This window comes from Drosophila willistoni, unplaced genomic scaffold (genome assembly GCF_018902025.1).
Source record: "Drosophila willistoni isolate 14030-0811.24 unplaced genomic scaffold, UCI_dwil_1.1 Seg485, whole genome shotgun sequence".
Classification (NCBI taxonomy): domain Eukaryota; kingdom Metazoa; phylum Arthropoda; class Insecta; order Diptera; family Drosophilidae; genus Drosophila; species Drosophila willistoni.
The window spans coordinates 1,254,863-1,399,041 of record NW_025814416.1 but is presented as its reverse complement, the minus strand read 5'-3'; the positions used below and the strand labels follow the sequence as shown (position 1 = coordinate 1,399,041).

Here is a 144,179-nt window from a genome sequence, read left to right as displayed (position 1 = left end):
TTGTTTCCTCTGTAACTATTGTTTCCGTTTTGTTGGAAATTTTGGACGTTATTGTTTTTGTTATAGTTGTTGTAATAACCACGACCATTGCCTCTACCACGATAATTATATTTGTTATTGTAATTACCACGGTTTCTTTGAGCAAATAGAACCGTATTTGGATTACATGATATCTCAGTACTTTTTTGTAGGTACTTTGCTATAGCTTCGTCCATGGTTTTGAAGTTACCAGAGTCAAGTATATTTTTAATTCTGTTGTGTTCGCAATTTCCAATCATTGCTTCTATAGCATCGTCTGTGCTATTCTTAAGAGCAAGTGCTGCAGGCATACCTTCTTCGATATATGCAGATTGAAGTGTTTTGCGTAAGTTATCTATCTGCGAAGTAAATTTGTCAGCGGTTTTACCTTTCTGAGTTGTATTATTCAATCTGGCTTTTATAACTTTAGATGTTTCACCAATTACAAAGCCTTGCAATTTTTGTATTGTTGCTTCTATTGAAGTTTCTTCTTCGACTTCATATAGTGTTGGGCCAATAATTTTTGATTTTATTACCTCAACTGCTATACTTTCCTAGTCGCCTTTCATCATATCTACCAACCTCAGAGCTGTTACGAATCTTTTGAGTTGCATTTTCGTGCCATTAAATTCAGGTATGGCTATGTTTATATCTTTCATATATGCCCTTCGGGCATTTAATTCTGCCATCCTGTCAGTTGTGTTTATTACACTTGTATTGATGTCCAAATCTGATTCGTTGCCTTGTTCAGACAACGCTTCTATATCAGGTAATGTTAATAGCGCAGGAATTGTTAGATCGTTTAGATCTTTCTCTTCTATTTCTTCCTCGCTTGTTTCAGATTCTTCACCTTCTTGCTCTGTTTCCTTTTTACAGGTGTCTATGCTCAGGGGTGAATTAAGGACGGTAGGTACAAATATATCAAGATTGTATTTTGTCTTTATAGAGATTAGGTTTGTACGTAACTTGATCAGAAGATTGGAAATCTTTGACCAATTTGCTTTACCTATGCTCTCTCTATTAACATGCACTAAATTTCTTGCTTCGTTGAATGAATCAACTAGAATTTTTGCGTGCTTGTTTATTGTTTCCTTTTGGATGTTTCTATTTTGTGTAACGCATTTATATGATTTTTTGAAATTTTCTTTAATATTTTGGATATGGAGAAGTAATTCTTCCCATTCCATGCTTCAAAGTTTATTTTTGTGTTCTTTTTTTTTTTTATTCCGTGAGAGATCGATTATCTCTATGGGTTCTTCAAACAGTTTATGTACCCAGGTGGGTAGAATTCTATTTTTTTGCTTTAGGCGATTATATGCTTCTACTATGGATCTTTCTATCAAGTGGGCTATCCTTGATTTGAATTTTTTGTTATTCACAATCCAGTATTTAATTTCTTTATATTTTGGATTGGTTTCACCTCTGTTGAAGAGGAAATCTAAGAATCCTTTAACTGGAAATTCTTCTCCCGTTAAATCGAAGTATGCTAATCTTATCTGTACTAGATTTATCGAACTTTGTGCCGATTTAATATTATCCCTATTAAAAACCTCAACTAAATCCGCTGCAATGTTTGGATTCCTATTCACTATCTTCCTAAAATAATTGTCTAACGTACTCATTTTAATCAACCAATATATATTTTATTCAGCTTAAAAATTTGTTTTTTTTTTTTTTTTTTTTTTGGAAGTTGATGTATATATTTTTTTCTTTTGATAATAATTTTTTGTGAAATGCATTTTTATTACAATTGTTGCATATGTTATTTAGATCTTATCAAGATCATTAGCATGGCTTAAGGCTCTTTTTGTTACACATTTATTGTGTAGTTTGTATGCTTTATATAACACATATGCGCTCATTATTATTACAATTACTAATAAAAGTGCATTTGTTGGTTTTAAGTCTACATTCGATGACTCTATTTTATTAATTACATTTGCAGTGGAGTCCACTGTTTTAGTATCTATTAACCCCATATTGGGTGTATCAAATGTATCATCAAACTTGCTTATTTTGTTATCAAACATTCCATCATTTAAAGAAAAGGTTTGAAATTTGGCTTTTAATTTTTTTTTTAATGTAGTTTAGTTGAGTAGTAATTTAATAAAATTTCTTTTTTTTTTTTTTTAGCTGAAGGCTCTTCTTTTTTTTTTTTTTACATGCATCCCTGCCTATTTTTTCGTATGGTTTTCAGGCCACACTCTAATTGGACAGCTTTAATGCCGCACAATTGTACATAGTTTGTTTTACAATTTATAAAAAAAAATATGCATCGCAGTGCATTAAAAAAAATTGTGCGACGCAGCGCATAGTTTTATTAATTTTTGCTGGGCGCTCTTTGTAGCGCTATCGGTTCACTTTTAGGGCGCGTTCAATCTCAGCTGCTGATGTCCGGGGCCTATGGGCTCAGGCGGTACCGGTGCCGGTCTTCGCACCAGATTTTGGGGTCGCGTAGCAGTGGCTACAGGTATATTCGCAATACGGCGAATATAGTGGTCCCTCGCAGTCGTTTGGGCAGACTATCTTCACTTTTGGTAATTCTTTCTCCGGTTGTGGCGTTATCTTTGATTTTGTCTTTGCCACGTTGTGTATCGTAGAGTATGGGATTTCGGTTGTGGTTGTACTTTTCTTTCCGCCCAATTGGCTTTTTATGAATTCTACCTCGGCGTGTAGTCTCACCGAGGTATTCCAGCTTATTATATTTTGGCTGTTTAATATCCTCAAAATTTCAGCCTTTCTGGCGTTTAACTTCTTTACCACACCGGATTTTTTTCCCATAACTCTACTTACTTTTGTTTATATGTATTTTGTTTTTCTTCATTCATCCTCATGATGCTGCCCAACGTTGGTGTAGTGGGCGGATTGCCTACCACACGTAAATGATATTCTGCTCAGCACCTCCACACGTTGTTGCCTTTTATGTTCTAGATCCGCTTTGCCTTCCGGTCACTTTTTATAAGTTAGTCACCACTGTCACGGTCGCCATGTAGTATGTTCCGAAGATGTATTGAGAGACACCAATTGTACTTTCTAGTTTGAGCTCAGTTTATTGAATAATTCTTAATTCTATAACAATTGTCGACTATAGCTAAGACCGCGTAGCTGCGCTGTTAGTCATGCAGGCAGAGGAGCGGTATGCTTATGTATAAACATACTTATGTATAAATATATAAGTGTTTACATAAAAGTATGTATGTTTATATACCGTCGCAGCGGTAGAGTGAGGATGTATCATATTGCATATTGGGCCAACGCGGCCGCGCGTGTTATATTTGCCGACACAGCAATTGTCCAGCACCATGCACTCATGGGTGGTCATGTTACTTAAGAGGCAAATGCACTTGAATGTTGCGCACATAAATATTGTAACTAATTGCTACAATATGTTTGTATTGTTGTTAATATGTTATTCCAAAACATGCTACAATAGTTTTAAAACTAAAACGTTATAAATAATCACCTTTGACTGTGTGAGCGAGCCTACATTTAATTATAATTAATTTCGTAATTTAAGTTATAAACTTCCAAACTCCATTTGACCTTTTTATTTGGAATCCCTATAAGTTTATATATATCCGCCTTACAATTAAGATTCACCAATACAAAATAATATTATCACCGATTTGGCTCTTGAATGCTGAAATGATCCAATTATTTTATTTGATTACCGTTTATTATAAAAATCATCATTCTAGTTTAGTCAAATCGGATTATATTTCCGACTTATTGAAGTATTTTGGTATTCCATAACCCTCGTGAATAAATATCATTTGTGGTGTTTGAGTAAAAGTTGTGTGATCTTCCAGAATCTTGCGGCAGGAAAATCCTTTGTTGGGAGGGTTTAGACGCGAAGCTATAATAACATCGTCATAGCTTCACTGTTCGGTTGATACTAATATACCTTTTTCGCTATCCTTCTAGTTCTTTCAGTTAAGTATTTGTGCTAAGTTTGTGCTCTAGGGACTTTGTTTTATTTTATGTACTATGGGTGTATTGAGTAATGCTGGTCCAAAGAACCCCGACAGCCTAGCCGTCAGCCAAAAGTCGCAGCCGGACCAAACTTCTTGATACATTAAGCCCGTTTGTGTTGGCTTCGTCCTGATTTGTGGTGCTCTTGCCCATCATAACATCTGATGATTAGGGACTGCGAGCGAGACTTCCTATATAGGCCGAACCTGACCTCTTCTTAGATCAAAGAAGATTCTTTGACTAAGAGAGGATGTACATGATCTGGATTCATTCCGGATTCTGGATTCATTTGGCGCCTAACTAGGTGGCTTGTTAGACTTGTATTCAGTTTTTCGGTTAACCGTATTTTTTTATAGGATTCAGGCTGAACTGAGGTGTTCAAGAATTCCAAGTTCCTTTTTTCTTTTCCTACTTTTTCTTCTATCTCTTAATAAAATACCCAGTCTTATCATCTATCATTTGCTATCAAATATTTTTATTTTCTTTTCATTTCTTTTTGTATTCACGGATAGTTGTTTGAGTGACTTATTCATTAGGAATGCAAATATTTGAAGAATCCGAGTTTTGACCAGTTATGAGGTACTTAGACATGAATCGGTGAATATACTTAGAAACATATACAAACTCTACAATATAGTAACAGACGTATATTATAAGCTGTGTTTTTCTTGGAACAGAAACCATAATAGGCTTGTGATGTCGGCGTTAGCATTGTAGTTTATTGATTTCGTTAATTGTAATACAATAGAACAAATATTTCAGCGGATATCAATGGATTGACTGCTTAATTATCTGGAACTGCAGATATTTGGCTGGGCCGAACTCTGACCGATGATACAAAGTTAGTTCAGTTTATGATATTGGTTGAAATTAGTCATTTCGTTTTGGATTTGATATAGATGATTAGGACGACAAGATTTCTCTATCCCTTTGTATATAAATTTCTGAGATTGAACTATAGAATAGTCAAATATATTATAATAAATTAAATAAAGTACTTATAGTAATTTTTTTTTGGAAAAAACAAAATGCAAGTAATTCGAAGAAATGAAGAATTGAGTGTGCTACCAGAAACAGAATATACAATTTGCTTGAAAGTATTAGAGTACAGATGAGCTTAGGATTACTAAATGTAATCACGTTTATCAGAAAATTATAAACAAGAACATCAGGAATGTCAGTTCTGTAAGAAATTATGTCACCAAAAAGACTTAGTTCAATTTATAATGTCAGATCAAGCCGAGGGTCAAGTGACTTAGCATCTCCGGCCTGTCAGTCAAAATCAGTAGGTAGAGGTACAAAACCCAAATCTTCAACATCACGTAAACCGGAGAACTCGAATCAACACAGCCACCGTTCAGCTAGTTTACAGCAACAATCAATTTCAAATCGAGCAGCTGAGATAAATGTTGATGCAATTTTTGAGAGAATGGAATATTAATTGATCAGAGATTGGAAAATTTGAATTTAAATAATTCAGTTGGAAGATCTAGCAACCACGATCAGCATCACGCTCCAACCCCAAGATCAAATTCAATATCACATAATTACATTAATCCTGGAAAAGCCGCCCAATTAGTACAAAGTTTGGGGGATTAAATTTGATGCGTCTCCTAAAGGTGCTACAGTAGCAGAGTTTCTATACAGAATAATGGCATTAACTGTAGACAATTTTGAGAGTGATTTTAAATCGGTATACAGAAATTCACACCTACTGTTAATCGGAAGAGCCAAGGAATGGTATTGGCGCGTTCCAATAGAATCCGTACTTAAAAAGATTTGATAGATAATGCCGGTACGAATCGGCAAGAAAATAAAATTCAGCCATATTACCATACCATCAACGACTGCAAAACTATCTAGCGACTCGAGATAAAATCTTTGCACAGGAGGTTGCAACTTACCACATCATTAGAATTCGCTCGAGTGAACGTCTGCGGCGCTTTTGGAAAAATTTCAAAGATGCTCAAAAACTAATAAAAGCGTCTATGATTAACGGATCCGCAGATGGCCGTTTTTACGCTCCAGTAAAGTTTAACAAATTTTCTGAGCTATTGGATACTGCAGCCAATATCGGTTGTATTGGATCAGATTTAGCAGCACAAGACTGGACAAAATATCCAAGATTCTTAACTATTATTTCAGTTATGGCAACAGCAGATGGGAAAAGACATGCAATTACTGGAATAATAGGAACAGAGGTGCAATACGAAAGCGAGTGAAAACTACTTTCTCTTTTTATTATCCCGTCAATAACGAGATGAGTTATTTAAGTTATCGATTTCTGGAAATCTTTTTAGTTATGTCCAGAATTTTCATTTCGTTGTAAGACCCCCACATTAGGTAAAAATATTCACTCGATTGATGACGAAAAGAAATGTTTATTAACCCTAGACCAGGAAACAAAATTAAATAATGTTATTCAATTGTTTCTGGATTTTAAACAACAGGGATTAAGCCGAACTCCACTTATTGTTCATGACATAGAAATCAAAGAAGCAACTCCAATCAAACAACGCATCTAATAAAATCAACCGAATGTTGGAAATGGATTTCTCCTATGCGTCTAGTTGTAAGACCCGGAAAAGTGCGATTATGTTTTGATGTAAGAAAAATAAAAAAAGTCACCAAAAAGGATGCATATCCGCTGCAAATCATAGATGAAATTTTCGCGCGACTGCCCAAGGCAAATTTTATAAGAAAAATCGATTTAAAAGATGCCTATTGGCAAATTGCCCTTTCAGAAAAATTCAAACCCATCACAGGTTTCACGATACCCGGACGCGCTTTGTACCAATTTACTGTATTGCCATTCGGATTATGCAATGCGTTTGATAGACGATCTAATTCCAGCAGATCTGAAATATTGTGTGTTCGGATACTTAGACGATCTCTGCGTGGTGTCAGAAGATTTCGATACTCGTTTGGAAATTCTAATAAGTATGTCTTAGCAATTTGAAAAGGCAAATCTAACTTTAAATATAAAAAAAAAACAAGTTTTGTGTTACAGAAGTGCCATATCTGGGCTATGTTATTGAAAGAGGAGGAATATCAACAGAACCTGTCAAAACAGAAGCAATAAAAAATTCGCCAATTCCGAAACCTTAAAACATACCAGATGTTTCTTGGGTATTGTTGGTTGGTAGCGTAGATTCATTGATAATTTTTCTGATATTACATTTCCGCTAAACCAATTCTTATCTAGGAAAAATAAATTTTTATGGACACAGATCTTGATCAATCCAGACTTTAACAAGAAATTCTTCGTGCATTGTGATGCAAGCAACTACGGCATCGGCGCAATGTTGGTACAAGAAGTTAACAACTGCTCAACGAAATTATAGCGTAACAGAATGCGAGTGCTTGGAAGCAAATGAAAAATTCCGCTGCTATCTGGAACTACAGGAATTCGAAGTCATAATTGACAACGCCAGTTTAGTTTGGTTGATGCAACAATACGATCTGAAAGGAAGAATCGCGAGATGGGCCATGAAGCTGCAAGGTTATAAGTTTGAAGTAAGTCACCGACGAGGTCAAGATAATGTAGTACCCGACGCATTGTCCAGAATGTTTTCAGATCATTTGTGTGCCTTGGAGGAACTATGTCCCTTCGATCGACGAAAAGTAACAACAACTAAGAGAGAATATTAAAAAAGAACAGGAAAGATACCCGGATTTGAAAATAATAAATCAATTTGTATACGCACGGAGCATGACGATGGAACAGAGTCCAGTCTAGTCAATATTTGGATTTTATGGATCCCACAAAGTTTGACAAAAGAAGTTATCAAACCTCATGACGATAAGATATCTGCACATGGCGGAATAGCAAAAACTTTGGAGCTCATACGTCGGACATTCTTTTGGCCAGGCATGGTGATACAGGTGCGTGATTATATACGGAATTGTGAGACGTGCAAGTCAACGAAAGCACCCAACCAAATTTTAAAGCCACCAATAGGTAAGCCCGCAGTATCAGAGAGACCTTTTCAGCGACTATATGTTTATCTTTTGGGGTCATATCCAAGAAGCAAACTTGATCATATCGGACTCCTAAAAATGGTTGATCATTTATCTAAGTATCATTGGCTTTAACCGCTTAAAGTATTTAAGATCAATATGATTCAAGAGTATCTGCAGAATAATATATTCCTTCGATACGGAGTTCCGGAGATATTGGTTAGAAAGATCGGATTACAATTCAAGGCAAGCGAGTTTAATGCATGGTTAACGACATTGGGTATAAAACATGTATATACAGCAATTTATTCCCCACAGTCGAATGCTTCTGAGAGGGTAAACAGATCTATCATTGCAGCATCTACATATACCTGCTATAAGCTGCGGACTAAGAAATTCGTATAATCAGAGTATATGAGTTTCTACTTTCTATGCTTTGTTTGGCTTTGACATGGCTATACATGATTTCCAACAGGCTAAATGAACCGAATAACGTGTTGCGAAAGGACGATCAGTTAGCATCACGTCGTAGTTCACTCAAGAAGAATATAGCACAGGCAGCGGAGCAGAATGCAAAGGTATATAATCTGAGAACCAAGAATTATATTATATAAATTTAAGTCCGAATTTTTCTCGGCCATCAAGCCGATTTGGAGCATATAGGAAATAATTAGTGTGGAGTTTTGTGAATTTTATTGTCTTAAGTTATTTTTTTTTGTGGTAAAACAGGCGAAGGCAGGGTTTGACTTGAAGTGATTTATTGGGGCCGCAAGCCCGGTATTCATTGGGGAATATTTACATTGGTCTTATGGCTAGTGTTCTTAATGGTAGTTAAAGCTAAACATTATGCTTAAGTTCTAATTACTTATAATATATCCCTAAAAGTATGTGGTCTTTTTTTTTTGCTCTTTTTTGTGCTATTTGTAGTTTAAATTTTATTTCTTTATTGAAGTCATCAATGTTGTCAATGGGATCTACAATCTAAGATGAGAAAGGGATGAATGTTTCGCAAAGACTTGTTCAAAAGGTGAATAACCATGTACGGTGGATGGAGTGGTGTTAAAGCAATATGTGAAGTATGCTAGATATTCGTCCCAATCGTCCTTTTTAATGGATACATATGACCTGATGTACTCATTGAAAGTTCTATGGCTTCTTTCTACTGTTCCAAGAGTTTGATGATGGTGCGCCGTGGAGTTAATTTTAGTTATGTTAAAATTTTTGCAAAGTTCTATTAGTATTGAATTCATATATTCTGTTCCCATGTCTGTTTGAATTGTTTTCACTGAGCCGTAAATTAAGATGAATTTTTTAAATATTGCCTTTGCAACCGCTTTTGCACTTTTGTTTGGTATTGGTATTGATATGAGATATTTGGACAGATCGCAGATAAAGTTAACTGCGTATTCATTACCATTCATTGTTTTTGGTAATGGTCCAATTGTATCTATTATTATTGTGTCAAAAGTGGTTGCAGGGGTTGGTGTTATGATCAATGGGGAGTGGTTGTGTCAGGTTACTTTGGTTAGTTTGCACTTTTCGCAATTTTTTATGTATGTTGCAACATCCCGAGACATATTTTTCCAAAAGAAGCTCTTTTTATTTTTCCTAGTGTGCTGTTTACCCCGCAGTGACCTCCCTCTAGTGGGTCATTATAATTGTTCACGCCACCGGGTGAACAGCAGAGAGTGAGGGGTAGGGTTTTTTCCAAAACCGAATTCGGTCACACTGAGGAGGGTGACGAAGGGTTCTCCAGAAAAATCGCCATATTCAATCCAGTACGAACATCTAACCCGAACACCCGTTCTTTCATTGCTTTCGATAATATACCGGTTTTCAACCCGAAACATTCTCGTGTGTGTCGGGACACCTAACATGTAACATAAATAGAAATAAACCAGAATTAATCTTAAACGAAGTTCTCGCGCGTTTTAATTGCATTACTCACTCACCAGACCCCTGCAGAAATTGGCACCCGCCAATCACTTCAGGCTTAGTCGGGTCCTTCCGCCCCTCCACAAACATTGGTCCTTCGAGCCGGATATCCTTCCGCTATTCCAGCTTGCATCGGCGGAATTCCTGATAAGTACAACATTTCTTATTATATCCCATTACAAACTTACAAAAGTGTGAGGTTTCCCGCTCTTCCATAGCGACCTACACACTTCTGTATACTTGTATGTACATACCTGACCAGTTCCAAGGGTTACATGGTATTTCCCGATCATTTTTGTGTTTAGGAAGTGCATTTTTTTTTCATTCTTCGAAATTCTGATTGTCCAAAAGTCCAATTGCATAGCAATACATATGTATGTATATACACGCATATACATACATACATACATACATGTAAAAACAGCTGTTTTCTAACCTGCAAGTAAAGGTGTTTAATAATCGAGAATGAATTTATAAAGTACCACTTACCTTTACTTAAAGTGTAAAGTACACTTCACGGGCTGATCATTAGTCCATCGGCATAAATTATTTATGTCAAATAATTTTTACATCCATACATACATATGTACATACAATTTAATTTTTGCCGCGGTAACCACTCTCATATGTACATACATACATACATATGTCCACATACAATTTGAATTCACCCACACAAAATTAATTGCAGCCACTCCGATTGGCTTTCCGCAATTTAATAATTCGAAACCTACATAATTAAAGCAGGAAATCGTGATTTTACAATTTACAATTAATTAAATTCACAAAACATAAAACACGGCAGAACAGCTGACTCCCGATCAGTGCTGACACCCAAGTCTCATCAGTGCTGACACTTGAGCCAAGCCGTGACTCGGTCACGACATCCATATTTTCCTTCGTGATTTTCGTATTGTGCAAAAATATTTCAATCGACTGATTGAATTTAATTCGCAAACTATTTTCTAAAGAAAAATAAAAACCTTTTATTTATATGGAATTAATATTTTTGCTTGTCTTGGTGCATTTTGAACTTTTCCTCACAGATCCATGAAATTGATCTTGTCCGTTTAATGAATTAATTCCAAGTTTTTTTTCCTTCGTTGAAAAGTTATCGGCACTCCCAATCCTACTGATCTCAATTTTTCCATATTTTTAAATACTCTTATAAATTTTAACATTTTTCCACATTGTATAAATTTTAATATCCAAGTGATTATATATCCTTATAATTATTCCAACAACTGCGAGGAAAATTATAAATCCTTCTAATTTCATTTATGCGATCTTTGCTTATTCATTGTGGTCATTAAAAAGAGGAGACATTTCTCCTTCTCACTCCTCCTCTATCCTTAAATTATACAGTCCACTTACAGCTTCGTTTCGATCTCCTCGCTTGAGAGCTCTAAGTCCACGTTTGTTGCCATTCGATTCGTAATAGCCCAGAGGACACTCTACGATGTCTCTTTCCGACTTTGTTGCCGTGTGCGAGGCATTAACGGCGTTCGAGGCTCGCGAGGCCCAGGCTTTAGCTGACGATGTGCCACTCGTCTCTATTAAAATACACTTAGACCAGCTTAAGTCACTTTGGGCAAAAGTCGAGGCAGAGTTTTCACGATGCTATAAAGAATTGACGGCTCAAAAGAACGACGATAGTCCGAAGCACATAGCTACAATTAAAGCTAAACATGATTATTGTTATATGGTATATGTGCGAGGCGGGACTTTGTTTGGAGAGCGAATCGAGCAGTTGTCCACAAAAGTGGCTCCCCCACCAGTCAGGCTCTCCGTCGATTCCACCCATCAAAGCCACACAGTTCCCCCGTGCGAAGTCGAAATCTTTAACGGAGACAGCCTGGCTTGGCCTACATTCCGTGATTTGTTTACCGCGATTTTTATCCATAATCCAAGCCTAACACAAGTGGAGAAACTTTACCACTTAAGTTGCAAAACTCGCGGTGAAGCCAGAGCCATTGTTTCTAGGTCACCCTTGACCAATGAAGGGTTCCAGTCCGCGTGGGATAACCTCACTGCGCGATACGAAAATAATCGATTATTGATTATGAGCCAAGCCAAGCAGCTTCTACAGATCCCAGCTGTAACACAAGAGTCTGGCAAAGCGTTGAGAGAATTGCAGACCTCAATTCAAGGTTGCTTAACCGGTCTTGAGCTTTCCGGAGCTCGTACAGACAATTGGGATATCCTTCTTATAGCAATCTGTACGAGCAAAATGCCCAAATCCACCCTTCTGTTGTGGGAACAGTCCGTTCCAAATAAGACCGCCGTCTCATCCTGGGACGACCTTAATCGATTCCTAACTGAACGCCACCGTGTACTAGAGGCCACAGATGTCCTTCAACCAAGCTCTAGCGGTCAGACCTTTCCATCCGTAAGCCGAAAACCTACGGCACGAGCTCAGGCCTTTTCCGCTCAAGTACAAGAGAGCTCAGCACCTGATGCTTGTATAATTTCGAATCCTGCGTCCTCCGATTCTTCCAGCAGCCCTCATGTAAATGTGGGAAGTTACTTCGCCTCCACTCGCAACACTGGCCTCCTGGGTACTGCAAGGGTAACTATTCATCATCGTGGCCAGCAGTTTCCAATCCGCGCTTTGATTGATATGGGATCCGAAGCGTCCTTTATTTCCCAAAGAATGTTTGAATTGATTAATCCTCCAAGCTGCAAAGTATCAACTAGCATTCGCGGCATTGGGCAATGCGATGCTGGTAGCGGCGACAAAGTGTGCCGCTTACAGATTTCTCCTCCTGACGAACCGCTGCGACGGTTCCAAGCAGTCGCCGTGGTGCTGCCTAGTGTAGCTGAAGCACTTCCGTCCCGCGCCGTCCCGAATAAGGTGAAGCAGGATTCGCTTGACCTTCCGCTCGCTGATCCGCAATTTCACCAAAGAGCTCCTGTGGATTTGGTGCTTGGAGCCGAGCTCCTTCCCACTATCCTTGGGGAACGAATCATCAAGAATGTTGGTGATTCCTTCGTGGGGATCGAGACGATGTTCGGATGGGTTCTCTGTGGATCCGTTACTGGAAAATCCAGAAGGTCTCGGTCCACCTCCTCCAGCAGGCCGAAGATGTCTCTAAGGACAGCAGCACCATCCGATTTAGAACGCAGTTCTAATTGCTTCAGGTGCCGCGTTTGTTAAGGGGCACACGCGCTCCGTCAGTGCCGACAGTTTCGAGGACTACGAGCTGACGACAGGCTACGGGTAGTCTTGAGCAACGGATACTGCCCGAACTGTTTGGCTCATGAGCATTCCAATGGTTCCTGCAGGAGCACAGCAGGATGCCATCGATGTGGCAAGCAACACCACACGCTCTTGCACATCGACAGCTCTGTCGCCTACATCCAACCCAAAGAGCAAAGACCCGAAAGGCACCCGCCTTTCATTCGGACTTCTATCCAGAGGTCATCAGCCATCGTGCCGCCTACTCCATCTGCATCCAAAGTTCCCCCTCCATCTCCACCCGTGTCTTGGCGATCCAGAACGCTGCCATCCCCCATCCTTAGACATGTCCAGCGAGGCAATTGCAATTTGTTGCAAGGGGGGCGGTATGTTCACGCCACCGGGTGAACAGCAGAGAGTGAGGGGTAGGGTTTTTTCCAAAACCGAATTCGGTCACACTGAGGAGGGTGACGAAGGGTTCTCCAGAAAAATCGCCATATTCAATCCAGTACGAACATCTAACCCGAACACCCGTTCTTTCATTGCTTTCGATAATATACCGGTTTTCAACCCGAAACATTCTCGTGTGTGTCGGGACACCTAACATGTAACATAAATAGAAATAAACCAGAATTAATCTTAAACGAAGTTCTCGCGCGTTTTAATTGCATTACTCACTCACCAGACCCCTGCAGAAATTGGCACCCGCCAATCACTTCAGGCTTAGTCGGGTCCTTCCGCCCCTCCACAAACAATAATATTTATTTAATGTATTTCTTATTTCTTCCTCATTTGTTATTACTTTTACTTGAGGTAGAACTGCTATTTATAAATGTTTTAATGTGTCTTTTCCTTTTTGTTTTAGTTCATTAAGTGTAAGTGACCTAAGTTTTTCTGACATGTCTATCTTCAGTTCATAGATTCTTTGAGCACCGGCTTCTTTTTCAAGCCTTGGAAGGAATCGATCTAGATCTATTCTTCCACTAATGATCAAATCGCCTATGTTGAAGGAGAGTAACTTTTCTTTATTTTTGGTAATAAAACATTTTCATTTTTTTAATTTAATTTGCGCGTATTTTTTGGCTTCGTTAGGATTTATTATTTCATATATTCTTGGTGTTTCTATTCTGTTATTGTTAATTTTGTTTTCCTTATGTGTTAATTTTTTTGTTTCTGATCTTGTTGCTACTTTAAGTATTTTATTAGTTTCTATGTTTTTTATATTTTCAAATTCAATTCTGGGTAGAGCATCCGCTGCGAAATTTTCTTGTCCCCTGATGTATTCTATAGTGAAATCGAACTCTTCTAAATCTAACCTTATTGTAGTAAGCTTTGACGATGGGTTTTTTAGAGAAAATAGGTATGTTAATGGCTGATGGTTAGTTCTAATTAGGAATTTTTTCGACAGGTTTCAAAAACATTTCTTAAGTTTCTAATCATGTGACTTTCAGAGCACCCAATTACAATTAGATCATCCATATAAAGGAATGATTGGGATGGTGATAGACCCGTGAATGCAAGGGACATCATCCTTTGAAACGAGTTTGGTGCAATTTTTAATCCATATGGTAATCGCTTGAATCTGAATGAGCGCTTATCTGTGGAAAATGATGTTATGTCCCGAGAATTTTCTTCTAATTCTACTTGATGAAATCCTGACACTAAGTCTAAACAAGAGAAGTATTTAGCGCGTTCTAGTTGGTCGAGGATATCGTCCATTCTGGGTAGTGGGAATGTATCCGCTACTAGTTGTTTGTTAATTTTTCTATAATCAACTACCAATCTCCACCGTTTTTCATTGCTGCCAGGTAGCGACTTTTTAGGAACCAATAAGATTGGACTATTGAACTCAGATAGTAATGGTTCAATAATATCATCATTGATCAATTTGTCTACTTGCTTATTGATTTCGGTTTTTTGACTGTGTGCTATCCTGTAGTTTTTGGTGTAGACTGGTGTTGTGTCTTTGAGTCTTAATTTTTGTTTATAGAAATTGTTGGAGGATATTGGTTCAGATTCTATTGCGAATACATCATCAAATTCTGAGCATAATTTATGTAGGGGTTCTTTCACGAAGTCGGGAAAATGGGGTGCTAGTTTGTTCATTAGTGTGGTTTTATGTTTTGAATCATGTTGTTTGTCTATTTTTAAGATTTCATAATCGGACAGGTTTTCATTTAATAGGTTTATATTTGTAATTTGCACGTCTGTGTTGTTAGTATTTAATATGCGGACATATGGGCTAGTCTTTGAAACAATTGTGTTTGCGACGAATACCCCCGGATGTAATTCTTGATTAGGGATAAAGATGTTATTATTATTTGAGGATATTGCAATGCGTACAATTTTTTCTGTTCTAGGTGAGATATGGAATACATGTGTGTTTTGAGTGATCCCTATATTAATTATAATTTTATGTCTTGATTTATATTTATGAATTTTTTTATAAAGTCAAGCCCCAGGATTCCGTCACATGGGATGAGAAAATCATTTTCTATTACTTGGAAAATGTGTACCGTTGAGAGGTTGCTGATCCTTAGTTTGGTTTCACCTATTGTAAATAGGACGTCTTTGCTTATTCCACTAAGTTTTGTCCGTCTTTGTATGGCAACTGTATTGTCTTTTCTTATAATTTTTTGTTTTATTAGTGATACATCAGCTCCTGTGTCTAATAGTAATTTTATTGTCCCTACATCGTCAAAGTTTAAAGTTATGTAGATATTAAGGTTGCAATTTAAACTATATAGTTTATTTGTTCGATTTTTTACATCAGAGGACTTTCGGAGTTTTCCGAATTTTCTTCTACGTTTGAAAGTCTAACATTATTTTGTTGTGTTTAAGGAGGATAATTAGTTTTTGTATTTCTATTGTTATAATTTCTTCGGTTATAATTATTACTATAGTTATTGTAATTCCTAGTATTGTTATAGTTAGTATTATCATTTGGGTTTCTATTTTGGTAATTATTATTATAATTTCAATTATTATTGTACGAGTTCCTATTTGTGTAATTGTTTCTTTTAGTATAAAACACGCTGTGATCCTGTTCCATATTTGTAGATGTATTTACAAATTTAGCTACAACATCATTCATTTTAGTAAAATTGCCTGCTTCTATTATTGTTCTGACCTTTTCGTTTTCGCAGTTCTTTATGATTGATTTCACTGCTGTTTGAGTTGCATATTTCTTAGCTGATTCAGGGTTTACGTTGTCTGTTATGAATGCGCATTTTAATGATTTAGTGAGATTTTCTATTTCTGACATAAATAACTTGCGTTCTTGCCATTTTGTTTTAAATTCATTAATCTTGCGTCTGCTACCTGAACTGTTTCATCCTTAATTTCCTTTTTTAATGTTTGAATTATACCTTTTAAGTGTTTTCATTTGTTACTAGAAGTCTAACGTCCCCTTTTAGTTTTGTTTTTATGACTTTTATAGCTGTTTCTTCGTGTTCTGCTTTTATTTCATTAATTAATTCCAATGAATCTATGACACTTTGAAGTGTTTCTACTCCACCATCATACTCTTAAATCAGCTAAAGAAATTCAATCTTTGTTTGGACCATCTTTGGTTTTTTATTAATATCTTGAATGTCTTTTGGGTTATCTTCTACACCTGGCTCTTCGGTGCCTTTTACTACTAGAGGTTCAAAAGTTGCTTCTAGATTCGAATCTACTGGTATTGTGAATTTTATATTATGTTTTGTTGCTATACTTATTAGTTGTTTATTTAAACTGTATATTAGCTCAGTGAAGATTTTACTACTTGATGCATTGCATATGTCTGTACTGCTACTCTTTATTATATTGTAACTCTCAAATATAGTTTCAAGGTGCTTATTAATGGTTTGAGGGTGTATATAAATTGTCTTATTTAGGCACTTGTACGCTTTCTGAAACTTTTCTTTTAATATTTCTATGGTCTGGTCCATTGAAATTTTGTTACTTTTGGTTTTATCTTTATGGCATATTTAATTCCCATAAATTAATTTTGTTCTCTTAGTATTTCATTTTTTTTTTCTTATATTATAATGGAGGAAAAAAAAATTTGTTTCTCTTTTTTTTTCAATTTGTTTAAGATTCTATTTTCCAATATTGTTTGTGCACGTTTGAGTGCACATGTTGGACATGTGCTCTTCTTTAGGGTATGTTGGGGTATATTAGGCTGATTGGAATTTATTATTGAATTATATACAGTGAAACCTCGATATAACGAATCTGAGGGGGATCGCAAAATTATTCGTTATATCTATTGATTCGCTATAGGTACTGAAATGTAAAACCTTAGTCCTTTCAAGGGACTTAACAAAAAATTCGTTATATTGGGTTTTTCGTTATAACGAAGTTCGTTATATCGAGGTTTCACTGTATATTCATATGAATTTTTTGTTGTGTGTATTGTATATTTCAAAGATATGAATTTTTTTTTGGTATCTCTTTTCTTTTTGATTCGAGGGTATTTTGGCAGTGATAGACTTATTCAAAAAAAAAGGAATTTGTAAGCAATATATGTATACTAATTTATTTTTTTTTTTTGTGTATTAAAATTGGTTTATTGTGGCAGCGCAAAAATTGCCTCTTACCACAAAGGTGCTTATATGAGCACTCTTGTTTATTAAAATTAAAAATTTTTTTTTTGTTTAATATTTTAACACTGCATCTGCTGTTGTTGCCGCCTTGCCTGCTGATTTCTTTGGTGCATTTTCTACAATTCGTCTATCTTGCTCCAAAGTTTGCACGCTTCTGCCCACGAGGGTGGTGGGTCGCTATTAATTTGCGCCAGTAGAGCCGCACGCTGCTTCCTAAAGCGGACCAGGTGGCCGCCTCGGCGCTTTGGCCTTAGGACAAGGGGCATTGCTGTCAGAGCGTCCTCCTTTCGCCTCCTTCTTGCCAGCTCCGCTCGTGCCGCAGGTTGCCTGGCCCGGTATTCCTCGATGGTCAGCGGCCGTGGTGCGTCCAGCGGGCAGTCCTCCAATGCCTTCTGTAGCGTTTCTTTGTCCTTTGGCATTGGTTGTTGTTTCTTCTTATTTGCCTTTTTATTTTATGGCAATGCTTTGTCAATTTGTTTTGCCTATTTTAATTTTTGCCGATATAAGGCAGGATAGCCATGAAACAGGCAAAGGCAAGGTTTGACTTGAAGTGATTTAAGGGCCGCCAGCCCGGTATTTATAGGGGAACATTTACATTGGTCTTATGGCTAGTGTCCTTAACGGTACTTAAAGCTAAACATTATGCTTAAGTTCTAATTACTTATAATCTATCCCTAAAAGTATGTGGCATAATCCTATCCCTAAAAGTATACTACAGTGGTTATTTAAGTCTTAGGAAGTGTCTAATAAGTTCTTTTGGAAATTCAGCCATATTGAAATTATCTGTTGGAAACCTGTGCAAGGAATTTCATATTTGAATTCCGAAAATTTGCAATGGATATTTTTGAGACACCTACACATAGAGAAATTTCGACAAAGTCAAGTAGCTTGGAATAGCCGCCTGAATCGGATACGAGCAAAAAAAATTTCTTCATTGCGAATGCCAGTCCCGAACGATTTAACCTAACTTTTTATCAGTAAGCATCATCCATCGGACGACGAAGACCTTTGACGGACCTGAATAATGGATAAGTCCTAAGTTCGTGACAAAAAATGATGTACGTTCTGCTATGTCCCTGATTCATTTGCAAAAACGATGCGGGTTCTGTGTCAAATAATCTGCAAATGAAAAGAACCTCTCTCAACTAAAGTACAACAAAAACAAAGTTATCAAAGAAAAAGAAAATTGCCAATCATAGTTTTAAAACTAAAACATTATAAATAATCACCTTTGACTGTGTGAGCGAGCCTACATTTAATTATAATTAATATCGTAATTTAAGTTAAAAACGTCCAAACTCCATTTGACCATTTTATTTTGAATCCCTATAAGTTTATATACATGTACATGATCTGGATTCATTACGGGTTGTGTACATCGTCACAACAACAGTCCTGCACCGTTAGCAACAACAGAAATGGACAAAATAATTAATTACCGCGTTAGAGGTAATTGCGAAAATAACGGTTTTAGCAATAATATCAATAAAGGTCAATATCGTGGAAACTCACAAGGCAGTAACCGAGGAATGTATGACTTCAACCGAGGTAATGGAAGAACAAATTTCAATAATTGAAATGGTAATGTATGGATTACCCAAATAAATCCGAAAAACTGTGACTGTATACACATTCAATCATAGTCTTATTATTTTCATAAATATTGTTGAGGAACCAATTGTCATTTAACTTACATTGCTATACGCAGCAAAGCAAAAAATCATGAATGATCTTGCCCATCTCACCATGCTTTTGTTTTTGTATTTTTTCTTAAGTTTTCTAGAATACACTGGCGCCAGTCTGGTATGCTCTGTCTCCGTCACTCTTTATAAGTCTATATGACCTACGTAAGAACTGAAAATTCAGTAATAAGCAAGCAAACGAACGATCAAGACATGTTCTAGCAGTGGCAGACACAGTTCAGTAACATTGAAGTAAAAAGAAAGTTAAGTTCTTATGAGATATTAAACACAGTGGTTTATTGTTCATCATAATTTAATCCTTCGAGCCGGATCGTTGGGCATTGTTTGTTTGTTACTCATTGCTTAATAATTTCTTGCAATTTGGTTGCAATTAATTGTTAACCTCAAATTTAGTAGTCGATAGTTCTGGCCTACTATCGAATAGGCAATCGCGTGCTTATTGGAAAAAGCGCGGACAAACGGTGGCGCCACTCGCCTATCGGTATCTGTTATCGATATAATCGACGAGATCGTAAGGGGACACATCTCTAGGAGAAACACGCGTCTTGAAATTTTTGGTCCACACAAGCAGTGGAAATTTCTTGGCATTTCATCATGGAGGAAATGAAAACATTCATAAAGGCCAGAGGAAGATTAAAGACAACCATTACCCGCATATATGGATATGCAGAGAATCCTGCACAGGATGCCGACGTCTTCACAATTGACACCAAATTGAAAACTTTGTCCAATGCGTGGAACGAGTTCACGAAGTCGTGCGAATTGGCCAAATACGACAAACTAGAGGGTTATGTGGACCCTACCGAAGACTACGAGATATACGAGGAGAAATATGAAAGAGCAAATGCCCGCCTTAATGCTTTACGAGCTGCCTTGGCTACGTCTGGCAAGGTGGCAGAAATCGGCGCGGCTGGCAACGATGGTTCGCTCTTCCAAGGAATTCTGCAACAAATGCAAAATCAACAGCAACAACTACAACTTCAGATGCAGCGTCAAATGGAACTCCAGATGCAGCGTCAAATGGAGCACCAGCAACTATTGGTTGAGAGATTGCTCTCGCCACAGCAATCTTCGTCTTCGTCAGGCTCACAGTCAGTTGCAACACCGGCAACAAGAGATTGTGAGTTACCGAAAATCAACATCAAGCCCTTCGGTGGAGATTACAAGGAATGGCATGCCTTTAAAGACCTGTTTGAGAGTACCATACACGGAAAGACAACCTTGACGAATATCCAAAAGTTTCATCACCTGAAGTCATGCGTCATAGGAGAAGCAGCGATACTCATCCAGCATTTGCCCGTAGTGGATGCAAATTACGACGCTGCATGGCAATCATTGAGTGATCGATATGAAAAGCCCCGTTACTTGGTGAATTTACTGATGGACACATTCACCGCCTTGCCAAAAGCTGTTGGGCAAAACTCATCATCGCTACGCGCTCTGACTTGTGGATCGACAAACTCTTCCTACCATTGAAGAGTTGCTCATGTTTTTGGACTCACGATGCGATCGCCTTGAGCTCAGTCAAGGTGTCGATCATGTAGCGAGCAAACCGAGGGATGAAAAAGGAAAAAGTCAAGCACGCACCATGCTTGCCATTACAGGTAATTGTATGATATGTCATAGTACTGAGCACATACTGTCGGCTTGTCCTCAATTCCAAAGCTTGACTGTCAAGCAACGTTACATCTTTGCGAAGGAGAAACATATGTGTTTTAATTGTTTGAGAACTGGACATGGAGTAAGCGCTTGTGGCTCGAAGTCTTCTTGCAAGTATTGCAAGCGCCGCCATCATTCTATGCTGCATTCTGAAGGCCATTCTACACAGCATAATAGCGCAGAGCAGCACCAAGGCAACTCAGGCCAGGTTTCTGAGGAGTCCAGCGGCATCAACGATAGCAATGATGAATGTTACCAGACCCAGTAAGCCAAATGGCCAACGAAGAAACACTCTACCTACTGCATTGGTACACGTCCGAAATTCTTAAGGAGCCTTGCTGACGTGCCGTATTTTATTGGATAGCGCCTCAGACTTCATTCATTTCGGAACGGTGCGTACAGACGTTGGGGCTTGCATGTTCGCCATTTCGAGTTGCCACATCGGGCATCTCAGACGTCAAGGCGGGAATAACCAGAGGTTTCTGCTCTCTCCAGATAATGTCTCGTGTGTCGAGTCATTTCATCGATATTAAAGCTCACATTTTAGGAAAGATCACGTCACCATTGGCACGTGAAAATATTGATGCTTCATCACTGTCGGTATTTAATGGATACCAAATGGCTGACCCTGACTTCAGAGCTAACGCTTCAATCGACATTTTGCTGGGCAATGATTGCATTTGGTTAGTTCTCACCGGTGAGAAGTTATGCGATGGTCAAGGGCACCCTATTGCAGTTAAGACCATATTTGGATAGGTAATCACATCGGTGTACACTTCAAGATTGCAAACATCATCTACGTCATTGCTGACTACGGTTAATATAGATGGATAGATGGTAGGAACAAAACCCAAAATTTGCGGATACATTTCAAGGAGCGAGATCGCGCTTTCTCGCAGTCGAGCGTCGTCTAATGAAGGATTCCAGCTTGAAGTTAAAATATACTCAGTTTATGAGAGAGTATATGCAGCTGGGTCACATTAAGGAAGTAGGTGCAGACAAAGCCATAAACGTATGTAAGAAGCCACTCTATTTGCCACACCATCCAGTCATAGGTGCCAAGCTGCGGGTAGTGTTCGATGGATCATTTCAAGATCGGGATGGACGATCTCTTAACGACGCACTTCACATTTGCCCATGTATACAATGCAACCTCTTCAACGTTTGTCTGCGTTTTCGAATGCACAAATTCGTATTTTCTGCGGACATCGTCAAAATGTTCAGACAGATTTTAGTGGCCCCTGAACATCAGAATTTTCAACGAATCCTTTGGAGAGAAGACCCTGAGGAACCATTAAAGCATTACAAGTTGACCACAGTCACCTATGGCACGGCATGTACACCGTTTCTGGCAGTTAGAGTGCTGGTACAACTGGCAACTGATCACGAATACGAGTTTCCAAGGGCGGCTAGGATACTTTTGGATGATTTCTACGTCGATGACGTTCTGACAGGAGCCATCGACATTAAGGAAGAGCTGATACTCCTTATGTCACGGGCACAATTGGAACTAAGCAAATGGGTCTCGAATAGTAAACGAATTGCCAGCAACGAGGGAAATGAGATCGATTTCTCAAAGATGGCAGCAAAGGTGCTTGGGCTGCATTGGCGTCCTGGAGAAGACGTCCTAACATATAAGGTTTCATTATCGGAACATATGTCTTGTACGAAGCGACAAGTGCTGTCTGACACGGCACGCATCTTTGACCCACTCGGCATTTTGGCGCCAGTGGTGATCAAGTTTAAAATTCTGCTCCAAGAATTATGGCTGCTTAATCTGGATTGGGTCTCGGAACTGCCAACGAAGCAAGCGCACTTATGGCAAACATTCAGAAAGGACATTCTCACGTTAAGGAACCTGAAGATACCACGATTTGTAGACAATCAACCCAATGACATCGAGCTGCATGGATTTTCAGATGCTTCGTTAAAGGCTTACTCTGCTGACAATTACAACCGTGTGACACACCTAGATGGAAACATCGGCCTTTCGCATCGACCCTGTAAACTTAAAACATTTGATGCCAACCGAACGGCAGAAATACTAGAGACCATACCACGTAGCGCTTGGAGACATGTCAGCACTAAGGAGAATCCTGCGGATTGTGCAGCAGCAAGCAGCAGAATTTGAGTTCAAAACCAAAATCTTGACAACCATTTTCAAGGCTATTGAGGATTCCCCATTGGAGGTACTACTCGGAAGGACATCATCTTTGATCAGACTTGTTTGAGTGGTCGCATATGTATTCCGCTTCGTTCATCGAATCAAATCAAGCAAGTCTAAATGTTCAGGACCTCTAAAGTTCGATGAAGTTACCAGAGCAAGGAAGTTTTGCCTACGACAGGCACAAAATCAATTCAATGACGATAGACAGCTGCTTTTGAGAAAGCAATCTTTGGAGCGACGATCAATTTTAAGCAAACTATCTCCCTTCGTTGACGAAGATGGAATTATACGTGTGGGTGGACGTTTGGAAAGGTCGCAATTGCCTGCAGATGCCAAGCATCCAGTGGTTTTGCCGAAACAACATCGCCTTGTGGAATTGCTGCTGAAACATGAGCATGAAGTCAATCTACATCCAGGAGTTGCAGCAATGTTTGTAATAATTCGCCAGAAATATTGGATCATTGGCGCACGAAATCTTATTCGACGTATCACACATGAGTGTTTAAACTGTTTTAGACAGCGCCATCACACAGCACATCAGTTTATGGCCAATTTACCGGCTGTTCGAGTGCGACAAGCCTTTCCATTTAAGCATACTGGATGCGATTGTGCTGGACCTATCTTGTTGAAGGTTCACAAGGGACGAAACCCCAGGAAGGAAAAGGGCTACATTTGCCTGTTTGTATGTATGGTTACTTCAGCTCTTCATCTGGAGCTGGCCACTGATCTCAGCACCGACACATTCTTGGCGGCATTAAAACGTTTTATGGCTCGTCGTGGGAAATGCTCCCAAATGTATAGCGATAACGGGCGTAACTTTGTTGGCGCAAAACGTGCACTAGACGAAATGGTACAGCTTCTTGCTTCACGCGAGCACAATGACGTCGTTTCGAAAGCGCTTGCGGATCAAGGTATCAAATGGAATTTTATTCCTCCATATTCACCACACTGGGGTGGTAAGTGGGAGTCGGCAGTACGCTCGGTTAAGCTGCATTTCCGACGTGTAATAGGAACCAACGTCCTCACCTTTGAGCAGATGCACACACTGCTTTCGCAAATAGAATCTGTCGTTAATTCGCGACCATTGTGGACAGCATCGGATACTGAAATTGCTTACCTGTCATCGGCACATTTCTTAATTGGCAGAACATACACAGCAGTTCCTGAAGACAGCTATTTGCAGATTCCGACCAATCGATTGAACTACTGGCAGCATGTTCAAGCCATGCTTCAAGGATTTTGGAAACGTTGGCATCAAGAATACTTGACATCGCAACAACAGCGCCCGAAATGGACCACCAAGTTACCAAACATTGCGATCGGTAATCTAATTAAGGACTCTAACGCGCCTCCATCGGCATGGCTCTTAGGACGGGTAACTAAGGTGTTCGCAGGAGATGATGGCCTCGTCAGGGCGGTTCAGGTTCTCACCAAATCAGGAGAAGTCACTCGCCCTATCACAAAGATTGCAGCCCTACCGGGTTCAGAAACGGAGTTTCAGGGGGGGGCGGGATGTTGAGGAACCAATTGTCATTTAACTTACATTGCTATACACAGCAAAGCAAACACTCATGAATGATCTTGCCCATCTCACCATGCTTTTGTTTTTGTATTTTTTCTTAAGTTTTCTAGAATATACTGGCGCCAGTCTGGTATGCTCTGTCCCTGTCACTCTTTATAAATCTATATGACCTACGTAGTTACGTAAAAATTGAAAATTCAGTAATAAGCAAGCAAACGAACGATCAAGACATGTTCTAGCAGTGGCAGACACAGTTCAGTAACATTGAAGTAAAAATAAAGTTAAGTTCTTATGAGATATTAAACACAGTCGGGATGTTTTTAATCTTCTATTATTTATTTATTTACGTCAACTAACGCAGCAGTCGAGGAAAAATTTTAAACTAAAGACAGATAGTAATTAATTGAAGAAGGTAGCTTAGCTTTATAGACAACTAAACATCCCCGACCCGGTGGAGGTGTTTTATTTGCACAAGGTGCCAGCTATGCCCCGATTCGCAGCCAATGTGGTCAGGGATGAGTTGCAGCCAATCGTAGTCTAGAATATTTTTTAATTGGTTTCGCTGCAGATGATTAAAAAGTATAGCGCGAAGAGAAGAACAGAAGATGAGGAGAATTTAGGTGAGGAGAAATTAGCTGAGAGAGGTTGTTAGTTAGTCAGATATCTACTAAGGTGAATAGGAAAAAAGTTTCTGGTCCGACGTGAGGGAACACAAAAATATTGCGTATCTAGTAAGTTAGTAGAAATGACTTCGCCGTTGACAAGTTTATGGAGAAAGAGAATACCATAAAAGAGCCTACGGTTGTAAAGTGAAGGAAGATTAATAAGAACAAGTCTGTAAGAATAGGAAGGAAGGCGAAGACTTGGGTTCCCATTAAGACCGCGCAACACAAACTTAAAGAATTGCTTCTGGACCGATTCAATACTGCGCTGGTGAACATCATATTGCGGGTTCCACACTGGCGAGCAATATTCTAGAGTAGGGCAAACACGAAGTGTATAAAACCTTTGTTACATAGGGATCATCAAATTCTTTAGCCCAACGTTTAATGAAGCCAAGAAGGCTGCATGCTCTATTGACAATTGAAGAAATATGAACATTAAATGAAAGTTTTGGGTCAAACATAACGCCTAAGTCTTTGAATGTTGGTACACAATGTAACAGAACAGACTTAATAGAGTAATGAGCGAACGACTGAAAGTCATAAAAGAACACTTAGAGGCATTAAGGTGTAATTTATTAACGTGGCACCAATCACAGAACGCATCGAGATCTGATTGCAAGTACTGTTGGAAAGAAGGATCATTATAGGAATAACAAATCTTGACATCATCCGCAAACATGAGCACATGTGAATGAGCCAAGGCCAAGGCAAATCATTTATAAACAATGTAAATAACAGTGGGACCAGATGACTGCCTTGGGGTTGACCTGACGTAACTCGAACAGTTTTAGATATCGAGGAGCGAAAAGTAACCTTTTGGGTTCTGCCAATAAGATACGACTTTAACCAAGACAATAGTTTCGGGGAAAAACCCATGATGTTAAGTTTCGCGAGAAGCATAGGATGATCAACCGTATCGAAAGCCTTACTAAAGTCAGTATAAATAACATCAGTCTGACACTTTTTACGGAAGCCATGGTGTACAAGGGTAGTCAATTCTAAAAGGTTGGTAAGCGACGAACGACCTTTCATGAAGCCATGCTGACAAGGAGAAATAGTTGATCTGGATAGGTGTTGAAGGGAAGACGTAATAATTTTCTCAAACAGCTTAGGTATTGGCGGGAATTTTGTCAATGCCCTGTAGTTAGAAACATCCGATTTTCTACCCTTTTTAAAACGTGGAATAATAAAAGACTCCTTCCAAATATCAGCAAAGCTACAAGTCTCACTCGATATAAAGAATAACCGAGATAAAAGCTTAGATAGGGAAATCGAACACATTTTAAGGATGCAACTAGGTATATTATCAGGCCCGGAAACAGTCTTCAGTAATACTAGGAAAAAACATACAATTTATATGTGGGGTTGAAAAAGGAATAGGGTGTGGGATCCGAAACAGTAGTCGAATAAGTCGACTGAAAGAATTTAGCAAACAGATCTGCAATATCTTAATTATTATTACCAGTCTGGTCATTAAGTCTGAAGGTGGAAGGTAGTACATTAGAGCGTCTTTTGGAATTAACAAAGTTGTAAAATCTGTTGGGATTCTTATAAAATTCAACCTTACAGCGAACGATATAATTATTGTATTGTGTATTTAAAAAAAAAAAGTTAAGGAAAGAATTCAACTGATATAGCGGACATTCAAGTAGGCTATCAAGAAAAACATGTTGAGATGAAGGAATTAAAAAAGATATAAGAAAATCACGATCGTTAAGACGACTAAAATTAGTTCGTAATGCATCAGCATGGTGCATGTAGATCATGATATCAGAAGCTGGAGGAATATATGAACAAGAGATAGATAGGCTAACGTTAGAACATGTAACTTCGGCGCAAATAAACTCAACACCTAAGAGCAGATCAATCGGCACAACACTTGAACACAGATTCGAGTTGACAGCAATAAGAAAGCTAATATGTCAGCCGAAAAGGTTTGGCTATCACAGATCAGGTTCGAGAGCTTGGTAAGAAGTCCTCTTACATTTTGATAATGAATACAAAGACTAGACGTTATTAGTTTTTTTGAAGCATAAGATAAATTAGGAAGGTGGACAGGCAACGGACGGGAGCGCTTATTGGGCGCAAACTCGTGTACAACTAGGCCCTCTTGCCAAAAATTAAGGTCTACCATAGCTGAGAAATACTCATTTGGTACTATAATTTTAAAAGAGGAGATTTCGCGAGGAATAGAAAACTTAAACTTTTGAATTAAAACCTTAGCAGGGCATATATTACCAATGTAAGCTGCCACAGACGACTCAGAACTATCAGGAGCAAGTCTAGAGATAAATAATTGTTTGCGATGAGGCACTACAGTTAGTGGAGGCGGAGGAGCATTGGGATCCGCAAATGATTGAGAGCCAGCATGATCCTGTGATTGATCAGAATTCCCGTGAGGGATAGATTGAGGTACACCAGGGCTTGTAATGGGTACTTCAATCTGAAAAGAAGAGCATAAAGAGGGACACGAGGCAACTCAAGGGTACATTTCTTGGGCAACTTCTCAGAAGGTGGAACAAACTTAAATTGCGACAATAAATGTACGCTAGAGTCACACTTAGACACAGACAAACCAGAAAATTTGTCGTAGTCGCGGCCATTAAGGCCAGCACATTTTAAGTGAATAAGATTATCGCAAAGCCAACAAGATATTGCTCTATACTGATCATCAAAACGATCAGAATGCTTGCAAGTAGGTAGACAACGAGCCATTGAAAAGCCAAAAGAAACACAAGGCAAAACAAAAAAGAAAACTATATGTATAAGAATATATAGAAAATTTTAAATACACAGCGCAAAGATAATTATCGATAAAAAATCAATAATTACAAATAAAACAAAGAGACAGCAAGAGTGCGCAGCACAACAGAGAGTGGAAGAACAGTTATAAGCCGAGCCGGCGAATTATGGAAATAAAACACAAGGGTGTCAAGCAAACTACACCAGCGAAAGCGTAAGCCCAATTAAAAATTGAGAGAAAACAATAAATATTGATAAAAACTCAGGAGCTATGCAAAAACACGACCGTCAAGTCAGAGAGCAGAAGTTAAAAACGAGGTTCGGCACAACAAAATTCATTTTGTGCCCCAGTGAAATTAGAACTCAACGATTTATAAGTTTAAACGTGTGTTGGTATTTATTTTGTATACTTTTGGGTTATATATAAGTACAGTGGCGGTCACGTATTTAAGACGTTTTTTTTTTTTTTTTTTAGTTCTAATTTTCTCGGCTCCTAAATAACTTAATCGAATAATTTTTTCTGTAATTTGTTGGTTATTGTGTTCAGATTATGAACCGTAAAAATGGTCTTCATAGTTTAATCCGTTTTTTTCACAGGTGCATTTGAACAAAGATAAGTCCTTTTTTTGGGGGGCATTTATTTAAGACGTTTTTTCCAAAATCTTAAATATTGAAGATAGACGTTTGAAATCTTCGAAGAAGTTGAAGATCTAGCAAAACTAAGGTAAACTGCATAACACTATTTTTGGATTTACCCCCACCTTTCAATTTGGGGCCAATTGAAAATCTGAATTTTGTATGAAAATTTTTGGTCCTTTGGGCGAGTCCATTTTACGACACTAATTCATACTAAAGTACTTTTTTTCTTGAACTATGAAAGAAAGTAAATTGAATTTCCCGTCGAATGACATATTTTTCATTAAAATCGAATAAAAATTAGATAGTTTTTTTTGCCTATCAATATGAGACATTTTATGCAAAACTGCCCTTCTATTCCCACCCTTCTATACACATAAAAAGAAAGAGAAATTATTCGATTAAGTTATTTAGAAGAAGAGAAAATTGGAACTAAACAAAAAAAAAAAAACGTTTTAAATACGTGACCGCCACTGTATACACCCCGCTTTGCGTCGTTTCGTTTTGCGTTTTTTCGAAGTTGCGTCGCTGCTTTATTAGTACTAATTTTTACTGTGCGTCGTTTTATTCTCGTTGTTGCGTTGTTGTAAGTTCGAGTGTTTAACGTTTTTTTTCCAAATCAGCCATTGTGGCAAGGCCAATATCAACTTTTACCAACATTGCCTTTGAATTTTTGGCAGTTTTACGTTTTTCAACATTGACATCTAGCTTACCCACTTCTGTTTATAATTGCTTCTTGCTATCAAAACTCGGGGACGGTTTAGTAGAAATGTTCGTAGAACAGTGTTTAACCTCCAAACAAATTTCAAAAGCGATGGGCTTGATTTACGAAGCAATGGAGAATTTTGATAAAAAACGATCCTGACAATGACAGAAGTTTTAAGGTATCCCAGGCGGTAGCTGCAAACATCAACTGCTACCAAGAAATTTATTTAAATTTACAAAAAAAAACTATTCACCAAACTCTGGACAAATTTTTGGTGAACGAAGCCACTAAAAACTCATAAAGATAAAATATTTGAATTGGTTATTTTGATTTAATGGAAGCAGTTTTTTTTTTTAATGAATGAATGGAATAACAGTTTTGTTTTTAAATGTTTACTTTGTTCAATTTTTCTTTCTAGAAATTAGTATTTTCATAGCCCGGGAACCTATCTTTGATCTTTCCATGGTTGCCTATAAAAAATCTTAATTCACTTTGCGTCGTTTCAGTTTGCGTCGTGTTTTTTTGGAACGTATCCCCAACGCAAAGCGAGGTCTAGGTGTATGTGTGTGTATTTTCTTTACTGGTTTGGTTGTTGATTACACTGGATACGTTTTACTTGTTTTATGTTTCAAATTTCTTCATGCTCGTGGAGTTCATAAGGTTACTCGTTAGGCCTTATAAACTCGATTATTTGCTTGTAATGGTAATTTGGCAAATGTTACTCGTAAGGCCAAAAGATATTTGTTGCTTCGCTTCTTGTTGATCAGGACTCGATGACTTGATATCTTGATCTTGACTCGTCGACTTGATCATTTCATAATTTGCTGCTGGCCTTAGGCATCGTGGGGCCTCTACCGCTTTACAGCCGGTAACTTTCCATCGGCCCATCGCTTTCATCCGCGCTGTTGCCATGCGTGGTGAAAGTCCCGTTAAAGTCCTTGGCGCAGCCGCATCCACTTTCTCGACTGCTGTGCGCCCACTGACCCTTGTCCGTGTTGCTCTGCTTTGCTCACATACCGTCTCTGTTGCTATGCGGGCTACCATCCTTTTCTCTCCAGTCCTCGCTTTTTCTTATTGTTCGCATATCCTCTCTGGTTGCTAGACGACGCTGCTTTTCCCATGTCCTTTGCTCCGCTCGTTTCATTAATTCTGGACAATTGTTGCTCTTTTCCCTTCATACATATTTTTTCCCCGTTCAACTAATTCAAGGGATAAATTAGTTGATTTCATTCTTCTACGTCATCAATATATTCGCCTCATATTTAGGGCTTCCCCAAGACTTAATTCCCCTCTTCTTCGGCTTCTGCATACCCCTCTTTGCCTATCGCCCCCAGCCCCCACTACCCCCTGTTCGGCATGCATAGCCCTCACTCTGGCTCTCCACTTCATTGCTTGCTTTCGGCCTCTCGCGAGACCCGCTCAGCCGTCCAGCATTATAGAGCGCGTTCACATCATCCATCGGTATCCGCGCTCACTTATGCACACGTATAGCGTACGTGTGATATGCTTGTATTGCTTGGTCATCGGTCTATTTCACCGGCTTACGCATAATTCGCTCTTAGTTCCTTCACATCTCTCTCTTATGTTACATGTATGGGCCCATGCTCACTTCTGATTGGAGCATACCAGCCCTCTCCCTCTCTCCGTATACTCTCTCTAGTCGTTCACTTTTTCGCTCTCCGCTTCCCACGCATTTTCCCGTTGTGACGAAATTCGCTGATGGTTAAAAGCGGTTCGATCGAACTTGTTGTGTCGTATCGTAATGTTGCGAGTTTTAATTGCAGCAACATGTTGCTAACGATCACTTTTCGCAGCATGTTGCCAGGCATCATGAATCCGTGTCTTTGTGTATGTTTCCTGTGCGTGGTTCCTTGTTTATTACTTGTTTGTTGTGTGGGACATCATTGTCAAAATTATGTTCCTCAAAAGGTGTTCGAAAACCAACTGCCTAGTTAAACTGTTTAAGGCGATACAGCCTATATGATTTATTGTTCAATATATTTGCAATTTGTATAATTATTACAACCGATCAATTCAATTTTTTTTTAGGCTTAAGCTTTTACCCAATTCGATAATAATCCTACTGCACTAACAATATGGACTATAATTAAAATTACTTATATGCTAACAATAATAATGCATTTCATTCAGAAACAACAGGTTACATGTTTACCTTGTGGTTAGATGCTGGTGCAGACATATCAACAATGAAAGAAACCGCAGATAAATTTGAACATATAAATACTTCAAACCCAATTGAAATATTCGAAATGGGTGAAAGTTCAGTCTAACCCTTTTAGAGCTCCTGCACAATAAATTCATAGTTCCCCACAACTTTCATATATTAAATGAAATTTTTCCCATACCATTCGTTGGAATTTTGGGACTAGATTTTTTCAAAGCGTTTAATTGTCAACTAGATTTTAGTGAACCAAATGATTCGCTAATATTACGACCAAATAATTTAACTGCAATAAACATTTCAATATTACACAACTGTAACAAAATGACCAACGAAGTCAATTGGTAATACAACAATTTTTTTTTTTTGTTGTACCGTTTAATATATTTGTTGAATATACTCTTAGCTTAGAACCTAACTACAAATTTGAGATATTGTTCTTAGTACTTAAGCTAAATCCTGAAGATATTGCGGGCGACCCTCATCACTTATTATTTGGTTGGTCTGTCATTTGTTTTAAGAGGAGTTTTATTATCAGTTCGCGGAATTGGAAAGAGCATTTGTGGATGCATCCATCTGTAGATGTATTCCTCGCAGTTTTTGCACTGAGGTGATTGATATCTCCTATGGGGTTCATCTACGGTGATTCTTCTGTGCAATAGGAGCTGAAGGTTGTAGATAGGGTGCACTGCATTTGGATTTGACCGCTTTGCATCTGGTTGGAGCTCGATTTTAAAAAGCGGCTGTGCGACTTTGTTTCTATTGATGATTTTGAGAACGCACTTAACCGCAAACCCTTTCTCAGCCCATGCGTCTGATATTTCTTGTGTTGGAACCGATGACTCAATCCCCTTTAGCACAATCTGAAGCCCTTTACTGTTTTTTAGTTGGTAAGTATAAATGTTAATATTAGCATAAAGGAGGTAGGATGATACGGAAATGGTCTTCTGATTGGATTTGACATTTAATTTCTTTTACGTTTCCCCTATTGATATTATCATAACGGAGGTACTTTTCGATGATGCGGAAATGGTCCTCTGATTGGATTTTTAAACTTTTTCTACAGCGCTATCTTGGACGTCTTACTGATTGGCAAGAATTTTAAGCCGATGCCCGCTAAGGGGTGCTACGTGTTCATTTGGTTTTGTTATTTTCGGAGTATTGCCATTTCTTTTTTTTTTCGGTCTTAGCTTCCGCTTAGTTATTTTAATACATCTACCGATTCCAGTTGGGACAGGAGACGTTGAATTTATTGTTGTGGTTGGCTCTGTGTCACTTAGCGTTGTCGGCTTGAGACAGGTCAGTTGTTCTGTAGACGTTGCAGTAAATGCTGTCAACATAGTAGTTTTTGCTGTGGTTGTGTTGGTTGCTGTGGTTGTCAAAGAACTGACAGTGCTGCTCGGTGCAATAGGTGACCCATTTATAAATATTGATGGAGACGCACATTGCTCTCTCCACGCGTCAAATTCTTTCCAAAGACTGATGACAAAAGCTTTCTTGGGATTAAACCCGTCACAAGCATTCCTTTACATGGATGACCTAATAGTTATCGGTTGTGCGAAAAAACACATGTTTAAAAACCTGAAGGGTATTCTTAACATATGCAGGAAGCACAACCTCAAACAACATCCATAAAAATGCTCTTTCTTTATCCTATGATCTATGCACTAACTGTAGTGCCTCATCGCAAACAATTATTTATCTCTAGGCTTGCTCCAGATACTTCTGAGTCGTCTGTGGCAGCTTACATTAGTAATATATGCCCTGCTAAGGTTTTAATTCAAAAGTTTAAGTTTTCTATTCCTCGAGAAATCTCTTTTAAAATTACAGTACCAAATGAGTATTTCTTAGCTATAGTTGACGCTAATTTTTAGCCAGAGGGCCTAGTTTTACACGAGTTTGCGACCAATAAGCGCTCCCGTCCGTTGCCTGTCCACCTTCCTAATTTATCTTCTGCTTCAAAAAACTAATAACGTCTAGTCTTTGTATTCATTATAAAAATGTAAGAGGACTTCTTACCAAGCTCTCGAACCTGTTCTGTGATAGCCAAACCTTTTCGGCTGACATATTAGCTTTCCTATTGCTGTCAACTCGAATCTGTGTTCAAGTGTTGTGCCGATTGATCTGCTCTTAGGTGTTGAGTTTATTAAATTGCCTAATATTTCTTGGCTTGTTGATGATAATCTATCATTTTTAATTCCTTCATCTCAACATGTTTTTCTTGATAGCCTACTTGAATGTCCGCTATATCAGTTGAATTTTTTCCTTAACTCTTCTAAAGGAATCCTGGATTTTGTTTTTGTCTCTGATCCCACTGTTTGTGCTGTATCACAAACACAGCCCCGAGTGAAACCTGAAAATCCTTATCACCCTACCATTGAAGTTACTATTTCTTACAATTCCGTTACTAATTCATTTAATAACATCTCAAAGTCTCGTCGTAGATATTTTCGTAAAACAAATTTCAATCTCCTTATCATCCTTATTTTCTCTTTTGATTTGAACCAAATCTCAATTTTGTCCTTTAAATACTCAATGCTACAATAATTATATCGTTCGCTGTAAGGTTGAATTTTATATGAACCCCAAAAGATTTTACAACTTCGTTAATTACAAAAGACGCTCTAATGTACTACCTTCCACCTTCAGACTTAATGACCAGACTGGTAATAATGATTCAGATATTGAAGATCTGTTTGCTAAATTCTTTCAGTCGACTTATTCGACTACTGTTTCGGATCCCACACCCTATCCCTTTTCAATCCCACATTTAAATTGTATGTTTTTTCCTAGTATTACTGAAGACTGTTTCCGGGCCTGATAATATACCTAGTTGCATCCTTAAAATGTGTTCGATTTCCCTATCTAAGCTTTTATCTCGGTTATTCTTTATATCGAGTGAGACTTATAGCTTTCCTGATATTTGGAAGGAGTCTTTTATTATTCCGCGTTTTAAAAAGGGTAGCAAATCGGATGTTTCTAACTACAGGGCATTGACAAAATTCCCGCCAATACCTAAGCTGTTTGAGAAAATTATTACGTCTTCCCTTCAACACCTATCCAGATCAACTATTTCTCCTTGTCAGCATGGCTTCATGAAAGGTCGTTCGTCGCTTACCAACCTTTTAGAATTGACTACCCTTGTACACCATGGCTTCCGTAAAAAGTGTCAGACTGATGTTATTTATACTGACTTTAGTAAGGCTTTCGATACGGTTGATCATTCTATGCTTCTCGCGAAACTTAACATTATGGGTTTTTTCCCCGAAACTATTGTCTTGGTTAAAGTCGTATCTTATTGGCAGAACCCAAAAGATTACTTTTCGCTCCTCGATAACTAAAACTGTTCGAGTTACGTCAGGTCAACCCCAAGGCAGTCATCTGGGCCCACTGTTATTTACATTGTTTATAAATGATTTGCCTTGGCCTTGGCTCATTCACACGTGCTCATGTTTGCGGATGATGTCAAGATTTGTTATTCCTATAATGATCCTTCTTTCCAACAGTACTTGCAATCAGATCTCGATGCGTTCTGTGATTGGTGCCACGTTAATAAATTACACCTTAATGCCTCTAAGTGTTCTTTTATGACTTTCAGTCGTTCGCTCATTACTCTATTAAGTCTGTTCTGTTACATTGTGTACCAACATTCAAAGACTTAGGCGTTATGTTTGACCCAAAACTTTCATTTAATGTTCATATTTCTTCAATTGTCAATAGAGCATGCAGCCTTCTTGGCTTCATTAAACGTTGGGCTAAAGAATTTGATGATCCCTATGTAACAAAGGTTTTATACACTTCGTGTTTGCCCTACTCTAGAATATTGCTCGCCAGTGTGGAACCCGCAATATGATGTTCACCAGCGCAGTATTGAATCGGTCCAGAAGCAATTCCTTAGGTTTGTGTTGCGCGGTCTTAATTGGAACCCAAGTCTTCGCCTTCCTTCCTATTCTTACAGAATTGTTCTTATTAATCTTCCTTCACTTTACAACCGTAGGCTCTTTTATGGTATTCTCTTTCTCCATAAACTTGTCAACGGCGAAGTCATTTCTACTAACTTACTAGATACGCTATATTTTTGTGTTCCCTCACGTCGGACCAGAAACTTTTTTCCTATTCACCTTAGTAGATGTCTGACTAACTACTCTCTTCACGAATCCAATCTTTTAACAACCTTTGTTACCTAATTTCTCCTCATCTTTCTGTCACTTCACTTCGCTCTATACTTTTTAATCATCTACAGCGAAATCAATGAAAATATTCTGGACTTGGATTGGCTCCAACTCATCCCTGACCACATTGGCTGTGAATCGGGGCATAGCTGGTACCTTGTGCAAATAAAACACCTCCACCGGGTCGGGGATGTATAGTTGTGTATAAAGCTAAGCTACCTTCTTCAAATAATTACTATCTGTCTTTAGCTCAAGCTTAGGTTACAAATACAATTCATTGAACAATAACCAGTATCGAAAGATGCTAATAGAGTTAAAAAATCGGGTGTTGGCTACAATTGTGTACTTACTTTTTTATTTTAGTTTTGATTATTTACAAATTTAAAACTTTTTCTTTTGTACTTCATAATTAATAGATTTGCTCTCCTCGCCCCCACTGATGACATTCAGCAAAACGTCGCACAGTGGGGCCTTTTGGCATTTTACATGGCAAAAATCATAGCTTCTAAACCAATGAAGGGATTTTAAAAATGAATGAACACATGATAAAAAATACCTTAAGCTTCAAAAGAAATGTTTATCAAAAGTGCTGGGTGTTCCTGGTGTTGTAATATTCAAGGTCAAAGTCAGAAAATATTTCCAAGCATGTTTTTTCTTTAAAAATTGAGCGAAACCAGTTTTTTTTCAATCACAAATGGAATTTTTCATTGTTTTGAACGACTATGCAACATTTTTTGATATTTTAATTTGATTTTTTAACATAATTACAAAAAGAAAAAAAGAAAATTTGTTATAATTTTTTTTAGGGTTATTTGGAAAATTTGCTATAGATGGCTGATTTTCTTTAAAATAATTTTCAATATTTATATCAATATCGAATATTCAAAATTCTTCTGTGATCACACGTGTCTCAGTGATGCAATAACTGGGTCCAAAGAGTCTGCCAGCATATTAAAAAGGTTACATTTTGTCTTGTTTTTACATTCCTGTGCTTCTTCGAATAGCTCTTCAATTCCTATATACCGCATATATCTCCTTCCTACTCTGTATATCCGCACGGGGTGCATTGTCCGTTTTTGTTGCTACTCGCCGAGGAAGTGGGAGAGCTAGCTTCAGAATAAGGTCCATACACTTTATTCTGCAATGCAACGGAGAAATTTCATATTCAAAGCAGTTCTCCTGACCCGTTGAATCGAGTTATTTGAGAACACCTCAACCTTGAGGAAGTGTTTATAATTTCGTTTTTGACTTTTCCATCAATCAACGTCAGGAAAAAATCAAACTTAACCGTAAATGTTCGGAGACATGGAAAATTACAAAAATATTTTCATTTTTTACACACAATTTTGCACTAATAAATAAAACAGTCTTGAATTATATTGAGAAATACTATACAATCCGGATTTAAGGTGCTATTATTCTATGAAGCTAAGAATAACCTGTCGCAAACAAGAGGAATAATTGACACTTAATATAATATTTTTTAATTAACTAGGTAGAAGGCAAAATCGGTACATCCCTTTTTGTATTAATTAGGTAAAGAACTAAATATTTACATCCAGTTTGGTAAAAGGCAAAATCGGTACATCCCTTTTTGTAATAATTATGTAAAGAACTAAAATATTTACATCCACTTAGGTAAACGAAAATAAATAAGACCAACCTGCAACTAGGATTAATTTTTCACCAACTTAAATATAATTTACCTTGTCATTTTCCCCAAGCAGGTAATTAGCAATCTAACATTCTAACATAGTGTTTAAGCCTAACGGGCAACACAAGGGTTAAGTGCTGAGGGAGGCGAGCTCGACACAAAAAGAACTCCCCACACTTCTATTCGAGCCGGGCCTAGTCTTCGCTCTTAGCTAAGCAAGTTTTTAGTTCCACTATTTAATTCGTTATTTTCTTCTTCAAAGGACAGAAAATTTTGTCCCAAATTTGTATAGTTTATAAGACGCCATATTTGTTCGGGGTAACGACATATCTCCGCCGACATATCTCCGCCGTTAGAAAAGCGACATATCTCCGCGCGGAGATATGTCGTTCCGCAGATCACTGGCGATGATATAATAATAAGCCGCAATAATAATTTCGCGCGGAGATATGTCGTTTTTCTAACGGCGGAGATATGACGTTTTGAAACGTTTTGAAACGACATATCTCCGCGCAGATCACCGGCGATGATATGTCGTTTTACAACGACATATCTTTTTTTACAACGACATATCTCCGCCGTTAAAAATGCGACATATCTCCGCCAGAAAAATGTACTGGGCGGAGATATGTCGTCGGAGATATGTCGCTATGCCATTTGTTCGCCTTCTTCAAGATTTTTTTCTCGCAAATTCCAAAACTGTATACATATGTATGTATTTTAAATAAAAACATATATATACGGCCAGTATATAAGGCACCATATTTGTGAGTCTAACCTTAAGATTTTTTTCCGATTGTTCCTACGGGAGCTATATGATACAGTCTCCCGATCTTAATCATTAATTGGCACTGTCATTAATAGTTATGCTAAACTGAGAAATATAAATTTTTATGACAATTGCTTCAAAATTAATGAAGTTATTGACCAAAATACTTAGCAAGAAACGCAAACTCCTCCCAGACCGTAAGATGTACAGAGTTGAAATTTTGCATGTAGGCTTGTATATACTGCACAGTTTTTAGGTGCCATAGGAACGATTGGTCGAAACAGTGACTTTTATCAATAACTTCGTTACTTTTGTGGCAATTTTCATAAAATTTAGCTGTTGTCAGTTTTATACACCTATTAATGACTCTGCTTAATTTGATCAAAATCAGAAAACTAAATTTTATAGCTGGCATACAAAGAAAATAAAGGTAAAATAGCTTCCTACATGCGCCGCATTGCTACAGCCTAAGCTTGAAGGCTGTTCTTTGCCAAACATTAGACTTTTTAAGAAAGCGACCGGTTTTTTTTTGGTTTTTTTTTTATTTTAGGATATATGTGTTTATACATTTTTAAAAGATACAGATTTCAAACAGTAACTGTAGCAAAATTAACGGCTTTTCTTAATTTTAATGCTGTTTTAATTATTTTATTGTCAAAAACTAATTATTTTAGTTTTACGGACAGGAAATAAAAAATGGAATACATGTTTAGTAAGGGAAAACAAGAATTGTGATTATTAATAGACAGTGGGAATATAATATTTAAGACGATGACCAATACTGTTCAATGGGCGCAAGTAAGACTAGAAGAATCAGCACAACAACAAAAAATGACACAACTATCCCATAGACACCCAAAAGACCCTTGATGATGAGACATTTCACCCATTTGAAATGCATTTATTCGTTGATTTAGTTGTCTGTCCGAAGCGGCTCCAGCGATCTGTCAATAACAAAATTCTAAGTAAAGTTACATACGTCATGATATTTAAGAAATAATAAACCAATCTAAAGATTAAGAGACTGTAAAAAACATAGTAGCTCTATAAACTAAATTATGGGCGATTTCAATGTATATCGATGCTTAATGCTCAAATGTCAAAAACCATTCAAATAAAAAGGTGGTAAACCATTTCTAGGTCTAATATACAATACATTTATTTTACTACATTAATTTTGTTACTTACAGAAAATATTAGATGGGCCAAACAATGTAATACTATAAAAGTAACCAAAATCCAATCCGTCCATTCGGGCAGCTCAGACGTTGAAAGATTTACTGAGAAGAAAATGGCCACAACTGTAAAGCAAATAAAAAAGTTATAGGATACTGCTCTAAAAAAAAAAAAAGAGATAAAGCCAGTAACTTTGGCTTTTCAGAAGCCGGTGCACCAGCAGAGCTGCAGCAGAGTCAAGTCAAGTAGTCTAGTATAACAGCGAATTCGCATTGACGACTTCAATTGCTTTATTATTGTGATATTATTCAACTGAGATCAGGGAAAAAATAAGATGGGTAAGTTTGTTCAGATACAGTCGGACAAGACCTAAAATATGTGATATATTGTCACAACATATTTTTTACTTAACAAAAATATAACTTATATTTTAATATCCTTAGGGGTGTTATTATGTGAAATGTATGAAGAAACTTACTTGCCAAGGTGTGACACACATTTCCAACTAACCAATGAAACCAATTAAAGCATGGTCGGCTTTTATCATTCGGTCCTGGACGAAAAAAAGGTCCAATTGGTTGTATAAAGCATAAAATAATCGTCATCAGTTCCAATATTGAGTGAGCATGCCAGACAGCTTGCTTTAATTCCACCCAAATAGAAACCAAGCCGAATACAGTTAATAGACATGTGGTTACCATTAATGACCAAGTAGACCATTGTAAGTAAACCATTGATCTTTTCCACAGCTCTGATGGCCCACCCATGTGTGCTTAAAGTATCGAGCGAATTTTACACCCAGCGACGTAGTGCCTATCCAGGCAGTAATCATAAATGCTCCATGAAGGCGGACCAAGACCATTTTGCTACCACCTAAATCCTGGACTACAGCCAAATTGATGCGATTACCAGATGGAGAGCATCCTATATCATGAAAGCCTATACCAGTATCCTTTAAGGTAGTTCCTGAAGCTAAAAGTAAGTGATACTTGTCATTCCTTAAGTCAAAAGTGCGACCTTGAACGGTTATTAAAGGGTCGCGTTGTACTTTACAATAGATAACACCATCCACAAACGAAGCATTTATAAGATGAGCAGAATTTTGGAACTGAAAAAAAACAAAGTCTTTTATAAATATTAACACTTTGTGCTTATGGGGAATGTCCTTTAATCAATCTTTTATTTTTTAGGGTAAGCATTATTGCTAAGGTAGATGTGCAACTATTTTTAATAAGTCTTTGCCACATACTTAATTGGTCAGATGTTTGTAACGCACAGAAGGAGACGTTTCCGACCCCATAAAGTATATATATTCTTGATCAGCATGAGAAGCTGAGTCGATATAGCCATGTCCGTCTCTACGTCCGTGCGTATGCGTTTTCATCCGTTTTCATTCCATCTTAAGAGCTATCGGGCTGATATTTTTTCTGTGCTTTTTATACCATACACCCATAGGGTGAAATGGTATATTAAAGTCGCCAAAATGTATGTAACAGGCAGAATGAAGCATCTCCGACCACAAAGAATATATATTCTTGATCAGGACCAACAACCGAGTCGATCTAACCATGTCCGTCTGTCCGTCCGTCTGTATGAACACGCAGATCTCGGAGACTATAAAAGCTGGAGCCACCAAATTTGGTATGTAGACTCGTGTGGTATCTAAATATATAGAGTTAATTGGAATTTCGGCCACTCCCCCTTACGACCCCAGGATTTACATAAAACTGTTTTTCTTAAAAAGTATAGCAGATAGACCAATCAAATTTGGTTTATATACTCGTTTAGTTAACACGCAGAAAATAATTGTTCCAACTTTTTGCCACGCCCCCTTCCGCCCCCGAAATTTACAAAAAACAGTTTTTTTTCAAAACTATGACACCTACCGACATTAAATTTGGTATGTATGTAAGTTAACAATTAACACTTAATATAGGATATTTTATAAGTTTATAATCTACCCTCGCTATCGCGTGGTCTATAAGTTAAGTAGCAGCCCTCGCAATTGCGACATTGCATAAATTGTATCAGCACGCTATAGCTGCAATGGTCAGCGACGGTAACCGGACACTTTTGTTTTGCTGCAAGAGTTTCCGTTATCGCCGAAGATTTGCTGAGTCGGCTTGCCGACCATGACATTGTGGCGTGATGCGAATTTTGGCTTAGCTTAAGTGGAATATTCTATGTTTTAAGAAATCAGTTTGAATACAGCGCTCTTCCAGTAAGTCGCTTAAATAAATATTCACTCCGGCACTTAGCCGTAAAATAATTTGTTTTATTGTCTGAGCCCAAGGCCAGCAATAAGAGGCTCAGTTTGCCTCTCAACCTAATCTTCACCCTTAACAGGACTGGAGTATTGTAATTGGCGCCCAACTAGTGGTCGGACTCCACATCCACTAATAACCAAACAGCAGCACAGGAGCTGCAACAAGCAACAACAAATAAGACAGCAGCGAGGGAGCTGCGAGTGACCAACAACAATTAAGACAGCAGCGAGGGAGCTGCGAGTGACCAACCTCATAAAGAAATTTTTTTTTTGTGTTAGTTGAATCATGTAAGTGGATACTCTAGCTAAAATTTTTTCTTATACAAAAGTCTTAATTTTTTGTAAAAACTAGTTTAGTACTTGTGAGTGTTTAATATTGCAACAGATCATAATTAATAACAATAATCTGAACCAGGTTTCTGAAACTCGTGAGAGTGACTGCCTTGAGAATTCCAGTTAAAACAATTTATCATCCAGATCGTTAATAAAATTACTTTGTGTTACTTTCTATGTGTCTAAAATTGTGCTATATCAATACATACAGTTCTCGTGGTTCAGAACTACGACGTAATTCGACCCGTTTTGCTTTTCGCGGCCACTGGCCTGCGCATGTTCAGCCAAGACCTCTCCCTGCAGTTTCCCCCCCATTAGGTAAAATGGATCCAGATCAGCTTAGGAAAATAATAAGGTCGGCTGTCAGCGATGCTTTAGCTGAACAGGCCGCTGCAAACGAGCAGAGGGAGCGAGCATTGACTCAAAGAATTAATGAGTTGGCTTAACAAATAGCAGCAGCAAACGCTGCCGCCCCACAAATAGCAGCAGCTAACGTTGCCGCCCCACAAGTAGTAGCATATGCTACTATAGGAATTAGAAACGACATTCGCTGTGACGAGCCACTAGATGCCGTCAAATGTTTACCTGAGTTTCCACAGGAAAATATTAAGCAGGTACTCTCGGAGTACTACTTTCCAAAGATGGCAAGAATGGCCAATGAAATAGTACAAAATTGCAAAACATGTGCTAGGGCTAAATATGATAGACACCCCAAAAACAAGAGCTTGGAGAGACACCGATCCCCTCACATGTAGGAGAGATGTTACACATAGACATTTTCTCCACTGACATAAAATACTTTCTAACTTGCATCGACAAGTTCTCTAAGTTTGCTATTGTCCAACCGATCCCCTTAAGAACCATTGTGGATCTGAAGCCAGCACTAATGCAAATCATGAATTTTTTTCCTAAAGCCAGATCCATTTACTGTGACAATGAACCGTCATTGAATTCAGAGACCATAGTAACTATGCTCGCAAACAACTATGGGGTCAGCATTTCAAATGCACCACCATTGCATAGCATCTCGAATGGACAGGTTGAGCGCTTTCACAGCACCCTGTTAGAGCTAGCCAGATGCCTAAAGATCGATAGAGGCATAAATGACACTGTAGTAGTCATTTTACTGGCTACAACTGAGTACAATAAGTCGATCCATTCGGTCACCGACCAGAGACCAGTTGATGTGGTTCAGGCGCACCCAGATGACCCACAAGAAAAAATACAAGAAAAGATCAGAAACGCTCAGACGATGCTCAGAGCTAGGGAGAACGCAAATCGGCAGAATAGGGTCTTCGACGTTGGTGACAGAGTTTTGGTCACGTCCAACCGACGGCTCGGAAACAAACTCACATCTTTATGTGATGAGAAGGCAGTGGACGCAGACCTGGGGACCGAGGTCCTCATTAGAGGGAGGGTGGTCCACAAGGACAACCTAAGGTGACTCCCTTGTCTTTTTTGTACACCTTCTTTAAGCCACTAGGCAAACTCGTATAAGTTAGATATAGTTGTTCAACTTACTTTTAGCCGTTTGGCATAATTTTTACAAACTTTCTTGGTGGTGGGCCGTAAAAAGAAAAACAGAAAAATTGCGAAAAAATAAGAAAACAACCTTATTTCACAGGTTTGGATCCATACTATTCCTCTCCTTATCCCTGGCTTCGGCACATGTCATCGACTACTCGCGTGCCAAGTACATTCCCATCGTCGACGGCGAAATCTTGGTATGGGAGAAATACGCCTATGCTTGGTACTCGGCAAACCTCTCCGAGTACGCGCGAATGGTGGAAGAAACAGTCAAATTAATTCCTGTAAACAATGTAATACTATAAAAGTAACCAAAACCCAATCCGTCCATTCGGGCAGCTCAGACGTTGAAAGATTTACTGAGAAGAAAAGGGCCACAACTGAAAAAAAAAAAAGAGATAAAGCCAGTAACTTTGGCTTTTCAGAAGCCGGTGCACCAGCAGAGCTGCAGCAGAGTCAAGTCAAGTAGTCTAGTATAACAGCGAATTCGCATTGACGACTTCAATTGCTTTATTATTGTGATATTATTCAACTGAGATCAGGGAAAAAATAAGATGGGTAAGTTTGTTCAGATACAGTCGGACAAGACCTAAAATATGTGATATATTGTCGCAACATATTTTTTACTTAACAAAAATATAACTTATATTTTAATATCCTTAGGGGTGTTATTATGTGAAATGTATGAAGAAACTTACTTGCCAAGGTGTGACACACATTTCCAACTAACCAATGAAACCAATTAAAGCATGGTCGGCTTTTATCATTCGGTCCTGGACGAAAAAAAGGTCCAATTGGTTGTATAAAGCATAAAATAATCGTCATCAGTCCCAATATTGAGTGAGCATGCCAGACAGCTTGCTTTAATTCCACCCAAATAGAAACCAAGCCGAATACAGTTAATAGACATGTGGTTACCATTAATGACCAAGTAGACCATTGTAAGTAAACCATTGATCTTTTCCACAGCTCTGATGGCCCACCCATGTGTGCTTAAAGTATCGAGCGAATTTTACACCCAGCGACGTAGTGCCTATCCAGGCAGTAATCATAAATGCTCCATGAAGGCGGACCAAGACCATTTTGCTACCACCTAAATCCTGGACTACAGCCAAATTGATGCGATTACCAGATGGAGAGCATCCTATATCATGAAAGCCTATACCAGTATCCTTTAAGGTAGTTCCTGAAGCTAAAAGTAAGTGATACTTGTCATTCCTTAAGTCAAAAGTGCGACCTTGAACGGTTATTAAAGGGTCGCGTTGTACTTTACAATAGATAACACCATCCACAAACGAAGCATTTATAAGATGAGCAGAATTTTGGAACTGAAAAAAAACAAAGTCTTTTATAAATATTAACACTTTGTGCTTATGGGGAATGTCCTTTAATCAATCTTTTATTTTTTAGGGTAAGCATTATTGCTAAGGTAGATGTGCAACTATTTTTAATAAGTCTTTGCCACATACTTAATTGGTCAGATGTTTGTAACGCACAGAAGGAGACGTTTCCGACCCCATAAAGTATATATATTCTTGATCAGCATGAGAAGCTGAGTCGATATAGCCATGTCCGTCTCTACGTCCGTGCGTATGCGTTTTCATCCGTTTTCATTCCATCTTAAGAGCTATCGGGCTGATATTTTTTCTGTGCTTTTTATACCATACACCCATAGGGTGAAATGGTATATTAAAGTCGCCAAAATGTATGTAACAGGCAGAATGAAGCATCTCCGACCACAAAGAATATATATTCTTGATCAGGACCAACAACCGAGTCGATCTAACCATGTCCGTCTGTCCGTCCGTCTGTATGAACACGCAGATCTCGGAGACTATAAAAGCTGGAGCCACCAAATTTGGTATGTAGACTCGTGTGGTATCTAAATATATAGAGTTAATTGGAATTTCGGCCACTCCCCCTTACGACCCCAGGATTTACATAAAACTGTTTTTCTTAAAAAGTATAGCAGATAGACCAATCAAATTTGGTTTATATACTCGTTTAGTTAACACGCAGAAAATAATTGTTCCAACTTTTTGCCACGCCCCCTTCCGCCCCCGAAATTTACAAAAAACAGTTTTTTTTCAAAACTATGACACCTACCGACATTAAATTTGGTATGTATGTAAGTTAACAATTAACACTTAATATAGGATATTTTATAAGTTTATAATCTACCCTCGCTATCGCGTGGTCTATAAGTTAAGTAGCAGCCCTCGCAATTGCGACATTGCATAAATTGTATCAGCACGCTATAGCTGCAATGGTCAGCGACGGTAACCGGACACTTTTGTTTTGCTGCAAGAGTTTCCGTTATCGCCGAAGATTTGCTGAGTCGGCTTGCCGACCATGACATTGTGGCGTGATGCGAATTTTGGCTTAGCTTAAGTGGAATATTCTATGTTTTAAGAAATCAGTTTGAATACAGCGCTCTTCCAGTAAGTCGCTTAAATAAATATTCACTCCGGCACTTAGCCGTAAAATAATTTGTTTTATTGTCTGAGCCCAAGGCCAGCAATAAGAGGCTCAGTTTGCCTCTCAACCTAATCTTCACCCTTAACAGGACTGGAGTATTGTAATTGGCGCCCAACTAGTGGTCGGACTCCACATCCACTAATAACCAAACAGCAGCACAGGAGCTGCAACAAGCAACAACAAATAAGACAGCAGCGAGGGAGCTTCGAGTGACCAACAACAATTAAGACAGCAGCGAGGGAGCTGCGAGTGACCAACCTCATAAAGAAATTTTTTTTTTGTGTTAGTTGAATCATGTAAGTGGATACTCTAGCTAAAATTTTTTCTTATACAAAAGTCTTAATTTTTTGTAAAAACTAGTTTGGTACTTGTGAGTGTTTAATATTGCAACAGATCATAATTAATAACAATAATCTGAACCAGGTTTCTGAAACTCGTGAGAGTGACTGCCTTGAGAATTCCAGTTAAAACAATTTATCATCCAGATCGTTAATAAAATTACTTTGTGTTACTTTCTATGTGTCTAAAATTGTGCTATATCAATACATACAGTTCTCGTGGTTCAGAGCTACGACGTAATTCGACCCGTTTTGCTTTTCGCGGCCACTGGCCTGCGCATGTTCAGCCAAGACCTCTCCCTGCAGTTTCCCCCCCATTAGGTAAAATGGATCCAGATCAGCTTAGGGAAATAATAAGGTCGGCTGTCAGCGATGCTTTAGCTGAACAGGCCGCTGCAAACGAGCAGAGGGAGCGAGCATTGACTCAAAGAATTAATGAGTTGGCTCAACAAATAGCAGCAGCAAACGCTGCCGCCCCACAAATAGCAGCAGCTAACGTTGCCGCCCCACAAGTAGTAGCATATGCTACTATAGGAATTAGAAACGACATTCGCTGTGACGAGCCACTAGATGCCGTCAAATGTTTACCTGAGTTTCCACAGGAAAATATTAAGCAGGTACTCTCGGAGTACTACTTTCCAAAGATGGCAAGAATGGCCAATGAAATAGTACAAAATTGCAAAACATGTGCTAGGGCTAAATATGATAGACACCCCAAAAAACAAGAGCTTGGAGAGACACCGATCCCCTCACATGTAGGAGAGATGTTACACATAGACATTTTCTCCACTGACATAAAATACTTTCTAACTTGCATCGACAAGTTCTCTAAGTTTGCTATTGTCCAACCGATCCCCTTAAGAACCATTGTGGATCTGAAGCCAGCTCTAATGCAAATCATGAATTTTTTTCCTAAAGCCAGATCCATTTACTGTGACAATGAACCGTCATTGAATTCAGAGACCATAGTTACTATGCTCGCAAACAACTATGGGGTCAGCATTTCAAATGCACCACCATTGCATAGCATCTCGAATGGACAGGTTGAGCGCTTTCACAGCACCCTGTTAGAGCTAGCCAGATGCCTAAAGATCGATAGAGGCATAAATGACACTGTAGTAGTCATTTTACTGGCTACAACTGAGTACAATAAGTTGATCCATTCGGTCACCGACCAGAGACCAGTTGATGTGGTTCAGGCGCACCCAGATGACCCACAAGAAAAAATACAAGAAAAGATCAGAAACGCTCAGACGATGCTCAGAGCTAGGGAGAACGCAAATCGGCAGAATAGGGTCTTCGACGTTGGTGACAGAGTTTTGGTCACGTCCAACCGACGGCTCGGAAACAAACTCACATCTTTATGTGATGAGAAGGCAGTGGACGCAGACCTGGGGACCGAGGTCCTCATTAGAGGGAGGGTGGTCCACAAGGACAACCTAAGGTGACTCCCTTGTCTTTTTTGTACACCTTCTTTAAGCCACTAGGCAAACTCGTATAAGTTAGATATAGTTGTTCAACTTACTTTTAGCCGTTTGGCATAATTTTTACAAACTTTCTTGGTGGTGGGCCGTAAAAAGAAAAACAGAAAAATTGCGAAAAAATAAGAAAACAACCTTATTTCACAGGTTTGGATCCATACTATTCCTCTCCTTATCCCTGGCTTCGGCACATGTCATCGACTACTCGCGTGCCAAGTACATTCCCATCGTCGACGGCGAAATCTTGGTATGGGAGGAATACGCCTATGCTTGGTACTCGGCAAACCTCTCCGAGTACGCGCGAATGGTGGAAGAAACAGTCAAATTAATTGACATGTTCCCGCAATCCCACATGAAAAAACTTTTAATTGTGGACACGGCACATCTACAGGACCTATTGGAGGCGTTAGGCACGCACCATAGAGTCGCCAGGAGCTTAGAGTTCCTAGGATCCATACTAAAGGTTGTGGCGGGTACACCCGATGCCGAGGATTTAGAGCAGACTACGTTTACTGAAATGCAATTAATAAACGCCAATAATAGACAAATAGAAATAAACACTAGAGTTCAGGACCAGCTTAATCAGTTAACAATTACTGTCAACAAAATTCTCAAGATAGCCAAAGACTCACAAGTTGACACTGGCCATTTATATGAAACACTACTGTCTAGAAACAGAATGCTAATGATGGAGTTGCAAAATTTAATGCTTGCTATTACTCTGGCAAAGGCCAACATTGTTAGCCCAAACATTTTGGACCACACAGATTTGAAATCAATTTGGCTAGAGGAACCCACCAACACTCCCATAGGAGATCTTATGTCCGTTGCGTCCGTAAAAGTTCTTCAATCCATTAACACCATACACTTTATAATTAAATTCCCCAAGATTAAAAGAGCTTGCAGAAAGATCACGATTTATCCTGTTATCCACAAGAACTTCATAGTGCGATTGTTTGACAACGTCATAGCCAAATGCGATGGAGAAACCCACACACTGCAGAGTTGCGCCGCTTTACCTGGAGCCACATTTTGTCGTCTGGCTTTGGAAAGTTCATATGCCAAAGAGCTCCATGCAGGTGTCACGGCACACTGCGAGATCCAGCCGAGCAACCTGGAAATAATCACCCATGTAGATGACGGAATCATAATCCTCAACGACGGGTCCGCAAGGATTCAGGTGGACAACGGCACTGAGATCCAGGTACAAGGCACGCATCTCATCACGTTCGGAGACCGAGTCGCAATTAACGGGACTCTGTTTTACAATCACAACAACGTGCGCAATAGAGTCCCGGGTATTGCCAATTCTCCCTTGCTGAACATCACTGCCACCCAAGATGTCCTCAGCCTCCCTTACCTTCATCGCTTGAATGAACGTAATCTGGAGGTGATACAGCAATTCCAAAAAAACGCCGGAACTGATTAGGCCTATCGTGTGGCATTCATCATCGGAGCCATATGCTGTGCTTTGATCTGCATTGGCCTCACTCTTTGTCGACTCATCGGTGCAAAGAAGTCTGCAATGCAGTTACGAGAAGTCGTCGCCGGGATTGGGTCGGCCGAGGACGGCCTTACACTTGAAGGGGGAGTAGTTAACAAGTAACACTTAACATAGGATATTTTATAAGTTCATAATCTACCCTCGCTATCGCGTGCTCCATAAGTTAAGTAGCAGCCCTCGCAATTGCGACATTGCATAAATTGTATCAGCGCGCTATAGCTGCAATGGTCAGCGACGGTAACCGGACACTTTTGTTTTGCTGCAAGAGTTTCCGTTATCGCCGAAGATTTGCTGAGTCGGCTTGCCGACCATGACATTGTGGCGTGATGCGAATTTTGGCTTAGCTTAAGTGAAATATTCTATGTATTAAAAAATCAGTTTGAATACAGCGCTCTTCCAGTAAGTCGCTTAAATAAATATTCACTCCGGCACTTAGCCGTAAAATAATTTGTTTTATTGTCTGAGCCCAAGGCCAGCAATAAGAGGCTCAGTTTGCCTCTCAACCTAATCTTCACCCTTAACAGGACTGGAGTATTGTAATTTGTATGCTTAATAGACGCGTATATTGACTATTTAAACATTTTGCCACGCCCATTTTCGGCCCCGCAAATTAAACAAAACTGATTTTCTCGAAAACTAACAAAGCTAAAGTCACCAAATTTAGTATGTATACTGGCTTAGTATGCGCGCAGAATATATATATTTTAATATGTTGCCACGCCCACTTTCGCCTCCATAATTTAGAAAATACCGATTGGCTCTTGCAATTTTTTGAACATCGCGATCAAATTTGGGGGACTAATAAATCTATTTCTATCAAACTACCAAATTTGATTGAAATCGGACTAGAAACATGCAAAATATACGTATAAACGTATTTTGTTACGCCATCCATAAGTGCAGAATTGGCCGTTCGCTAGTGGCGGCGCAAGAGTGCTCGTGTGTTTGTAGAGTGTGCGAGATAACATATGCCAGATAGGTATGGCCGCTGCGTGTCGTTCTGTCTCGCTCACTAGCTACTGCCCGATTGCCATGATTATGCCCCCCTGACACTTCATTTCCTACAATCGGCTGTCCTGACAAGTCATTCGACCCGAATGATCCTAGCCAAGGCTTCATGAACTCAGCCACTGTTGAGATCTTACAAGGTCCTTCACCATCGCCAACTTTCTCAACGTCGTATCGACCGTGCCTATTCACCTTCGTGACTTTATATGGTCCTAAGTATTTACCTCTCAACTTTAGACCTGTCCCATACTGCGTACGTTTAATCGCCACTAACTCGTTTAAGTTGTATTTTCTTTCCCATTTCCTGTTTTTGTCAAACGTCCTTTTCATTTCCTGCTGTATTTCATTAATATTCTTTCGAGCCTCCGCTCTAATCTCATCACGACCACAGTCTAATTCTTCTATTAACGAATCGGTTATAAGCTTTCTTATTTCGGGATCATCAGGACTACGCATCTCTATTCCTGTCAAAATCTTAAAAGGTGTAACTCTTGTACTTCTTGGAGCAGTATTATTAACAAGTTGTTGCACACGACCTACATACTTGTACCAGTTTCCCTCATTCTCTTGGCTTAACTTTGAAATCATTGGAACTATTATATTATGCATCCATTCTACTTGCCGCGGGGTTCACCTGTTGCTATCAGTAAATGCTGTATATCCTGTCTGTTACAATATTCTTTAAACGCATTGGATGTGAATGCTGCTCCCCTGTCAGAAATTATTCTCACCGGGTTACCAAAAATTATCGCCTGCTTTTCAAAACAACTAAGTACTTCATCGACTCCTGTACTAAGTACTACAAGCTCCAAAATGTCCTTGTTTGTGTGCAATCTGTATTATTTCTTTTTCCATCTACGAGGGAACGACAATAAGTTCTTGATTGGGGTCCGCTACACGTAACGGAACCTTTTTATTTTTCATTGTCATCGTGAACGCATTACAATCTGTTATTAATGCTCCAATAACTGCTAAAACCTCAAGTTCATATGAATCATACTTCTCTTCGCAAGGTTTAGTTTTCCGACTCATATATTGTACCGGATAAAAAAAACCATCTTCTGAAGCTTTCTGTAAAAGCGCAGGTCCGAAACCGTGTTTCGAGGCATCAGTGTGAATCTCAGTCTCTAGCTTAGCATTGTATAACTTTAAAACGGGACCTTTGATCAATGCTAACTTCAATTGCTCAAACGCTACCATTTGCAATTCTTTAAACTCAAACTTGTTGTCTTTTCGCAAAATGTCAGTCAAGGGCTTAGCTGTTACTGCGTACCCTTCGATAAATCTACGGAAATACGATGTTAATTTCAAAAATCGTTGAACTGACTTCTTGTCATGTGGGATCGGGAATCTTGAAACAGCATCAGTCTTCTCCTTACTTGGCTTAATACTTCCATTTTCAACTATATAGCCCAAAAAATTTACTTTACTCTGCAGTATCTGACATTTCTCCCAGTTTATTCTCAACCCATTTAACTCAGCTATCTTCAACACCCTTTTAAGTTTAATTAGACCATCATTCGCGCTAACACTTGGTATAATTATATCGTCCATATACACCACTGCATCTCCATTCTTCACTGCTCTGCTCACTTCTTTCATTACTGCCATTATAAATCTTGTAAAAACTGCTGGAGAGTTGGAAATTCCGAATGGTACATATAGGAATTCATACTAACCATTCTGAGTTACGAATGCTGTGTACTTCTGATATTTTTCCTCAACGGAAACATGGAAAAATCCGTTTGTTAGATCTAGAGTAGTATAAACTAAAGCACTTTGAGTTTTTTCTAATACGGTATCCATCTGTGGCATAGGAAAATTATCTCGGACCACTTTCTCATTTAGCTTTCTGTAATCGCCGCACAGACGCTTTTTCCCATTCTTCTTTGTTACAAGTACAACAGGCGAAGCATATTCGGAAAAACTTGGCCTTATTACCTTCTCCTTCAACCATTCTTGTATTGTACTATCTACAATTTTCTGATCAGACTCTGCTAGACGCCTTGGATGCTGATAAACTGGCAACTCATCTGTTAGTACAATCTTCGTTTCAATAGGAGTGTTTGTATTTCTAATAGGTTTGTAACTTTTAATCAACTTCTTGACTTCACTAGCGATTTCTGCTCTGATATGTGATAAGTCACTCTTGATTTCCATTTTATACTTACATACTTTCAAATTCCTTAAACAACTCAGCACATGATTTATTCGCGTTACACAGTAATTCTTTTCTCTTGATGCTCACAAACTTTGTACCGTTCTTTGTAACAAACAAGTCGATATGATCTAATATGGTTCTACCCAAAATTGCCTCATATGCCATGTCTTCATCAGGAACAATATGAAACTCGACTTCCATCTCAATGCCATCTATCTTGACACTTATGCTAAAACTACCAAAGTTCATCACATGACTTCCACCAATACCTGTAAGGCTCTTCGAATATCCTGTTAATGACTTAATTCCAAGTTCGACAAACACGCTTTTACGTATGAGACTCAAATTTGCTCCTGTATCAATTAGACCGTTGAACTTGATTGATTTATAAGTTACTTCTTTTAACTCCAAACCCGAATCAGTAAATTTACCTGATGCTTTTACTAATTTATCATCTACAACATTGGTACTTTCAACTTTGGTGGTATCTTTTCCCTTACATTCAAATGAGCGATGGCCTGTTTTGCCACATTTAAAACAAGTAAACGTTTTCTTGTTACAGTCTCTCATCATGTGTGAAGGATCACCATCTATTATCTATTATCTCTACCTTGCTTGTAGAGATATGAGTCCAATGTTGTTTTCTTTGACGACTTCCTAGAATCATAGGATTTTAAGTAGGTCTCTATTTGAACTTTCAACGCATCCACTGTTCTTGCTTGATATAATAATGCCTTATTTGCTCTCATGTCTGGTATACCTTCTACGAAATATTCGATTAAACTTTCGTCATCCAAATCGATCGGCTTTGCGATTTCCATTAACGAATACAAAAATTCATACAAATTCTCACTTCTCTTCAACTGTCGATTACTTAGCCTTCTATGAACTTCGGCTGATGCAACCTTTACTCTGAATTCGTTTTTCAAAGCTACTTTCAGGAACTCCCAACTACAAATATCTCTCTTACTACGTATAAACGACAATGCAGCTCCCTTTAACAATTGTTAATAATAAACCGCAATAATAATTTCGCGCGGAGATATGTCGTTTTTCTAACGGCGGAGATATGACGTTTTGAAACGTTTTGAAACGACATATCTTTTTTTACAACGACATATCTCCGCCGTTAAAAATGCGACATATCTCCGCCAGAAAAATGTACTGGGCGGAGATATGTCGTCGGAGATATGTCGCTATGCCATTTGTTCGCCTTCTTCAAGATTTTTTTCTCGCAAATTCCAAAACTGTATACATATGTATGTATTTTAAATAAAAGCATATATATACGGCCAGTATATAAGGCACCATATTTGTGAGTCTAACCTTAAGATTTTTTTCCGATTGTTCCTACGGGAGCTATATGATACAGTCTCCCGATCTTAATCATTAATTGGCACTGTCATTAATAGTTATGCTAAACTGAGAAATATAAATTTTTATGACAATTGCTTTAAAATTAATGAAGTTATTGACCAAAATACTTTGCAAGAAACGCAAACTCCTCCCAGACCGTAAGATGTACAGAGTTGAAATTTTGCATGTAGGCTTGTATATACTGCACAGTTTTTAGGTGCCATAGGAACGATTGGTCGAAACAGTGACTTTTATCAATAACTTCGTTACTTTTGTGGCAATTTTCATAAAATTTAGCTGTTGTCAGTTTTATACACCTATTAATGACTCTGCTTAATTTGATCAAAATCAGAAAACTAAATTTTATAGCTGGCATACAAAGAAAATAAAGGTAAAATAGCTTCCTACATGCGCCGCATTGCTACAGCCTAAGCTTGAAGGCTGTTCTTTGCCGAACATTAGACTTTTTAAGAAAGCGACCTGTTTTTCCTCATTCTCTTGGCTTAACTTTGAAATCATTGGAACTATTATATTATGCATCCATTCTACTTGCCGCGGGGTTCACCTGTTGCTATCAGTAAATGCTGTATATCCTGCTGTTACAATATTCTTTAAACGCATTGGATGTGAATGCTGCTCCCCTGTCAGAAATTATTCTCACCGGGTTACCAAAAATTATCGCCTGCTTTTCAAAACAACTAAGTACTTCATCGACTCCTGTACTAAGTACTACAAGCTCCAAAATGTCCTTGTTTGTGTGCAATCTGTATTATTTCTTTTTCCATCTGCGAGGGAACGACAATAAGTTCTTGATTGGGGTCCGCTACACGTAACGGAACCTTTTTATTTTTCATTGTCATCGTGAACGCATTACAATCTGTTATTAATGCTCCAATAACTGCTAAAACCTCAAGTTCATATGAATCATACTTCTCTTCGCAAGGTTTAGTTTTCCGACTCATATATTGTACCGGATAAAAAAAACCATCTTCTGAAGCTTTCTGTAAAAGCGCAGGTCCGAAACCGTGTTTCGAGGCATCAGTGTGAATCTCAGTCTCTAGCTTAGCATTGTATAACTTTAAAACGGGACCTTTGATCAATGCTAACTTCAATTGCTCAAACGCTACCATTTGCAATTCTTTAAACTCAAACTTGTTGTCTTTTCGCAAAATGTCAGTCAAGGGCTTAGCTGTTACTGCGTACCCTTCGATAAATCTACGGAAATACGATGTTAATTTCAAAAATCGTTGAACTGACTTCTTGTCATGTGGGATCGGGAATCTTGAAACAGCATCAGTCTTCTCCTTACTTGGCTTAATACTTCCATTTTCAACTATATAGCCTAAAAAATTTACTTTACTCTGCAGTATCTGACATTTCTCCCAGTTTATTCTCAACCCATTTAACTCAGCTATCTTCAACACCCTTTTAAGTTTAATTAGACCATCATTCGCGCTAACACTTGGTATAATTATATCGTCCATATACACCACTGCATCTCCATTCTTCACTGCTCTGCTCACTTCTTTCATTACTGCCATTATAAATCTTGTAAAAACTGCTGGAGAGTTGGAAATTCCGAATGGTACATATAGGAATTCATACTAACCATTCTGAGTTACGAATGCTGTGTACTTCTGAGATTTTTCCTCAACGGAAACATGGAAAAATCCGTTTGTTAGATCTAGAGTAGTATAAACTAACGCACTTTGAGTTTTTTCTAATACGGTATCCATCTGTGGCATAGGAAAATTATCTCGGACCACTTTCTCATTTAGCTTTCTGTAATCGCCGCACAGACGCTTTTTCCCATTCTTCTTTGTTACAAGTACAACAGGCGAAGCATATTCGGAAAAACTTGGCCTTATTACCTTCTCCTTCAACCATTCTTGTATTGTACTATCTACAATTTTCTGATCAGACTCTGCTAGACGCCTTGGATGCTGATAAACTGGCAACTCATCTGTTAGTACAATCTTCGTTTCAATAGGAGTGTTTGTATTTCTAATAGGTTTGTAACTTTTAATCAACTTCTTGACTTCACTAGCGATTTCTGCTCTGATATGTGATAAGTCACTCTTGATTTCCATTTTATACTTACATACTTTCAAATTCCTTAAACAACTCAGCACAAGATTTATTCGCGTTACACAGTAATTCTTTTCTCTTGATGCTCACAAACTTTGTACCTTTCTTTGTAACAAACAAGTCGATATGATCTAATATGGTTCTACCCAAAATTGCCTCATATGCCATGTCTTCATCAGGAACAATATGAAACTCGACTTCCATCTCAATGCCATCCATCTTGACACTTATGCTAAAACTACCAAAGTTCATCACATGACTTCCACCAATACCTGTAAGGCTCTTCGAATATCCTGTTAATGACTTAATTCCAAGTTCGACAAACACGCTTTTACGTATGAGACTCAAATTTGCTCCTGTATCAATTAGACCGTTGAACTTGATTGATTTATAAGTTACTTCTTTTAACTCCAAACCCGAATCAGTAAATTTACCTGATGCTTTTACTAATTTATCATCTACAACATTGGTACTTTCAACTTTGGTGGTATCTTTTCCCTTACATTCAAATGAGCGATGGCCTGTTTTGCCACATTTAAAACAAGTAAACGTTTTCTTGTTACAGTCTCTCATCATGTGTGAAGGATCACCATCTATTATCTATTATCTCTACCTTGCTTGTAGAGATATGAGTCCAATGTTGTTTTCTTTGACGACTTCCTAGAATCATAGGATTTTAAGTAGGTCTCTATTTGAACTTTCAACGCATCCACTGTTCTTGCTTGATATAATAATGCCTTATTTGCTCTCATGTCTGGTATACCTTCTACGAAATATTCGATTAAACTTTCGTCATCCAAATCGATCGGCTTTGCGATTTCCATTAACGAATACAAAAATTCATACAAATTCTCACTTCTCTTCAACTGTCGATTACTTAGCCTTCTATGAACTTCGGCTGATGCAACCTTTACTCTGAATTCGTTTTTCAAAGCTACTTTCAGGAACTCCCAACTACAAATATCTCTCTTACTACGTATAAACGACAATGCAGCTCCCTTTAACAATTGTTAATAATAAACCGCAATAATAATTTCGCGCGGAGATATGTCGTTTTTCTAACGGCGGAGATATGACGTTTTGAAACGTTTTGAAACGACATATCTTTTTTTACAACGACATATCTCCGCCGTTAAAAATGCGACATATCTCTGCCAAAAAAATGTACTGGGCGGAGATATGTCGTCGGAGATATGTCGCTATGCCATTTGTTCGCCTTCTTCAAGATTTTTTTCTCGCAAATTCCAAAACTGTATACATATGTATGTATTTTAAATAAAAACATATATATACGGCCAGTATATAAGGCACCATATTTGTGAGTCTAACCTTAAGATTTTTTTCCGATTGTTCCTACGGGAGCTATATGATACAGTCTCCCGATCTTAATCATTAATTGGCACTGTCATTAATAGTTATGCTAAACTGAGAAATATAAATTTTTATGACAATTGCTTCAAAATTAATGAAGTTATTGACCAAAATACTTAGCAAGAAACGCAAACTCCTCCCAGACCGTAAGATGTACAGAGTTGAAATTTTGCATGTAGGCTTGTATATACTGCACAGTTTTTAGGTGCCATAGGAACGATTGGTCGAAACAGTGACTTTTATCAATAACTTCGTTACTTTTGTGGCAATTTTCATAAAATTTAGCTGTTGTCAGTTTTATACACCTATTAATGACTCTGCTTAATTTGATCAAAATCAGAAAACTAAATTTTATAGCTGGCATACAAAGAAAATAAAGGTAAAATAGCTTCCTACATGCGCCGCATTGCTACAGCCTAAGCTTGAAGGCTGTTCTTTGCCGAACATTAGACTTTTTAAGAAAGCGACCGGTTTTTTTTTTGGTTTTTTTTTTATTTTAGGATATATGTATGTGTTTATACATTTTTAAAAGATACAGATTTCAAACAGCAACTGTAGCAAAATTAACGGCTTGTCTTAATTTTAATGCTGTTTTAATTATTTTATTGTCAAAAACTAATTATTTTAGCTTTACGGACAGGAAATAAAAAATGGAATACATGTTTAGTAGGGGAAAAAAAGAATTGTGATTATTAATAGACAGTGGGAATATAATATTTAAGACGATGACCAATACTGTTCAATGGGCGCAAGTAAGACTAGAAGAATCAGCACAACAACAAAAAATGACACAACTATCCCATAGACACCCAAAAGACCCTTGCGGAGACCAGCATGCTAAAATGGAAAATAAAAATTATAAATAAATTTGAACCAGTTTGAAAGTTTACTTAATTTGTCTATTTACCGGTGCATCCAATTCTGTTGCAACGATTATACCGTTGCGCATAGCATCTTGATGATGAGACATTTCACCCATTTGAAATGCATTTATTCGTTGATTTAGTTGTCTGTCCGAAGCGGCTCCAGCGATCTGTCAATAACAAAATTCTAAGTAAAGTTACATACGTCATGATATTTAAGAAATAATAAACCAATCTAAAGATTAAGAGTCAGTAAAAAACATAGTAGCTCTATAAACTAAATTATGGGCGATTTCAATGTATATCGATGCTTAATGCTCAAATGTCAAAAACCATTCAAATAAAAAGGTGGCAAACCATTTCTAGGTCTAATATACAATACATTTATTTTACTACATTAATTTTGTTACTTACAGAAAATATTAGATGGGCCAAACAATGTAATACTATAAAAGTAACCAAAATCCAATCCGTCCATTCGGGCAGCTCAGACTTTGAAAGATTTACTGAGAAGAAAATGGCCACAACTGTAAAGCAAATAAAAAAGTTATAGGATACTGCTCTAAAAAAAAAAAGAGATAAAGCCAGTAACTTTGGCTTTTCAGAAGTCGGTGCACCAGCAGAGCTGCAGCAGAGTCAAGTCAAGTAGTCTAGTATAACAGCGAATTCGCATTGACGACTTCAATTGCTTTATTATTGTGATATTATTCAACTGAGATCAGGGAAAAATAAGATGGGTAAGTTTGTTCAGATACAGTCGGACAAGACCTAAAATATGTGATATATTGTCGCAACATATTTTTTACTTAACAAAAATATAACTTATATTTTAATATTCTTAGGGGTGTTATTATGTTAAATGTATGAAGAAACTTACTTGCCAAGGTGTGACACACATTTCCAACCAACCAATGAAACCAATTAAAGCATGGTCGGCTTTCATCATTCGGTCCTGGACGAAAAAAAGCTCCAATTGGTTGTATAAAGCATAAAATAATCGTCATCAGTCCCAATATTGAGTGAGCATGCCAGACAGCTTGCTTTAATTCCACCCAAATAGAAACCAAGCCGAATACAGTTAATAGACATGTGGTTACCATTAATGACCGATGCCAAGTAAACCATTGATCTTTTCCACAGCTCTGATGGCCCACCCATGTGTGCTTAAAGTATCGAGCGAATATTACACCCAGCGATGCAGTGCCTATCCAGGCAGTAATCATAAATGCTCCATGAAGGTGGACCAAGACCATTTTGCTACCACCTAAATCCTGGACTACAGCCAAATTGATGCGATTACCAGATGGAGAGCGTCCTATATCATGAAAGCCTATACCAGTATCCTTTAAGGTAGTTCCTGAAGCTAAAAGTAAGTGATACTTGTCATTCCTTAAGTCAAAAGTGCGACCTTGAACGGTTATTAAAGGGTCGCGTTGTACTTTACAATAGATAACACCATCCACAAACGAAGCATTTATAAGATGAGCAGAATTTTGGAACTGAAAAAAAAACAAAGTCTTTTATAAATATTAACACTTTGTGCTTATGGGGAATGTCCTTTAATCAATCTTTTATTTTTTAGGGTAAGCATTATTGCTAAGGTATATGTGCAACTATTTTAAATAATTTTTATTTTTTCTGTGCTTTTTATACCATACACCCATAGGGTGAAATGGTATATTAAAGTCGCCAAAATGTATGTAACAGGCAGAATGAAGCATCTCCGACCACAAAGAATATATATTCTTGATCAGGACCAACAACCGAGTCGATCTAGCCATGTCCGTCTGTCCGTCCGTCTGTATGAACACGCAGATCTCGGAGACTATAAAAGCTGGAGCCACCAAATTTGGTATGTAGACTCGTGTGGTATCTAAATATATAGAGTTAATTGGAATTTCGGCCACTCCCCCTTACGACCCCAGAATGTACATAAAACTGTTTTTCTTAAAAAGTATAGCAGATAGACCAATCAAATTTGGTTTATATACTCATTTAGTTAACACGCAGAAAATAATTGTTCCAACTTTTTGCCACGCCCCCTTCCGCCCCCGAAATTTACAAAAAACAGATTTTCTTCAAAACTATGACAGCTACCGACATTAAATTTGGTATGTATGTATGCTTAATAGACGCGTATATTGACTATTTAAACATTTTGCCACGCCCATTTTCGGCCCCGCAAATTAAACAAAACTGATTTTCTCGAAAACTAACAAAGCTAAAGTCACCAAATTTAGTATGTATACTGGCTTAGTATGCGCGCAGAATATATATATTTTAATATGTTGCCACGCCCACTTTCGCCTCCATAATTTAGAAAATACCGATTGGCTTTTGCATTTTTTTACCATCGCGATCAAATTTGGGAGACTAATAAATCTATTTCTATCAAACTACCAAATTTGATTGAAATCGGACTAGAAACATGCAAAATATACGTATGAACGTATTTTGTTACGCCATCCATAAGTGCAGAATTGGCCGTTCGCTAGTGGCGGCGCAAGAGTGCTCGTGTGTTTGTAGAGTGTGCGAGATAACATATGCCAGATAGGTATGGCCGCTGCGTGTCGTTCTGTCTCGCTCACTAGCTACTGCCCGATTGCCATGATTATGCCCCCCTGACACTTCATTTCCTACAATCGGCTGTCCTGACAAGTCATTCGACCCGAATGATCCTAGCCAAGTCTTCATGAACTCAGCCACTGTTGAGATCTTACAAGGTCCTTCACCATCGCCAACTTTCTCAACATCGTATCGACCGTGCCATTTCACCTTCGTGACTTTATATGGTCCTAAGTATTTACCTCTCAACTTTAAACCTGTCCCATACTGCGTACGTTTAATCGCCACTAACTCGTTTAAGTTGTATTTTCTTTCCCATTTCCTGTTTTTGTCAAACGTCCTTTTCATTTCCTGCTGTATTTCATTAATATTCTTTCGAGCCTCCGCTCTAATCTCATCACGACCACAGTCTAATTCTTCTATTAACGAATCGGTTATCAGCTTTCTTATTTCGGGATTATCAGGACTACGCATCTCTATTCCTGTCAAAATATTAAAAGGTGTAACTCTTGTACTTCTTGGAGCAGTATTATTAACAAGTTGTTGCACACGACCTACATACTTGTACCAGTTTACCTCATTCTCTTGGCTTAACTTTGAAATCATTGGAACTATTATAATATGCATCCTTTCTACTTGCCGCGGGGTTCACCTGTTGCTATCAGTAAATGCTGTATATCCTGTCTGTTACAATATTCTTTAAACGCATTGGATGTGAATGCTGCTCCCCTGTCAGAAATTATTCTCACCGGGTTACCAAAAATTATCGCCTGCTTTTCAAAACAACTAAGTACTTCATCGACTCCTGTTCCACGAGTCGGAACCCATCAACAATAAGAAATATATGATTGTAACGCTTTGTTGTGACCTCCATCGGGCCAACGTGATCAATGTGATACGTCATCAATGGCTGATCTCCTTTGCTTATTGGCATCAAATATCCTTCCTTTTTACCGGTTTTGGCATTAACAATAAAACATTCTACGCAACACTCAACAACACGGGCTACCTTTTCTTTTAATTTTGGAATATAATACGATTTTTCAACGATATCCTGAGTCTTTCTAGCTCCAAAATGTCCTTGTTTGTGTGCAATCTGTATTATTTCTTTTTCCATCTGCGAGGGAACGACAATAAGTTCTTGATTGGGGTCCGCTACACGTAACGGAACCTTTTTATTTTTCATTGTCATCGTGAACGCATTACAATCTGTTATTAATGCTCCAATAACTGCTAAAACCTCAAGTTCATATGAATCATACTTCTCTTCGCAAGGTTTAGTTTTCCGACTCATGTATTGTACCGGATGAAAAAAACCATCTTCTGAATCTTTCTGTAAAAGCGCAGGTCCGAAACCGTGTTTCGAGGCATCAGTGTGAATCTCAGTCTCTAGCTTAGCATTGTATAACTTTAAAACGGGACCTTTGATCAATGCTAACTTCAATTGCTCAAACGCTACCATTTGCAATTCTTTAAACTCAAACTTGTTGTCTTTTCGCAAAATGTCAGTCAAGGGCTTAGCTGTTACTGCGTACCCTTCGATAAATCTACGGAAATACGATGTTAATTTCAAAAATCGTTGGACTGACTTCTTGTCATGTGGGATCGGGAATCTTGAAACAGCATCAGTCTTCTCCTTACCTGGCTTAATACTTCCATTTTCAACTATATAGCCCAAAAAATTTACTTTACTCTGCAGTATCTGACATTTCTCCCAGTTTATTCTCAACCCATTTAACTCAGCTATCTTCAACACCCTTTTAAGTTTAATTAGACCATCATTCGCGCTAACACTTGGTATAATTATATCGTCCATATACACCACTGCATCTCCATTCTTCACTGCTCTGCTCACTTCTTTCATTACTGCCATTATAAATCTTGTAAAAACTGCTGGAGAGTTGGAAATTCCGAATGGTACATATAGGAATTCATACTAACCATTCTGAGTTACGAATGCTGTGTACTTCTGAGATTTTTCCTCAACGGAAACATGGAAAAATCCGTTTGTTAGATCTAGAGTAGTATAAACTAACGCACTTTGAGTTTTTTCTAATACGGTATCCATCTGTGGCATAGGAAAATTATCTCGGACCACTTTCTCATTTAGCTTTCTGTAATCGCCGCACAGACGCTTTTTCCCATTCTTCTTTGTTACAAGTACAACAGGCGAAGCATATTCGGAAAAACTTGGCCTTATTACCTTCTCATTCAACCATTCTTGTATTGTACTATCTACAATTTTCTGATCAGACTCTGCTAGACGCCTTGGATGCTGATAAACTGGCAACTCATCTGTTAGTACAATCTTCGTTTCAATAGGAGTGTTTGTATTTCTAATAGGTTTGTAACTTTTAATCAACTTCTTGACTTCACTAGCGATTTCTGCACTGATATGTGATAAGTCACTCTTGATTTCCATTTTATACTTACATACTTTCAAATTCCTTAAACAACTCAGCACAAGATTTATTCGCGTTACACAGTAATTCTTTTCTCTTGATGCTCACAAACTTTGTACCTTTCTTTGTAACAAACAAGTCGATATGATCTAATATGGTTCTACCCAAAATTGCCTCATATGCCATGTCTTCATCAGGAACAATATGAAACTCGACTTCCATCTCAATGCCATCTATCTTGACACTTATGCTAAAACTACCAAAGTTCATCACATGACTTCCACCAATACCTGTAAGGCTCTTCGAATATCCTGTTAATGACTTAATTCCAAGTTCGACAAACACGCTTTTACGTATGAGACTCAAATTTGCTCCTGTATCAATTAGACCGTTGAACTTGATTGATTTATAAGTTACTTCTTTTAACTCCAAACCCGAATCAGTAAATTTACCTGATGCTTTTACTAATTTATCATCTACAACATTGGTACATTCAACTTTGGTGGTATCTTTTCCCTTACATTCAAATGAGCGATGGCCTGTTTTGCCACATTTAAAACAAGTAAACGTTTTCTTGTTACAGTCTCTCATCATGTGTGAAGGATCACCATCTATTATCTATTATCTCTACCTTGCTTGTAGAGATATGAGTCCAATGTTGTTTTCTTTGACGACTTCCTAGGATCATAGGATTTTAAGTAGGTCTCTATTTGAACTTTCAACGCATCCACTGTTCTGGCTTGATATAATAATGCCTTATTTGCTCTCATGTCTGGTATACCTTCTACGAAATATTCGATTAAACTTTCGTCATCCAAATCGATCGGCTTTGCGATTTCCATTAACGAATACAAAAATTCATACAAATTCTCACCTCTCTTCAACTGTCGATTACTTAGCCTTCTATGAACTTCGGCTGATGAAACCTTTACTCTGAATTCGTTTTTCAAAGCTACTTTCAGGGACTCCCAACTACAAATATCTCTCTTACTACGTATAAACGACAATGCAGCTCCCTTTAACAATTGTTTTGCATACACAAGAAGCTGTAACTGACTCCACTGTACGGTTAAAGCGCATTCTTCTAGCTCCCTAGTCCATTGTACAACATCAATCGAGCCTAAACTGCAAAACTCGGAAACGCCTCCACATCTTTTAGTGTGAACCATGACCTTTGCCCATCTGTGTTCGGTACTTCTCGAATTGTTCTCAGCTTCTATTAGATCGTAATGAGCGAGTAGACGCGATTGCAGCTTTGCTTTAAGGCCTGTAGTCTCTAGCCCTAACTCTCTCAATTTAATGCGCAACTCTTCAATACGCAAAGTTAGAATCTCACCTCGATCCATTTCACACAATTACAGATATAATGCTTAACAAGTTTGATTTTAAAGTATAGTTAGTATCAATCAATCAAATTTGTTACGACTTAGCAAGATTTACACACTATGTTAATGTAGGTCAAATTGTGCTAGGTTATGGTTAAACTCAGACGATTCTTAGAAATGTGCTCTCTGCAGTTCGCATCAATTTCATCAATATTTCTGCCACCGGTCTGGTTTCGTCGTGCAAGCATAGTAACTCACACTCAAGACAATAATTAAACAGCTCACCCAACTATAGTCGTCCTGTTCTATGGACCCACTCAATATCGCTGTAGCAACTCACTCAGATGTTCGGTTCGCTCTCTGTTGCCACTCACTCTGCTGTCGCTACTCACTCGGCTGTTTTCCACTCGTTCTCTTGGTCTCTCTTTGTCTGCTCCACACCAATTATTTCAACTTCGTGTCTGCTGCCTTCTCGTTTGGACTTGTCGTCGTCGTCTGCTTCTTGTAACGGTTTGTGTTGTCCGCTCTCTTTGTCTGCTTCCACACCAATTATCTCAACTTCGTGTCTGCTGCCTTCTCGTTTGGACTTGTCGTCGTCGTCTGCTTCTTGTAACGGTTTGTGTTGTCCGCTCTCTTTTGGTTTCCCGCTTCCACAGTGAACTCTAGTTATCATCAACTTCGTGCTCTCTGTCTGCTCCCTCCATCTGTCTGCTTCCACAGTGAACACTAATTATCATCAACTTCGTGTCCGCTGTCTGCTTCCACAGTAAACACTGGTTATCATTAACTTCGTGTCTGCTGTCTGCTCTCTCCGTCTGTCTGCTTCCACAGTGAACACTAATTATATCAACTTCGTGTCCGCTGTCTGCTTCCACAGAAAACACTGGTTATCATCAACTTCGTGTCTGCTGTCTGCTCTCTCTTTTCCTCTCGAGTCACCACCGTTCTCGTGCCGCTCTCAACTTCAGTCGCCGACTTTTTGCCTAAACGGCGCCAAAATTCTTAGTGACGCTCTACTTGCGTCGTCCGACCGCTCACCGTCTCACCTTCCACTCGCCGCCTCTCGTACAGTTACACCAACTTCCACTAATTTTTGAACTTGTAGTGGTTGCTTCTTGTGAAATTCGTTCGCCAACAACCTTGCTTTTGTATATATATTACACGTTAATGCATGCAATTTTAATAATTTTCTGTTCACTTGCGAACTTCACACACACACACAAATTTCACTAATTGGACCAGAAATCTCGGTTGAGCCCCCAGTTTGTGGGATTTTACTTTATCCCGGTTTATTTATTTCAATATTATTAAAGGATGTGATTTCCTTGTTAAGTCTTATATTATTAACAATGTTTCTTTGTGTTAAGAATACATATATTTTATATTATTTAAATGGCCTTAGTGATAATTTGGGTGCGCGATGTGATCGAGGCGGAGGTACGATTGCGAGTGCTTTTTGAATCAACGCTTCTCTTTATTTGCCAATGAGTGAGTCAATCAGATAGGTATGGCCGCTGCGTGTCGTTCTGTCTCGCTCACTAGCTACTGCCCGATTGCCATGATTATGCCCGCCTGACACTTCATTTCCTACATATAGTATGAGGCATGTTAAAACAATTTAGTAGACATACATTTGGTTTTCGAAATTTTCAATATTTGTTTCACCTGGTGTATGGTATACCCAAGTCGGCGAGACGACTTACTTACTTCATTATTATCTGGAGCTGATCAAGTATGAAAATTATCAGGATCGGACCACTATATCATATAGCTCTAGAAGAAACATTGTCATGAAAATTGGAGATCCCCATGGAATTTACTAATGTGATAGTATTGGATATAAAACATCAGATCCCATTTGAATCTGATCGGATAAATAGAACACAAGTTACAGTCAATGTAAATCGGTTCAAGCGCTCCCGGCAGCGCTGCTTGCTGCCTACTACGTCATCATCAAATCAACAGAGCACATGCATACACACACAGACGCATGCTTGACATGCTTTGCTTAGGGAATGATGAAAGAAGAAGAAACAATTTTAGTAAAAAGAGTAATAATGTTTTGTTTTTGTATTGATGAATTAAGTTGCAGGGAAAGAAATTATAAAATGTAAAATACTATAAGGACTGCAAGGATATATAAACTTCGGCATAGCCGAAGTTATCTTCTTTGATATTATTTTTTAATAATCAAAACTGGGTTTTAGCCGGGCTTCAGGTCAATAAATCTTAATAATTTATAAGATTTAAAATCATAGGCAGCACAAAAGGTGAGCAGGTTGCCTGTATAGCTATTTCAAGAATCACCAAGTGCTATCATCAGCAGACTTCGCTAAAGAACCCACAGTTGAAATGGCCATACCACATCTTCAACGCTAAAAGTAGTTGGGAACTCAAACTGCATGAAGCGAGAAAAGAACGGCAAAGCTTGCAACTGCGGATTTCACCTTTTTTGTGTGCATACCCTTGGGCGCCAACAGAATTAATGTAAAGGGCTTCGCCTTAACCAACTAAACGTCGCGCCCGAATATTTTTGTTATAGTATATTGTACTATTTATATGCAAAAATGAGGGTTTACAGCAAGTGTAAAAACAACAAGTGTAATACGGCGGGCCTTCCGTTTTTGGTATTTGTCTAGATTTCGACCTCATTGAAGTTAATCAAAACTGGGTTTTAGCCGAAATTTACCTTTGAAAGCGAGCGCATTTTTTGTCTTTATTTCGAGAATCACGTCAATTAACGGTCCAGTTATATACTTACATTAAATAATATATATATTAATATTAATATATTAATTTTGTTTAAATGTGTGCAACACATAGATCGGGTGAATATATTAATATAAAATAGTGACTTTAATCCATAACTTATTTGTTATGCTAAGATTGTGGGCCGTTCTTTTGATAAAAAGTAAAAGAATTAAATTTCAGAAAACTCCCTAAAATAGAAATCACTAGTCGAAAAAAGTCTGGGAAGCCTGACCTTGATTTCAATGGATCGAAAATTTAGGGAGAGTGGGCAGTAAATTGTTAAAAAAATTGCCCAATCGTATTCAAGCTCCTTTGTAGCCCCAACTAATTGATCACATGCGACTTCCCTTAATATTTGGATATCATAACAGTACATCTTTAATTTTATCTCCTTTGCATCAACTGAATCAAAAATTGAGTGAATGTTTTTTTATAATATAGTTAGTTAGTTAGTCATAACTGTATATTTGAATTAATCTTAGTTTTGTATTTCTAATAGGTTTGTAACTTTTAATCAACTTCTTGACTTCACTAGCGATTTCTGCACTGATATGTGATAAGTCACTCTTGATTTCCATTTTATACTTACATACTTTCAAATTCCTTAAACAACTCAGCACAAGATTTATTCGCGTTACACAGTAATTCTTTTCTCTTGATGCTCACAAACTTTGTACCTTTCTTTGTAACAAACAAGTCGATATGATCTAATATGGTTCTACCCAAAATTGCCTCATATGCCATGTCTTCATCAGGAACAATATGAAACTCGACTTCCATCTCAATGCCATCTATCTTGACACTTATGCTAAAACTACCAAAGTTCATCACATGACTTCCACCAATACCTGTAAGGCTCTTCGAATATCCTGTTAATGACTTAATTCCAAGTTCGACAAACACGCTTTTACGTATGAGACTCAAATTTGCTCCTGTATCAATTAGACCGTTGAACTTGATTGATTTATAAGTTACTTCTTTTAACTCCAAACCCGAATCAGTAAATTTACCTGATGCTTTTACTAATTTATCATCTACAACATTGGTACTTTCAACTTTGGTGGTATCTTTTCCCTTACATTCAAATGAGCGATGGCCTGTTTTGCCACATTTAAAACAAGTAAACGTTTTCTTGTTACAGTCTCTCATCATGTGTGAAGGATCACCATCTATTATCTATTATCTCTACCTTGCTTGTAGAGATATGAGTCCAATGTTGTTTTCTTTGACGACTTCCTAGGATCATAGGATTTTAAGTAGGTCTCTATTTGAACTTTCAACGCATCCACTGTTCTGGCTTGATATAATAATGCCTTATTTGCTCTCATGTCTGGTATACCTTCTACGAAATATTCGATTAAACTTTCGTCATCCAAATCGATCGGCTTTGCGATTTCCATTAACGAATACAAAAATTCATACAAATTCTCACCTCTCTTCAACTGTCGATTACTTAGCCTTCTATGAACTTCGGCTGATGAAACCTTTACTCTGAATTCGTTTTTCAAAGCTACTTTCAGGGACTCCCAACTACAAATATCTCTCTTACTACGTATAAACGACAATGCAGCTCCCTTTAACAATTGTTTTGCATACACAAGAAGCTGTAACTGACTCCACTGTACGGTTAAAGCGCATTCTTCTAGCTCCCTAGTCCATTGTACAACATCAATCGAGCCTAAACCGCAAAACTCGGAAACGCCTCCACATCTTTTAGTGTGAACCATGACCTTTGCCCATCTGTGTTCGGTACTTCTCGAATTGTTCTCAGCTTCTATTAGATCGTAATGAGCGAGTAGACGCGATTGCAGCTTTGCTTTAAGGCCTGTAGTCTCTAGCCCTAACTCTCTCAATTTAATGCGCAACTCTTCAATACGCAAAGTTAGAATCTCACCTCGATCCATTTCACACAATTACAGATATAATGCTTAACAAGTTTGATTTTAAAGTATAGTTAGTATCAATCAATCAAATTTGTTACGACTTAGCAAGATTTACACACTATGTTAATGTAGGTCAAATTGTGCTAGGTTATGGTTAAACTCAGACGATTCTTAGAAATGTGCTCTCTGCAGTTCGCATCAATTTCATCAATATTTCTGCCACCGGTCTGGTTTCGTCGTGCAAGCATAGTAACTCACACTCAAGACAATAATTAAACAGCTCACCCAACTATAGTCGTCCTGTTCTATGGACCCACTCAATATCGCTGTAGCAACTCACTCAGATGTTCGGTTCGCTCTCTGTTGCCACTCACTCTGCTGTCGCTACTCACTCGGCTGTTTTCCACTCGTTCTCTTGGTCTCTCTTTGTCTGCTCCACACCAATTATTTCAACTTCGTGTCTGCTGCCTTCTCGTTTGGACTTGTCGTCGTCGTCTGCTTCTTGTAACGGTTTGTGTTGTCCGCTCTCTTTGTCTGCTTCCACACCAATTATCTCAACTTCGTGTCTGCTGCCTTCTCGTTTGGACTTGTCGTCGTCGTCTGCTTCTTGTAACGGTTTGTGTTGTCCGCTCTCTTTTGGTTTCCCGCTTCCACAGTGAACTCTAGTTATCATCAACTTCGTGCTCTCTGTCTGCTCCCTCCATCTGTCTGCTTCCACAGTGAACACTAATTATCATCAACTTCGTGTCCGCTGTCTGCTTCCACAGTAAACACTGGTTATCATCAACTTCGTGTCTGCTGTCTGCTCTCTCCGTCTGTCTGCTTCCACAGTGAACACTAATTATATCAACTTCGTGTCCGCTGTCTGCTTCCACAGTAAACACTGGTTATCATCAACTTCGTGTCTGCTGTCTGCTCTCTCTTTTCCTCTCGAGTCACCACCGTTCTCGTGCCGCTCTCAACTTCAGTCGCCGACTTTTTGCCTAAACGGCGCCAAAATTCTTAGTGACGCTCTACTTGCGTCGTCCGACCGCTCACCGTCTCACCTTCCACTCGCCGCCTCTCGTACAGTTACACCAACTTCCACTAATTTTTGAACTTGTAGTGGTTGCTTCTTGTGAAATTCGTTCGCCAACAACCTTGCTTTTGTATATATATTACACGTTAATGCATGCAATTTTAATAATTTTCTGTTCACTTGCGAACTTCACACACACACACAAATTTCACTAATTGGACCAGAAATCTCGGTTGAGCCCCCAGTTTGTGGGATTTTACTTTATCCCGGTTTATTTATTTCAATATTATTAAAGGATGTGATTTCCTTGTTAAGTCTTATATTATTAACAATGTTTCTTTGTGTTAAGAATACATATATTTTATATTATTTAAATGGCCTTAGTGATAATTTGGGTGCGCGATGTGATCGAGGCGGAGGTACGATTGCGAGTGCTTTTTGAATCAACGCTTCTCTTTATTTGCCAATGAGTGAGTCAATCAGATAGGTATGGCCGCTGCGTGTCGTTCTGTCTCGCTCACTAGCTACTGCCCGATTGCCATGATTATGCCCGCCTGACACTTCATTTCCTACATATAGTATGAGGCATGTTAAAACAATTTAGTAGACATACATTTGGTTTTCGAAATTTTCAATATTTGTTTCACCTGGTGTATGGTATACCCAAGTCGGCGAGACGACTTACTTACTTCATTATTATCTGGAGCTGATCAAGTATGAAAATTATCAGGATCGGACCACTATATCATATAGCTCTAGAAGAAACATTGTCATGAAAATTGGAGATCCCCATGGAATTTACTAATGTGATAGTATTGGATATAAAACATCAGATCCCATTTGAATCTGATCGGATAAATAGAACACAAGTTACAGTCAATGTAAATCGGTTCAAGCGCTCCCGGCAGCGCTGCTTGCTGCCTACTACGTCATCATCAAATCAACAGAGCACATGCATACACACACAGACGCAACGCTACATAAGCTATATGTGTATGCTTGACATGCTTTGCTTAGGGAATGATGAAAGAAGAAGAAACAATTTTAGTAAAAAGAGTAATAATGTTTTGTTTTTGTATTGATGAATTTAGTTGCAGGGAAAGAAATTATAAAATGTAAAGTACTATAAGGACTGCAAGGATATATAAACTTCGGCATAGCCGAAGTTATCTTCTTTGATATTATTTTTTAATAATCAAAACTGGGTTTTAGCCGGGCTTCAGGTCAATAAATCTTAATAATTTATAAGATTTAAAATCATAGGCAGCACAAAAGGTGAGCAGGTTGCCTGTATAGCTATTTCAAGAATCACCAAGTGCTATCATCAGCAGACTTCGCTAAAGAACCCACAGTTGAAATGGCCATACCACATCTTCAACGCTAAAAGTAGTTGGGAACTCAAACTGCATGAAGCGAGAAAAGAACGGCAAAGCTTGCAACTGCGGATTTCACCTTTTTTGTGTGCATACCCTTGGGCGCCAACAGAATTAATGTAAAGGGCTTCGCCTTAACCAACTAAACGTCGCGCCCGAATATTTTTGTTATAGTATATTGTACTATTTATATGCAAAAATGAGGGTTTACAGCAAGTGTAAAAACAACAAGTGTAATACGGCGGGCCTTCCGTTTTTGGTATTTGTCTAGATTTCGACCTTATTGAAGTTAATCAAAACTGGGTTTTAGCCGAAATTTACCTTTGAAAGCGAGCGCATTTTTTGTCTTTATTTCGAGAATCACGTCAATTAACGGTCCAGTTATATACTTACATTAAATAATATATATATTAATATTAATATATTAATTTTGTTTAAATGTGTGCAACACATAGATCGGGTGAATATATTAATATAAAATAGTGACTTTAATCCATAACTTATTTGTTATGCTAAGATTGTGGGCCGTTCTTTTGCAAGCATTTTAATTTTCATATAAAAAGTAAAAGAATTAAATTTCAGAAAACTCCCTAAAATAGAAATCACTAGTCGAAAAAAGTCTGGGAAGCCTGACCTTGATTTCAATGGATCGAAAATTTAGGGAGAGTGGGCAGTAAATTGTTAAAAAAATTGCCCAATCGTATTCAAGCTCCTTTGTAGCCCCAACTAATTGATCACATGCGACTTCCCTTAATATTTGGATATCATAACAGTACATCTTTAATTTTATCTCCTTTGCATCAACTGAATCAAAAATTGAGTGAATGTTTTTTTATAATATAGTTAGTTAGTTAGTCATAACTGTATATTTGAATTAATCTTACCACATTAGATCTAATCGCTGCATAGGGAGAGCTGGATGTATAGGATGAATATAAGCTCACACGACCGTTCTCCGGAACGCATTCAATTACCAAATCTCCGCCCATCTTAGCATCATCTGACAAACCCATGGCCACATATACAGCCTTGCTGTCTGCAATAATATTATATATATATATATATAAAGAAGAAATTTTATCATATAGTGTCCTTTAATTACCTTTTCCAGATTGAAGTTCGAACTCAAATATGTTGCCCCGTACAGTCACTGCTGTAATGGAAATGCAGGATTTGCTGATGATACAGCCATCGGGTGAACCAAAACAAGTCTTCCTCGCCCCACAATCATTATAAATCACATCCATACGGGAACTGATGACTACATTGGAAGATATAAATTCCGAAGGCGTGTAAGGAGCTTGAGTAGTGAAGTATTTCATAGTAGAACTGGGTAATCGTGTGGTGGGTAGTTGAGCAGTCTCTACAAACAGATCCCGTTTGACTACATGGATTGGATTGGAAACCACGCCAGTCCAAAATTTATTATATGCTTCAGCCACAGTGGCGCTTTAAGAAAATAAAGATTAAAAACTACGCACTTAATTATTCTAAACGGTAATTAACTTACTTAAACACCACTTGGCCCAAGAAGTCCAAAGGAGCTCTCCACTCTATGATCACTTGAGGCTTTGCACCAGCATTATTATGCGTTGCTGAGTTATTTACCGAATCATCGCAATTCAGTAACTTCACAGGGCCATCCTTAATCGAACTGAATTGGCCAACAATTCCAAATGGTGGATTCCAATTTCGTGCCTGAACCATAAAACCCCCAAGATTTAATCCAGCTGGCACCCCACTAATTTCAACTTTGAGAGTCTCTCCCTGAGCAATCACAGAATCTGCAGTTTCCACAATAAATGGGGACACATTTTTTTCAGGAAGTATACTACCGCCGGCATGGAATGGCAACATAGTTTCACAAACACTTTCCGGTGCACCTTGTGGTAAGCCCGTTCCAAGAGCAAGTAAGGTGATGAAAAAGAAAATCTCTTTCTCAAGAAGCTGACATCCATTTAATACCATCCTACGAAATAAAAACTATTAGTAATGTTGATAGAGAGGGAGATTAATTTATAAATTTAATGTAGAATAAAATTTTATGTCAGGAAGAACAAATGGTTCGATCTTAGAAACATCGGAATTGGATGAATTCAATCAAAACATAAGATATAAAGAATTCTATTAGAATTTAAGGAAGAATTGACTTAAGATAAAGATAAGCCTAGACGGCCATCAATAGAGTCATGTGAGAAAGAGGGCAGCAACATGGTAGATTCATCAATTAGTAAATTAAAACCACGAAAACTAGAAGCATGTCTTGACTGTAAACAAAGGAGAAGACAATCAGAACTGTCTCTAACTGATTTAAATATACGACAATGGTCAGACAGATGGTGGAATATAGGAACAAATAATAAAAGCATTGTTTTTTATTATTATAATTTACTTTAACACCGACAAGCTCAATCTATTAAAGTTGTTAAAGTCGTAAAGTTACTAAAAGCTTTCACATAACGTTGTTGTGTCAGAGTTATTTTTATTCTAATCTGTTCTATTGACTATTTTGCAAACTACTTTTAAATTTAATAAACAACAATTACTGTATACGCACAATAATTCTTAGTTATATGGGTCGTCAAAGTCTTTTGACCATCTTTTTATAAAAACCGAGAACACCCATTGGCCTTTGCGACCTTTGTATGTTAACAGTTAATTTATGGTCCATGAAAGTGAAGCTTACAACGCTGAAGATAATTCTTATAGGATTAAACGCTATGAATTTTGAACGAGTTTTTAAAACATCTTATAATATCGAGTCTTCAGATTTCTCTCGAGAGAACCAGAACCAGTTTGTTAAACCACACCTGTCTAACAATTGGCTCACAAATGTGAAAAAAACTTAAGAGTATCATAAAAGAAGTGAACGGTCGAGGCCTTATCTCTACTGTTGTACAGATAAGACCAGTCGTTGTCAACTGTACCTTATCAGAACCAAGTAATTTATTTACTTATTTATTTATTTACGTCAATTAACACAGCAGACAACGAAGAAGCTTGACCCAAACAGATAAGTATTTATTGAAAAGAAGTAAGTAAGTCGTCTCGCCGACTTAGGTATACCGTACACCAGTAAAACAAATATTTCATATTTATAATAACAAATGCATTTACGTATTTTTAAAAATTTTGTTCACATGCTTTTTACAAGCATATCTTAGTATCTCGCTCACTCAAGCATACGAGCACCCTAGCGCCCCCACCAGCCAACGGCCAACTCCGGCCTTATGGAAAAACGTTTATTCTGCTGGATATAAGTATCAAATTTAGGTGGTTGCAAGGTAGAAAATAACGGGAGATAATCGAATTTTTTCAAATTACAGTTGGCGAAAAGTGGCATGGAAAAATCTTAAAACCACGGTAGTTAGAAATATCAGATTTGTTGCCTTTTTTATGAAGCGGAATAATAAATAACTTATTTCAAAACATCAAAAATACTACAAGTATTACTCGCATCATAGATGATAAGCTAGAGATAATACAGTCTTTAGTAACATACAATTTTAATGTGGGATTCAGAAGGCATGGGTGAAGCAGAAGTAAAATAAGTCGACTGAAAGAATTCAGTAAACACATCTGCAATTTCTGTCATTAAGTCTGAAAGTGGAAGGCAAAAGGATAGAGCGTCGTTTAGAATTAACAAAGTTGCAAAATCTTTTTGGGTTTTGACAGAATTCGACTCTAAAGCGCACGATTTAAATTTTAAAACATTGATTTTTTACGAGACAAAATTTTAGATTTAGCATACTGGAGACGGTAGAGACATTCACGTAAGGAACGCATTCGTCAATTAGAGATTTGAGAGCAGAGTAGAAAAAATTAACTGCGCAATCAATATCACAGCACTTAAATAGAAATGACCAATGACCAGAGGAAATAAGGTTGTTAAGAAGATTGTATTTGCTGTACGAAAACATCTACGACGAGAAACTGATAAAATCACCAGTAAGTAATCTTACGAATGAGTTATTTTAAAATTTTAATTATGTGCTTCTCTCAGTATACTAAAAAATTTATTAAAAATATCAAAGAAGCTAACATCGGCTATGCCGAAGTTTATATACCCTTGCAGTCCTTGGTAATAATAATTTTACATGTTCAAAATTTGTTTTCTGCAACTCAATTCATCAATATACATACAAACAAAACAATTTTAGTCTCTATTTTACAATTATTTTACAATCACATATGTAAATTTCATAGCATACTCCGATTTTTATGAAAATGTTTCTTCTAGTTCTTCGTGAGCTATATGATATAGTGGTCCGATCCTGATTGTTTTCATACTTTTTTTTCCCAGGTAATAAAAAACCCCGAAAAAAAATTTCAGCCCGATAGCTCTTAAGACGGCTGAGTAAAACGCATTCGCACAGACGGACGGACGGACGGACATACGGACATGGCTATATCAAATCAGCTTCTCATGCTGATCAAGAATATATATACTTTATGCGGTCGGAAACGTCTCCTTCTGTGCGTTACAAACATCTGATCAATTTTATAATACCCTCTACAAGGGTTTTTTTTTTAATTCGTTTATTTGGTAAAAAAGGAATTACAAATAGGTTAACAAAAAAGAAAACAGTGGGCAACCAAGAAAGATAGGTTTAATCGAAAGAAGGAGAAGAAAGTGGGAGATTGAAGATATGGGGACTGCGGGACCGCCTGGGGGTATTGCATCGCAGGGTGTGTGGGGGAGGGGGGATGTGGGCTTCTCAGACCCCGCCTGTATTGCGCTGCCTTTCGCGCGCGCGTAGCTTGCTGATCACCTGTTTCGCAAAGGTGCAAATAGCTGTCCAATTTCGTTGGTTTAGCGTCATCAGTGGAACCAGATTCTGTGAAGATAATGGCTCGCCACAGAGCAGTTCGGCCGCCTGCCTTTCTGTCGCAAACATAGTGCATGCGAAGAGAGCATGATCAGGACTCTCCGACTCACCGTTCCTGCACCAAGAGCATTCCGCACTCGCCTGGTGACCAAATCTGTAGAGATATTCCCCAAAGCATCCATGACCGCTGAGTATCTGTGTCAGCTCGAAAGTTACCTCGCCATGCTTCCGTTGCAGCCACATTTTCAGATCGGGAATAAGCCTGAATGTCCACCTGCCAAATTGCATAGGAGAGAGGTCGCCTGCCCCCTTGATTGCTGCCTCAATTCTGGTGCTGAGTAGCCTCTCAAAAATTTTGCATGCCGCATCCAGAAGACAAATTAGCCTATATCCAGAGGGGTCTTCTACAGGTTTATTTGGCTTTGGAATCAGTACCAGATTCTGTCTTTTCCATCTGTCCGGAAATGTACCTTCACCCATGCAAGCGTTAAAAACATCCGCGAATCTCTCAGATTGTAGGCCAATAGCTAGTTTTAGGGCCTTGTTTGGGATGGTATCCGGGCCAGGAGCCTTGTCATTTTGCAATCTCGCTGCCGCCACTAACACCTCTTCTCCAGTGATGGGCCAATCTACTGGCAAAGCAGCATGCTGCATCTGTTTCGGGCCTATTGACGAGGTGGCCGGAAAAAAAGTTTCCACAATCATAGCCATGCGCCCTTCGTCAGGAGCCGCCGGCTTAACAGCCCTAAACTTTTTCATGGCTACTTTATAGGCCAAGCCCCAGGGGTAATTTTCTATCGAGTCACAAAGTTCGAGAAAACAGGTTTCTTTTCGTGTCTTAATAAGCTCGTTAAGGTCCCTTCTTCTGGCTGCAAATTCTGCTTGCAGCAGCAAGAACTCTGATCTGCCACGCGATCTTTGGTAGAGCCTTCTAGCACGAAGACACTTTTTTCTTGCCTCCGCAACGTTCTCATCCCACCAGTAGACAGGGGCTCTATGTCGGCTATGCCCTCTTCGGGCCTTCATGCTAGCGTTGCATGCCGCCCTCACTGCGTCCATAATGGCGTCCGCCTGACTTGAAGCATCTCCGTCTAGTCGGGGAATGTTGAGTGCCGACGCAAAAATAAATGGATTAAGAGTATCCACGCGGAATGCTTGGCCTCCTTGATCTGTTCGCGGTTGGTTGTGCGTTTGGTGTGCGCTTCTGCTGATGGAGCATATAATGGCGAGGTGATCGCTACCAGTGTAAAAATCGCAAAGTTTCCAGATTGAGTGAGGGAAAAGACAGGCACTTGTGAATGTAACGTCGATTACAGATCCGCATCCTGCCCTACTAAACGTATGCTTGGATCCAGTGTTTAGCACAGCAATATCGAGGATCGCCCAGGATTCGAGAAGCGTTCTACCCCTAGCATTAGATGAACTGCTGCCCCATTCTTCGGACCAAGCGTTAAAATCACCTGCGACTATAACATTTTGCTTTGAACTTGCATCAGCGGCGATGGAGTCAATTATTCTCTCGAATTCCGTAAGTCTCAGGCTGGGGGCTAGGTAGCAACTTAGTACCACATATCCCCGATTTTCGCGCGAACGTAGCCAAGGGACGAATAAATCGACTCCATAGCCGGTACGTTTTGTCCGCATAACCAAATGGCAGCTTTTTTAGACGAGTCCACTACCCACAGTGGGCCATCGCCTGTTTTATACGGCTCGCTCAAAATCGCTATATCGGCGTCTACGCGCTGTTTGCGCCAACAGATCCTGTGCCACTGCACAGTGGTTGAGGTTTAGTTGAATAAACTTCATCCCGGTTTGTTTGTTAGTTGGGCGCCAGATCTTGTCAACGGGCAGTCTTTACTGCCGGCAAAATGTTTCCTGTCGGTGCGGTTTGCTTCGACGCAGTTGTAACAATTTGGATCGTTTTCACAAGCCGCAGCTTTATGTCCAGGCTGCCCACATCTGAAGCACCAGCTGGTTCGGTCAACTGTGCTCTTGCAGTTGAAAGCCACATGTCCAAAATTGAGACATTTGTAGCATCTCCGCTGAGCCACTCTTTCCCTGATGTGGCAGCTGAACCAGCCCACTACCAGTGTTCTCTTCTTTACAAGAAAGGCCGCCGCTGTCTGTGGCAGACATACAACTGCCATTTGGGTCTCGTTGAAGGTTGGTCGCAGCGTCTTTACTGTGATGGCGCTTCCCAATATACCCGTTGCCTTTGTAATGGCCGTACTGATGTCGGTTGCCGTTACCAGGCAATCTAGCTTCCGCAGTTCGATGTATGACAAGTCAGTGACAGTTCGAACTTTGGCGTTCATGCCCAATACGTTGCAAAGCTCCTCTTGTATTTTCCGGTCTCCATCTTTGCTTTTAAGCTCCAGGAGCAGATCGCCATTTTGTGTCTTCCTGGCCCTTACCACATCGTCTTTAATGCAATTTAGCCGCCCGTCGTCTCGTCGGGTTACCATTTCCAACATTTGCGCATACGAAATGCCCTCTTCCGCGGCTTGCGCCTCGCTGAGACCACTTTCCAATCTGAGGATGGCCCATGAGTACCTACAGTATCGCCCTCAATAGCATTAGCGCTTGTGGGTGCACTACCGCCTAACATGGCCGCATACGTGGGCCTAGACTGCCCGCTGCCTCGCTTTCTTTTGGGCGAAGTATTTCTCTGTCCGGGTGGCTCCTCTCTCGGGCGCCTCTACAAGGGTATGGGTGTGTGTATGCGTTTTACTCAGCCGTCTTAAGAGCTATCGGGCTGAAATTTTTTGTCGGGGTTTTTTATTACCCGGGAAAAATAAAGTATGAAAACCATCAGGATCGGACCACTATATCATATAGCTCTAGAAGAACTAAAAGAAACATTTTCATAAAAATTAGAGTATGCTATGAAATTTACATATGTGATAATATTGGATATAAAACCACTATATCACATAGCTCTAGAAGAACTAAAAGAAACATTTTCATAAAAATTAGAGTATGCTATGAAATTTACATATGTGATAATATTGGATATAAAACCACTATATCATATAGCTCTAGAAGAACTAAAAGAAACATTTTTATAAAAATTAGAGTATGCTATGAAATTTACATATGTGATAATATTGGATATAAAACCCCAGATCCCAAAATTTGAATGTGATCGGATTCTACTCTGCTCCCAACTCTGCCGGCAGCGCTGCTTGCTGTCTACATCTTTCGTCATCAACAGAGTACATGCATACACACACAGACGCAACGCTACATGAACTGTATGTGTATGCGTGCGTTGCTTTGCTTTGGGAATGCGGGAAGAAGAAGAACAAATTGTAAAATAGAGAGTAAAATTGTTTTGTTTGTATATTGATGAATTGAGTTGCAGAAAACAAATTTTGAACATGTAAAATTATTATTACCAAGGACAGCAAGGGTATATAAACTTCGGCATAGCCGATGTTAGCTTCTTTGATATTTTGTTTATGTTGTTGCATATCTCAATCTTGTTGTTAGTCTGTAAGTTAGGAGAAGATTCAACAAATACAGAGTGTGTCTATGGACACGCTTAAGGAACGAAGTTTCTTACGCCCTACTGCTCTATTTTTAAGTCACACCAATATGGCCGTAAATTAAGTAGAAGTACAAAAGTTCTTTCTGTCCGCCTCTCGCAGTTTATATACCATTTACCCTTAGGGTGAAATGGTACAATCTCCATTCCCGCTAAATAACTTTCAGTCTCAGACTTTCTTCTGGCTGGCAGTTTTCATGATACGCCCTGCCGACTAGTTATATTGGAAATATATTTGCAATTACGAAATTAGCATAATGCGAAATTGTGCGAAAGTGCAACCAAGATATGTTGCATCCATCCCTTACGTATGGGCCTCCGCTCATACTGGTGCACATTAGATTAATCGGATAAAGTATCTTGGCACGTATCCAGGAGATTTGCAGAATTTTAGCCTGTTCAACAATCTTTTCGTTACTGGTCTGCAAATTGTAAAATTTTTCTTTGCTCCTGCTAGCTGCTTTGACACCACTACTAGTGTCACGGCATATGCAAAGACGATTATATGGCATGACGATTACGGGGTACAGATAGGTTTAACTGGTTCAGTATCTTAGGAGAGTCTATTCCACCTATTAAAAGTTTGTGAATAAAGATATCACCAAGCATTACTCTACGATTAATTAAAGAAGGAAGATTGATTAAAAGAATCTAACCGCTCTAAGGCAGTGTCGTTAAGATAATAAGTTGCTACCAATGGAAAATCATTTATAAAAAGAGTGAATAGCAATGGACCCAAATGACTACCCTGAGGTACTCCAGAGGTCACTTGGATGGTCTTAGAAAATGAAGACTTAAAGAGGACCTTTGGGGACGCTTTGAAAGATATTGAAGAATCCAATCAAGCAAAAGGTTGGGGATGCCAAGTGCGTTCAACTTGTATAAAAGAAGAGTATGATTAACAGAGTCAAAGGCCTTGCTGAAGTCAGTATAATTGACGTCAGTTTGCACTGCAGTCTTGAATCCTTTGATCGAGTGAGATGTAAATTCTAATAGGTTAGTAGTTGTCGATCTAGGTTTTTTAAACCCAGGTTGGGATAACGGAAGGAAATAATTGAGCTACAAAAATGCTGCAATTGAGATGTTATTATTTTCTCAAATGCTTTGGGTATGGCAGACAATTTAGAAACGGACAGTGTAAACAACTTAGGTATGAACTTACATAGGGCCTCTGCACAAAACCTTAATACGCAGCCTGGTATTCAGTTAGGGCCAGGTGCATATACTGGTTGAACGAAACTGAGCATGCTAAGAACCGAACTTTCATCAAACACAGGGTCTAAAATCCAGGTAGACGAGTGCAAGTGTTGGGGATAAGGAGGATTTGCTTGATAAATCGAAGACATATCGGCAATTGCCTGATCAGTTTCAGCTTTATTGTTTTCACTAATGTCTTACGTATGAGGAGGAATAATATATGATTTATGAGGAGGAATAATATATGATTCCTTCCAGATAGACAGGAAAGCGGAAGATGTGACGGACAGCGTAAACAACTTAAGTATTAGATGCTTTACCGGATTTTTAAAATCTTTTATAGCATGTTTTTTTTACGTTCGTACAAGTAACATAACGAACGTGAGAGCCAAGGAGGTCTATCAAACTATCCTTGGGACACACGGAGGACACAAACATCGAAAAACGACTCAAGAGTTTTATAAAAGACAGAAAAGGCAGAGTCCATATCCGTGCAACTATACAGTTGTGACCAATCATTAGTTTATAAAAGTTTTTTATGTTTAGTAAAATTTGTTTTGCGAAAACATCGGGTTGGAGCCATCGAGTTATTATATCGAGATATAACCCCAAAAGGAAGGTCAATGGTTACATACAGAGTTGGATGAAAGTTGTCTTCAGGGATAACTAAGGGATCAGTCGTGGAAACATCGCAGTTGGAAGAATCCAGCACAAATACAAGATCTAGTTATCTGTCACGACTATTCTGGACAATTTAATTGAGTTGGGGACAACTTAAGCAGACCATCTATGAAACAATGTGACGAGGACGGCAACAGTAATAAAGTATCATATGAAAGGGTCCACGCAATCTCAGGTAAATTAAAATATCCCAGAACAAAGAGCAAGTCTTTGTCAGAGAGATATGACAAAACGAGTGAAATGGCTTCCAAATGGTGAATGTATACTGCCAAGTCGGACTGTGGTGGGATATAGGAACAAATCCTATAGACAGAAAAAGAATTTTAGCTAGAATTTAAGCTTCGAAGCTAGTCGAACTAGTAGTAGCAAATCTCTTTGTTGTAACCCCTCTCAACAAAAGAAACATAAAAAAAATTCAAACCGAGTCGAACTAGTGGTAGCAAATCGCTTTTTTGTAACCCCTCAACAATAAAAACAAACAAAAAATGGCATTTGCACCAAGGACAGAAATAACGTCGCCATACGGCCAACTACACAGAATGTCCTGTCTTTAAGCACCTTAAATCACTCCTATACAGGCGCAAACCCCCAGCTCGACCAACTGTTACCTACAACGCATCCCAAACTGTTAGATCATCTACCATACCTTCTAGAACTAGCTCTAGAGTGTCTTTTGCTAGCGTCCTTCGAACTGGATAGACGGATACCGCCAAGAAGTCTGTCCCTTCCCGAACTTGACCAGCAGTACTTTAGAGGCACTATTGGCCTCACTTAACCAAATCATAAACATCTTTATGACGTTCATGCAAAACTAAATATTCGCATTTCTACGTCTATGTATTAGGAATGCTAACGGCATCTCCATGCACAAAAACTAACTGTCACTATTCAAGTGAAATTGACGTCTTGCTGATATCAAAAACACATTTAACAACAAAAAGTCATTTTTAAATTCCAAAATATACCTTCTACGCAAATATCATCTAGACGGCGGGAATGATATCCTAATCAAGAACCGTATATAACATTGGTTTATCAACAGATTGGAAACACATTACCTATCAAGCAACTGCTTTTCTCAAGCTCTGAAAAGGAATTTACCTATTTCGAAAGCGCACTCGAGTGTTAGTTAATTAAGCAGGTGGCTATAACACTGTGGATCTCGCCTGCTAAATGACAAAGGGAAATAGTTGTACAACCCCATAATCAAACCACTCAATCAAATGGATGAAACGGACAAACGTGAAGTGCCTGTCTTAAGTGATTTTGCAGTAACCAAGAGGATTCAGCGTTATCGGATCACTGCGGAGACACTACTAGATTCAAATTCCGATCACTGGATGCTTTTCTTTTAACAAGACATCAACACTCGATCGCCTATATATGCTTACAAACAACAAAATAAATTGGATTAAGTACAAAATGCACAAATGTAAAAAATGTACGTCCCCCCATTGATGATGGATGATGCAGAGGACATTGACATATGTGTCTCTGCACTTAAGCCGCAACCTCTCCAAGGCGTTAAGACAAAAATAAAGCAGTGTCAAAGGAAATACATAGAAAAGCTAAGACCGCATTGACGACGTGAGGGCATCCGTCTTCGCCACCGATCTTCATTCGTTGAATTCAAAATATGAAATAAACTCTTAAACTCTAGGAGCGACAATTGTTCTTTAAAATACTTATTCTAATGACACACGTTTTCGGGGGTTGAAAATATTTTTGTATATTCCTTTGGTGCATCTGATTTGATGAAGCTATTTCAGATTATGTCATAATTACACCGAATATGATCCTAGAACTAACTATCATCGCCGTACAATACATCTACAATCTGTTCAACGCTATAATAAGAATTGGCTACTTCCCCAAAGCTTGGAAATGGTCCACTATCATCATGATGGCTGAAGTGGATGAGGACAAAACCCAGCCATCATACTACAGGACAATTAATTTCCTGCCATGTCTTCCGAATCTACTTGAAAAGCTACTGCAGGTCCAACTAAACTCATTTCTGTCATCCCAAACACAATCTCTTCACACCAGTTCGGCTTCCTTTGTTAGATATAACACCGTCGTAGCTGACATCGGTATTAAAGTTGGTATACAGCAAGGCAGCGTACTCGGCTCTACTTGCTGTACACTGCAGACTTACAAATGAGTTTAGGGCTTACAACGCCCTTTTTACCGATGACACGGCAGTCCTCAGCAGATCCAAATGCCCAATACAAGCCTCTGCATGACTAGCAAGCTGGCGTATCGGCGTCAACGAGCCAAAATGCAAATATGTTACATTTACGCTCAACAAAAGAAGCTGCCCAGCTCTATTGCTGCTCTACGTACCAGTTCTTCAAGTCGACGCCGACATTTTTGTTGGCATCCACCTAGACAGAAAGCTAACTTGGCGTAAGCAGATCGAATCAAAGAAATTACAGCTAAAACTGAAAGCGATTAGCTTTAAGGAATGGAGTAATACAAGTACCAGCAATATCGAAGTCATACAAAGGGCGAAGATTCGAAGAGAACAATCACTGGGCCGACTCTTCTTATTATGTCTTTTTTTTCACCAAAATGTTAACTTAATATATGACAGAACCTGGGAGGCGACAATTATTCTTAAAAAGTACTTATTCTAATGACCCACGTTTTTGGGGGTTGTTTATACTTTATGCTTGGCGTTGGCCACTTAACATCGTGAAATTTTTATATTCTAAAATGTTTACTACAGCTTTTTTTAATATTAAGCAAACTTGACATATTTTCTTTTATTACTCAATATTATTTTGTGTTTTTGTTTTGTATTTTTCTTTAGTGCATCTGATTTGATGAAACCACTTCAGAAGAACACGATGTGTTCTGCAATGGGTCGCCAAATGCGACGTTTTGTATTCTCCGTGTTATATTGAGTTGTTCCAACAAATTTTTTTTATTTTTATTTTTATTTTATTTTTGGCATATTACTAATATATTTATTTAAAACATTGTGACATTTTGTCATAATAAATAAAAATATATAAATACCCAAAGTATGGTAAATGACCACATTCTTTCTATACGCATATGTATTACAATATATATACATATGTATATATAAGAAAACCATGTATGTATTTAGGCTAAGTTGCTTCTACAATAAAACGATGGATTCATTCCGAATTATGATTGCAACAAAGCAAAACAAAATCTTAACATATGTTGCCCGTGACACGGTCCTAAAGGACCTGAAAGAAAAAAATATCAAAGAAGCTTTTTATACCCTTGCAATCCTTGAAAATAATATTTTCACATTTTGAAATTTCGTTCCCTGCAACTCAATTCATTAATACACAAACAAAACATTATTATTTTTTTTACTACAAGTTTTTCTTCTTCTTTCCTAAGCAAAGCAATGCACGCATACACATTCAATTCATGTAGCGTTGTCTCTGTGTATGTATCATGTGGTCTGTTGATTTGATGATGACGTTGTAGGCGGCAGGCAGCAGGCAGCGCTTGAGCCGATCTATATTAACTGTAACTTACGTTCTATTTATCCGATCAGCTTCAAATTTTGGGATCTGCAATTTTATATCCAATACTATCATAAATTTCACGGGGATACTCCAATTTTAATGAAAATGTTTCTTCTAGAGCTATATTATATAGTGGTCCGTTCCTAATGATTTTCTTTCTTTATCTTACCCGGGTTATAAGTAGCTCAAATACCAAGTTTCATCCCAATAGCTCTTAAGATGGCTGACGGACGGACGGACGGACAGACGGACAGACGGACATGGCTATGTCGACTCAACTTCTCATTCTGATCAAGAATATATATACTTTGTGGGGTCGGAAACGTCTGCTTCTGTGCGTTACAAGCATCTAACCAATTTTATAATACCCTCTTCAAGAGTATAAAAAGGACATACATACCAAACATTAAGAAAAACTGAAGTAAGTAGGTCGTCTCGCTGACTTCGGTATACTAGCACTAGATGAAGAAGTATTTTAAATTTCGAAAATGTCTATTAAATTCGTTTTAAAGCAAATGCTTAATCGCTCACCTTCACAAAATACACAAGCACTCTAGTGTCGCCATTACTCTACGGCCAACCACGCCCTTTTGAACCGCCTAATAAAACTCGTTTATACGTATATTTTCCATGCTTATAGTCCGATTTTAATAAAATCTACATACCAAATTTGGTGGTTCTAGCCTTGATAGTTTTCAAGAAAATCAGTTTCATTTAATTCGGGCTAGTCTGGAAAGGAATCGATAACGTACTGAGTGAGTAGAGGTTACGAGCAATGCCTTAAAGAAAACGTAATGCAGTCTACCTTTAACGGAGGCTAAAAGGTAGAAAAATCGAACTCCGAAAGCTACTATTTTCCTCCAACGCAAAAATTAGTTGGAAAAAATGTCAAAGAAGCTAGATTCAAACTTTTTTTCAGACAAATCCTTCCAAATATCATTTCCATTTCTTGTTCTTTTTCTTCTCCATCCCCCTTTGGTAAGCATACACATATGTAGCGTTGCGTTTGTTTATGTATGCGTGTGGTTTGCTGATTCAAGCACCAAACGAAATATAATTAGAAACAAAGCAAATTAGAAATGATTTTTTTTTTTTGGTTGGGGTTCACTTCTTTCATCAAAATCCAAGTAGTCCGGTGAGTCCGTGGAGAACTCCATTCCGTGGCGTTCATCTTTGTGCACTTGTACACTTTGATTTTTTATCTTCTTCGAATTGCAATATTTGTTTAGCCCACCAACATATTTCGACTAGTATAGTATCTGGAGCTTGTTTTCTTTGATACCAAGGTAAAATAGTTCTAAATTAAAAATATTTCCAAAGCTACTCTAAAAAAACCTAGTTGTAAATTTTTTTCGAAAAGTGCAGCTAAAAATGGCATCAACAAATGAGAATGATTTATGTCGTATGCATGAAACTGGAATCGATATCTAAGATATATTTAGCTCATAAAACAAACTAACAGTTATCCCTCAAAATGAAAAATTTCAACTCGCTAAAAAAAATTAAACGAGTAGCACCCCTAAGCGGGAATCGTTTCAAAATTCTTGACGATCAGTTAAAAGTTAAAGCGGCTAGACCACCCCCTTTACACATCCGTGGAGCCAACTGCAGCGCCCTGATTTCGAAGCTAGTAGAAACAGTAGGGGCAAATAACTTTGTTTTAACCCCTCTCAATAGGGGTAACATTAAAGAAATAAAAAGTCACACCCAAACTGAGGACCATTTCCGCATCATCGAAAAGTAACTCCGTAATGCTAATATCAACTTCTATACCTACAAACTAAAAAGCAGTAAAGGACTTCAGATTGTGCTAAAGGGGATGGAGCCATCGGTTCCAACACAAGAAATAGCAGACGCGTTGGCTGAAAAAGGGTTTGCGTTTAAGTCCGTTGTCAATATCATCAACAGAAATGAAGTTCCACAGCCGCTCTTTAAATTTGAGATCCAACCAGGTGCAAAGCGGTCATAGCCAAATGCAGTGCACCCAATCTACAACCTCTAACAATTGCAATCTTAGCTCAGAGTGTGTTGGCTGTGGCGAACATCATAAAGATGGCATTTCCACCAAGGACAGAAATAACGTCGCATTAGGACTATGCAGTAACTGTGGAGGGAATCACATGGCACACTACACAGGATGTCCTGTCTTTAAAAATCTTAAATCACTCCTAAGCAGGTGCAAACCCCCAGCTGGACCAAAGATCACCTACAACGCCTCCAAAACTACAACGGGGGTATTCTTCGCCAGGGCTATTAGATCAACTAACACGCCTGGTACAACCAGCCCTAGTGTATCCTTCGCTACACGTTCATGCAAAACTGCATGAAGGGCTTCACATCTTCAAATGGGTTTTCAGCCAAATCCAACATCAAACTCGTTTGTACTTCCCCCTTCGAGCACATTAACGGATAGTGAGTACTCGGAATTCCAATCGGATGATATCTCTGCAGTTATTAAAAACCATTTAATGCCGAAAAAAGCTCTTGACCATGACCTAATTACACCAAAAATGATCCTCGCAATAAAATACATCCGCAAGCAGTTCAACGTTATAATAAGAATTGGCTACTTCCCAAGAGCGTGGAAAAGATCTATCTAAATAGGTCTACCTATCATCATGATTCCTAAAGTGGAAGAAGACAAAACCCAGCCATCATCTATTAGTTTGCTGCCATTTCTTTCGCAGCTTTTTGAAAAGGTCCTGCAGATATGACTAAACTCATTTCTGGCATCGGAGAACACAATCACTTTACACCAGTTCGGCTTCCGCGAAAAACATGGACAATTAAACCAATCAATCGCATAACATCCAAAATACGAACAGCATTCAAACTAAAAGAATACTGTGCGGCTGTCTTTCTTGATGTTGCCCAGGCTTTCAATAGAGTTTGGCTGGAGGGTCTGATTTTAATAATCCGGCAAAAACTCCCACAGTACACCCACAAACTCATGGAATCTTAACTTTACAATAAGAAATTCACCGTTAGTTGTAATGGCTCCGTCTCGGCTGACTTTGAAATCAAAGCAGATGTACCGCAAGGCAGTGTACTCGGCCCATCGCTCTACCTGCTGTACACTGCAAACTTACCAACGAGTTTAGGACTAACAACGTTCACTTTTACCGATGACACGCAACCTTTAGCAGATCCAAATGCCCAATACAAGCCTTTGCAAAGTTAGAGGAACACCTCAAGGTAGTAGAGGAATGGCTAGTACAGAAGAACAGAAGAAACTGTCCAGCTCTAATGCAACGTACCAGTTCCTCAAGCGTCACTTACCTTGGCATCCACCTAGACAGAAGGCTAACTTGGCGCAAGCACAACGAAGCAAAAAAGTCACAGGTTAAACTGAAAGCAAGTAGCTTACATTGGATAATCAATGCTCGCTCCCCGCTAAAGTTCTCCTATACAACTCTGTACTGAAGCCCATCTGGACTTACAGTACCGTACTATGGGGTATTGCAAGTACCAGCAATGTCGACGACTTACAAAGATACAGTGGAAGATTTTAAGAACAATCACGAGGGATCCGTGGTACATACTGTCCAATCCTCCTAGACTGTTTAAGCTACATAGTTGAAATTTTGCATGTAGGCTTGTATATATACTGCACAGTTTGTATATCTTTGATACATATAGAGCTCCCTTACAAACGGCAAAGTCCCGAACAGTGATTTTTATACCCTTGCAAAAAGGGTATATTAATTTTGGTCAGAAGTGTTCAACGCATAGAAGGAAGCATCTCCGACCATATAAAGTACATATATTCTTGATCAGCACGACGAGACGTGTTCATATAGCCATGTCCGTCCGTCCGTCTGTCCGCCCGTCTGGATCAACGCAAACTCCTCCTAGACCGCTAGAGCTACAGAGTTATAGCGGACGTTGACGATACTATGCGCAGTACGTTCAAGTGGCCCCTACGACACAAGGACAAAGCCTGTTACGCGCGAGCCCAAGCCCATAACTACCCACCTCCCACCCGACCGACCGAGGGGTGCAGCTGTATAACGCACGGCACGAATCGCGTGGACAAAATACATAATAGAAAAAACAGACAAACACATAATACTATAGCTATCTATTAGCTAAATGGGATAGGATAGATGTTTTAAGCATATTAATAGAAAACTCTGAGCCGATTACAGGGAATAGAAGGTTGTAATTAGAGCAGAGGACCCTAAAAAGTTCATGCAGAGCATAGTTAGAAGAACAACGACTAAGGGATAAAGGTATCAGAGGATGTTTACTCCGTCTACATGGTACCGACAGATTTACCTGAGCTAATAACTCAGGCGAGTCGATATCACCAATTAGGAGCTTGTGCATAAAAATAACACCAAGCATAATTCTACGGTTAGTTAGGGAAGGAAGGTTAATCAACAGAAGTCCACTAGAATACGAAGGCACATTGACATTGCGATCCCAGCTTAAGCCACGAAGAGCTAATAGCAAGAACTGCTTTTGAACGAATTCTAGTCTAATCTGGTGCGACTCATATTGAGGTAACCAAATGCAAGATCCATACTCTAAAATAGGACGGACAAGCGAAGTAAAAAGAACTTTAGTTGTATAGGAGTCATCAAATATGGAATATGGAAATATGGGTGTTAAAATTTAACTTATTATTTACGCCCAAATCATTCATATTATTTAGACGTTCTAAAGGACTATTGTTTAGAAAATAAGTGTTAAGATTTAGGATTGAAAGTTTTTAAGATCAGCTTGTAGCCGACTAAATGAATCTGTATCTTTATAAGTAAGACAAAGCTTGACATCGTCAGCGGTCATAAGCACACGTGAATAAACAATGACTGATGGAAGATCGTTAATGAATAGTGTGAAAAGCAGAGGGCCAAGATGACTACCTTGAGGTACACCAGAAGTCACAGGAATGGAGTCGGAAAAAGAAGACTTAAAAAGTACCTTCTGTTTTCTATTTGTTAAATATTCTCGAACCCAAGAAAGGAAAAGGGGTGGAAACCCAATGTCGCTCAGCATAGAAAGTAATAGGGTATGATTAACGGAATCAACGGCTTTGCTGAAGTCAGTGTATATGATATCAGTTTGTTTACCATTTTTGAACCCCTTGATAATTATTGATGTAAATTCTAAAAGGTTAGTGGTTGTAGCTCTACGTTTCACAAACCCATGTTGGGATGGCGAAATAATAGATCTTCAAAAAATTTGCAATTGAGAAGTTATAATTTTCTCAAAAACTTTCGGAATAGCGGACAATTTTGAGATACCCCTATAGTTAGAGGCTTCGGACTTTTTGCCATTTTTATGCAGAGGAATGATATACGACTCCTTCCAAATAGATGGAAAAGAGGAAGATTCGACAGACAATAGAAACAATTTTAAAATGGGTTTACATAATGCGTTTGCACAGAACCTGAGTACACATCCAGGAAGACGATCTGGCCCTCCGGGTCCAGAATAAACAGGTTTAACTAATTTAAGTTCGCTAAGAATAGAACTTTTATCAATCACTGGATTGAAAATGCAATTAGCCTTTTTTAGATGATAAGGATACGGACTTGCTCGATATTCCGTTGAGGAATAAGTTGTTTTGAAAAAACTCGCAAACATATCGGCAGTTGCCTGAACAGTTTGATCGCTTTTATATTTTGAAAAGACAAAAAAGATGGGTTCAGAGAGGTCTTACGTTTAGAATTAACAAAATTATAAAATTGTTTAGGGTCAGAAGAAAACTGAAGCTTACACCGCTGAAGATAATTCTTATAGCATTGTGTATTAAGCATCATGAATTTTGAACGAGCGACTGTATACAGAGCATAATCTGATGAACGACGTGTTTTTTGAAACTTCTTATAATACGTGTCTTCACATTTTTCAAATTCGATAACTCATGAGAGAACCAGGGAGGTTTGTTAAGCCGCTCCAGCCTACCAAGAGGCACACAATTATCAAGGAGTGAATTCATAGTATCATGGAAAAAACGAACAGCTGAGTTCATATCTCTACAATTGTACAGATAAGACCGATTGGTCACCACTACCGATTGGTAGTAGCAATGTTTTCATTAAGGCTGGCAAAGTCAGTCTTACGAAAGCACCTAGTTAGAGGTAACCCATTTGAACCAAGTAATGGTGAAAGCAAGGGCAAATCAATTTTTAAATTTAATGTAGGATGAAATTTGTCTTCGGGAAGAACAAATGGTTCGATCCTAGAAACATCACAATAAGAAGAATCCAATACAAAAATAAGATCTAACTATTTTCTATTAGAATCTAAGACAGGATTGACTTGAGATCAATAAAGTCATGTGACATAGAGGGCAGCAGCATGGTACATTCATCTGTTGGTGACCATGCTAAAGCGGGTAAATTTTAAATTAAAACGTATGAAACTAAATTAAAAAAGTACACCCTATAAATTTGGGAAAAGACACATTTGGTGTATTTCATCAATTTGTGGAATATATCATAAAGACAATTATAATCAAATATATTCTAATTAAAATTGAGCCACTTATTTTTAAAAATTGGACTACTTTTAATAAAACGCCAATTATATGTGCTAGAAGGCTAATTGTGACGTAAAGGAAAAAAAAATTGTAAAAAACAAACAAAAACAATGGTAACTAGCAAGCGTTTCGTCTTCATCTTCGTCTTCGTCACAGCGCGCACTATGCGTACGAGCGAGCGAACTAGTACGATTTGTTCTGCACTGTTTTTCATCTTCAGCTTCGTCTTCATCTTCGTCTTCGTCTCAGCGTGCACTGTGTCTGCAGCCTTAGTTAAAAACGGTAAAGACACAAAAGCAAAAGAGATAAGCAAAACAACAACACCGCTAATGCAAGTACTGTTGTAAGTTTTCATTTTATTTAAATTTAAACAAATGCGACAGCAAGTACTCGCGAAATGAAAATAAAATTCGGATGCTGAAATTATTATTAATTAAACCGATAATGAATTTAAGAGTTATGGAAAAGTATTTAATCGCGAGAAAAAAATTCGGATGCTGAAATTATTATTAATTAAACCGATAATGAATTTAAGAGTTATGGAAAAGTATTTAATCGCGAGAAAAAAATAAAAGTTGATAAGCGCAAAAAATAAACACGTCCGTCCTCTGCAACGAGTGAAAGAAAATTTTCTGAAATTTTGCATGTAGGCTTGTATATACTGCAGGGGTTGTATATCTCAGATTCAGCCGGATCGGACCATTATATCATATAGCTCCCATACAAATGGCAAAGTCACGAACAGTGACTTTTCTCAATATCTTCGTTGTTTTCTGAGCTATTGTCGTGAAATTTAATATTGGTAAGTTTATTATCAGCTATATCATATAGCTCCCATAGGAACGATCGGAGGAAAACAGCGACTTTGATCAATAACTTCGTTTTTTCCTATGCTAAGATTGAAGGCCGTTCTTTCTCAAACATTAGCCTTTTTAGCTAAAAGGTTTTTCCACTTTAATGGCTATAGGTGAGGAAATAGTTACCAAAAAAGTTGCAGGGGTATACAAACATTGACGCTGTCGAAGTTAGCCCTGTTACACTGAGCGATAATTGCATTGTCCTGTATAGAGTATGCCCCGTGAAGCCATACGCCCAATAGATAGATCAAAAAAAAATCTTTTGTTAATAAAAACTTAAACGAAAATTTTTCTAATTAAAAACAAAAAACGTTTATTGAGTACATGTATTTTCTTTTACCAAAAGGTAATACTAAAATACGAATAAATCCCTCCAAAATAAAGAATAACACAGCCAAGGTGCTGAATGTTGTCAAGGTAACGAGATAATTAAAATAAGAAAAAAATTTCAAATAAAATACACTAGATTGTTTGACACACATGTATATATGTATGTAGGAATGCAGTATAGATAGTAGTAGAATTGACTTAAAGTAATCAGTATCGATAGAATATCGATATGAAACGATATACGATGTATGAGTAATAAAGAGTCTATCAGTCAGTCTGCGAAGTCGAGTCTAGAGAGTGAGTCTGTGAAGTTGCGTCTTGAGAGAAGTGTGTTTGCCGTATGTCGAAAAAAAAGCACACCAAGCATCACAAGGTCACAAGGAGAACCGATGGCAAACTCGACGGAGTTAAAAACAACCTAAAGCGCACAATAAAGACCGCCAAGGGCGAGCTGACAGCCAAAAACTGAGAGACGATCTTAGTCAAGTTCTAGGCCAATAGGAGTGGGTAAGGGCAGTAGGAACCGAAGCATGGATCGAGTTACCCAAACTCGAAACCTGTGCGACAGCAGACCACATTATGGAATTATTAAGGAAAAGATTTGGCGATGCCACAGCAAGCCTGCGAGTCAGAAGTTTACGCCATACTTTTGATGACAGGCAATTCGCCGTCTTATCAAAGCCTCGCTCGACTACCGACTCCTTGCTCAAGATGGTTCGATTGAAATAGGATGGACGATTCGGAAAGGACAATCAAAACAGAGATGCTACAAATGCTTAAACTACGGCCACACGGCAGCAAAGTGCAATAGCTCCATCGACCAATTGGTGCCCCAAATGTGGGGCGACAGACACTGAGGCAGCCTTATGCAGCCACTTTCCTTTGTGCTTTAGTTGCGTAGATGACAACAGGTGTGGCATTGCACTGGCAGCGGATGTTGTCCAATGGCGAGTGCAGGAGGAAGCCAGCAGCAACAACTGTGAAGATTTTACAATTAAATCTGAATCACTGTGCGGCGGCGCACGATTTACTAGCGCAATAAGTAAGGGAACTGAGTATAGATGAGGTGAGAACACAGAGGATTTGTCACAGCTTTCATAGGCGACATATGCGTGTACAGCTGCTACTTGGCACCAAGCCTCACTCTCCAAGAATTCAAGTAGGCACTGGACTAACTTGCTTTAGATTTTAGAGAATAGGGCAAAACAAGCGTCGCAGGCGACTTTAACTCATGCTCCACGAAATGGGGTAGTGGCCGAACAAACTTAAAGGGCCGCAGAACACTTGAGTGCCTCACCTCACTCGACCTTGCTGTGCTAAACACGAGAAACAAGCACACATTCTGCAGAACTGGCTACGGATCGGTGATCGACGTCACATTTGCAATCAGGCAATTGGCAGCACAGACAACACGGCTAGCGACCATTTAGCCATTTTGTGCACCATCGGCAGCCGTCCAGCTGGAAACTGGCAAAACACAAAAATGTTTAGAGTGGATACTTTAAACAAAATAGCTTTCGAGGAATCCTTCAACATCCCACATCTCACTGGCGACGCAAACAATTTTGCCAAAACGCTTGTAGATGCCATACTAGCAGCCTGTGATGCCAGCATGGTAGCCCGTAGATGCCACAGCAAACAAAAGGCCCCTGTCTATCTGTGGAATGCATCTATAGACGAGGCGAAGAAGAAGTGCCTCCAATGCCGACGGCAATATCAGAAACTTGTTATTAAGGAGAGAAAACGTAAATGCTTTTGAGAACTGTGCAATGCCGCCGAGAACGATATATGGGGTACTGCTTACAAAGTGGCCATGAAGAAGCTCAACGCAAATAAGCCCTCGATCCCTAATAAATCCCAAATGAAACACATTGTGGAGACTCTGTTTTCCAATACCTTATCAATATCGCCAAGACCCACTCGAATAGTTGCCACTCTGAGATGTCTGCGATATAAGCCCCGATGTAATTTTGACATTTGCCGCAAGCTTGCAAGATTAAAAGGCTTTGGAAACTGAAAACCTGGTGCTTCTACCCAAGCCGAACAAGCTAGCCGAGGACCCATCAGCCTACAGGCCGATCTGCCTTCTACACTCGGCCTCAAAACTTTTTGAAAAACTGCTGATGCAGAGAGTTGAGTCCGCCATCAAGCACTCTGGCGACCTCTCACCGATTCAGTCCGGGTTTAGATGCGCAAAGTCTACAATCGACGCACTACAAACGGTAGTTGACATAGCCAGTAATGCCATCGAGGTCCAGCGATGGAAGGGTGGACAGAAGTTATACTGCTTGGTCACCACTTTAGATGTGAGAAACGCCTTCAACTGGAGCCGGATCCTAAGCTGTCCTCGGATGTTTCGGGTACCAGAATACCTAGTCCTAATGGTGAGACAATTTCTGAAATCGGATCCTGAGCTACAACACCCAAAGTGGCTGGCACATACATTTCGTCAAAGGAGGCTCGTCCCGCAAGGCTCTGTCCTGGGCCCAATTCTATGGAACGTGATGTATTATGGCGTGCTGAGGCTTTCTCCCCCACCTGAAACCTAGATTGTGGGCTTTGCAGACGACGTGGTGATAGTGGTGGTAGCGAAGCACCTACATGAGACGGACAACAAAACGGCCGTAGCAGTCGACTTAGTCAAAGAATGGCTTAGTCAAAGAACGGCTTGCAGCTTGTAGCTTGCAGAGCGAAAAACCGTAGCTGTCTTGATCAGCAGTCGCAAAGTGGTGGAGGTAGCTGAAATTTCTCTGGATACGTTCTCAATAAGGTCATCTAGGGCAATACGCCGTTTGGACGTCTTGTTGGACACCCGTCGTAGTTTCAAAGAACACCAGGAGCATGCAAATGCCAAAGCTGCAAAAATAGGCCGCTGCATTACGCGCTTTTGGCTCAACTCTAGAGGCCCAAGCCAAGGGCAACGGGTACTACTGGTAAATATGGTGAGATCTATAATGCTCTACGGAGCTCCTATTTGGGCAACGGCTATGCGGCAGAAATCATATCGTCAAGGGCTCGAATCTACATACAGACTGAGAGTCATATAAGTGTCGAGGCTTTCGAACAATTTCCGACGAGGCTGGGTTGGTCATAGCTGGGCTGACACCCACCGATCCTCAAGCGAAGCAGACCCAGTTCATCTACAACAGAAGACAAACCAGCGAATGTACGCCACTGGCAGAACACGAGCTTGGAAGACTGGCAATCAAGACGGACATCCTCAACCAAAGTCAGATGGGCGTTTAGGCTAATCCCAATCCTGGCTCTCGAGAAGTCACGGCGAAGTTACGTTCGAGTTAACCCAACTGCTAAGTGGCCATGAGTGTTTCAACTCATACCTGCACCGATTTGGGCTCGAAAGCAGTCCAGAATGTATTCTGTGCCGAAACGACGTAGTAGAGGATGCCGAACACGTGTTTTCTGCTGCCCGAGATTCCAGAGTAAGCGCCAGGAGCTTGAGGCAACCTTTGGCGAGCTACCTACGGTCGAAAACACCGTCAATATAATGTATGTTTGCCAAGAAAAATGGTCCGCGGCCTGCACATTTGCAAAGAAAGTTATGGGCATTCTTCGCCGCCTGGAGAGGCAACGAAACGCTTGAGGGGCATGAGGGCCGCACCCCTAGCCTGCGAAGCAATACTCTCCGGCAGTCCCGCAGGTTAATTGGCACCCACAATTTCTACCTCTACACTGTTCCTTATCATCACTTCTACCTATTCTCTTCCATATTTTTTTTAACATTGTTACACTCTTTTTTGTTAAATAAATGAATAAAAGAAAAACACGAAGCATCAACTGAAAATTTTTGAACAAAAAAGCGAAATGCACAAGAGCGACAGTGACGGCAACACGGCAACGAACCAGAGAGACAACGACATATTCGTGCGAAGCCGAACGAGGCAGCAATAAGACGAAGACCTAAAAGAATAGGCAACGAGGCACAAAGAGTGTGCAATAAAAGTCGAGAAGCATTCACGACGACGACGGCATTAACTATTACAAGTGCGAGTAGTAAAACGTAGAAAGTATCCAGAGACCGGTATTGAAGCCGAGAAGACACAAATTGTATCCAGAGAGCAGCATACACACAAACGACCACAAAGAGTTTTCAGAGAGCACCACACACACCGACGGCGGCAACAACCCAAAAGTGTGTGTGACGCGACAATCGAGAGCAGAGGTGTATGGAACGATTTTGTCTTACAGAGGGGTGGTGACTTTTACATAAGAGCAAGTATTTGATGAGACAAAAGGCCATAACCGCGGAATACGCATTTGCCTAACAATATAGTATTGATAAAAATAAAATTAACACACTTACGTTAGCTTAATATACATATTCAAAATTTGTTATATAATTTGTTTAAATCTAAATTATGCCACACGACGAAATCTTGCAACTCACGGTAATAGCGCTCAAAAAAATGTTGAAAGATAATAATTTGAGTGTTAAGGGAAACAAAGCAGAGTTACAGAGAAGGCTAATATCTTTTTTCGAGTCAGGAGTTAAAAAAGAATCCTTCTACGAGGACTCACTAGAACGTAGTTTATCAACAAGAGGTACAAAAGTAAATTGGCGTTCACACTAACAATAAGAGATATCCAAGATTCGTTAACTGTATTCCATGGCAGCCAGCAGCAAGATGACAACGATTGGGTTGCAGATTTTGAGAACTGTGTCAAATAGAACGATTTACAGAAATTCATTTACAGTAGATAATTGTTAAAAGCTACAAAATTGTTTGTCAGTAGCAAAGACGGTCTTACAGTTTGGGTTAGCTTAAAGTCATCTTTATAGCGAGAATTTTCAGAGAAGTTGTCCGCAAACCAAGTACATAAGCTACTCGAAAATAGAAAGAAACAACAAAGTGAGAGCTTGATCGAATATTTTTATTAAATGAAGAGTTTGTCGAAAAAGAGCATATTAGATGAAGAAAGTGTTATGGAGTATATAATAGAGGGTATAGCAGATTCGAAGACGAACAAGAATGTATTGTATCAAGCCAAGGATTTTAGAAAATTACGAGAAAACATTAAAATGTACGAGAAAATTACGGAGGAAGAAATCATATTGCGAAGAATTGTGAGTAGAGCGATATTAAGTGTTTTAAATGTAATCAGCTTGGTCATACGGCGAATCAGTGTTTTGAAAAATATTCAAGTTAGTGATGAGGTTTTCAGGCTCGATTCAATACGGGTCGTCGATATCGAGTATAAGTGAAAGTGCATACAAAGGAGTTTATCCAGCTCCCTTGAGTTCAGATGTCAAAGAGTTATTCGGAATAGGAAGTAAGAAAATTAACAACAAAGGATCTTTTGAGTTAGATACTGCTTTAGATGAAGTTCCTATTAATTGTAAGATGTGTTTCCATGTAGTGAGAGATAGAGATATATTGTATGATGGTGTAATCGGGAAAGACGTATTTGACGTTGTAAATGCTACTATGGGAAAAAAGAGAGTTCAGATGTCAAAGACTTATTCGGAATAGGAAGTAAGAAAATTAACAACAAAGGATTTTTTGAGTTAGATACGGCTTTAGATGGAGTTTTTATTATATGTGTTTCCATGTAATGAGAGATAGAGATATATTGTAAGATGGTGCATTCAGGAAAGACGTATTTGACGTTGTAAATACTTTAGGAAAAAGAGATTAGTGTTTCACAGGAATAATTCTGCAGGAAAATCAAGTTATTGCTCGTTATAGTAATTCATAAAATTTACCCTTAGCACGCAAGAAAAAGTACAATAGATGAAAAGATGAAACAAGTCGACGCATTAAGTAGAGTATGTTGTTTACTATCAGGAGATTCATTGAAGAGTAAGATACAATTTCCGCAGATTAAAGATGAACGTATAAGTACTATTTTAAAAGTGTTAGAGAAACGAACTCTTGCGCTTAAAGATCCCGTTAAGGAACTTATTGTAATACCTGCTAGCCTAGAACGAGAGATAATATTCGACAAGGGCACCGTGTCCATCCTTTGGGGCGAATGTGGAGGTTAGATGGCCGAATGAAGGAATGCAGTATAAGCGTCGGTATCGCTAGAATATCGATAAGAAAAAATATACGATGCATGAGGCCGGGGCTAACTTCGACCACGTCAAAGTTTTTATACCCTTGCAAGTTTATTGTGTTAATCATTCCTTACCTAAAGCCATCAAAGTGGAAAACGTTTTATTTAAAAAGTCTTATCAAAACCGGGCTTAAGCCGGCTTGAGATCAATAAATCTTAATAATTTATAAGATTTTAAACCATAGGCAGCACAAAAGGTGAGCAGATTGTCTGTATAGCGATTTCAAGAACCACAAAGTTCTATCATACCATATGGCCATACCATATCTTCGAAGAGGAAGTTGGGAATTTAAACTACATGAAGCGAAAAAAGAACGGCAAAGCTTGCAGATTCCATTTTTTTTATGTGCATACCCTTGGCCGCCATCAGAATTGGTGTAAAGGGCTTCGCCTTAACCAATTAACCGTCGCGCCCAAATATTTTTGTTATAGTACACATATTGTACTATATTCAAAAAAGAGTTTACAGCATGTTTAAAAACAACACGTATAATACAGCGTGCCCTCCGGTTTTGGTGTTTGTCTAGATTGCGACCTTTTTTGAAGTTAATCAAAACTGGGCTTAAGCCGGCATGATGTTTGCGAAGGAACGTCCTACAATCTTAACATAGAAAATATGAAATTATTCATCAAAGTCACTATTTACCAACGATTGTACCTATGGGAGCTATATGATATAGTCACCCGATCTTGATCAAATTTGGCAGTCATTAACAAATGTATAAAACTCGCAAATGCTTAATTTTAAATCAGTCTCGTCAAAAGTAATTAAGTTATTCATAAAGGTTACTGTTTTCGCCAGATCGTTCCTATGGAAGCTACATTATATAACCTTAATTAACTTTAGCAGAGTCATTAATAGGTTTGTTCAACTGAGAAATGTAATTTTTTATGACGATTACGTAGCTATTGACAAAGTCACTGTTTTCGAATTTTCGTTCCTATGGAACTATATGATATACTTAGTTGAGAGATCTTGAACAAATTTGCCGTTAATAGATGCCGTTTGTATGGGAGCTATATGATATAGAGGTCCGATCCGTCTGAATCTAAGCTATACAACCTGTGCAGTATATACCATCTACATGCAAAATTTCAACTCTGTAGCTCTAACGTTTTAGAAGGACTTCACGTTGATCCAGACAGACTGACGGACAGACGGACATGGCTATTTGAACTCGTCTCGTTGTGCTGATCAAGAATATATATTACTTTATATGGTCGGAGATGCTTGCTTCTATGCATTGCACACTTCTCACCCAAAATAAATATACGCCTTTTGCAAGGGTATACAAAATAAATAGTAATTCAAAAACCATTTTAAATGTCTCTACAAACACCCTCAAAAGCAGCGGGCCTAATGTCTTGAGACAATTTGTCCAATTAGCTTGTATTCTTTACAAGTTTGAAGCCAATATATCGACTTCATTTCCATTCATGATGTCGAACATAGTTATATTGAGACATACAATACAGACATCAACCCCCTTGCAGATTCCACCACACAAGAGGATAAAGCAGCGATCCTCAGTGTCTTACCCCATGTTTAGGTGAAAACAGTCACCGAAAAACATGAGATACTTGGCGAAACAACGATAGTTATGATGCGACTTCATATTTAACATTGTAAACACCACAATAAATGGAATAGGCTGAAAAAGTCTTATTGGTAAGAGAACATCGCGTAGAATTTTCTAAATCGTTTCGTCACCTTAACAGAAGCATATTTATGAAATATCAACGAAGCTAACTTCGGCTATGCCGAAGTTTTTATACCCTTGGAGTCCTTGACACTAATATTTTTACATTTTGAAATTTCTTTCCCTGCAACTCAAGTTCAGTTCAGTTCATGTAGCGTTGTCTCTGTGTATGTATGCATGTGGTCTGTTCATTTGATGATGACGCAGTAGGCAGCAGGCAGCCCTTGAGCGCATTCATATTGACTGTTACTTGTGTTCTATTTATCCGATCAGCTTTAAATTTTTGGATATGAGATTTTATATCCAATACTATCATATAAGTAAACTTCATGGGGAGACTCCAATTTTTATGGAAATGTTTCTTCTAGTGGTCCGATAATGATGATTTTCATACTTTATCTTACCCCAGTTAAAAGCAGCTCAAATACCTAGTTTCATCCCAATGGCTCTTAAGATGGCTGAGTAAAATGCAAACGCACCGACGGACGGACGGACAGACAGACGGACATGGCTATATCGACTCAGCTTCTCATGCTGATCAAGAATATATATACTTTATGGGGTCGGAAACGTCTCCTTCTGTGCGTTACAAACATCTGACCAATTTTATAATACCCTCTGCAAAGGTATAAAAATGAAACCAAACTAAATCATATGCGAATTCTTATAAAAAAATTTAATGGCATTAATAAACTGTTTGCAGAAATATTGAGTCGGCTCAATAACCTACACTTGCTACAAGAAAGAGACTATTTGGATCGACTAAGAATAGAACCTAGAACAATCTCGGAGAGACACAGCCTGCATATTTTTGTGCGAAACGCATTAAATACATATGCTAAATTTGACGAGTCAATTCTTTCTAACAATAGCTCAGATGTAACCGAAGAAATGAGGGAAGAATGTGGCATCGAAAATAAACAATATGCACAAGAATAAATACTCTAGTACCAATTTCTCTACAAACACCAACAATGGTCAACGAACAAACGGTAACCGAGTTTTTAAAGCTCGCATCTTCTCTAAAAAATTTCTGCAAATTTTCCTAGATTTATTTGCTGATGCTCGGCCTTGGTATTAGAGAAGATGCGAGCTTAAGTTTGAGTTTTCTGTATTCATTAAAACTAATCAGTATACTAAAAGTTAATGAGCAAACAGCCATTAAGCCTAATCAAAACAAAACTAAAAGGCCATGCGAGTAGTTTGATTAGATATGAGAAAACAATAGCTGAGATCATTACACAGTTATCAAAGACAATTAAAGGAGAATCGGTAGAAGTAATATCTGGTAAACTCCTTAATCTGCAACAAAGAAGTAAAACAGCAAAAACAATACACCCAAGAGGTGGAAAAACTAGAAAAGGCCCTTGAAGGTGCCTATATCAGTTAAGGTCTAAGCCAATTACTGGCTAGTAAACACAGCACTACAGCTGTCAAAGCAAAAACACAAAATTTTTACAGATATTCAGATATTTCGTTATTAAAAGAAAATGTCGATAGTTTTGACAAGGTTAATACCAATTTATTAACACAAATATCATGAATTGGCGAAGGTTCAGTCTTTTCAAAAAGTTAAGAATAGATAATATTCTTGACCAATTGGGAAGAGCCAAATACTTCTCTTGTCTAGACCTAATGTCTGGATTCCATCAAATCGTATTCAAAACCAGAGGGCCGGGGCTAACTTCGACCGCGTCAAAGTTTGTATACCCTTGCAACTTTTTTGGTAACTCTTTCCTTACCTATAGCCATCAAAATGGAAAAACGTTTTTTCTAAAAAGGCTAAAGTTTGCGAAAGAACGGCCTACAATCTTAGCATAGGATCAAAGTCACTGTTTTCCACCGATCGTTACTATGGGAGCTATATGATATAGTAACCTGATCTTTATCAAATTCGGCACAGTCATTAACAGATATATTAAACTAACAAATGTTTAATTTGAAAGCAATCGCGTCAAAAGTAACGAAGTTATTGACAAAAGTCACTGTTTTCGAAAGATCGTTCCTATGGGAGCTATATGATATAGTCACCCGATCTTGATCAAATTTGGCATAGTAGTTAATATGTGTAATTAACTCACCAATATTAAATTTCACGACAATAGCTCAGAAAATAATTAAGTTATTGAGAAAAGTCACTGTTCGTGACTTTGCCGTTTGTATGGGAGCTATATGATATAGTGGTCCGATCCGGCTGAATCCGAGATATACAACGCCTGCAGTATATACAAGCCTACATGCAAAATTTCAGCTCTGTAGCTCTTACGGTCTAGGAGGAGTTTGCGTTGATCCAGACGGACGGACATGGCTATTTGAACTCGTCTCGTCATGCTGATCAAAAATATATATACTTTATATGGTCGGAGATGCTTCCTTCTATGCGTTGCACACTTCTGACCAAAATTAATATACCCTTTTTGCAAGGGTATAAAAATCAACAAAATTAGCGTCTTTTTCAACGAGTAATGGTTCGGATCAATTCGCAAGACTATCCTATGGTCTAAAAATAGCACCGTATTCTTTTGAAAGAATGATGACAATAGCTTTTTCTGGACTTAAGATTCGTTGCATTCTGCAATTATTACAGATGTTTCATCAAAAATGTTGCTGACTATAACTCGATTGTGTAAAAGGAATGTCCCTTTTGAACGGTCCGATAAATGCCAAAATGCATTTGATTATTTAAAAAAGGCTTCAATTGAACCTACATTATTAAAATATCCAGATTTTGATAAAGAATTTTCCATAATTACAGAAGCAAGTGAATACGCCTGAGGAGCTGTACTAAGACCAATCCATTAGGCAATAACGCATTTCAGACCATATAACTATGGCAAACATTTTTTAGTATAAACAGACCATAAACTATTAACCTATCCAATTTCAATGACAAACCCAAGATCTAAATTAACCAGAAAGAGATTAGAAATCGAAGAATGTGATTTTACAGTAGAATACCTTATAGGGAAAAATACAATGTCGTGGCAGACGACCTGAAAGTCACTACCAGGCGACAAATTATACAAGAAATTAGCTGTACAGTTGAAAAGAATGAACTTTTTCTAAGGCAAAGTCATAAAAATGTATCAAAGCCCAACGTACATGATGTCATTACAAATGATGAAATACGGAAAGTAGTGTCCTTGCGCATAAACGTGGAAATAAAGTAATCCCAAGAATGGAAGTTAGCGATATTTATACTAATGGAATCCCCGACATAAGTCAGTTTTCCAAAGGCTTGAAAAAACGGTATATTAAAAATCAGTCAACTCAAAGTGGCACTGAGCGAAAAGATCTTTGAGTCAATTTCAATAAATACTTTTAAATATATGGGCAATAAAATATTACTATCATAACGAGTAGCGCGACTCCAGTCGGTGACGCAATTAAAAGATAAATAAAGTAAGTCGTCTCGATGACTTCGGTATACCATCCACTAGGTGAACAAATATTTTAGATTTCGAACACCAAATGTATGTCTATTAAATTCGTTTTAAATGTCTCACTCACTCTCGTTCACCGTCACAAAAAAACAAACGAGCACTCTAGCGCCGCCACTAACCCAAGGCCAACTTCGCCCTTATGGAGTAAAATTTGTTTATGGGTATATCTTCTTTGGTAGGTTGGTAGATATTAAAAGGGATAATTAGTGTGCTGAATTGGATTATTAGTGTTCAAAAATTGAGACAGGCAATCAGTTTTTTCTAGATTATGAAAGCGAAAGTGGGCGTGGTAAAAATTTTAAATATTATTAATTTCCACGCATACAAAACGAACTTACATACCAAATTTGGTGGTTCTAGCTTTGATGGTTTTCTAGAAAATGAGTTTCATTTAATTTTCGGGGGCTGAAGTGGGCGGAGGAAAATTTTGAAAAAGCAAAATATACGCGTGTACTAAGTCCGCACACATTCCGAATTTGGTGTCTATAGTTAGTATAGTCTTTGAGAAAATCAGTTTTATTTTATTTGCGAGGGGCGTGGCAAAAATTCGAGGTAAATATTTACTTAAGGTACTCGAGATATCAGTGTTGAAAAGTAAATAAATCGGATAAAGCTAGATTTCAGTGTTGGCAAATGCTATTTTTCACTTGGCACGTTGTTCGACCGCCATGGCAGCCAAATATTTTACTCTGAATTATTAAATTAGTGAATATTCGGCTGCTCTGCCAAAAATGCCAGAGGTCTAAAACAACGACACACACAAAAACTCCTATGACAATTACCGAGACACCAGTAAATGCTTTCGACATAGTGATAGTTGGTCCACTACCAAAATCCGAACATGCCAACGAATATATGCGAATTGCGAATAACGAAGGTACAATCGTTGCGTTCACAAACAAATGCGTACTTAAAGAACAATAGAAAATATACAGTGGTTCGATTACATGAATATTGACTTATAAACTATAAACTATTTAAAGTCGTTTAATTCCGATCATTCAGAATAACGGTAGAATGGCCGCCTTTACAATTAGGCGCTTTATTATTCCGAGCTGTCTGAACACTGACGACTCTAACTTTCTCATCTTGTCCAGAATTAACTTCGGTCATGGGACCCAGCAACCAATTGGAGGGTGGCAAGTGCGGATCTTTAATTACTACTACCGTCCCGGGTTGCGAATTGAGGTTTTCGCGTTGCCATTTATTTCTAGGTTGCAGAGTATACAAGTACCCGTTGTGCCATCTTTTCCAAAACCATTGGACCATAGCTTGCAACTTTTTATGTCGTAGCAACCGATTGAGGTTAACATCTAGCAGATTGGGTTATGGTATAGATATATACGATTCACCCGTTGGAAAATGTGAAGGCGTGAGGGGATCCAAACTTGTGTCACATATGGTCTAGAATTGAATATGCCCTGTATTTGGGCCAGAACTGTGGAATATTCTTCAAAAGTTAGTACATGGGCACCAACGATTATTCGTCTTTGACTAAAGGTGTAACTTGATTGATCTTTCGCAAGACTCCCAAAGTCCACCAAAATGAGGTGAAAATGGAGGTATGAAATGCCAGTTGATGCCGTGTTGTGCGAGAAAATTCGCTAACTCCTGTGGATGGTTTTGTAATAGTAGAAACTCTCGTAGCTCTTTGAGTTCCTTTGTGCACCTTGAAACATGGTGTCGTTGTCAGAATACATATCTGTGAATGGTCCTCTACGTACCCAGAAACGCTCGTCGATAAATGCAGACGACGTAAGATCACTTACCAGCTCAAGAAAGAATTGCCATTGTAGAGAGGCAAACAAATTCTGCAAACTATGCCCCTCCAAATTTTGGTGTGCGGCCTGTAGATATCTTGATAGCGATTCTATGCATAATCTACTCCTGTATGAAGAAAATATCTAAGGGGTTGGACCCTAGGACCGGTAGATGAGGCATAATCTACGAACGGTAGCTCGTCTTTGCATGAAACAAATCTTGCATTGGCAAATCACTTTACGAACTATGTTACGTGCTCTATGTCGCGTGCTCAATTATGAACGATCGATGCGTCCTCCATATCGCATAGCTTCATTTTTATCCAAGAATGGTATTAATCAAATAAACTTTGATTTAAGCGAAAGTTTACATCCTTTGCTGAGAGCTTCATATTCCTTGTCAATGAATGTAAGTTGAATATATTGAACTAGTTGATTATGGACATGTGGAATTTCTTTTGCTGTGATGTGACTGGATTTTGAATAATCTTGAGGTATGGCATCTGGAGTGTGACGTAAACAATTAACAAATCGATAGCAATAGCAGGTAATTCTTAAAATTCGACTCCGATCCGAAATTTTGCTCGCAAGCTTTTGAAACCAATCGTCCATTTCTAACGAATGTAGTGTGACTTGTGGGATTGCCCGTTTTTCCAGCGTAACGTTGTTGTCCATTGATTGCCAACATTGTGGTTCGACTGCTGAGCATCTTGATTTGGGATTTGACAGCCAACTAGGACCCGTCCACCACAGCTGATGGGCTACAAGTTTTGATGTTTCGTCGATCAAGAGTAAGATCCGAAAATATAGCACTCGATACTGCTCCAGGCTGGAAACCCACGAAAACACACTGGCCCTTAACCTGCTTGACAAAATTACGCAGTCCAGGCGTCTAAAAAGATGCCACCCTGTCGATCTGCAGTTCAGATCGGAGCCGGACTGATGATTCGACGCTGAAGTCCCGATGCAGCTGCAAGTCCTATTTGTTTAAATAATTTTCTGATTCTAATGTAACTGCTAAAAATGTTTAATTATGCCAAATTCAAATTTTTTCAAAGGAAGATTTAATTTTTTTTTAAATAAAAAAAAATTAAGAGGAATCAGAATATTTGTAATTATACAAACTAACATCTAATTGAAAAATTATTTTAAACTATTTTGTAATCAATATTTTTGCATATATTGTACAACGAGATCACCCAACTTACCGTCGCAGGGTTAAGAGAAAAGTTAAAAGAATTGAATTTAAGTGTAAAGGCAACAAACCTGAGTAAAGAGAGAGATTAATTTAATATTTCGGTTTAGAATAGCTTTAAGATTTTGAGAGTACTGCTGTAACAGTGCAAACAAGCGTGGCTTACAAGCTGGAGTAGCCTTAAGAGCGCGCTACACATTGAGTTTACTATTAAATTGTCGTCAAAGAAAGTTCAAAAGCAATTACAGAGTAGAAAGAATAAATACAACGAGAGTCTAGTTTAGTACTTTTATTTAATGAAGAGTATAGCCAAAAGATGTATCTTAGATGAGGAAAGCATTGTCGAATACGTCATTGAGGGTATCCATGACTCTAAAATGAACAAAAGCGTTCTTTACCAAGCGAGAGATTTAAAGCAATTACGAAAGAAACTAAAGATCTATGAAAAGTATGCTTCCAACCAAGAGTCGAAACCAAAACCACGATTTGAGAAGAAGCAATCGAGAAGTACTTCTGAGGATATCAAATGCTTTAAATGCGGAGGAAAGAATCACGTCGCTAAGAATTGTAAAGAGGAGAATTTCAAAAGTGTGAGACGAAGAACACAAAAGAATCAAGATGGAAAATGCGAGTTATCAATAGATGAAAGTAAGGTTTAATAGTGGGTAATGAAGTATGGTCTACTCTGTTCGATTCGGACAGTGATCTTTCTACTATTAGCGAAAGTGGCTATAAGGAAAAAATTCCAATATAGATCCATATCATAAAATGTCCGAATCTGTTTTACAAAAATGCTAGACATAAAAGAAAAACATTTATACAAAATAACCAATCAAATTTCCGTTATCAACGATATTTCAAAATTACTATATGTCAAGTTTAACCAGAGGGTCGGGGCTAACTTCGACCGCTTCAAAATTTGTATACCGTTGCAACTTTTTTGGAAACTCTTTCCTTACCTATTGCCATCGAAGTGGAAAAACTAAAAATGCTAATGTTTGCGAAAGAACGGCCTACAATCTAAGCATAAATAACTAAGATATTGAGCAAAGTCACTGTTTTCCACCGATCGTTCCTATGGGAGCTATTTGATATAGTTACCCGATCTTTATCAAACTTTGCACAGTCATTAACAGATATGTAAAACTGACAATTGTTTAATTTGTTTCGCGTTAAAAGTAACGAGGTAGTTGACGAAAGTCACTGTTTTCTACCGATCGTACCTATGAGAGCTACATGATATTGTCACGCGATCTCAATAAAATTTGGCACAGTTGTTTATATGTGTAATAAATTCTCTAAAATTAAATTTCACGACAATAGCTTAGAAAATAACGAAGTTATTGAGAAAAGCCACTGTTCGTGATTTTGGCTATATATCATATAGTGGTCCGATCCGGCTGAATCCGAGATATACAATCCCTGCAGTATATACAAGCCTACATGCAAAATTTCAGCTCTGTACCTCCAACGGTCTAGGAGAAGTTTGCGTTGATCCAGACGGACGGCTATATGAACTCGTCTCACCGTGCAGAGCCTGACAGTAAGTGCAGACATGAAGTGCAGACATGACTCTTCTGACCAATGACGACTTAGCGGCTGAATGATGATCTTTCTGCGAAATGCAATTCGATGGTTTTGCTCATGTCAATCGAGTCTTATCTGTGCGCGGGAATCAGCTACCCTTCCCCTATGCAATTTACTTCTTTGCAAGCGAAGGAATTGAATAGGTGCAGACCGCGACTCTCGGGTTCGCAAACGCTCATGCTCAAGCCGGGCCGCACGCCTTTCAGCTGGTTCCAATAAGAATCCTCTGCTTTGGCTTAGCCGCTCCGGTTCCAGTACCAATTCCGGCTCTTCTTCAGTCCTATTCGAAACATTGCTTCTGATTCTTTCTGCGTTGTGAGTACGACGACCCAAATTCGTTTTTTTAGGAGGCATTATTTCGTTAGTAACTTTTCGTTTGTAACTAAAACAGGAATGAATGAATGTCCTACAACGTGGTTGACATGTAACTGCCCCCGCCTACTGCGGTCGATACACGGAAAGCCGTTATAAAAACCCATTTTATTCGCGCTTGCGAAGATTTTCCTAATATTTTTTTCCGTAAGTACCTTCTCCTAATAATAACAGAAACAAAAAAAAAAAAGAATTAGTGAAATCGGTCCAGACATTCACGCGTGATGCCAGACCAAGGAAAACGGGTTTCATTTTTATATTAATAGATTGCGCATTTTTTTTTTTTTTTAACGTTTAATATATATTTGTTGAATCTACTCTTAAATTAGAGCCTAACAACAAGTTTGAGATATTTTTCTTAGACTAGTACTTAAGATAAATCCTGGGGATATTGCAGGCGGCCCTAATCACTTGTTATTGGGTTGGTCTGTCATTTCTTTTAAGACGAGTTCTATTATTAGTTCGCGTAAGGGAATTGGCAAGAACATTTGGGTGTGCATCCAGTTTCGCAGAATACTTTAGTTGTTGAGTACCTATTTCAGATTTTACGCTAGGTATATTTAGATCATTTTGAATGTTGTCGTTTCGTATATACCACGGGGCCCCCGTGATTGATCTTAAAATCTTCGACTGCGCTCTTTGTATAATATCGGCATTGCTGGTACTTGCATTTCCCCATAGTACGGCTCCGTAAGTCCAGATGGGTTTCAGTACGGAGTTGTATAGGAGGACTTTATACTCCAGACGTAGAGGGGACCGAGCATTGATGATCCAATGTAGGCTACTCGCTTTTAGTTTAAGCTGTGCCTTTTTTGCTTCGATGTGCTTGCGCCAAGTTAGTCTTCTGTCTAGGTGGATGCCAAGGTAAGTGACATCCACGGCTTGAGGAACTGGTACGTTGTTTAGCATTAGAGCTGGACAGTTTCTTCTGTTAAGCGTAAATGTAACATGTTTGCATTTCTGCTCGTTGACCCGGATACGCCAGGTTGCTAGCCATTCCTCTACCACCTTAAGGTGTTCCTCTAGTTTTGCAGAGGCTTGTATTGGACATTTGAATCTGCTAAGGATTGCCGTGTCATCGGCAAAAGTGGACGTTGTAAGTCCTAAACTCGTTGGTAAGTCTGCAGTGTACAGCAGGTAGAGCAATGGGCCGAGTACACTGCCTTGCGGTACACCAGCTTTGATTTCAAAATCAGCGGAGACGGAGCCATTACATCTTACAGCGAATTTCCTATTGTAAAGGTAAGATTCCATGAGTTTGTGTGTGTACTGTGGCAGTTTTTGCCGGATTTTGAACATCAGACCCTCCAGCCAAACTGGTGTGAAGGGATTGTGTTCTCCGATGCCAGAAATGAGTTTAGGCGGATCTGCAGGACCTTTTCAAAAAGCTTCGAAAGACATGGCAGCAAACTAATTGGCCTATAGGATGATGGCTGGGTTTTGTCCTTTCCCACTTTAGGAATCATGATGATAGTGGACTTTTTTCCATGTTCTTGGGAAGTAGCCAATTTTTATTATAGCGTTGAACAGCTTGCAGATATATTGTATTGCAATGATAGGGAGTTCTAGAATCATTTTCGGTGTGATTAGGTCATGGCCAGGGGCTTTTTTCGGCTTTATGTGGTTTTTAATAACTGCAGTGATCTCGTCCGATTGGAGTTCCGAGTACTCACTATCCGTTAATGTGTTCGAAGGGGGAAGTACAGATGAGTTTGATGTTGGATTTGGCTGGAAAACCATTTTAAGATGTGTGGCAAATACGGATGCCCTCTCTTCTCTTCCTCCCTCTCTTCACCTTATCGGTGAAATTGTCTCTGTAGGAGCGCTTAAAGTTGGGTGGGCTTTCCACAGAGGATGTTTAGTGCTGGTTGGACTGAGCTTTTCTATGTATTTCCTTTGAGCCCAGCTTTCCTCTTGTCTTAACGCCTTGGAGAGGTTGCGATGAGCTTGCCTTAGGCGAAGTTTTGCTGCTGGTGATCGAGTAATCTGCCATTCTCTTCTTAGACGTCGTTTTTCCGTTACTAATTGTTCTATCCGCCGGTTCGTAGGCCTGTCAACAGGTTTGGTGTAAGAAGAGGCATGTGGAGTAGATACTCTTGCTGCAGCTCCCATCATCGACTCAAGTGCAGAGACGCACATATCAATGTCCTCTGCAGCATCCAGTTTCGGCGAACAGTCAATGTGGGCACTCATGTACATTTTAAATTTAAGCCAATTTGTTTTGTTGTTTGTAAGCCTATATGGGCGATCAAGTACTTGAGGTCTTGTTAATAATGTGAATAGCACTGGAGAGTGATCGGAAGTTAAATCTAGTAGTGTTTCCGCAGTGATCCGATTACGTGGAATCCTCTTGGTTACTGCGAAATCAATCAAGTCAGGTACTTTCTGTGGATCTGTGGGCCAATAAGTAGGCCTACCCGGTGAGACGCAATCCATCTTATTGAGAGGGTTGACTATTGTGTTGTACAACTGCTTTCCTTTAGGATTTACCAGGCGAGATCCCCAGTGCGTATGTTTGGCGTTATAGTCCCCTGCTGCAATGAAGCGATCTCCGAGTGTGTTAAAGAAATCGGTAAATTCCTTTTCAGAGATTGAGAAGCGTGGTGGGCAGTACAGGGCGACCAATGTAGTGTTGCCGCAGCTGGTTTGGACGGTTATAGCAGTTGCTTGTAGGTGCTGTGTTTCAAATCTGTTGAGGAACGAGTGTTTTATACGGTTTTTGATTAGGATACCGGTTCCGCCATGAGCTTTTCCGTCTGGATGGATTGTTGCGTAGAAGGTATATTTTGGTATTTGAAAATTATTTTTTGATGTTAAATGTGTTTCCGAAATCAGCAAAACGTCGATTTCACTTGAGTCTAGGAATAGTTGCAGTTCATTTTTGTGCTTGGAGATGCCGTTAGCATTCCAAAGACATAGACGTAGGGAAGCCATTATTTATTCTCGATAAGCTTCTGGATAAGCAGGTTTTGATTCCGCATCAGTTCGTGCATACAGTTTTGCATGAACGTCATAAAAGTGGTCATGTTTTGATTGAGTGAGATCAATAGGGCCTCTAGACCACTTGGAGTTTGCTGGCCAAGCTCTGGTGCGCTAGGTTGCGGATTCTGTAGATGGCGGAGTGACGGGGTCTCTTTCGCGGGCTCCGTCTGTCCAGTTCGGAGCACACTAGCGAAGGATACACTAGGACTGGTTGTAGCAGTCATGTTGGATGATCTAACAGCCTTGGCGAAGAAAACCTCCGGTGTAGTTTTGGAGGCGTTGAAGATGATTTTTGGTCCAGCTGGGGGTTTGCGCCCGTTTAGGTGTGATTTAAGATCCTTAAAGACAGGACATCCTCTGTAGTTGGCCGTGTGGTTCCCTCCACAGTTGCTGCATAGTCTTAGTGCGACGTTGTTTCTGTCCTTGGTGCAAATTCCATCTTCATGATGTTCGCCGCAGCCAACACACACTGACCTAAGATTGCAATTGTTAGAGGTGTGGTTGTATTCCTGGCAGTTTTTACACTGCGGTGGTTGGCGTCTAACAATTGAACAATACCGGGCCAGGCAACCTGCAGGGAGAAGGAAGAGTTAATGGCCATCCCCCTGGTCTTAAGGCCAAAGCGCCTAGGCGGCCACCTGGCTCTACTGGCACACTGCGACCCACCACCACCATGGCCAAAGCGTGCCGAATTCGGAGTAAAATTGAACAATTGGAAAAGCTGCACCAGAAACAGAAGCAGGCGAAACAGCAACAGAACAGAACAGTCAGCAGCAGCAGCAATTAACTCAATAAAAAATATCAAAGAAGCTAACATCGGCTATGCCGAAGTTTATATACCCTTGCAGGTTTTGGTAATAATAATTTTACATGTTTGTTTTCTGCAACTCAATTCATCAATATACAAACAAAACAATTGAACTCTCTATTTTACAATTTGTTCTTCTTCTTCCCTCATTCCCAAAGCAAAGCAACGCGCCCATTTTCGCCCCCGCAAATTAAACAAAACTGATTTTCTCGAAAACTAATAAAGCTAAAGTCACCAAATTTAGTATGTATACTGGCTTAGTATGCGCGCAGAATATATATATTTTAATATGTTGCGACGCCCACTTCCGCCTCCATAATTTAGAAAAAACCGATTGGCTCTTGCAATTTTTTGACCATCGCGATCAAATTTGGCAGACTCAATAAATCTTATCTATTTCTATCAAACTACCAAATTTGATTGAAATCGGAATAGAAACATACAAAATATACGTATGAACGCATTTTGCTACGCGATCCATAAGGGCAGAATTGGCCGTTGGCTAGTGGCGGCGCTAGAGTGCTCGTGTGTTTGTAGAGTGAGCGAGAAAGCATATGGTATGAGGCATGTTAAAACAATTTAATAGACATACATTTGGTTTTCGAAATTTTAAATATTTGTTTCACCTGGTGTATGGTATACCCAAGTCGGCGAGACGACTTACTTACTTCATTATACCATACACCCATAGGGTGAAACGGGCCAAAACGTATGTAACAGGCAGAAGGAAGCTTTTCCGACCCCATAAAGTATATATATTCTTGATCAGCATGTATAGCCGAGTCCAACTAGACATGTCCGTCTGTCCGTCCGTCCGACTGTCCGTATGAACACTTAGATCTAGGAGACTGTAAAATCTAGAGCCACACATTTTGTATGTGTAAAGATTTTGCCACGCCTCTTTTCGCCTCCGTAATTTGATAAAACTCGAATACACCTAGACCTCGCTTTGCGTCGTTTCGTTTTGCGTTTTTTCGAAGTTGCGTCGCTGCTTTATTAGTACTAATTTTCACTGTGCGTCTTTAAATTCTCGTTGTTGCGTTGTTTTGAGTTCGAGTGTTTAACTTTTTTTTTTCTTAATCAGCCATTGTGGCAACGCCAATATTAACTTTTACCAACATTGCTTTTGAATTTTTGTCAGTTTTACGTTTTTCAACATTGACATCTACCTTACCTACTTCTGTTTATAACTGCGTCTTGCTATCAAAACTCGGAAACGGTTTAGTAGAAATGTTCGTAGAACATTGTTTAACCTCCAAACAAATTTCAAAAGCGATGGGCTTGATTGACGAAGCAATGGAGAATTTTTATAAAAAACGATCCTGACAATGACAGAAATTTTAAGGTATCACAGGCGGTAGCTGCAAACATCAACTGCTACCAAGAAATTTATTTAAATTTACAAAAAAAAGCTATTCACCAAAACTCTGGACAAATTTTTGGTGAACGAAGCCACTAAAAACTCATAAAGATAAATAATTGAATAGGTTATTTTGATTTAATGGAAGCAGTTTTTTTTAATGAATAATAATAATAACATTTTTTTTTTTAAATGTTTACTTTGTTCAATTTTTCTTTTTAAAAATTTGTATTTTCATGGCCCGGTAACCTATCTTTGATCTTTCCATGGTTGCCTATAGAAAATCTTAATTCACTTTGCGTCGTTTCAGTTTGCGTCGTGTTTTTTTGGAACGTATCCCCAACGCAAAGCGAGGTCTAGGTGTATCTCCCGTAATTTTCTACCTTGTGCAATCAAATTTGGCACACTTAAATTTGATTTTAATATCCATCCAAAAAAAAAAACGTACAAAAAATAGCAAAGTTATGCGTATAAACAATGGAGATGGCCGGAGATGGCCGTTGGCTAGTGGCGGCGCCAGTGTTTTCATATGTTTGGGTGAGCGAGATACTGGAATATGCTTGCAAAAAGCATGTGAACAAAATTTTTAAAAATACGTAAATGAAATGAAATGAAATGCTATGTTGCAGTTGTTACGCACTCGTGGCACGCCCCTAATTTTTGTTATGTTGTTGTTATGAAGTTTGCGAAATTTTCTGTCACACATTTCAAATTTAAAACCTACATACATATGTATATTTCACCATGTGATGAGTTAGACAATTGTAGATCTCAAGGAGGCGACACTAATGAACTCACTTGTAACACTCGTACATACCTATGTATGTATTTGCAATGCTTACGGGAGGTGACCAGTTGTGACCCGGGTATTGAAAAAACTCAACATTTTTTTTAAATTAAGAAGTTTACCATTTAAATATAAACCAAACGCAACTTTTTTCTAAAGTATGTTTATTTGAGTTACTCAAAAAATCTTGGAACAAATTTAATCTTTACTAACTTTTTTAGGCCGAAAAAGAAATTCACTGAAAATGAGAAAATATGAAAGGAATGTCAGACCAATTGTTGTGATTTAATGATTTATTTATTATGAAGGCCTTCAATGGCAAAAATAATAAAAATAACAAAAGAAAATGGGATTCAATGGCCATAAATGACTACGATTTTTATTCATCATCGTCATCTTCGTCGTCCACTTCACTTTCGCAGTATTTGCAAGTGAAATACCTTGCCTACATGTTGGCACACCTCAAATGAACTGGACGCTTGCATACATTGCAATTGATCGAGTTGGCAGCGGTCAATTTCTGCGGCTTAGGCAAATGATGCAAAAACCTGTTTATTCATCAGATGGTGGTGATGTTGGTTTGACGCCCTTGGCCGCTCGCTTGGTGTTGCCCGGTGCTGCTCGCTTCGGTGTTGGTTTCAGCGGTGTTAGCTTTTTCGCCCCTTTGGCTGCTTTTGCTGCTGCCTTTTCCCTCAAAACAGCACGATTTTCAGGAGAGGTCAGTTCAGCACTTTGCATCGGCTTTCGTCCACGATTCGAAGGCTTTTTTGGAGCAGCGGCCTGAAGAGGAGCAATCTCATCCAAAAACCGATGACATTAGAGATAGGGATTGTAAGGTAGAGGTTACGGATGTTATCACCTCTTTTCCGCTTCCTTTATCCATAGTACTGTTCAAAACGATACGTCGCTGGTCATCTTCGGTAATTGTAGGATTAAAAGCAACTTGTTCCTCATTTTTTGCAACAGTTGCGTTTCGACAATTGTTTCATGCGCTTTTCTTTTTTTTTTAAATAACAACAAAAAAGTAGGAATTTGACAGTTGTGCACAACCGGGTTTTTTATAGTTTATAGTTATATACATATATATTTTTTATAGACGCTATATATTCACATAAATCCATATTGAACTACAAAATATACGGCAAATGCAATATTTTGATGCATTACACTCACCTTTTCACTCTTAATTTCACAAAATTTTTGGTACTTTAAATTAACTTTTTTTTCAACAAGATGTTTGGTGCGCGTATATATGGCGAATATGGTTTTTTTTTTTAAATGCCTTAAATATATAAAAATACCAAAAAAAAAATCCTTCAATGCAAAACAATGTTCAGCGAAGCTAAGAATTCATTTTAGAAATACATATGGTTTCTTGGTGAAAAAAATTTCCGAATTTTTTTGTAGAATCCGAATCTAGTGGACGATTATGACTATTTTTGCTTCCCAAAAATATGTAGATACATAGAAAATACTTCAGACACAAGACTTTGGACTTCTATGGGCTGGCTAGGAATTCATTTTAGACATACTTATGTATGTATGTACATACATACTATGTATGATTTCTTTGCGAAAATATCTAACAAGGGGAACTTCAGGTATGCGAATCACTGATTTGGATGAATTTTGGATATGTTGTAGAACACCCCGTCATTTGAAGCTGTGTGAAATATTTCGGCGCACTATTCTATATTTTCCTAATAAATCGGCTTTTAAGTTATAGCTTTGGTGACTTATAAGTAAAACGCCGAGTGGTGTACAAGCAGCTCGACGGTGTAAGGGGTAGAGGTCCTGCCTAAAATCGACGGAACTCTGGTTCAACCCCCACCCGAAACTAGTTAGTTTTGGGTTTTCATTTTTTTTTGCTTTTTCAATAATTATTTTTGTCTAATAACGTTATAGGTCTTTTGATGATTTTTGATTGGATTCATTTTTTATGCCTTTATAAAAACATAAATAAAATATAGACGCAAAATAATGGCGTGCGTATAGCTGGTATTACCTTAAGCGTACAAGTTAATAATAGTTAATAATAATCTACAATAATTTCAACATACATAAAAAATGTTTCCAATTACAAATCATCAAAAGACCTATTTCGATATTAAAAAAAAAAATTATTAAAAAAGGAAAAAAAAAATGAAAACCCAAAACTTACTAGTTTCGGGTGGGGGTTGAACCAGAGTTCCGTCGATTTTAGGCAGGACATCTACCCCTTACACCTTCGAGCTGCTTGTAGACTACTCGGCGTTTTACTTATGTATAAGTCACCAAAGCTATAACTTTAAAGCCGATTTATTAGGAAAATATAGAATAGTGCGCCGAAATATTTCACACAGCTTCAAATGACGGGGTATTCTACAACATATCCAAAATTCATCCAAATCGGTGATTCGCATACCTGAAGTTCCCCTTATAAGAATCTGCGTAGAATCCAATTCTGGTGGACGATTATGTCGTTTTTTGCACCATACAACTTAACCCGCCTTAATGCTTACGTAAATTTGTGTGAACATGAGTAAGTATATCAAACCCAGCATTGTATTTATTGAAACGACTGAAACCGGTTTAAGTAGCTTTAGATAGAAAGATAATTTTGTTACCTGCTGATATACATACCTATGTACATACATACATATGTATGTATATATGTATGTGTGTACATACAAACATATATATGTATGTGTGTACATACAAACATATACATATGTATGTACATATATGTATGTATATGACTATGTAGACTCGTTTCACTACACTACTTAACGCACACTGTTTTGTAAATTTTGTGTTTTTTATTTTAATAAAATTCGAAATAATTTAATAAAAAAAATTTTGCGTAATTTCTTAATTTTAAAAAATTGTTCAAAATAAAAAGTCTCAAAAGGAAATCTTTTGGGACTTTATTCTATTTAAATACATACATATGTATGTATGTATGTATGTACATATGTACATTAGATAGAAATCTTAAGTTTAACAGCATGTTCTCAAGTTTCGAGAAGATCGGATGAATACAACCTATGTATGTATGTATGTATGTACATATGTATAAAATAAAAATGTACATACATATAAATGCCTATGTATATGTATGTATGTACTATGACTATAAATACATACATATGTATGTACATATGTACATGTATATACATAAATAAGAATTTAGAAGATAAATATGTACATATGTATACACATTAATATTGTCACATTTCTAGCACACATTAAAAGTTTGTTTTTTTTGTATGTATGTATGTATGTATGTACGTATGTACATACATACGTTGTCGTGGAATTGTTTAATACAAATTGTTTAAAATCAAATTTTAATTTCTTTTGCTAGTGCAGTTGTTCTTGTTATTTGAATCTGTATTTTTTTCAAAGTCTTGCTTATAAGTCGTCAAATATGAAATAATTATCACCTTATTGATTAAACTTTTTATGTCTAATTTGAAATGGTTTGCTGTTAGAGTTTCAAAGTCAACTGAAAGCGTTACCAACAACTACTGAACAATAAGGTAGAAGCATAAATGTATACATATGTATGTATGTACATATGTATGAATAACATCAAAATACATACATACATATGTACATATGTGTATAAATACAAACATTCATTCGTTGGAACAAAAATAAATCAATGAATTAATTTTTATTGCTCGTTTTCTACATACAAATGTATGTACATGTACATAGTATGTGTGTCTGTAAATACATATGTACATACATACATGTAAAATATTAATTTTTTTTAAAAGGTTGTGTAAAAACTGAGACCTTTCCCTTCAGTACCAAATGTCAGCATGAAAAAAATCGGCGCATATTCCAAGCCACCGACGCACAGTGGGCGATTTGGCTGATCTAGCGTAACTTAATTGATATGTGTTAGAATATTGGTGTTTTTTTAATGAAACTATTTAAATTATTGATATTTAATATGTATCAAATAACAAATCCAAAGGAATACTATTGTATATATTTGATATATTTATACCATACACCCATAGGGTGAAATGGTATATTAAAGTCGCCAAAATGTATGTAACAGGCAGAAGGAAGCATCTCCGACCCCACCAAGTATATATATTCTTGATCAGGATCAACAACCGAGTCGATCTAGCCATGTCCGTCTGTCCGTATGAACACCTAGATCTCGGAGACTATAAGAGCTAGAGCCACCAAATTTGGTATGTAGACTCGTGTAGTATCTAAAGTGATCAAGTTTATTTCAAATTTTTGCCACGCCCCTTTCCCCCCCGGCAATTTAAAAAAAGCGTTTATCTCAAAAACTATTCCAGCTAGAGACATCATATTTGGTATGTATATTCGCTTAGTAAATGCACATATTTTGTATGTATAAAAATTTTGCCACGCCCTTTTCCGCCCCCGTAATTTGAAAAACTTGATTATCTCCCTTATTTTTTTTACCTTATGCAATCAAATTTGGCACACTTAAATTTAATACTAATATCTAGCAAAATACCAAATCAAAGATCAAAATTGGACAAAAAACAGTCGAGTTATGCATATAAACGTTTTTCCATAAGGCCGGAGTTGGCCGTTGGCTGGTGGGGGCGCTAGTGTGCTCGTATGATTGAGTGAGCGAGATACTAAGATATGCTTGTAAGAAGCATGTGAAAATGCATTTGTTTAATAAAGTTGAAATATTTGCTTTTCTGGTGTATGGTGTACCTAAGTCGGCGAGACGACTTACTTACTTCTTTTTACATAAAATTAATATTTAGTTAATTAATCGGAATCAGAGCTGGAGTCTGTTTCTTCAATTTTTTCTAAAAGAAGAGTTTTTATCTCCTTATCTAAAATCGCATATTTTTTTATGAATTGTGTTGAGCTTCTACGTAAACTATTTATTAAAGGATCCGAGGATATTAATAACGTGTTCATTAGGTCCTGCATTGAATTTGTTCTTGAGTTTTTGCGTGTATGCTTCAGTCGAAAGTTTATAAAATCCTTATTTCTTGCTTCCAAGGCTTCTTCTGACATCATACCAATTGGAAAAGGTACAGCATTTATAATGTCAGCTCCATGAATTAAAGTTCTATGAACAGAGCTCGGCATATAAAACCAGGGATATTCTTCAATAAAAATCTTTGCCGTGTCCAAGGCAAACTCACGGAATCGTCACACATTTATGGCATATCCCGATGCCATAGAACGTAAACTGATTCCAAGATTTTTTATAAGGATTCCATTAACTCCAGTTATTTGAGCAGAAAGGTCGTGGTACTCGAAAAATCTTCAAGCGGTATTGCCACTATTTGTATTTCCTGTTCCCTGCATTGGAATATCCACCAATAAAGCCATCTCCTTCATAAATTTATTTTGAATTTCGCTTTTCCTTTGATTTACGATGCTTTTGTCTAGTCCGCAACCTTCCACTTCTTTATTGGGAGTCGATATCCTATGTGTAGTATGCATTCAAAACAGCGAATCTATGCAGGTAATGTCGATAGTCCGTAGTCAAGGAAGTTTTCATTTAGTGGCAATTCCAAAATAAAACTCAAATTGTTCATATTTTTTTGGTGAAACTTTACAAATTTCGCAGGTTTGGGTTGATGCGTCTGTAATCACGCTAAAGACTTTGCCGACAATCATAGTCAATTGCAATTTATGTTGAGCTCTAAACATACAAAAAGACAAGTGGGCTTAAAGATTGAAATTTATAATTTAATATTTTCGATTTCGTCTGGAATTAATTCCACAGATTCATTTGCAAACATAGTTTTTAGGGGTCTGCAATATCGGGTTGATGATGGCCGTGGATTTTTCCATAGTATCCTGCTTTCGAATTGCATTTGTAAAGGCACAATACAAATGGCAAAAAAATTTCCATCAACCATTTTGAGCCCAAAATCCAAAAAGCTTTGCCGATATGTTGAATGTCCCGAGCTTCCATCGCATCCCCACTTATAAAATACTGATACATCATTATATTCATCAGCCTTAACGAACACAGAACTAAAAACCTCTGGGTGTGCGTCAACAATTCTTGTTCCTGTGTGACCCAACATTTCTTGTAACGGAATTTCAGCACAGCATTCGCTGACTATTATTTTATCTGGATAACATCTTCTTTTAGCGGAGCGTAATACATCATATGTTAGATAAATATTAGCATTTCTTGCTTTTGCATCTGCTTGCATTAGTGAAATAGGCGAAGGCAAGGTTTGACTTGAAGTGATTTATTGGGGCCGCAAGCCCGGTATTTATAGGAGAACGTTTACATTGGTCTTATGGCTAGTGTCCTTAACGGTACTTAAAGCTAGACATTATGCTTAAGTTCTTATTACTTATAATGTATCCCTAAAAGTATGTGGCCTAATCTTATCCCTAAAAGTATACTACACCTCCTTTTTTTAAAAAGAAAAATTTATATTTTTCTCATATCCTGTTTATATTATTTTTATTCTATCTAAATGTACTGTTTGCTTTTTGTTTTTATCATCCGCTATTACTATATTATTGTTAGGACCTATGCTCTGTATTGTATATTTGCCTGTGTATTTGTTATCTAATTTATGTCCTGTATCATTTTTTAAAAGTATTTCTTGTCCTTCAGTTAGCGTTACTTTTTTTGTGTTTTTATCATATGTTTCTTTTTGTAATGCTTTAAATTTTTCGATAAGCAGTTTCGCTCTATTTTGTGCTATTTGTAATTTAAATTTTATTTCTTTATTGAAATCATCAATGTTGTAAATGGGTTCTACCGTTTCAGACGAGAATGAGACAGTTTTAGGATGTTTTGCAAAGACTAGTTCAAAAGGTGCATAACCATGTACGGTGGATGGAGTGGTGTTAAAGCAATATGTGAAGTATGCTAGATATTCATCCCAATTGTCTTTTTTAATGGATATATATGACCTGATGTACTCATTGAAAGTTCTATGGCTTCTTTCTACTGTTCCAAGAGTTTGATGATGGTGCGCCGTGGAGTTAATTTTAGTTATGTTAAAATTTTTGCAAAGTTCTATTAGTATTGAATTCATATATTCTGTTCCCATGTCTGTTAGAATTGTTTTCACTGAACCGTAAATTAAAATGAATTTTTCAAATATTGCCTTTGCAACCGCTTTTGCACTTTTGTTTGGTATTGGTATTGATATGAGATATTTGGACAGATCGCAGATAATAGTAACTGCGTATTCATTACCGTTCATTGTTTTTGGTAATGGTCCAATTGTATCTATTATTATTGGGTCAAAAGTGGTTGCAGGGGTTGGTGTTATGACCAATGGGGAGTGGTTGTGTCTGGTTACTTTGGCTAGTTTGCACTTTTCGCAATTTTTGATGTATGTTGCAACATCCCGAGACATATTTTTCCAAAAGAAATCTCTTTTTATTTTTCCTAGTGTTCTGTTTACCCCGCAGTGACCTCCCTCTGTCTTTTCCTTTTTGTTTTAGTTCATTAGGTGTAAGTGACCTAAATAGTTTTTCAGTTTATAGATTTTTTGAGCACCGGCTTCTTTTTCAAGCCTTGGAAGGAATCGATCTAGATCTATTCTTCCACTTATGATCAAATCGCCTATGTTGAAGGAGAGTAATTTTTCTTTATTTTTGGTAATAAAACATTTGCATTTTTTGAATTTAATTTGCGCGTATTTTTTGGCTTCGCTAGGATTTATTATTTCATATATTCTTGGTGTTTCTATTCTGCTATTGTTAATTTTGTTTTCCTTATGTATTAATTTTTTTGTTTCTGATCTTGTTGCTACTTTAAGTATTTTATTAGTTTCTATGTTTTTTATATTTTCAAATTCAATTCTGGAGAGAGCATCCGCTGCGAAATTTTCTTGTCCCCTGATGTATTCTATAGTAAAATCGAACTCTTCTAAATCTAGCCTTATTCTAGTAAGCTTTGACGATGGGTTTTTTAGAGAAAATAGGTATGTTAATGGCTGATGGTTAGTTCTGATTAGGAATTTTTTTCCGTATATGTATGGTTTGAAATATTGAATTGCCCAATGTATTGCTGTTAATTCTTGCTCGATTGTTGACTTATTGCTTTCGCCTTTTGTAAATGCCTTAGATGCGTATGATATGGGTAATTGGAGTCCATCAAATTCTTGGCTGAGGACGGCTCCACTTGCGATCTTGCTTGCATCAGTTGTGATACAGAATTTTTTATTAAAATCTGGATATTGGAGTATTTGTGGGCTTAATAATTTGTTTTTTAAGTATTCAAAAGCTGCTTGACAGTTTGCATCCCAGATAAATTCTACATTTTTCCTAGATAATCTATTGATAAATTGTGCATGGTATGCAAAGTTTGGAATGAATCTACGGTAGTAATTACAGAATGCTACAAATCTTTTGGCTTCGTCGCTATTTTTGGGAGTCGGGTAATCTTGAATCGTTTTGAACTTGCTTTCGTCTGGTAAAATTCCTTTATTTGTGCATTTGTGTCCTAGAAAAGTAACTTCATGTCTGAAGAAAGAGCATTTGTCTGGGTGCAATTTTAAGTTATATTTTCGGCAAGTTTCAAAAACATCCCTTATGTTTCTGATCATGTGACTTTCAGAGCACCCAATTACAATTAGATCATCCATATAAAGCAGGGCCCGGCACAAAGAGAGCGCTAAAAAAGTTTAGTTGTATATGTGCACTTGCTTGTATGCGTATGTTGCTTTACACTGCGCAAAATTAAACTTCATCAAATTCTGCCTCAAATCAAAAAAAACGAGTGCAGCAAATAATCTTATGCAAGAAAAAGATAGAGAAAACAAAGCAGCGTTCAATTTTTTCATGTGTGTTCTCTTAACAAAGCGACATAGATCTGCTTTCGTCGAAATGCTGAGGGAAACTAAAACCCACCCTCTTGCTCATGGTAATTTTGTGTGAGGACTTCGGCAGCCGTTCGGTTACACGCATACGATGTGCGGAACGTGTTCGTCCCCCGGGGGATATGAGTGCCGGGCTCTGATATAAAGCAATGTTTGGGATGATGATAGACCCGTGGATGCAAGGGACATCATTTTTTGAAACGGGTTTGGTGCAATTTTTAATCCGTATGGTAATCGCTTGAATCTGAATGAGCCCTTATCTGTGGAAAATTATGTTATGTCCCGAGATTTTTTTTCCAATTCTACTTGATGAAATCCTGACATTAAGTCTAAACAAGAGAAGTATTTAGCGCGTCCTAGCTGGTCAAGGATATCGTCCATTCTCGGTAGTGGGAATGTATCGTTAATTTTGTTTGTTAATTTTTCTATAATCAACTACCAATCTCCACCGTTTTTCCTTGCTGCCAGGTAGCGACTTTTTAGGAACCAATAAAATCGGACTATTGAACTCAGACATTGATGGTTCAATAATATCATCATTGATCAATTTGCCCACTTGTTTATTGATTTCGTTTGTTTGACTGTGTGCTATCCTGTAGTTTTTGGTGTAGACTGGTGTTGTGTCTTTGAGTCATAATTTTTGTTTATAGAAATTGTTGGACGATATTTGTTCAGATTCTATTGCGAATACATCATTAAGTTCTGAGCATAATTTATGTAGAGGTTCTTTCACGAAATCGGGAAAATGGGGTGCTAGTTTGTTCATTATTGTGGATTTATGTTTTGAATCATGTTGTTTGTCTATTTTTAAGATTTCATAATCGGACAGTTTTTCATTTACTAGGTTTATATTTGTAATTCGCACGTCTGAGTTGTTAGTATTTAATATCCGGACATATGGGTTAGTCTTAGAAGCAATAGTGTTTGCGACGAATACCCCCGGGTGTAATTCTTGATTAGGGATAAAGATGTTATTATTGTTTGAGGATATTGTAATGCGTACAATTCTATCTGTTCTGTTCTAGGTGGGATATGGAATACATGTGTGTTTTGACTGATCCCTATATTGATTATAATTTTATATCTTGATTTATATGGATCTATTATCAATTTGTTGGTGGAATAATTGAGTGTGCAATTGAATTTTTTTATAAAGTCAACCCCCAGGATTCCGTCACATGGGATGGGGAAATCATTTTCTATTACTTGGAAGGTGTGTACCGTTGAGAGGTTGATGATCTTTAGTTTGGTTTCGCCTATTGTAAATAGGACGTCTTTGCCTATTCCACTAAGTTTTGTCCGTTTTTGTATGTTAACTGTATTGTCTTTTCTTAATATTTTTTGTTTTATTAGTGATACATCAGCTCCTGTGTCTAATAGTAATTTTATTGTCCCTACATCGTCAAAGTTTAAAGTTATGTAGCTATTAAGGTTGCAATTTAAATTATATATTTTATTTGTTCGATTTTTTACACCAGAGGACTTTCGGAGTTTTCCGAATTTTCTTCTACATTTGTAAATCTGACATTATTATTTTGTTGTGTTTTAGGAAAATAATTAGTTTTGGTATTTCTATTGTTATAATTTCTTCGATTATAATTATTACTATAGTTATTGTAGTTCCTAGTATTGTTATAGTTAGTATTATCATTTGGGTTTCTATTTTGGTAATTATTATTATAATTTCAATTATTATTGTACGAGTTCCTATTTGTGTAATTGTTTCTTTTAGTATAAAACACGCTGTGATCTTGTTCTATATTTGTAGATGTATTTACAAATTTAGCTATAACGTCATTCATTTCAGTAAAATTGCCTGCTTCTATTATTGTTCTGACCTTTTCGTTATCGCAGTTCTTTATGATCGATTTCACTGCTGTTTGAGTTGCATATTTCTTTGCTGTTTCAGGAGGGTTTACGTTGTCTGTTATGAATGCGCGTTTCAATGATTTGGTAAGATTTTCTATTTCTGACATAAATGAATTTGCGTTCTTGCCATTTTGTTTTAAATTCGTTAATACGCCTCAGCTACCTGAACTGTTTCACCCTTAATTTGCTTTTTTAATGTTTGGATTATACAATTTATAGTGTTTTCATTAGTAACTAGTAGTCTAACGTCCCCTTTTAGTTTTGTTTTTATGACTTTAATAGCTGTTTCTTCATGTTCTGCTCTTATTTCGTTGATTAATTCCAGTGAATCTATGAAACTTTGAATTGTTTCTACTCCACCATCATACTCCTGAATCAGCTTAGAAGCTGTATTAAGAAATTCAATCTTTGTTTGCACCATCTTTGGTTTTGTATTATCTTGAATGTTTTCTGGGTTATCTTTTACACCTGATATATCTTGAATGTCCCCTGGGTTATCTTTTACAACTGGTTTATCTTGAATGTCTCCTGGGTTATCTTTTACAGCTGGCTTATCTTGAATGTCTCCTGGGTTATCTTTTACAGCTGGTTCTTCTGTGTCTTTTGCTACTAGAGGTTCAAAAGTTGCTTCTAGATTCGAATCTACCGGTATTGTGAATTTTATATTATGTTTTGTTGCTATACTTATTAGTTGTTTATTTAAACTGTATATTAGCTCAGTAAAGCTTTTACTGCTAGATTCATTGCATATGTCTGTACTGCTACTCTTTATTCTATTGTAACTGTCGAAGATAGTTTCAAGGTGCTTATTTATGGTTTGAGGGTGTATATAAATTGTTTTATTTAGGCACTTGTATGTTTTCTGAAATTTTTCTTTCAATATTTCTATGTTCTGGTCCATTGAAATTTTGTTACTTTTAATTATTTCATTTTCTGATTCTTCTATTTTTTTTCTTTGTTATTGTTTTTTCAAATTGTTTAAAATTCTATTTTCTAATATTTAATTATTTCCAAAAAAAATTTTGTAATATTTCTTATAGGGTATTTAGACTTCGTTATTGGGCAGTTTTGATCTTGTGGAGCTTGCTGCCATCAGAAAGCTTTATGTGTGCTTGCAAGCTTTGTGAAATTTACTTGCGCTTTTTTTTTTTAGAAGCTCGCTTTGATCGTGGCGATCTTTACAACTGTGCTTATGTTGTTTGTGCAATGTTGAGTGCACATGGTTGACATGTGCTCTTTGTTAGGGTATGTTGGGGTATATGCGGCTGATTGGAATTTAATATTTAATTGTATAAATATGTAAACACCTAATTATTGAGTAAAAATGATAAAGATTAGTTTGTATTGTTCGGATTTAATCTTTGGCTTTTGCGCAGATGCAACTTGCTCGTTGCGTCGCCGGAAGAGAAGAAAGACGCCGTCTCTCAACCTATCGAGGACCTTTCGCTAACCATCGATACTTAGTACTAACAATCGATACTTATTACTAACAATCGATACTTATTACTAACAATCGATACTTATTACTAACAATCGATACTACAATACCGGTTTCGGTATATACATGAGCATTTAACAGGCTTTGTAAATAATTGGAATCTTACAACTCGGCCGTCCTGACGAGGAATCGACCTCGATTCCAATTGGTAACAACGGAGGGGGGGGTAAATAAGAATCTTAAGTGGCTGGTGTCGCCTTTGTTTGGCTATCAGAAGTGCAATCTTGATCAGGGGCAACCCATAGCTTTAATTTGGAGGCTTCTAGGACACCATCATATGGTAGTTGGGTGATTTGGGAGCCCTCTACATCCCGGATAACATATCGGTCATTCGGAAGTTTTTTATGAACCACATACGGACCACGATACCGCCTGATAAGCTTTTTGTTCGTGCCTGCCGAAGTATCCACATTCTTAATAACTACGAAATCCCCCTCCTCAAAACTAACGGCAGGGAGGTGATGCTTCGAATAATATTCCGAATTATATTCTTGGGACTTAACAATGTTACGGAAGGCTAATCTCCGGACGTCTACCTCTGAGGCATCGACCTCCTCAGTTCTCTCACCCAACCGTTCGGTTAGTTCATCTACTACCACACCTCGTTGTTCAACACCGAATAGAAGTACGGAAGCGGCAAATTTGGTTGTGGAGTGGACGGAGTTATTCAATGCAAACTCTATGTTCGGCAGTTGTTGGACCCAATCTGCGTGGTCCACAGGTTCCGTCAGTTTACCCAACATGGGGCCCAACACACGGTTAACCCGCTCGACTTGGCCGTTGGCCCGGGGTGAGGCAGTGGCATTCAGCACATGAATTATATTATTGGCCTTCAGAAATTCTTCAAACTCGGAGGAAGTAAAGCAGGTACCTTGATCGCTGATGATTCGGCGGGGTCTACTGTAACTTGCGAAATACTGAGATTCTAATGTCTGGCATACTTCACGTGAATTAGTCGTGGCGGCAGGGTACAGCTTCACAAATTTGGTGAAAGCGTCAATGACAACCAGAAGATACTTTTTCTTAGAACGTATGGACGGAAGGGGGCCCAAATGGTCAATATGGACGGTATCAAACGGAAGGGGCACTTTCGGAATACTATGTAGCGTGACACGGTGGTCCGAAGCGGACGCGGAGTAGTAGATACACTTGAGGCAATTTTTAATGTAATTGTTAACATAAGACTTCATACACGGGAACCAGTAATGCTTCTTGATCTGTGCACAACATTTCTCCGTGGCCATATGGCCAAGCTTCTCGTGCACTACTCGTATGACATGATTTATCATTTCGGAAGGGACATAAAGTTGGGGTACACTCGTCGAGGACAGACGGTACACTACTCCATCTCGCAGTTCGAAATCCGCTATCTCATATTTCTCTAACTCATCTCGGTGTTTGACAATCTCAGGGTCCCGGTTCTGGGTTAACTGCAGTTGGAAGTCGAGGTTTATATCGTCAACGTATGCGGCAGTTTCTATTCTGCTTAGAGCATCAGCATGGGGCATACCAACCCCCGAGCGGTGTACAATCGTGTAGTTATAGTTTTCCAACAGCAGGGCCCAGCGAGCAATCTTGGCGGAATGTCCACCATTTCTCAGTGTCAGCGCAAGGGAATTACAATCGGTCACGATTTTGAACGGGATGAACTTAAGGTATGTCTCAAAACGTTTTAAGGAATACACTATAGCTAACGTCTCTAGCTCATAACTGTGTAGTTTCGATTCAGCGGCGGAGGCCATCTTAGAGAAGTAGGACACTGGGTATAATTTACCGTCTGTTTGTTTCTGGAGGAGCACTGCTCCGAAACCAATTGAACTAGCATCGCAGTGTAACTCTGTTTCAGACTTCGGGTTGTAAATAGATAACACGGGGGATTCGATCAATTTCAACTTCAGTGTTCGGAAAGCTTCAAGGCATTCATCGGAGAAGACATAAGGGGTATCTTTTCTTAACAATCGGGACAGCGGACACGCAATCTTAGCGAAACCTGATACAAATCGGCGGAAGTATGAGAATAGGCCTAGGCAACGCTCTAATTCCTTGCTATCCCTTGGAATGGGCAAATCCTGTATCGCCTGAATATATGCTGGTTTAGGCGTGATACCGGCGGAATTGGCTAAGTAGCCCAAGTACTCTAGTTCCCTATACGCAAAACGGCATTTCGTCAGCTTCAGGCATAGCCCGTTCACTCTTAACACATACAATATTTCCTTCAGAATCTCAAGGTGGGTTTCAAAGTCATGCGACGCGACTAGAATGTCGTCCATATATATCACCAGTTGACCTCGGTTTATAAATTCCTTAAGGACAAAATAAACGAATCTAGCGAACACGGAAGGGCCATTACAAAGTCCGAAGGGCATGCGTACATATTCAAACTGGCCATCAGGGGTTACAAAGGCAGTATATTTGATTGAGTCTGGGTGCATTTTCACATGGTGGAAACCGTTCTTCAAGTCCAAGATAGTGAAGAATGATTGGCCACCCAGATGTTGCAATCATCTAACAGAGGAATCGGAAAATGATCTCGAACTGTAATTTTGTTCAACGGGAGGTAATCTACACACTTTCTTAGGGTGTTGTCCTTTTTGCGTACAGGGACAATCGCGGCAGCGTAAGGGGAACTACTGTGGCGAATAATGCCAGCTTTCAAGAGATCGTCACAAATCTCACGCACCTCGATGCGTTCGTGGTGCGACAGACGGCGGGGGCGGCAGAAAATCGGAGTTTGGCTAGTCAATTCTATTTTCATCTCATAGTTCATGGGCTTGATTAAATCTGGATCAACTTGTACATACGAAGTGGAAATAATAGACTTAAGGGCTGCGGTTTGCTCTTCCCGTAACGCGGGCTCTATATCAAAGTCTAATTCACTGACAGCAGGGAGCTCAATGGCATTTATCGCCATAAGTGCATCGTTCAATGTTTCCGAAGGTACAGCAGAAGTTTTCGGAAGGGGAGAATCAGACAACAATTCGGCAGATACAATCTCATTCCTATCATACGGCAGTATCACTCTCTCTTCCATAAATATGTCAAAGGACTTCAGAACAGCAGTAAGTTTTGCATTTATACATTCAGTCGGTTTATTCATGAGTATCAACGATTCTTTTTCATATTCCAGTTCTTTCAGTTTACAGAGTCTAATATTTATTTTATACAGAAGATCTCTACCTATAATCATCGGCAGTTCGGTTGCTTGGTTCGTCAGGACTTCAAACGTATGTATTGTATGTGTGTTGCGAAGGCGAACCCTACACTGGACTTGGCCTAAGGACAGAAGTTGGCTATTTCCTAAACCACGGCAGTTCAATGTACGGGGGCTAAGACGGCAGTTGGAGGGGACTTCAGATTGACGGATAAAACTCTTTGGACAGCCCGAATCAAGGAGAGAAAACATATCTATAAATCTCCTATCTTGCACTTCATCACAAACAAAAGCAACACTCACCAGTTGTAAATGGTCTAGTCGATCTCCCGCTTCATCAGCGGCGGCGGCAGTGATATTGGTGGCATTCCCAATTCGAGACGGGCAGTTTTTGTAGCTGTGGCCCACTATGCCACACTTGAAACATGAATTCGGAGGTCTCATTGGTTTCGGGCATTGACTCTTGTAATGCCCCCATCCTGAGCAGTTGAAGCATCTGGTCTCACTCGTGACGGTGCCTGACGATTTGTTTCCAGGCGCCACGGCAGTTGTTGTTGGCTGCGCCTTCACACTATTGCTTTGTCTGGAGGCAGCGGCCAGCATACGGAGGCGCTCGTAGCGTTCCAGTAGGGGCTTCAGTTCAGCCATTGTCCGAGCTGAGTACAGCATGCCGACTCGAGTAGAGTTGTCCCGCAATCCATCAATGATCAGGTCGACCAGCTCGTTCTCCGGAATCGGAGCATTCATGGCAATCTCCTGCATTTTGATTGCGAATCTTAAACATCCCTCGCCTGCCTTGATGCGCCGGCCACGCAGAGCGTGGTACACTTCCTCGAAGCGTCCAAATTCTCGCAAGAGGATTGCCTTCAATTCTTCGTAGCTGTGCACCGATACCGTGCGCAGCAGCACCGCCGTACCTTCCAGCATACGACGGCATGCGACCAACCGTAGGCGGTCGTTCAACTGCAGAATTTCAAATGCGTCTTCCAGATCGTTCAGCCATTTCTTCACATCGTATGCGGTATCCGCTGAAAATCGAGCCACCATGCTCTCAATGACACTCACGTCACTGACTTGCTGCCTCGGTGCTTGGGATTCGTCAATCCCCTGCTGCAGTTTGAGGATTTGATGCTGTAGCTGTAGCAACTCATGTTGTTTCTGCAGCGTCACCAGTTGCTCATCCAGGCTAGGGGAGGCGGAAGTGACCGGTGTGATGGCGGCCGCGGCAGTCGATACGGAGGGCACTAAAGCGGGCATCTCTTCCCATGGGTCCGCGTCGGGACCAGTGGCGGGGGCGGCGAGCGAGGCCGCAGCCCGCATGGCAGACATATAGTCGGCGGGTACAGCAGTGGCAGCGGGTGCAGCGGCGGCAGCGGTGGTGGCAGCGGTGGTGGCAGCAGTGGCAGCGGGTACAGCAGTGGCAGCGGGTACAGCAGTGGCAGCGGGTGCAGCGGCGGCGGGTACAACAGTGGCAGCGGTGGTGGGTACAGCAGTGGCAGCGGGTACAGCAGTGGCAGCGGGTGCAGAGGCGGCAGCGGGTGCATCGGTGATGGGTACAGCAGTGGCAGCGGGTGTTGCGGCGGCAGCGGTGGTGGGTACAGCAGTGGCAGCGGGTATAGCAGTGGCAGCGGGTGCAGAGGCGGCAGCGGCGGCGGGTACAGCAGTGGCAGGTGCGGCGGCAGCGGTTACAGCGGGGGCGAATATAGCCGAAGCGGGGCCGGCAGGGGCGAGTACGGCGGCAGTTGGCACAGCAGGGGCAAGTATGGCAGCAGTTGGCCCAGCATGGGCGAGTATGGCAGCGGTTGGCACAGCAGGGGCGAGTATGGCAGCAGTTAGCCCAGCAGGGGCGAGTATGGCAGCAGTTGGCCCAGCAGGGGCAAGCATGTCAGCAGTTGGCCCAGCATGGGCGAGTATGGCAGCAGTTGGCCCAGCAGGGGCGATTGCGGCAGCGGCGGGCCCGGCAGGGGCGAATGTGGCATCAGTTAGCCCAGCAGGGGCTCGTATGGCGGCAGTTGGCCCAGCGGCGGCGGGCCCGGCAGGGGCGAATGTGGCATCAGTTAGCCCAGCAGGGGCTCGTATGGCGGCAGTTGGCCCAGCGGCGGCGGGCCCGGCAGGGGCGAGTATGTCAGCGGTTGGCCCAGCAGCGGCGGGCCCGGCAGGGGCGAATGTGGCATCAGTTAGCCCAGCAGAGGCTCGTATGGCGGCAGTTGGCCCAGCAGCGGCGGGCCCGGCAGGGGCGAGTGTGGCGGCAGTTGGCCCAGCAGCTGCGGGCCCGGCAGGGGCGAGTGTGTCGGCAGTTGGCCCAGCAGCGGCGGGCCCGGCAGGGGCGCGTGTGTCAGCAGTCGGCACAGCGGCTCTCGGTACTGCAGCGGCAGGCGCAGCAGCGGCGGCTCCTGTGGCCGCCGGTACTGCAGCGGTAGTCACAGCAGTGGGTGCACCAACAGCGGTGGGCGTGGAGGCGGCCGTCCTAGATGTGGAACGTGTGGCGTGCCGTGTCCCGAAATATGTATCCTTTCGGGTGGTCATCCCACTTCTGAGTTGTAAACACCTAATTATTGAGTAAAAATGATAAAGATTAGTTTGTATTGTTCGGATTTAATCTTTGGCTTTTGCGCAGATGCAACTTGCTCGTTGCGTCGCCGGAAGAGAAGAAAGACGCCGTCTCTCAACCTATCGAGGACCTTTCGCTAACCATCGATACTTAGTACTAACAATCGATACTTATTACTAACAATCGATACTTATTACTAACAATCGATACTTATTACTAACAATCGATACTACAATACCGGTTTCGGTATATACATGAGCATTTAACAGGCTTTGTAAATAATTGGAATCTTACAAATATATGTTTTTTTTTTCTTTTTGTGTATTTTTCAATTATGCATATGTATATGTAAGTTAACAATTAACACTTAATATAGGATATTTTATAAGTTCATAATCTACCCTCGCTATCGCGTGCTCCATAAGTTAAGTAGCAGCCCTCGCAATTGCGACATTGCATAAATTGTATCAGCGCGCTATAGCTGCAATGGTCAGCGACGGTAACCCGACACTTTTGTTTTGCTGCAAGAGTTTCCGTTATCGCCGAAGATTTGCTGAGTCGGCTTGCCGACCATGACATTGTGGCGTGATGCGAATTTTGGCTTAGCTTAAGTGAAATATTCTATGTATTAAAAAATCAGTTTTGAATATAGCGCTCTTCCAGTAAGTCGCTTAAATAAATATTCACTCCGGCACTTAGCCGTAAAATAATTTGTTTTATTGTCTGAGCCCAAGGCCAGCAATAAGAGGCTCAGTTTGCCTCTCAACCTAACCTTCACCCTTAACAGGACTGGAGCTTTGTAATTGGCGCCCAACTAGTGGTCGGACTCCACATCCACTAATAACCAAACAGCAGCACAGGAGCTGCAACAAGCAACAACAAATAAGACAGCAGCGAGGGAGCTGCCAGTGACCAACAAAAAATTAAGACAGCAGCGAGGGAGCTGCGAGTGACCAACATAATAAAGAAATATTTTTTTTGTGTTAGTGGAATCATGTAAGTGGATACTCTAGCCAAAATTTTTTCTTATACAAAAGTCTTAATTTTTTGTAAAAATTAGTTTAGTACTTGTGAGTGTTTAATATTGCAACAGATCATAATTAATAACAGTAATCTGAACTAGGTTTCTAAAACTTGTGAGAGTGACTGCCTTGAGAATTCTAGGTAAAACAATTTGTCATCCAGTTCGTTAATAAAATTAATTTGTGTTACTTTCTGTGTCTAAAATTGTGCTATATCAATACATACAGTTCTCGTGGTTCAGAGCTACGACGTAATTCGACCCGTTTTGCTTTTCGCGGCCACTGGCCTGCGCATGTTCAGCCAATACAGAACACCTCGCAAGCACTTTAGCGACTCAGATTCCGACTGTGACATTCGCATCGAAGCCTCGGCTACAAGACCTCTCCCTGCAGTTTCTCCCCATTAGGTAAAATGGATCCAGATCAGCTTAGGGAAATAATAAGGTCGGCTGTCAGCGATGCTTTAGCTGAACAGGCCGCTGCAAACGAGCAGAGGGAGCGAGCATTGACTCAAAGAATTAATGAGTTGGCTCAACAAATAGCAGCAGCAAACGCTGCCGCCCCACAAATAGCAGCAGCTAACGTTGCCGCCCCACAAGTAGTAGCATATGCTACTATAGAATTTAGAAACGACATTCGCTGTGACGAGCCACTAGATGCCGTCAAATGTTTACCTGAGTTTCCACAGGAAAATATTAAGCAGGTACTCTCGGAGTACTACTTTCCAAAGATGGCAAGAATGGCCAATAAAATAGTACAAAATTGCAAAACATGTGCTAGGGCTAAATATGATAGACACCCCAAAAAACAAGAAAAGATCAGAAACGCTCAGACCATGCTCAGAGCTAGGGAGAACGCAAAGCGGCAGAATAGGGTCTTCGACGTTGGTGACAGAGTTTTGGTCAAGTCCAACCGACGGCTCGGAAACAAACTCACCCCCTTATGATGAGAAGGCAGTGGAAGCAGACCTGGGGACCGAGGTCCTCATTAGAGGGAGGGTGGTCCACAAGGACAACCTAAGGTGACTTGTTTTTCTTTTACACCTTTTTTTAAGCCACTAGGCAAACTCGTATAGGTTAGATATAGTTATTCAACTTACCTCTAGCCACTTGGCATAGTTTAGAGCACGCTAGGTTTACTGAAATGCAATTAATAAATGCCAATAATAAACAAGTAGAAATAAACACTAGAGTTCAGGACCAGCTTAACCAATTAACAATCACTGTCAACAGAATTCTCAGGATAGCCAAAAACTCACGAGTTGACACTAGCCATTTATTTGAAACACTACTGTGTAGAAACAGGATGCTAATGATGGAGTTGCAAAATTTAATGCTTGCTATTACTCTGGCAAAGGCCAACATTGTTAGCCCAAACATTTTGGACCACACAGATTTGAAATCAATTTGGCTAGAGGAACCCACCAACACTCCCATAGGAGATCTTATGTCCGTTGCGTCCGTAAAAGTTCTTCAATCCATTAACACGATACACTTTATAATTAAATTCCCCAAGATTAAAAGAGCTTGCAGAAAGATCACGATTTATCCTGTTATCCACAAGAACTTCATAGTGCGATTGTTTGACAACGTCATAGCCGAATGCGATGGAGAAACCCACACACTGCAGAGTTGCGCCGCTTCACCTGGAGCCACATTTTGTCGTCTGGCTTTGGAAAGTTCATGTGCCAAAGAGCTCCATGCAGGTGTCACGGCACACTGCGAGATCCAGCCGAGCAACCTGGAAATAATCACAATAATAATGACGGAATCATAATCCTCAACGACGGGTCCGCAAGGATTCAGGTGGACAACGGCACTGAGATCCAGGTACAAGGCACGCATCTCATCACGTTCGGAGACCGAGTCGCAATTAACGGGACTCTGTTTTACAATCACAACAACGTGCGCAATAGAGTCCCGGGTATTGTCAATTCTCCCTTGCTGAACATCACTGCCACCCAAGATGTCCTCAGCCTCCCTTACCATCATCGTTTGAATGAACGTAATCTGGAGGTGATACAGCAATTCGAAAAAAACGCCGGAACTGATCAGGCCTATCGTGTGGCATTCATCTTTGGAGCCATATGCTGTGCTTTGATCTGCATTGGCCTCACTCTTTGTCGACTCATCGGTGCAAAGAAGTCTGCAATGCAGTTACGAGAAGTCGTCGCCGGGATTGGGTCGGCCGAGGACGGCCTTATACTTGAAGGGGGAGTAGTTAACAATTAACACTTAATATAGGATATTTTATAAGTTCATAATCTACCCTCGCTATCGCGTGCTCCATAAGTTAAGTAGCAGCCCTCGCAATTGCGACATTGCATAAATTGTATCAGCGCGCTATAGCTGCAATGGTCAGCGACGGTAACCCGACACTTTTGTTTTGCTGCAAGAGTTTCCGTTATCGCCGAAGATTTGCTGAGTCGGCTTGCCGACCATGACATTGTGGCGTGATGCGAATTTTGGCTTAGCTTAAGTGAAATATTCTATGTATTAAAAAATCAGTTTTGAATATAGCGCTCTTCCAGTAAGTCGCTTAAATAAATATTCACTCCGGCACTTAGCCGTAAAATAATTTGTTTTATTGTCTGAGCCCAAGGCCAGCAATAAGAGGCTCAGTTTGCCTCTCAACCTAATCTTCACCCTTAACAGGACTGGAGCTTTGTAATTTGTATATATGTGTATATATGTATTTTTTCTTTTTTTCTTCTTTTTTTTTCTAGGGTATTTTTGGCAATGATAGACTTATTCAAAAAAATTTTTCGGACAATATATTATTTATTTTTCATTTTATTTTTTCTCTATTTTGTTAGTAATTATTTAATTAATTATTTATTTATAGTGGCAGCGCAAAAATCACCTCTTGCCACAAAGGTGCCTTCATATAGCACACTTTTTGTTTTTTGTTAAATTTTTTATGTTGTTTCTGCATCTGCTGCTGTTGCTGGTCGCTGCATCTGGCTCTGTTGCTGTTGTTGTCTCGCCTGTTTGGTCCTCTGGTGCACCTTTTCCAGCTCGTCTACTTTATTCCACAGCTTGCATGCTTCCGCCCAGGGTGGTGGCGGATCGTTGTTGATTTGGGCCAGTAGGTCCGCCCGCTGTTTCCTGAACCGAACCTGGTGGCCGCCTCGACGTTTCGGCCTTAACACCAGGGGGATGGCCGTTAGTGCGTCCTCTTCTCTCCTCCTTCTAGAAAGCTCTGCTCTTGCTGCTGGTTGCCTGGCACGGTACTCTTCTTTGCTTAGCGGCCGTGGGCCGTCCAGTGGGCACTCCTTCAATGCCTTCTGGAGCGCTTCCTTTGTATCCTTTGGCATTTGTTAATGTGGTCTTTTTTTTCACTTTGCCTTTTTTTTCTTATGGCAAGGATTTTTTTGTATTATTATTATTGCCTTTTTATTTATTGCCAATGTTAGGCAGGATCGCCATGAAATAGGCGAAGGCAAGGTTTGACTTGAAGTGATTTATTGGGGCCGCAAGCCCGGTATTTATAGGAGAACGTTTACATTGGTCTTATGGCTAGTGTCCTTAACGGTACTTAAAGCTAGACATTATGCTTAAGTTCTAATTACTTATAATCTATCCCTAAAAGTATGTGGCCTAATCTTATCCCTAAAAGAATACTACATTAGTTTATATAGTTTATATGTAGTTTATTTTTTGGGAAGTCGCCATCAATATACAGGGCTAATGCTTCGTCTGCAGTGTATTTTTTAATAATTTGATTAGGTTGACGATTTTTTTTCAACTGTTTTGCAACTTCCGAATCTGCGCCTACCATTGAAACTACTTGAGATGCACTTCTCTGTTCGGTTTTGTACAAGCTTACCCGTGTTACTGTCAAAAGTTCCTCGCATGTATGTTCCTTAACCAATCCAGATACTTTGGTGCATTGGAGTTTTGCATGGCAATTAGACACGTTTTTGGGTTTTCGTCCACACCGTTTACCACCGCATTCTTGTGGAAATGTTATCTCTTCTTCTAACCAAACTTTGTTTTTCTGTTTAAATCGCTCATAGCCTCTATATCATTCTCGCCATTTTTTTTAACGCTTTTTTGAAAAAATTTTTCAACATATTTATTGTAGCGTTGTACTGGTCTTCTGAAAGTTTGGACCTATCTACTATATTTGAAAAAACAAAGTTGTTGACTGCGGTAACGTCGCGACGTCGGCAGAAAAAAATTATGCCTGAGTATTTCATGCTGAGGTTAGCCGACGGCACCCTAACGAGCTAATGCCGTTATCACACTTCGTTACCCATATGAGGAGGCATACTTCCAAATGAAATGGGTTTGAAGGGAAGTGGCGTCTACTATAAAATATGTATACCGCATGAATACTTGGAATACCTACAAATATTACATTTTAGTTTTCGCAATATTTTAACTGCTTTAAATCAATTTTGAATGAATCGGTATTTTACGTTGTTACACCCTCTATTTTAGTCATTTTTAAGACACACATTTCAAATTTCAAAGCTAATATTTTAAAAAATTGTTAAAAGTTATAGAGTTTTTGATCAGGCGGAGGGGGCGTGACAAAAATGAATATCGCACCTAATCTCCGCACATACATTGTATTTGAGTTTACTGGTGTTTTCTGGATCAACGAAGCCAAAATTTTGCGCACTTTTTGAAAGTTCCGTTTTCAAAATGTCCAAATAGAACTCCTTGGTCATAATTTCACTAAAAATGAGCAGCTCCCCAACACCTTTTGAAGAAATGCATCCCCACCACATGACTGACAGCTTGCCAAATTTAACAGTTGGCACTATGTTTTTAGCCTGAAGAACTGTTTTCGGTTTCCGCCAAACTTTTCCAGGGCCTTCGTTGAAGTAAAACATGATATTCGTTTGATTGAATTGTTTCTATTCATTATAGCGAAGTGTTAACGTTTCTTCAGATTCACAGCTGACGGCAATGACTTCTTCCTTGCGACATGGGTTGAGTATTTGTGGTAGTTGAGTACTCTCTTCACAGTCTCAGGACTCGCGGTCTTGTTCAGTCCTGTTTTCACTGATTCCACTAATTCCCTGAGGCTTGTTTGGGGTTTGTTTTCCACTGTTTGGAGGATTTTAGAACAATCCCGTCTAGAGAGCTTACGGCACCTCCAAGCACAAAAACAAGTTGTCGCTATTCCTAAACTCCAGTGATATCGACGACATAGTGAAATCGAAAACACATTTAACAACTGCAGTGCGTAAACACTACATTGGTTACCTTGTACTGCCCACCAAACTTTTCAATCTTTCAAAAAGAATTCACTGATTTCTACAAATCCCTCGGTGAGCGCTTTATTGCAGCAGGTGACAATAACGCCAAACACACTCACTATACAACACAATAATCAATCAACTAAGAGGATACGAGAAATTGTCTTAAATTCAAAATGTACATGAGTGCCCAGATTGACTGTACGCCAAAAAAGGATTATGCAGAACACATTAACATGTGTGTCTCTGCTCTTAAGTTAATGCTGGGAGCTTACGACAACAAGAAACAATTGCTCAAGTAAAATATATATAAAAGGTGAGTGCAACAGGCACCAAACATGAGGAAAGCTCATCCAACTTAAAGAGCGGGCATCAGTCTTTGCCACACATTATAAAATGGTTTTCCAGCGTAATCCTACAAACACGTTTCTACTTTTCGCTTCGAACACACTTGGAATTCCAATCGGAAGAAATCTTTTAAGTTAATAAAATGTATAAATTGATAAACGGTATAATAAAACATGTTTTTTTCCAGAGCGTGGAAAAGGTCATCATTATTATATTAGACCAATTCCTTCACTCCAGTTTGGGAAAATTGATCTAGCCAATGGCATAACATCTAAACTTCGAACTTAAAGAGTAATGTTTGACTGTTGTCCTTGATGATGTCCAGGCTTTCAATAAAGTTTTGCTGGACGGTCTGATGCTCAAAATCAAGAAAAAAATGAAGTAAGTAGGTAGTCTCGACGACTTGGGTATACCATACACCAGGTGAAACAAATATTTAAAATTTCGAAAACCAAATGTATGTCTATTAAATTATTTTAACATGCCTCATACCATATGCTATCTCGCTCACTCTACAAACACACGAGCACTCTAGCGCCGCCACTAGCCAACGGCCAATTCTGCCCTTATGGAGCGCGTAGCAAAATACGTTCATACGTATATTTTGTATGTTTCTAGTCCGATTTCAATCAAATACATGGTAGTTTGATAGAAATAGATAAGATTTATTAGTCTGCCAAATTTGATCGCGATGGTCAAAAAATTGCAAGAGCCAATCGGTTTTTTCTAAATTATGGAGGCGGAATTGGGCGTCGCAACATATTACAATATATGTATTCTGCGCGCATACTAAGCCAGTATACGTACTAAATTTGGTGACTTTAGCTTTTTTAGTTTTCGAGAAAATCAGTTTTGTTTAATTTGCGGGGGCGGAAATGGGCGTGGCAAAATTTTTAAATAGTCAATATCTGCGCGTCTACTAAGCTAGCTTACGTACCAAATTTAATGTCGGTAGCTTTCATAGTTTTTAAGAAAATCAGAGTTATGTAAATTCCGTGGGCGGAAGGAGGCGTGGCAAAAATTTAAAACAAACTCGATAACTGTACATACTACACAAGACTACATACCAAATTTGGTGGCTCTAGCTCTTATAGTCTCCGAGATCTAGGTGTTCATACGGACGGACGGACGGACAGACGGACATGGCTAGATCGACGCGGTTGTTGATTCTGATCAAGAATATATATACTTTGTGGGGTCGGAGATGCTTCCTTCTGCCTGTTACATACATTTTGGCGACTTTAATATACCATTTCACCCTATGGGTGTATGGTATAAAAAAAAACTACCACAGTAAGCCCACAAAACAAAAATGAAGTAAGTAAGTCGCCTCGCCCATTTGGGTACATTTCAAATGTACAATAAGAAATGCACTTAAGTACTTTTAAAAAACTCAATTCACATGCTTCTTACAAGCATACCTTAGTATCTCGCTCACTCAATCATACGAGCACCCTAGCCAAAGGCCAACGGTTAACTCCGGCCTTTTGGCAAAACGTTTATATGCATAACTTGGCTATTTTTAGTCCGATTTTGATCAAATTTGGTATTTTGGATATGAATACCAAATTTGATTGCACAAGCTAGAAAATTACGGGAGATAATCGAGTTTTATCAAATTACGGAGGCGGAAAGGGGCGTGGCAAAATCTTTTTACATACAAAATGTTGGCTAACGGCTGCGCCCTTGCGGAGCCCCAAACTGCTCGCTTTATATGATGCGGCATTCGGATGATTTCCACCGAGGCGGCTTCGAGGCACTTGCGATTGGCAAGAAATGAGATGACCAGGTTGACTTCAATCGGTTGCTTTATTTTCTTAACCTAAAACTATAGTACAATTGTCGGCGGGCACAGAAGGTGCAACCGCATCGACCGAGATAAATTTCAAGAGTAATTCAAGTACAGCAAACCACGCTGTCTTTTACAAAATTCAAAGTTCTGGAAATTTGCATAGAAGAAATAAGAAAGAAAAGAATTGAAGTAACGGATCTCCAAGTTTGTCACTTCAAAGTAACTTGCGCTGTTCTTGGTCACTCTCTCTCTCTTCGTTCGTTTTCTCTTTTTAGCAAAGAGAGTCTGGCTTCAGTTGCAGCTTAAACATTCTCCCCCCTTTGATGATGACGATCTTCATCATCAAATTCACGTCTGGAAGACTCCTGCGAAAAGAAAACTGAAACGAGAAAGTAACAATTTAACGCTTAGGTGTAGAGCTGGTGTCATTCTCTATCCAATTCTCCTGAATAGGCAATGGACAGAGTTTGGCTACCGGTCGTTTCATGAGTCCTTTGACTGTCTTCAAAGTCACCACTCTCACTAGTCCATCGGTTCCTGCATGTGTCTCCATAACCCGACCTAGAGGCCATTGATGAGAAGGGAAACGCTCGTCCCTGATGAGCACTATGCATCCAACTGATAGATTTTCCTTGGTCTGCAGCCATTTTGGTCTCCTTTGTAATCGTGATAAATATTCCGAGTTCCATCTTCTCCAAAACTGTTGTGCATAATATTGACAATTCTTCCATCGATCAATCAGAGTAACTTTAGCCAATTCCGGAGCAGGAGGTGGTAAAGGCGCTTCACCCATCAGAAAGTGACCGGGTGTTAATACCATTAAATCGTCAGGATCATTTGATAGGGGACATAACGGTCTTGAATTTAAGCAAGACTCAATCTGTGCCAACACAGTTGCCATTTCCTCGAATGTTAAAACTTGTTCTCCGAGAGTTCTCTTCAGATGATACTTCATGGACTTCACTCCAGCCTCCCACAATCCACCAAAGTGTGGCGCTGATGGTGGGTTAAAATGCCAGTTGATTCCTTTTCTCAATAATGTTGGCGCAATATGTTTCGTAATGTACGAACAATATGCCAGTTTGTCCACTTGCAATTTTTTGTTGGCTCCAATAAAATTAGTACCGCAGTCACTATAAACGTCTGTGCATAGGCCACGTCTGCCAATGAAACGGTTAAATGCTCCTATAAACGCATCTGAGGTCAGATCTCCAACTGGTTCCAAATGAATGGCCTTTGTCACTAGACATACGAACACAGCAATATATCCCTTCTGGGATACACGTCCTCTTCCTTTGCAGGGCGAAATATTTACGGGTCCAGCGTAGTCCACTCCAACGGATGAGAATGGCGTACCCGTACTGCTGGTAACATTCCCATTTTCTGACCTGCAAATTGAGGCTTCATCTTAAAACATGTGATACATTTATGAATTCCAAACCGAACTGCATTGCGTCCATTAACAATCCAGAATTTCTTCCTTATAAAATTCAGCGTTAGTGAGGTTCCACCATGCAAGGTGCAAATATGACTGTAAGATATGACCAGATCTGTGAAAGGATGTTTATACGGTAATATATAAGGATATTTTTCATTTATGGGCAACAGGGAATCTCGGAGCCTGCCTCCGAGACGTAAAACACGTTCGTTCGCATCAAAATACGGATTAAGAGACAGTAGTATGCTGTCCTTTGCTATTACCCTTCCTTCCGATAGCGCCTTCCATTCAGAGTTAAAACAATCCTTCTGCACCATCCTAATCAATTCACGTAGGCCCTCTTCTAATTCCACAATTGAGAGTCCTAGTCCTCTTCGTTCTGCCACAGATGTTCGACAATTATATACGAAACGTTTTATATGTGATATAATCCAGACGACTCGTGTATACGATGAATACTTGCTGATAAATGCTACACTTGGCATTTCTTCCACTGATATCTTATGGCACGTCACCCTTTTGACTTCAGTGTCAACAACCGACAGCGAATCCTGATCAATAGCATTACAAGGCCATTCGATGTCCGATCCTTGTAACCATGATGGCCCATGCCACCATAATTCACACGATGCCAACTTGGTTGCACTCGTGCCACGGCTTAGATAATCTGCAGGGTTATCTTTCGAGGCGACGTGTCTCCATTGCCTTTCGTCTGAGATTTCCAGGATTTTGTTTATTCGATTGGACACAAATACTTTCCAGTTGGCAGCTCCACCACGGATCCAACTGATGGTTATCATAGAATCTGACCAAAAAATAGTGTTCGAATAATTAATGTTAATTCTTAGATTCTCTTTTAGATACTTATACATTTTGGCTGCTTCAAGCGCAGCACATAACTCTGCCCTAGGTATGGTTAGTTGTTGTTTAGTTGGCGATACTCTCCCCTTTGACAATAGCAACTCTGTGTGATACTTATCCTCTCCAATTGGGAAGCGCAAGTAAGCCGCAGCTCGATATGCTCGTGACGAGGCATCACAAAACAGGTGCAATTCAGCCACACCACCCGGTAGCCCCCATGTAACATGCCGTGGTATTCGTATAGTTACTATGTTTGGTAACTCTTTTACGAATTTCTCCCATTCTCTCTTAATAGTGTCCGGTAGTGTGCTATCCCAGCCAATTTTCTGCTTCCACAGTTGCTGCATAAGAATTTTGGCAGTAATCATTATCGGACTAAGCCATCCCATGGGATCAAACAGTCGTGCAATTGCTGATAGTATTGTCCTCTTTGTTGGTGAGCTCATTGGTGGAACGACATGCAAAGCAAAACGGAACTCATCTTCTTTGGGACTCCAGTATAGACCTAACGTGCGAATAGTATCATTACCTTCCATGTGTAACAATCCGCTTGATTCTCGATGCTCAACTGGTATGTTCTCTAATAGCTTTGTGCAATTACTCGCCCACTTCCGTAGTT

The 144,179-nt window shown here is 38.9% G+C and overlaps 1 protein-coding gene and 4 long non-coding RNA genes across 8 annotated transcripts; 4 read left to right on the top strand and 1 right to left on the bottom strand.

The window, feature by feature from the left end:
• Positions 1-38,943: 38,943 nt before the first annotated feature.
• LOC6649959 (putative ferric-chelate reductase 1 homolog) lies at positions 38,944-118,507 on the bottom strand. 2 transcript variants are annotated; one of them, XM_047012948.1, is made up of 9 exons: positions 118,437-118,507; positions 73,007-73,465; positions 72,599-72,945; positions 72,381-72,532; positions 59,057-59,678; positions 58,594-58,706; positions 58,224-58,349; positions 58,135-58,153; positions 38,944-39,093 (listed from the first exon to the last, which is right to left on the bottom strand). In XM_047012948.1, exons 2-9 carry the CDS (start codon positions 73,462-73,464, stop codon positions 38,993-38,995), a joined length of 1,938 nt encoding a protein of 645 aa, XP_046868904.1. In that variant the 5' UTR covers position 73,465; positions 118,437-118,507; the 3' UTR covers positions 38,944-38,992. The 2 variants fall into 2 exon arrangements, with proteins under 2 accessions (XP_046868904.1, XP_046868903.1); XM_047012947.1 differs by lacking the exon at positions 38,944-39,093 and having other exon boundaries at positions 57,897-58,153.
• On the top strand, positions 39,365-40,590 carry LOC124461428. 2 transcript variants are annotated; one of them, XR_006955061.1, is made up of 4 exons: positions 39,365-39,743; positions 39,849-40,083; positions 40,155-40,383; positions 40,464-40,590. It is a non-coding gene; the product is annotated as an uncharacterized LOC124461428 (long non-coding RNA). The 2 variants fall into 2 exon arrangements; XR_006955060.1 differs by having other exon boundaries at positions 40,155-40,590.
• Positions 43,635-44,936, top strand: LOC124461429. 2 transcript variants are annotated; one of them, XR_006955063.1, is made up of 4 exons: positions 43,635-44,089; positions 44,195-44,429; positions 44,501-44,729; positions 44,810-44,936. It is a non-coding gene; the product is annotated as an uncharacterized LOC124461429 (long non-coding RNA). The 2 variants fall into 2 exon arrangements; XR_006955062.1 differs by having other exon boundaries at positions 44,501-44,934.
• Positions 58,703-59,384, top strand: LOC124461430. The gene is made up of 3 exons (XR_006955064.1): positions 58,703-58,916; positions 59,022-59,256; positions 59,320-59,384. It is a non-coding gene; the product is annotated as an uncharacterized LOC124461430 (long non-coding RNA).
• On the top strand, positions 59,490-72,981 carry LOC124461431. Its single transcript, XR_006955065.1, has 3 exons — positions 59,490-59,548; positions 59,629-59,762; positions 72,608-72,981. It is a non-coding gene; the product is annotated as an uncharacterized LOC124461431 (long non-coding RNA).
• Positions 118,508-144,179: the final 25,672 nt, after the last annotated feature.

What these genes read in the sequence shown, in the direction of transcription:
- LOC6649959 (XM_047012948.1), bottom strand. Translation starts at nt 73,464, where the DNA reads ATGGTATTAAATGGATGTCAGCTTCTTGAGAAAGAGATTTTCTTTTTC. An exon ending in CGAACTTCAATCTGGAAAAG is followed by an intron (nt 72,533 to 72,598) that starts GTAATTAAAGGA and finishes ATATTATTGCAG; the next exon opens with ACAGCAAGGCTGTATATGTG. An exon ending in CAGCGATTAGATCTAATGTG is followed by an intron (nt 59,679 to 72,380) that starts GTAAGATTAATT and finishes TTTTTTTTTCAG; the next exon opens with TTCCAAAATTCTGCTCATCT.